This window comes from Pholis gunnellus (genome assembly GCF_910591455.1).
Source record: "Pholis gunnellus genome assembly, chromosome: 8".
Classification (NCBI taxonomy): domain Eukaryota; kingdom Metazoa; phylum Chordata; class Actinopteri; order Perciformes; family Pholidae; genus Pholis; species Pholis gunnellus.
The window spans coordinates 8,756,429-8,857,523 of NC_136534.1; the positions used below are offsets into that span (position 1 = coordinate 8,756,429).

The 101,095-nt window shown below is 42.0% G+C and overlaps 5 protein-coding genes across 6 annotated transcripts; 2 read left to right on the forward strand and 3 right to left on the reverse strand.

Moving 5' to 3' along the window:
* Positions 1-34,197: 34,197 nt before the first annotated feature.
* zhx2a (zinc fingers and homeoboxes 2a) lies at positions 34,198-61,340 on the forward strand. 2 transcript variants are annotated; one of them, XM_079165125.1, is made up of 13 exons: positions 34,198-34,322; positions 51,706-52,225; positions 52,574-53,236; positions 53,499-53,711; positions 54,305-54,565; positions 54,659-54,874; positions 55,058-55,142; positions 56,320-56,505; positions 57,247-57,665; positions 58,579-58,831; positions 58,930-59,086; positions 59,404-59,527; positions 60,049-61,340. In XM_079165125.1, the coding sequence occupies exons 2-12, from the start codon at positions 52,133-52,135 to the stop codon at positions 59,519-59,521; spliced, it is 2,664 nt and encodes an 887-aa protein (XP_079021251.1). In that variant the 5' UTR covers positions 34,198-34,322; positions 51,706-52,132; the 3' UTR covers positions 59,522-59,527; positions 60,049-61,340. The 2 variants fall into 2 exon arrangements, with proteins under 2 accessions (XP_079021251.1, XP_079021250.1); XM_079165124.1 differs by having other exon boundaries at positions 59,404-59,523.
* An 849-nt stretch (positions 61,341-62,189) lies between these two features.
* On the reverse strand, positions 62,190-68,699 carry derl1 (derlin 1). Its single transcript, XM_079164182.1, has 8 exons — positions 68,406-68,699; positions 66,107-66,218; positions 65,859-65,923; positions 65,212-65,238; positions 64,230-64,325; positions 63,985-64,037; positions 63,646-63,756; positions 62,190-62,689 (listed from the first exon to the last, which is right to left on the reverse strand). Exons 1-8 carry the CDS (start codon positions 68,556-68,558, stop codon positions 62,506-62,508), a joined length of 801 nt encoding a protein of 266 aa, XP_079020308.1. The 5' UTR covers positions 68,559-68,699; the 3' UTR covers positions 62,190-62,505.
* Positions 68,700-70,347: 1,648 nt separating this feature from the next.
* tbc1d31 (TBC1 domain family, member 31) lies at positions 70,348-79,575 on the forward strand. Its single transcript, XM_079165117.1, has 23 exons — positions 70,348-70,675; positions 71,061-71,201; positions 71,520-71,635; positions 71,776-71,954; positions 72,171-72,322; positions 72,504-72,663; positions 72,880-73,080; positions 73,209-73,382; positions 73,602-73,681; positions 73,785-73,931; positions 74,068-74,201; positions 74,573-74,706; positions 74,824-75,003; positions 75,100-75,332; positions 75,477-75,549; positions 75,690-75,769; positions 75,857-75,992; positions 76,205-76,297; positions 76,801-76,929; positions 77,068-77,262; positions 77,423-77,492; positions 77,620-77,745; positions 78,646-79,575. The coding sequence occupies exons 1-23, from the start codon at positions 70,605-70,607 to the stop codon at positions 78,798-78,800; spliced, it is 3,159 nt and encodes a 1,052-aa protein (XP_079021243.1). The 5' UTR covers positions 70,348-70,604; the 3' UTR covers positions 78,801-79,575.
* Positions 79,576-86,904: 7,329 nt separating this feature from the next.
* On the reverse strand, positions 86,905-91,682 carry cUnh8orf76 (chromosome Un C8orf76 homolog). The gene is made up of 8 exons (XM_079165086.1): positions 91,529-91,682; positions 90,792-90,893; positions 89,794-89,937; positions 89,059-89,109; positions 88,793-88,937; positions 88,459-88,594; positions 87,637-87,769; positions 86,905-87,513 (listed from the first exon to the last, which is right to left on the reverse strand). The coding sequence occupies exons 1-8, from the start codon at positions 91,628-91,630 to the stop codon at positions 87,349-87,351; spliced, it is 978 nt and encodes a 325-aa protein (XP_079021212.1). The 5' UTR covers positions 91,631-91,682; the 3' UTR covers positions 86,905-87,348.
* Positions 91,683-91,900: 218 nt separating this feature from the next.
* On the reverse strand, positions 91,901-95,189 carry LOC306699383 (uncharacterized protein). The gene is made up of 6 exons (XM_079163982.1): positions 95,103-95,189; positions 94,860-94,893; positions 94,502-94,537; positions 94,125-94,410; positions 93,846-93,991; positions 91,901-93,396 (listed from the first exon to the last, which is right to left on the reverse strand). The coding sequence occupies exons 2-6, from the start codon at positions 94,891-94,893 to the stop codon at positions 93,050-93,052; spliced, it is 849 nt and encodes a 282-aa protein (XP_079020108.1). The 5' UTR covers positions 95,103-95,189; the 3' UTR covers positions 91,901-93,049.
* Positions 95,190-101,095: the final 5,906 nt, after the last annotated feature.

The following is a 101,095-nucleotide window of genomic DNA, read 5'->3' on the forward strand; positions in this document are numbered from 1 at the left end:
AATTGAGGAAGACTAGCAGATAAACCTTAGAGACTTTAAATATATTTGACACAAGGTAGTTCAAACGTCAGCGGACAGAAGGGATGAACATCTGCTGAACCAAACCGGAAGACGAGAGATCCAACAATGAACTTTTCTCCGAAAGCAACACAAACAAGCGTGATGGTTTAGACCAATCATGCTGTGATGATTGATGTGCAACGTTTTCAGTTTGTTTGTCCAGACAACTTGCACACCATAGTGCAAAGTCACCCAGGCATCCAGCGTTTAAATCGGTGTGTGTGTGTGTGTGTGTGAGTGTAAGTGTGTGTGTGTGTCTGTGTGTGTGTGTGCGGATGATTACATACAACGCAGCAGCAGAAAGCTAAAGTGTCTTTGAAGTCCCCGTCTAACCTGGCAGATCCCACAATGTGGTTCCCATCAGTCCCAAACGTGACTCTGCAGGGGGAAGAGAGCAAGCGCAGTGGAAACAGTGGTAGCCATAGTAATTACAGTCAGTCACAGTCTTCGCTCCTGTGAAGTCACCGGAGACACAGACCAACATTATATTAATATATATAGAGAGGTAAAGCAAGAGAAAGGTGGCTAGAAATAAGAGAGAGCAAAGAGTGTGGAAGAAGAGAGGGATTAAAAGACAAAAGAAATAGTGCACTTCCTGGAGGGTATGGAGAGCAAACCCAGAGGCTGGTAATGATTAAGTGATTTAGAATTTTCTATATGTGCTGTTTATTTTATTTTTTTTAACTCTGGGAAAACTCTGGGAGAGGCAGGGTCAGCACAGATCAAACTATTAGCCGTAATCAGCCCTGATCCACTGGCATGGAGGAGTTTTAGTTTCATATGAGTAGCAGTCTGCCTAAATGAGCTGCCAGTGTGCAGCGCCGCTCAGAACTGTGTCACGGTGTCACTGTGAATGTGGTCCAATAAAGAAAATGTATGTGAAGAAGTTGCATCTGTAGATTCCTGCCCCGTTCTCTGTTACTTCTTCTGACAATGAAATGCAGTTTGTGAATATAAAATCACCCAAAATACTGTGAACGATTTTAAATGGCATCCAATGGCAGTAGTTCTTGCCAATGCAAACAAAGGTGGATTGTGTAGAGAAAGGTGATGATACCTTATTTTAACCCCCACTATTTACCTTTTCTAAGCAAACTGACCATTAATAAATGGTTAATAATACACTCTATTGTATATTTAAGATTCACCGTGGGAACAAAGCTTGACAGGTTTTTAGAAATTTTAGAAAACCCTGACTTTGGACTACAGGGTGCACGTTGTCTGGACAAACGAACTGAGAACTTTGCACATCAATCATCACAGCATGATTGGTCTAAAACATCACATGTTTGTGTGTGTTGTCAGCCCTAAATATATTGAACCAGCCAGCCATTCGGGCCGAATGAAATGATTAGACGGGCCAATTACAGTCCTGCGGCAGCCACAGATTACCACTCTTTTTGCTTTTCTTTTGTCAGATTTGTGATATTTTGATTTATGTTTAACAACATTAACAAATATAACAAAATAATGCATTTGAAGAAGATGCCAACCCTAGCTTCCATACCGTCCACTTACTAGTAATTGTGATCACTTTGTCACACATACTGAGCCCAAGATCAAGAAGTAACGACTATCTTTGGGTCGAGTCCATGTTGGACCTTTACCGCTGCATGTGTGTCCATCCGTACAAATAGACCCAGTTGTTAAGGTTGTAATTCATATGTATTCAGTTTATTTTATTGTTTTTGGCTCCATTAGTGCTCTCTGCAATATTTAGGAACAGCTTGTAAAATATCTAATAAAGAAGCAACGTGTTTCATTAAAACGTGTAAAATGCTAAATGTCTGACAATACATGACAACTATGGCATTGAGTCTCGTTAGTCTGTCCATATGGTAAACACAAATGTACAGTACTGTGAGCGCTAACATTCCTCATACTGGTAGATCCAGTAGAAATACTTACCAAGCAATGCAGGCACTATGCTCCCTCCTGTTGACCTGAACATGACCAAAAACAACTTTGATACCATTCAAAATATAAAGTGTTTACACTGTTTACACAGAAAATGTCCTTTTCCAGGGCTGAAAATCAAATTTAAATCACATACATACGAATACATACGTACAATGGGACTAAAACTGTTAAAACGACATATGACAAGAACAATACAATTGCGTCATGAGATTTAAAAACTCGTTCTTGCATAAACTACATATCCACAAAAAACTAACTTCTATAGGCTTTACAACTGAAACACCTCTCCTCCTTATAGATGCCTCAGATTTGGGTATCACTGGTCTTCCAGGGAATGCTGCAGTCGTCAAACTGAAGTAATCTGTTATCACCTCACAGGTTAATGTATCAGCTCGAGTCCAGCCACAACACACTGTACGTGTGAGCATCACCCACCTGCGGATTCTTTATTTTGTCTCTGTGATGCATGAAGCGGTTGCGAGAAATATGCGAGAGAGTGCAAGTGGAAATTAAACTTCAAACCCTCCCAACACCTGAAAAGTGACCTTGCAGAGTTCATGGGCCTTTTGTGCGAGCGATGAAGAGAACAGTGTGACCTAATGCTTGTTATTGGACAGAGGTGTTTGTGAAAGACTCTCTCACTCTCGCTCTGAAGCAGGATGCTATTTATTGTTTCCTCTTCAGCAGCTCTCCCCTCTGATGAGTCACTCTCCTTCTATCACTTGCATTAAAACACATGTGTGCCCTGTGTGCTCGCATGTATTTGCGTATGCAAGTGTGTTGTTTTGAAAACTACAGAGAACCTGGTTCCATGATTTGGAACCTCAGTTGACCTGTCCGACTGAACGATTGTTAGAAAGGCTTAAATTCATCAAGAACAGGAGAGGAAAAGATGAGGAGAGCCCAGCAGTTGATTTGGTGTGTGTGTGTGTGTGTGTGTGTGTGTGTGTGTGTGTGCGTGCGTGCGTGTGTGTGTGTGTGTGCACATAATCGCTGTATCTGCTTTTGATTAGCACAAAGGCATTTGTGTGTATTCATACAGATATCGGTTTTCTTTGACCCGTCTCCATCTTAACATCTAAACAAGGAAATCATGCTTTGACAATTATTTTACGACTTTTATTATACTGCTATGGTCTAATGGTTTGGTTTAATCATTGGGAGACATATGAAAGGTATCATAAAGGCTTTTAGATCAAGTACACACACACACATACACCTACACACCTGGACGCACACAGACACACAAAAGCTTTAGTGAGCGGTAGATGTAACCTTGAATGCGGTATTCTGTGTTGTATCAAACAGTCTTGTTCAACACCAGGACATGAGATGATATTGTTTCTACGAAATGAACAACCTCATAATCTGCGTAGACATCAACCTGAAAGAATCATTTTAATGAAACACATCTGCCGTAGAGGAAAGCATTGATTCGGGCTTGATTTTGGTTTTGGATTTGGCTTGGTGTCAGCTTGTTTTTATATTCAAACTGGCGTCTTTTACTCGATTCTTGTTCTTCTCCTTGATGCTCCTCCAGGGCAGAAACCCTTTCTGTGACCCTCTGCAGGGGCCTCGGGTGCTGTTGTGGGTCACTGAGTCGTACCATAAGATATATATGGTATAAGTGATACTGACAGAATGGAGTCCAGTGACCTAGAAACATTGAAACACAAGTAAGTCTGCAGCCATGTTAGCGGCTCTGTGAGGCTTTATTCAGTGGCGCTTTGAGCTAAATGCTAAATGCTGATGCTAAGATGGTAGAGATTTGCCATTTCCATCATCTTAGTTTAGCTTGTCAGCATGCTAACGTTGATATTGATATATATTTGTCCATTCTATTTGATGATTAGAATAAAATAACTAAACACAAAGCTGATGATACTGATGGGGACTCCCTTAAAAGCTCTGTATTTCACCCGGATGTTTGTGGTTTTGCAGTATATAGTAGTGCACGCTTTGCTCTGAGTGCACATTCATGAGTTTTCTACGATGGGGGGTGAGTTGTGTTACGTTTCCCTATAACTTGTATATTTGGTCTCACACCTACTGTATGTATAGTTTGGTCTGGGCATATATTCATGCAGAATACTACATTGATATCAGAATTCCACCCCCGGTCGATTTTTTGTTGTTGTCAGTATGTTTTAGCACTACTTAGTTGTACATATTTCCAGTAAAACGTTATGATGGTCAATGAGAGCATTTATCAGCAGCCAGGTAAAAGTCATTTAAAAATCTGTAGGGAAGTTTAGTTGAAGCAAAACTCTTAAGTGTATCTTTGTAAATCGATGAACACAAAAACTACAAAAAATGTCTCTGTTTAATGTTACAATTAGGCGAGAGGTCTCCTGTGGGTTTAATCTAGGGGTTAAGGCAAATATTAGCTAATAAACAACTTTTTTTCATTGGCTTCTCTAGCTTATCCAAAAAGTGTTGAGAACACCCAACGCGAGCCGAAGAGAATGCGGCAATCCATCTCAGAGATGTTGAGATATTTCATTGGATGAGTGAAAACTTTGATCTGCTGGGTGGCGTTACAGGAAACTTGAAAGCATCACCAAAGACGGTAGGATTCGTCCTGTGCTGACCATGTCTGAATACACCAAATAGATCTTTCAGTGCAGGACCCACATGCTGCCATGCTGCTAGGGTGGCTAGAAATGATCAGAACTGCCTTCATGCTTAAAGTTGTCGGGGAGTTTCCTCTCGTGGTGACAGTCAGTGGAATGATGCAACTCAGGTCTCCTGGTTGGTGTAATAATCTGCCCACCCTGAAATAACCAGAAGGACAGGTCAGGAATACAGATTAATGATACATGACAGGAATGGAAACAGTTGTGTTTAACTGACCTACATCCCTAAAATCTCTTTGTTTATATGTGTCTGAGTCACTGAGTCCACTGAAAGATAAATGAAAGCATGTTAGTGAAGAGTGCAGTTGTGGATCTTCTCTTTGTCAACCAGCTAAATGTACAGAAAACTGCTCACTTGAAGATCACATTGCTTTAGTTAACAGTCTTAGAATATGCAGTTCATCAGTCAAACATGTTGTTAGGTTTAGGGTTCACACAGCTACAGAAGCCGGGTGGCTAAAACATTTACAAGTGACAGGGACTTGCATAGTTGTATAGGTACAAATGCAATGTTTTCTCTCCCGCAGATTAAAGCAGTGAAAATGTGAGCAGAGTGAACTTCTTCCCGACTCTCTCTTCTTGCCAGTAAAACACATAAGATCATATAGGTATGAATTAGTCACGATGTCCTTTTTAAAGCGTAAATCAACACCGAATCACAGAAGGCAGTAATGTGGACATGCGACCGCACCTAGTTCAGCGCTGGTCTGCAGGTGTTTCCCATAAGCTGTAAAAGAACAAACACCTGCTGTGACATCACTGAGGTGGGGCCAGAAACATGCTTGACAGTTTCAACTCACAGCAGATGATTTCTGCAGTGTGTGACCCACAGCGGAATTGTTCTTTAAGACAAGGGCAGCCGTTGGACAGATAGAAGTGTTTAGCAATGGTTTTATGATTTCTGACACAATGTCTCATCGATGCCTTTTAGAAGTCTCTCTCGTGGTGGTTGACCATCGTGTTTTAGGCAAGGCGTTCATCCTCTAACACTGTCACAGGAACAAGTCTACAATGGTCACTGGTCAAGAGTCTATCTGAGAGACGACACAGGCCAACTGGAGTTTATAGCACTGTATGAGTCTGGTCACACCGTTCCCAGCCTCTTACTCATCTCAATATTCGTTCCGGTAAAACGAATAACTATTCCGCTGTTGACCGGAACTTCCTGACCTCTGACTCCTGGCTCTGCGTCACGGGAAGCGGTCCGATAAGAAGTCCGGTTTAACAGCCGTGACAGTACAGCAAGCTTATCAGAGACACAAGCCAGACCTGCTGATTAACCACGCTGCCAACACGTTCTAAAGAGCCACATGCATTTTACAAAGACCACATGCACTTGTAAATTCAATTTTATGGATTAATCACACTAAATAAAAAGGGAAGTTGTTTATACATGAAGGAGAAAAGATTGAAAAGGAGGCAGTGAGGCAACAACAATGTGTAATGTGCAAAATGTGGTTCAAATTGACTGTTTTAAATGTTTTAAACATTTGAGTTGTCCAGATCAGCTACATGCTGTTTAACAGAGAGGGAATATTAGAATAAGTATTTCCACTTCTTGGCACCACTCACCAAAAAGTCATGTTCTGTGCAGTGTGCAAACCGATGCCAATGTCTCCATAATAACGTCATAATCTTTTCTTTTCTTTTTTATTGAGTGTGTGCACATTTGCAGTGTAGGAATAAAGAGGTATTGTTACATTTCCCAACAACACTGTCCTTTTCGTCAGGAAATTACAAAGTAAACAGTAGACTTGCCAAAAAATTAAGTATAAACTGTGACGACATTTGAAAAGTGACATGAAACGATGACCGGTCGTTTGATACATCCTGGAAAAGGGAAAGGGGCAAAGGGTTCATTGAATTATGGTCTATCCTAAAACAAACTCTGCATTATCCGTGATCAGCAGGGGCATCAGAACTTGGACAGTAGTGCAGTGTGGCTTGTTGTTTTAACTATTGTCATCCTTTGTTTTGTCGCTCTGGACTCCATCAGCTCATATGCAGCACATAATGAACTGCTACGCTCTCCCTGCGTGTTGTGTTGCTCAACATCTGTTGAAAGTAACAACACTGACCACAAAGCTCTGTGCCAAAAACACTGGTTTAGTATTAGCATATGGGACGATTCAACAGCACACTGAGAGAAAGCCGCGCATTGATGAGATAAAAGCATCAAATAATGTCCCTTCTAAATAGCTTGTTGCCGTTTTCTTTAAGATTGATGGTTTTATACCTGATGAGCTTACATGAGGTGGTCTAGAGATGGGGGGGAAAGCAACGAAGGCGATTTAAAACCAAACATTATTTTAAAAAATGACCTGCTGAGTAACCACATGTCCATACTGTCCCGTAGCTCCATATGTTACACTGCTGTGCAGAAGAAAGCAACTGCCCTAAGCATTTTGTGTTTCTAATGCACTGTGGAACTACATTGTACAGATGAAGCTGTATGCCTTTCTTTTTATTGTCTGAGCTGAACTTCTCCAGCCTCACAGGGGATTTCTCCAGAAAATCTGATTCTGTTCCAGGCAGGCGCAGCAGGAAACACTTTAGAGACACGATCAGCAGAGGCTGCAGAGGTCTCTGCATCGCTGCTGGGGGCTGGAGAACTTCCAACGTGCTGCCAGTGTGTAAACGAAGCATTACTGTGAGCAGCTCTGGTGCACGAGTGACAGCGCTGCAGTTGACTCAGGGTAACGGACAGTCAGAGAGCCAGGAGAGAAAAGGGGCTTTCCATTGCCCTAGTTTACATGACCCAGTGTGTGTGTGTGTGTGTGTGTGTGTGTGTGTGTGTGTGTGTGTGTGTGTGTGTGTGTGTGTGTGTCTGTGTGTCTGTGTGTATGGTTAGCTCTTTGACGAGAACTACAGCTGGCTCACGTTCAAAAGACAAGTGAGTGAGAGAAAATGCGATTAACAGGAAAATAAGATGCACAAAGGGAAAGAAAAGGTAAAACCGTCTGTGCGGTGTGTACTCTCACAGGTGGGCCGAATGCACATCATTCTTGTGGAGCTACTCTGCGACCACAAACTCTCTCACGTTACTTCCAGCACTTAAGTTGCAGCGCAAGTCATCAAGCATCAAAGAGCATTCCTATAACCGGACTAATGCAGTTACAGTGACTGATGCCGGTGAGGAAGACGGACTGCTGGAGACAAAAGAGTTGGGGCTAAATATTTGTGGTGAATATTAAGGGTTTTAAATTCCACAGGGGTCCACTCAGACCATAGTCTTCCATTATCAATGCAAAAAGATTATGAATCCCCAGTTATGTTCCACGCCAAGTATACCGTATTATGAGTTATGGTATCCCCTGTCCTCTGTTTGGTGGTTTATGATGCTTTTCCATCATCTCTATTTAAAAAGGCCAGTGTGTAGGATTTGGCAGATTGCAACCAACTGAAACCTCTCCAGTGTGCCAAGCGTATCTAACTACGGTGGCCTTCAGGTAACGAACAAACGTGAAACTCTCTCTCTATATCCAGTGTTTGGTTGGTCTGTTCTGGGTTACTGCAGAAAAATGGCGGTAAAACATGGCGGGCTCTTTCAAGAGGACCTGCTCCCTATGTCGATGTAAATGTCTCATTCTACGCTGACGAACGTACTAAGAAAACACAGGTATTCATTCATTTAGTTAATTGTTTTGACAGTAGCGATAAAAAGCATTTTCCCCAGGTGGAGTTTATCAATGAATTTTGTGACATGAGTTAATGAAGTACCTAAAAAAACAACATGACACAGCCAGCAAAAGGCTTGGATACAAGGATGCTTATGGAAACTTCAGGAGGAAATAGTGTTTCTTTTACACTCTTTCTATTCTCATTACAGCCCAACAAGCCCTTTTTACTTTAGACATACTGTATCTGTGGGATACGAAATACAACACAAAGTCGGAAGACCAATGTGCTCTGATTACAGCTAAATCTGCAATCTTTGAGACAAATTAAGTTAACATAACATTGTACGCTGTAGTTCTGCCATTTACTATAAATCACAGGTTGATCCAATGTGAACTCGATATAGACTGCGCTCCAGCAAGCCGTCACTTCAGTTGAAGCACTTTGTACAGAGACTGGCCTGCAGCCCACTGCTCTACACATAACACGTTTTCCACATTCATCGCGTGAACCTGCTCTACATTGCTGTGGATATTTTTTTGTTTTTGTGCATCTTTGGAAATTAGAGATGTAGTGAGTAGAGCTTTTTCAGAAGTAGGAAATAAACATGGTGTTCTTAACCCGTTAGAAAACAGCATTTGGAGTTGATTTACAGACAGCTGTCAACAAAGAAGCCATTTACTCCAGTCCACTTCTGGTTTCCGTAATTAAGGGTCAAGACCCCCAAAGATCGTGGTTCCCTACTTGACAAGAGTCACAACTCATTTTCAGGAGAAAATGAATCTCATTCATAAACCTAAACAGAGAATGTTTTGAAAGTTAGATTTTGGTCTCTCTGCACACACGAAGTACAATTAGCAACAAGGCCGTATCTCATTCTGGGGGGAAATATTGACATTAAAAACATTTGACATTTTCTTTGAACCATCCAGCTGCCATTAGAAGGACTGTGTCTTTGGCATTAGATTGATCAGCATTCAACATGCTCACAATGACGACTGTTGAGCTGCATGTTTATTGAAAGGCAATAAAAGGTTAGTTAAGCGAATCTGGCAAAAACACACCAATAATCTACTACAAACAATATAAATGATATGTAGCAGAATAGCTTGTTGGTGTGTACAGCCAGACTTCTGCTCGGGCGACAATTGACATACCGCGGGGCGTCCGGTGTGAACACGGTGTTACTTTTGCAGGTATTTGGTCATAAACAAAAGTATTGGGCATATTTTTGTTTGTGTTCATGGCATCTGATAGTTGTCGGGACATTTCACTAAAAAACTAAAATATTAACCTCATGGTGGCGTTAGTCTTGACCAAAGTGGTGGACCGACCGACTAAGCGACCGGCAGACACTCTGCTAGAGCTCTAATACCAGCAGGCCAGCCAAAGGTTTCTTAACTTTGATGTGGTTTTTTTTTTGTCCTTTGGGTTTTGCACATGTATGGCGTCATGATAGTATCACGTTTTAGTTTGTAGGGGGGAAACTAGATGAGTTTCTCTTTTCCTGCTAATCTTCATAAGGGTGTGTCATCAAGTAACTGATTTGTTCATAACAAATGTGTCCTTTATCAGTACATAGGCCTACATTATTTGAATCATATTGCTATTCCCTCATGTCGCATAACACACAACTCACAATGTATATCGTCCTAAATAACACTTGTGGGTGTGTTGAAATTGATAGCGCATACAGGTACAGTCCCACGGTGTAATGCTCACTCAGCACTTTCTAACGAAACCCAGATGATGGCAGTATGCGATGCCCTGTGGGAGTGACATCACACCAAAAAGTTGTCATAGTTACACACCTGGTCCATCGCTTCTACACTAGATTAAGATCCCGTCACAAATCATGAACGCGAGTCCTCCCTGCACACACAGTCACACGCCACACAAACTGCATCATGCATTTTGTGGAGGTTGTGACGAGATCAAACTAATAAATAACGGGCACCCCAACTTCCTGTTAAGAGTCTTTACAACAGGATAACATGTCCAAGGCAATGTCCAAATATGCTACTGAGGGAAGACAGTATTTACACAATCTCAAGAGGTCACTTCTCAGGAAAACATGGACCACAGATTTACGCTTCTGAATAAATGAGCAATGGTCTTCTGGTGAGGAGTCTCTGTTGTGAAGGGCAGAGTTGGGGGAACTCCGAAGCCTTTTTTGGCAATTACTGTAAAGTGGTAATACTGAACTTCTAATACTGAACTAACTTGTACTCCACGATGGATTTGGGGCAGCGAGTCTGGATTGTTCTCTTTGTTTGTCCATCTGTCCTCTCCGTGTAAAATACAGTAAATATCAGATATGATTGCTCTTACCCTTCCAATCCTGCATTTCAATGATGAGTCTGCTACATTTGCCATCTCTGAGGTTTTGACAAAACTGGAACAGTTGTCACATGTCCCACGAGACACGCGACAACTGTTCCAGTGTTGTCAAAACCTCAGACATGATGAATTTAACCGCTGAATACCAGCATTCAAAATGACGTAAAAAGATCCGAGAGGAAACTGCAATTACTGTGCAGCTCACAACAATGTTACACATTAATGGCCCAGATAAAGACTTTATTGTTGAAAGAAAGAGCACTGCTGCATAAAATTGCTCAATGTATATCGTCTGATCGTATTTTTATATCTCTTTGAAACACACACGCACAAATAAGTACTGCATTGCAAAATTCATCCTTCTCATTCAACGTCAGCAAAGGAGGTGGTTGTGCTCTTGTGTGACACTTCAGGGAGACGCAGACTCTCTCTTTGTTTACAAAGCAACCATCGCCATAGTGATAAAAGGAACAGTGTCCAAATCCAGAGCTGATGTTGCAACATTTAATCCTCTGATTGAATTACCAGGGAGGAGCAGAGGGAGAGAGAGAAGAACTAAAGTTACTCTGCTTTTACAAACAGTCACTTTTGTGAGGCTGTATCAAACAGTTCCAGTTTTCATGCCAGTTGCCACGATCAATACGACTGATAAGTCCAGCTTTGCTGTCACTGTTAATAGAGCCATTTCATTGCTACATCGCCCCTACTTTTTCTCATCTAAACTGAAAACTCCTCATGAGAGTTTTTCTCGGAACAATTAAGGCAAATTGTAAAAGCACTTATAATGGCTGTGTATTCTACACAGTTGTGTACTGTGTTTTAAAGGTGCAGTAATCAATATGTTTATATTATCAATGGAACATGTGTAAGGTGTCGTTTGCAGAGACAAACCTACAAATCATTGTCACCAGACTCTGCAGTTCCTTTCAGCTCTACGATGAGTTTTAGTCTGTTTTAAACCCCATTTAGATAGGATTAATATTACAGGGGGAGATGTCCTCTTCAGTAATTGAATTCATTGTTCCAGGACATCATTATCTCTCATATCCGCTATGAATAAACGTCTAACACCCCACCTAGAAATCATAGAAAGAAGACTCTCCAGGACTTGCATCAGGTTTTTAAATTTTCTTTAGTATTAAAGTAATCCACTGTTCGTTATCTGTACATCTTTGAATAAACAAGAACAGCATATTTGGCATATCTAAATAGAGCCAATTTGTCAAAATGTAAACAAAGATAGACTGAGGTTAAAGAGAGAAAACCAGTGGCCGACATTAGAGCAGCCCATTTGAAGAATGTTTTTATTTTTTATTTTCTGTCATATTGGTTGTAAATAGGGCTGTATGTTGGTGTATATTATGGTGTAGACTCAAAGATCCACTTTAGAATACAAGGACCATTGCAGGTAATGTTTAAATCATAGGAATAAAAATATAAGAAGCTTTTTTTTGCACAGAAGCTCTGATACATCCAGTGTTTACAATCAATTTTTTCAGGAGTGGGTGGATTGCAAAAAAGGCATTTGTTTTCCATAAAATTATAATATGTCAATATGTATCTGTTTTGAGATTGTCCTCCTGCCCCCAAGTAGAACATATATTAAGTAATGCAGCTTTAAGTTCAGTCATTACGTAGGTTATGTCAGGTATGGACAATAACACAACTGAGCTGAACATATTTAGAAGTGTATTTTAAGTGTCTATTCTTGCCTTAGACAAGCAAATCTACGTTCAAATGATGGTGAGGAATAAATTCAACACTATACAAAAATCTATAAACAAAACTTGAAATTTATGAAGCGATTAAGTTCACTGAATAGTTGTAACTGAAGTAATTGGTGCACGTATGCAGCATAATCTCCTTCCTGAGGTGTTGCAGTTTCATAAATGTTATCTTATTAAAATGTGGGTAAAGATGTAAAAACACACAGTGACAGGGTAACAAGTCCTTTAATTCTATTGTTGTAACCATTAAACTCTCTCTTTCATACGCACACATATTTTTCCCATCCCATCATTACCCCCTCGGTCTCTCTCTTTCTCCCATTTGCTCCACACTGGCCCACCCCCCACTCTCTGAGTGGGTTGTATACATAGTGCGGTTACAGTCTCCTCAGCCCATTTAACTATGGAAGCAGTGTGAGTCCCTGTATTGTTGGTAGTGTAGGTCAAACCTCTGAGGACCTTGTTGTGTGTGATTGCACAAATTCATCACCATTAGGCAACCATGGCAGAGCAGTGTTGTTTAAATACACACTGAAAGGAGCAGCCAGGAACAGAAAGTGTATGCTTGTTATGTGTATGTATTATAGGTTATGTGTTCAGGAATTAATTTAGGAAACTGAATTAAACTAATGATTCATATACGTAATGAAACATCTTCAGAAATATAGTGATATGTGTTTTTTTTACTATATATACACCTATTATATATACTAAGAATGACAAAAAGACAAAAATAAAGAAAACACTGTGTATGTTGTTTGCCTGCATATTTTACACACAGCCTAATTACCAGTTCGTGCAGATGACACAATAAGAAAACCGCTTACACAAACATTGACCAAAAGTGGACTCTAAATCAATTTTGACTAAACAACCAGTTAACAGATTGTGGCTACAATAAAATGACCATAATAGAGACGTTTTGTCTCGATTCCATGTAGTGAAGAAATGCTTGGCTGGTGGACACTTTAGGAGTAATTCACAGCAGAGTGCCAGTGCCTTTTAAATGCTATAGCAGCTCATTCAAATCTGTGAACATGAATCAGACTAGATGACTCGAAGATTAATTAGATCTTTGAATTAAACACGCTAACTGGGACACAGACATGAAAGATGATTGAGGAAATAGATACTTCTGCTTCACAGGAATAGTTTTGGGAAATATGTTTTCTTTGTTCTTTCATTATACAATTTATTGCCAAGAGTTTGATTCGGAAATAGATAAGGGGGCGTATCTTTCCCTCTCAAGACATTTCAATACGTATCTACATACATGGTCAACAATACGATAAACGATACGAAATACTTGCACAGACAAAATGTTATTCACTGCATCCACTGTGTTGACACCTTCTGTACACAGCTAGCCGCTATCTTAGTGTAGCAGTGGGACAATAGGGCCAGCAGGCAGTTAGCTTAGCTTAGCTTAAAGACGGGGCGATAGCATTGGAAAACAAGCACAATCTCTCACGAAGAAAGGATAGAAGCGTATTTATCATCAGCAGTCAAAGAAAAAGGTGTAATATGAATAAGAAGACTACTTGTAGCACTTGAAACAGGTTATGACAATACAGTGTTCAATACAAGAAATTGAGCTGTAACGTCAAATGTTGCTACGATGCCAAAAGCTATACCACACTGTTCCAATCCTTTGTCTGTAATCCCTCACATTACAACCTCCCATCATCTCTGCCCTGGCTCTCTATCATGGCTACATAGTGGACTAGGCTTCCATCCAGATCTATTTAATGGTTCATAATGCGGCACAACACACACATGCACACACATAACCATAACCAAGGACAACAGAAAGAAAAATAAAGTGTTCATGCATTCTGCCAAGTATAGTTGTTTATATGTTGCAAATGCACCCATTCACCTCTTTATTGAAACCATTATCTCATTATCTCTGTTTTTTGTCTTTGCAGCAAGTTCATAGAACCACAGTTGCGTGTAAATTTAGTTACAATGCTTTTACTGTTATTATATGAATATAATGTTAGGTTGACACAATGGCAAATTGTTTAGTTCCCCCTTGGGCAAAGGATTTTAAGATGGCATAAGTCTTTCAGAAATAAAGGTTCATATGGATGTATTGTTTGTAAGTTTCTCCATTTTTTAAGTCAAATGTAATGCTTTTCAATACGCAGAACATTTCCTAAACAAACAATGTATATGTTGCTGTCAAAACTTTCTTTATTGCTTAAATTATTGCCATTGCAGCCTCAACCCTGCATTACTCTGAATTGTGAGTGGTAAATCTGCCGCCGTTAGTTCGTATGTTCTGTGCATGAATAAGAACGGTACCAAAGGGATTTACAAATAACAGACTATTATTGAACTTGTTAAGCAAGACTTTAGTGTCGATTTGATTCGTGACATAATGACTGATGTCCATGTAGTTGAACCAAGTACCCAGACCCTAATGCTTTCTATCACTCGCTCATAAACACGAACGCACACTCTGTATACAATCCTCCCTGTCTGTGACCACCCACTCCCCCGATCTCTCCGGGAAGTTGCTAATCCGTCGGTCAGACTTGATCATGATAAACACAGGCGTTGTCCCCTCTTACGGAACCTCACTCTCCTGTTTCTGCCTTTTAACAATTTGTTTGCCTGTCCGACTCCAGAGCAGCAAATTGCTGGCATCTAGGACTTATCTGACCCCCCAGCCCCAGCTGCATCATTAACTAGGATCATTAGTGCCTAATCCACAGCAGGGCCTTAGTGAGACTTGCTATAACCAAGACTAGTTTTTAAAGTTTTAAAACGAGGAACATATGCATTATTATCATTATAAGCCCAAGAAAATGAATTGAATGTGACCACTATGGTTGTTCAAACAGCATCAAAATGCATTTCAAGGCATGCCAAAAAACAAAATAACAAAATGCTCAAACACATTGAATTTCTCATTCCTGGAATTTTTTCTGATGCTCTAAATACAAGAATGGTGTGCAGTCAGTGGCATCAATGACATTTCAAAAAGCCTCCAACACACTGTCTGTCTCAAATGATTGTGCATCACTGTCCCACCACTACACTGCCTTTGGTGCCTGTGCTCATTAACATATTCCCACAACATCCCTCATCACCCGACGAGGAAAATGTTGGATACACTGGGTACATCTGTCAAAGTCAGCAAATTTAAGTAAATCATTTCACCCACTTTTACCCTTTTACCTTGAAATAAAACAGTAACCCTTAAATGCCTGGGTGTTTTTTAAATGTTACATACAGCCCGCCAAGTCTCATCTTGCTTGTAATATTTTTAGAACGTACTATCAATTTTGAACCTGCCATTGATAACATTTTTGGAATCAATCATGTTTTTTTTTTGGTGAATTAATACATTTAGACGTGGCCTGTTTTTTCATCTTTATACTGTAATGTGTTTCTATTAGCCAACTGTAACTACTCATACTCTGGCACCTACCAAACCAAAATAAATATTCACAGTAGTCTCAAATCACAGTCACCTGTTTGCAGTCGTTGCAACGTGGTTGTGTGCAACGCTCTACTGTTTGGCAGTCGAACGTGGATGTCCCACATTTGTGTCGGTGTTTCTGAGCTGAAGCGATTCTGTTTCTAGATAAACCAGTAAGGTATCTTGACCATTGTCACATTCAAAGCTCAAGTCGTCTGAGCTAGCTTCGTTATATTAATGCTCCACAACTGCTTTCAAATGATCTGATCCATACATGGCACAGAAAACATGTTCCTCATCATCAGTAGTGCATCTTCATTTCCAGAGCTATACTGTTCATCAAAGAAAATGATGCTCTGCGCTATACCTGACACCCAGATGCTGTACGGTCATGTTTTCTGTGACAGTAAGATAATATAAACAAACTTCTTCATCGTCGTGTCTGTATTTATTCATAAGACAACAGGAACTGCCACTGTACATGCACCAAACATAAGCAGGATTTTGGATCCGCTTGTAAATTGAGTTAACACGTTCGTCTTTAAGAGTCATTAAAAAAAAGAGATTTGTTCGCAAATCAGACTAGCAGGTTGGGACATTTTAGAGTCAAATTCACAATTCAGAATCACAGTGTCTGATAGATATTCACATTACTGCTAAAATACAATGTCACTGTGCTTCACTTCCCCTTTGAAACAAGGTATTTTGTGGCCAGAGACTGAGAATTTTTGAGCATTTAACTTGATTTATTACACTTCCTCCATGGGCTGCATCTCTGTTTCAAAGTCAGGGAGCATGTAATTGGGTTAAGTGTTCTGGATGTTTTCTTAGAGACACTGGGGAAGAGAGCCAGTCATGCACCCTTACACATCAAAGGACACAATCAAAAAGAGATAGAGAAGCAGACAGAGGAAGAGAAGCCAATGGAATCGCCATTATCGTTATTTCATGTTATTATTTTCAAGTGGTAATATATCTTGGTGGTGTTCAAATATAATTGATATTGCGTGTTAAGCTTTGGGCTGATAACACAAACAATAACCGCTGTGGGACAAAACTAAATTGTGCACAGTGACGGTTTTCTCGGCTCATATGGCAATTCAAATGGCAATAGAAAAGTGTTGGAGAATAGACGGTGACAGGGAAAATGGTTGTTTCCAAAACAATTCAGAGAATTTAGAGTCAGGAGAGATTTCATTCAGCCACTTCTGCTGCAGAAGGGTTTCGTTCTCCTAATACCCAGTGTTGTGCATTTTCGAACCAGCTAATCATCTGCGAACAGCTGAACTCGTGATATATTTTGTTTCATAAAATGCTCAAAGTGAAAATGTATCCACTGAAGGACCAGCACAGTCAATACTGATCTCCCAGTAGACGCAATGTGGCCTCAGTCAACTCAGAGGGAAGTTGCAGCCAAGTGAAGGACACAAGTAGAGTTTAAAGTGTTGGATGATAGAACAGCCCAGTACACGTTAAAGGGTCAGTTCCCCAAAAACACACAAAAGACATATGTTCTGACTTATCCTTGGGGGTATTCGGCCATGCACATCATTTTTAAGTTGTATTGAAATACCACTGGAGGTAAGTGGGAAAATGTTTATTTCTTTTTGTGATACGGGCGATTGTACCCTTTAAATCAAACAACTTACTTCAGAGTATCACAGCATTTATTAACACAAACGGCGTCTACTGCCACCTACCTGCTGACTGGAAAGTGTGAAGTCAGAGCTAATGTTGAGAAAAGTACTCAGAGAACAGTCGATTACATTTAAAAAAGCTAATTCAAAGCACACACATTACATTACAAGATTGCACAAACACAGAATGCAACCGTTTTAATATTATATATATATTTTCTCTAAATGTATCATTATGTATACAAATGTATTGTACGGTTAAGCTATCTCCTTGTGTGTGTGTGTCACAAAAAATAATCCATGTGCTGAAAGTCATAAACCAAAACTATTGCAAGATCAACACAATCACACACACACACATAGAAACACAATCACACACACACACATAGAAACACAAGCACACATACACACACATGTACATCGGTTTAGGTTTTTTTCAGCAATAATCAATTACTTTTTCCCACAATAGGTTCATCCTGCCAGAAACACTCAGCATGTGACTTGGCTTCATTGTCTGCAGGATCACAAGTTTTATTTCTGATTTATATGCCAGAGTGTGTCATGATATCATAATCCAGAAGGTTAGCAGCTGGAAAACAATTGATACTCTGTGTGACAAAACCCAAATAATCCTTAAGATTATGGAATTACTTATTTAACATTTCGTCCCCTGAATCTCAAGAGCTAGAAAGTCCATGAATCACTGAGACCATTTTTTTCTCATCACCTCTGGTGCTATTTTGTAACTTTTGTCAGAGCCAAGATAAGTATTGTATACCATATGTTGAGGTTTAGCTGTGGAGTGCTGAGCCTATCCAGAGGATGGACAGATATTTGTATTATATATTAGATCAGCTATGACACAGGAGTACTCTGAAACTTAATTTTGTAACAAGAACCCCAGTTTTAGTTCCCCTCTGTGTGGTTAGAATATATGTGGAGCAGTACTGCCCTACAAAGACAAAACCCAGTTTAGTCATATTTAGTTAAGACCTGAATCTGCTTTTTTGAGTTATGTTTTATCATATAAAAAATATTATGCTATAGAAATACATAATTTTTTGTGAAAATACATTTTGGAATTTGCAATGTTGGAGGCAACTTCAAAACCAAACTGAACTGCAGTAATTGCGTTCTGGCTCAGTCATTTGTGGACTGTGGAAGGTGCTGTACACTCTCTGCTACAGAGAGGCCAGCGGCTAGACAACAAAAGCAAGAGAGCTAGCCATACAGTGAAGTCAAGCTGTGTCCCTAGTCCTGACCAGGCGGCAACCTCCGCTTCTAAAGAGTGAAGCCAATGCGAAAGTGTCTTAAACTTGCATTCTCTCTACTGACCAGCAGGAGGCGACTCCTCTGGTTGCAAAAATAAGTCAGATTGTATAGAAGTCTACGAGAAAATGACTCTACTTCTCTCATGAGTTATTACCTCAGTAAACATTGTAAACATGAGTTTATGGTCTCAATCACAAGTTTGAAGTCTTCTTCAATACAGCGTGATGTTCAGTTAGTAAATGATGGTCCATTTGGAGTCAACAGGTCGCGACCCTACCGGAGCCGTATAGAGGGCTCTACGTCCCTCCTCAGCCGTCCAAATATGGTCGCCTTCGTTCATTGGTTGCAAAAAAGCCAAAATGAGGACAGCCGTAATCTAAAATGGCAATGGCCAAATCGCCAAACTTGAGAAAATGTCAGTCCACATACCAATGTCACGATGACTACGTCCACTTCTTATGTACAGTCTATGGTTCTGACAAATATCTGTTAAACACTCAAATGGTCCATTTTTCACCACAATTAAGATAATATACTTGATCACATAGATGTTTATCATCTTCTGTCCCACTCATTTTCACTGAACTCAAAATGAAAACACAAACAATGCACCACGCGTCTGAATTCAACACCGATTTTTGTCTATATGTGTCAATCAATCAATCAATGTCAATGTATTGCTATGTTACTATGTTGTTACGACGGTCTTTCTAACAGAAAGTCAGTCATTACGCTAACTATTAGCTGGCATGCTAAAGAGAAAGTCTGTCTTTTCTAATTACTCCAGCCTTTATAAAGTACCAATGAAAATGCTTGCTTCAGTTTCCTAGTTCACATAACTAAGCAGTGTGTTGGATAAAAAAACACTAAACTCCTTGTAATGCTAACTAGCTTAGCAGATCTCAGTAGATGCCCCCTCAGCTTGTAACTCTGTGGAATTTATGTAATTTGTTTTTCAGCAACCTTTAAATCACAAATGTATGGGTACTACACTGTTAAATAATCTTGTATATTGATTTCAAAACAAATATTAATAGTAGACAAACAGGCATCGCCTAACAAGAGACTGGAACTTGATTAAATACTTTAATAGGGTTATCTGCTTTCACACTCACACAAATACAGACATGGGCAGTTTTTTAATACATTTTTGACATTTTTCATGAGCCACAGTGGGATACTTTAATTACCTTCATCATGAAATCAAGCATTAACAGGTGAATTAAGCGTGCTTCTCAGAAATCACACAGTATTCGCCTGCTGTGAGTGCACACTTACTGCCTCCACTGTGTCTGCGCAAGGGTGTGTGTGTGTGTATTGCTGCCCGTTCTTCCTCATCACACAGAGCCTGTTTCTCTCTGACAACCCCGTGGCGTTGACTGGCTCTGACACTGCAGGCCAGCAGCTAATTGGATCAACATAATTATTGACATTCTTACCATGTTGAGGGTTTTGCTTCATGTGTTGAATTATATTAGAAACTAATAAAAACATAGACATGCATGCACACACATGTCAAACACTTATACACTTGTAATTACACAATTGTACATACACACAAATGCTTTCGTAATCTCTGACTCCAATTTCATTCTCAGACTTTTGGTCATTCACTTGATGATAAGGTACTGGAAGCAGCTAAATTGAAATCGTATATGTTGAGTAAGTAGAGATTCAAGAGGAGTTAAGATAAAGAGTCAGCTCAGTGTTCTGCTGACAGCCGGAGCTTATAGGAAATCCAGTTTCAACTCCAGTTTCATAACTTTAAAACCAACATGCCAAATATTTCACTACCTCTCTGATTTGACTGTTTTTATAACCCCTTACTTATGTCTGATATTTAGCAGTCGTGCCTCCAGGTTCCTCTTTTCTCTCCTCTACATTTCATGTTCTTATTTTACTCTTCCTTGATTTCATTCACTTAAACAAACATATCGTGCTGTACAGTATCTCCTTTGCTTGCTCTGTATGTTTCAGCATTTTTTTTATCATAAAAGTAAAACAGATTATGGCGTGTTTTGCAAATCAAATCCAGACACGGAGAGACAATTCGATGTCACTTCCTGTAACATCCACATATTTCAGCTGATGTTTTTCCCTTCTTTAGTAGTAGTTTGCAAATTTTTATAATTCTAAATATATTTGAGGGTCCCAGACTACAATATAGCCTTAAAAAGTGAGTTTAAATAAACCACTTAAATGCATTCAAAGCAAACCTCCAGGCTACTTCATTAGCTATTTACCTTGAATTAATCAAGAGTAAAATATATTGACCAAATTATTTATATTTGAAACTCCAAATGCTAATATAGCTGCTGGTCTGTTTGCTGACACATTCTTCATATCAACTTTCTAAGGTGATTATATGTTGCCCTAACCCCCAAGTGTCCAAAAACTATCAATTTACTATGTGTTCAGTTGAAATAAACTGAGCCCAGGTTGGTGTTCTTTAACGTTGCTGCGATTTATCGGTCAGTACATCACACAAGAAGAGAGAACAAAGGAGGAAATGTATAGCACAAGCTAATTAGATATATTGAAAAAGACCGACACAGGAGGAGCAATGAAGAAAGAGTGTGTGTGAGAGAATGAGCGTCCAGGCTACATAGCAAACCACTTCAGTTCATCTGCTGCCCATTTGGCTCCAATTAGCATGCAGCCCCCTCTAGCTCCCTCTGTCTCCCCCTCCCTCCCTCCCTCCCTCCCTGCCTCCTCTGTTCTCTCTTTGCAGCTCACCCTTGTTCACTCTGCTTCCTACACCCCTGACACAATTACCTCCAGTAGCTTTTCTGATCAGGCGGTCTGTGTGCACGAGAAAAGAGCGACTACGTGCATGGATGCAGATGTGTGTCTGCGTCTGTTTGGGGTAGTATGAGTGTGTACCTAGCCTCCTGCTGCCTTTTTCCATAACAGGCCACCACCAAGGCAGACCCCCCCTGTCTGTTTTAAGACATAAGCACACACACTCACAGATGGAACAAAGCCCCCACAGTTAGTCAGTCCACTGAGCTGCACAAGGGCTAGAGTTTGTAAATGGTAACATATTCCCTGAGCTGCATGGGCATAATGAGCCCTTATTGAGATTTCAACATGTAAGATCAAAAGATGGCTCAATGTCAATCAATTTCCACATTGTAGAAACAGCCCTGTACTTTGTCTTGTCGTTAAATTGTAGAATCTTACAAGCAACTGTGAATTTCTCAAAAACAAATGTGTGTGGGCACCATTACTTTCCTTAATTTGACACCAATGCAGGTTTGTGCAAGGCAGAGTTGAAAAGTTTGCACTATAATAATGTCACGCTTTTGCGCGAGGTCAACTTTCATGTCATCATAATCAGTTAAAATATCAAATACCTTTCTCCACATGAGAGCGCGGGGATGTGCTTGTGTAACAGGATGTGACTCCGTAAGTGACACAATAATTGGTTGTTTTAACTGCTGGGACCTTTCATATCAAGATGACATCACCCTGCACACATACGCACATCCATGGTCAAGTTATTAATTCGGGTTCTTACTTGGTTGCTGGTGTTTGCACTTTGATTGGCCTGGGGTCCCCCCAAGGAACAGCTCTTATTGAGTCATTTGGAATCCTGATGCTGTCAGACCACCCAATGATGAGTACTGCACGTGACCTCTGACTCGTACTGCACGTGACCTCCGACTCCTTCTGCGCACCACGCCCTTTTAGAGTTAATACCAACAGAAGAGGTCCTGAAAACACCCTGTGTACGTGAAAGTAGTAGTTGACAATTGTGAGTCTGATGTATGTGGTTGCGACACCATTTTTGTTCAGGTAAAGAGGGCTCCCTTTGCAGATCCTCCAAAGGTTAAACAAGGCTAAGAGTCAACCATGCTAGCAGCTGTGAGGCTGTATTTGAGCTAAATGCTAACGTCAGCATGCTAACACGCTCATAATGACAATGCTTACATGCTGTTTAGCAGATAATGTGCTTACTATTTTCACCATTTTAGTTTAGCGTGTTAGCATGCTTACAGTTGCTTAGTAAAAAAAGTATGAAGAGTATGAAATTCATTTTCTGGCGATCTTCCCCATCCGTAGGCCCATAACGAAAGCGCAGTATTTTTTAACCCCGTTTCCCAGCCTTGGTCTCGGGCTCATTCACATGACCAGTGGAAGGGAGTTGACTCTTTTGGTTGTTAGTGCATTTCACAACTTTTAAGACCTAACAATTCTAATAAGGTCTATTCAAGTGACAGTAATGGGAAGTTGATTTACCTGAATTTGTAATTCCATGGTTTGGCCACTATGCAAATTTGTTTCAAACTCTTGTGCTCTGTCAACCCAATGGTGACGTTCGGGGACAAATCAGGGGATCACAATCTGTAGGATTCATCCTCTGGGGAACGTGAATGTTCGTAGAAAAATGTCATGCCAATCCACCCAGTAGTGGTGGACCAACCAACACACCGACATTGCCGACCCTAGAGCCACGCTGGTAACATGGCTAAAAATGATCAGCAAATAAACTTAGTCGGTTGAAAGTAGTTTTCAGCTTTTTGTACTTGAGCGTATTTACCAGATGTAGAATATGCTTAACATCCCCCGTTTTTGGTAGCTGTTGATCTTAGATTGAGGGCAGATTAAAGCAGTTTTTGGCAGCATCAGGCCTCAAGGTTTTACTCTTTTACTTTCCTGTTCACTTGTTAAAGTGGATGTCGCTGTGTGGTGCAGATGTTCTATGAAACATTCCTTTCCTGCTCACCTTCAACCAGCTCAATGTCTTCCATAAGTGTCCAACTTTTTCCTTTCTGACTGTGCTATCACTCTTATATATATTATATGAGCGTTCAGAAATTTGTTATGCATTCATATCACATCAAACCCTGGACATCTGTCCCTCTGGATGAATAAAGATCTATCTTTCTTATCTCACCCTCTCTGTACAGGATGCAATGCGGATGCCTCTGTTAAACTTCTTATGACAGGACGCATATGAGATTAATTGCATGGTCACTTTTATGATGCACACTTTGGGACTTTTTTACAACTGCAGAGTTGTCCCTCAGTTCTAATGGTTGTAATGTGTTGAGTCACTATTCATCATTGTTCAGAGTTACACAATGTTTGCCTGATGTGTGTGGTTTGGGGATTTGTGTCTAATAATGTCTTTGCTTGTCTGTTGTTTGGGACAGAACAGCTGTGGAGGAAGTTAAGGTCAGCAAGATAAACAGTTTGAAGAAAACCCAGCTTCAGTTGGTCAGTCACAGGTGGGACCGATAGTCAGACAAGGTTTTAGTGAGTCATGAGCATGAAATCCCAAGTCGGGTTCAGAGTTCTGATGTTTGTACTAGACAGAAAGTTTGGCATGAGTCCAACTGATACATTCTGCGAACTTAATTTACGGATTCATAACATATTTGCGTGCTTTAGCTCTTACACAACAAATCATGTCTACATTCCTAGAAACTTTTAGATCGATGTACCCTCCAGGTAGCTGGTGGTTTTCATCTATTTTGATACAAAATGAAAGTCATCCCGAAAAAAATTGGAAGCGAAGTTCAATGACATCCAAGCAAGGGAATATTTGACCTGTCAGGTGTACGAAGAGTTCATGAGTGGAGGAGATCATGTGTTGCACAATCAATTTGAAATGATGTTTGTCCCAGACCACATATACGTCAATGGCTCAAGCTAAAATTGTGGTATACAAACAGTTAACTACTACAGGAAACTAGTAACCTTCATACAATGAGCGTTACGTCCATTTCGCTATCCGCTGACGTCATTTCCAGAAGTGAGCCTGAAAAACATGTGTTTGGTAATGAGCACAATGCACAAAAGATATCTAGAGGCTGACCATGATATTTGTTTTAACCATACACGGATGTGAATCATTCTTCATTGCAATGCTGTTTAAATATTCAGAAACTGCAGAATGGCCTGTGGACTAGGTCAACTCGAAGTTGAGAAAGCGCTTCAGATCAAAGAAGCCACTAAAATGGCACAAAATGCTCCAGCCTGCCGATGGAGAAGGTACAGCAGTGTGGTTCACCTTCTCAAAGCTGGTACAGATGTCCAGTGTTTTTTATTTCGGGTTAGAGTGGGGACAGAGGCTAACTAAGTGACAGTTAACAAATGGTCTCCAGGCTTTATAGAGCTGCGGAAAGGAAACCAGAATGCCATTCAACTTCCTCTAGCCGCCACACACACACGCTGTGGCTCACATACATGCCACTAAAAAGCGATAAGGAGGGGACCGACTGCGGTCAAATTTATGAGAAGACTGGACTCAACCGCAGCCCACAGTTTCAGTTTCCCAGGAAGATTCATGAGGAATTATATTTCAGTTTGGGATTAGCAGACTAAGCGCAAATACTCTGATCTTATCAGTTGTGTTATTTTAGGACACAGAGACAAGGAGCAGCATGTGAGAGTATTGTGTTTTGTAAGGGGGCCTTCAATGATTCAAGGGGCCCAGAACTGGACTGGGACCCTGAAACATGTCAAGGGTTCATGACATGTCTTATGTTAAGTGTTGTTGGGATGTTTTCAGGGGGCCCAATATTTCTGACATCCATAGGTTTGGTCAAAATAAGGTGGCATATGAGTCAAACTAGAAACCATGCAACATGGTCAACTACCACCGGACATTATGCTGCAACAGTAATCAAACATGGAGATGGAGCAGCTTGCTGCAGCATTTCTGTTACCTCCTCCTGGATGAACCTGTTCTTGGCTGTAGGCAGTGTGCCCAATATGATACTACATAGTGCATCATGATATCATCCCATTGTCTGAAAAATCAAGCACATTTAGTTACCAATGCTCAAACACTTGTCACATTAAGAGAGTATACACCTTTAAGCCCAACTCTAGTATTATAGAGGTGCACAGTACAGTAGAGAGTATCCGTCCCTCTAAACCAGGGATATGTAACCTTAGGCATGTGTGCCACCATTGGCTAGCTATAGCTTAACTAATAGTACACTAGTAATAAGTCTGCAAGAGAGTTTTAGACTTTTTCTCCCACCCACAATCCACGAACACCCACCCTACTCCACCTCTGATTGGCTAGTACTTGTTGCCGTCTTAGCAGAATTTGTTAGGTTTATTGCTAATGAACAGCATTGGTGGAGGTTTGGTAGGGTTAATGATTTAACCCGAGATGTGAAAGTTGTCAATAGGATGGATGCCTTCTTGTATAGTGCTCTCATATATAATTACAATGTCCTAACTACTACGTTACCTTTATGGATGGAATAAAATTACAGATCTGATGGAGATTTAAATTTGATGTGGTGTCATAATTAAACTTAATGTTAACCTTATGTTGACATGCCACACTGATTAACAAGGAAAAAAATGGCACTTATTATCAAAAGCGACCCCTTGCTGTAAACATTGTGCCTTCCTCCTAGATGACCAGCCACAACTGAATTTGTTACACAACACCGCGAGGAAACAGCATGAAATCAGTTACTACTCCAGATCCCATACTGGACATCAAAGAATGTTCTCAGGGTTCAAACAATTTTCCGTCTCAGCAAACACATGCCCATCCACTCCTGTTCCTTTCCGTTATTCAAGGAAGCTGTTTAACCCGTGTCCGTGACCATGGGCCACTCATTTAATTTAATAAATAAAGCAAATCTGAGTGAATCAAACTGGAATAAATCCTGCTTCTCAGGTGAGTCCAATTCAAGTTGACCGGCTCAGCCTGCGGTCACAGCAGTGCCCCCATCCACTGGTTTGCTGGGTTTGGTTCACTTGGCTGTAAACGGGCACCATTAGCTGGTCGGGTTGTTAAGCCACTTCAGGCCAATTAACTTTCCTTTACACGCAACACGCCCAGCTGGAAGGCGCATTTTTGGGTTTTTGAGAAAGAGAAAAGGAAGAAGAAGACAGGAGAGGAGAACAAGACGTGGAAATATTTTCTTTACTTCACATTTTTACATTAACATCTTTTGATCTTGCATTTAGCTCACGGTTTATTATTGTGTGGTGTTGGAGCACTAATTAAAGACTGGCATGACCATCTTTTGTTGCAGAGGTTACCACAGTTAGTGCTATGGTCTGGATGGGAAAGACATAGTGAGTGAGAGGAAGGATAGGGGAGTAAGAGGGAACAGACTAGCAGAAAGGTCAGTTGGGGTGAGATTGGAAAAGTTAAAGTTAGGGAGGAGTGGGAAAGGAAAAGGAGAGGAAGCGAGGCGGTGAAACAGAAATTCAGTGTTTTCATTCTGTATCCCACGGTAATTTTCTTACAGGAGGACTTTTCAGCGTCCTCACTTGGTTAAACGCATCAAATGTTCACAGGCATTGTTCATTCAGCTAGAGGTGAAGTATGTTCTTGTTATCACTGAAATAGGTTAGAAAGTTAAAACTGTCAAAAAGAGTCGGCCAATCTGTAATCAGTGACCAAAATGAAAACACAAGCAAACAGACAAAGGGTTATAAAATGCTGTGGCTTACAAATAACAGAGGAGAGAGGAAGAGCGACAGAGGGAAAGAGGGAAACACTTTAATGACTCAATGAGTAATGTATACAAGAACAGGCAGAAACAGCAAGACAGAGACAATGGGGAAAAGAAGAGTGTGTTCTTTAAGAGATTATAGCTTTACTCCCATGCCCTGCAATAAAAACGTAACAATAAAAAAAAAAATCTAAACTATTCACTAAATGTATCCACAGCACTGTTTATACAGCCCCGTCTTAATTATACCGCTGGATGCATGTCAAGTTTCTACCAGACAAGCAAGAAGAGGCTTTCTGAAACTCTATACACACAGAAATAAAAGAGGAAACATGCCCCGTAATAGCCATCACATTGCAACAGATTACATGACGTTGATCCCGTATACTTTAATTACAGACCAACAGCACAAGTGCATCATGCATATGTAAACCATGTAGATACACACTGAATCCAGGGGAAGAGAGGGGTATTTATACATACAAATGACTTGACTGAGAGCAGGAAACAAAGTATCATTGACAAAGTGGATGGTTACACAATAGAATAATGCGCCGCTATGATTTGATATAACGCAACAAGCATGTCTATACTGCTGCACATAATAAGCTACAAAGAGAGGATTGTTACTCTGTGAAAGTTGTTTTCCTCCGGCATTTGGAACCATACTGAAGTAAACTCACAGCCTCTGTCGGCTTTATGCAGTTTTTGAAGTTGAATTTGTTCAATAAATGCTGTAGAATGAATTGCATGTAAAAAGAGATTCATTCATACAATGTAAATCATAATTTGCACAATGGGTGTTGTATTTCTTATAATCATTATTACTTTTTATTTTAGTGAGTAAATAAAAGTGATAGCAGTGCAAAGTGTAACTTCACCCCAAGTCAAAGTCCACCCATTGCATCATTTTTAAAAATGCAAAAAAAAAAAAGGGGGCTGAGCAATGAAACCACACCCACTTCCATGTGACGAAAGCATCAACGCAGCGTCGACAAATATGACATCTACATTAACTTCTAAAAATCAAGAGGGTGGTCGCTACGTTTCCACGATACTGGCGTGGGTCAGGACGGCGTTATCAGCGGCGTGAGCTCGGTGCAGAGCGACGGCCATTGGCTAGCCACACACAGGACTCACATGTACTAAAATGCATGCTTCATAGAGAGAGAGAGAGAGAGACAGATCATCAGGGAGACATCCTCCTCTTTATCTTTACATTGCAAAACGTTGTTTGCTGTTTATATTATTGCTCTCAATGCCGTATGTAGGACCTTTAAACCTGCCCCGAAACCACTGTACACACACTCACCTCATAGTTAGAAGATGAACACAGTGAAATCAAATAGTGGATTTAAAGGAGAAGCTGCCAGAAACCACTCTTTCACTCTTTGTGCCCTCTATTTCCTCTTATTTCCATTCTCTGCTTGTCCTCCTCTGCCCGTTTCATTTTATCTTTCCATCTCAACACCAATGTCTTCATCTGTACCCCTTCATTGTGGTTTCTTTCTCTTCCTCCTCTCTCCTCCCTCTACTTACCTCTTTGTTTTGCCTCCGCTATCTCTCTCTCTCTCTCTCTCTCTTTCCGCTTTCCTTTTTCTCCCTCCTTCTGTTACTTGAAGCCATATGGTCGGATTGTTGCCATGTGTGTGTTTGATGAATACAGTGGTTGCTCTGTCAGACTCTGAGAAACTTTGCTATAACACGTAAGTGGCACCGACAGACGCACACATACAAAACACTTGCATCACACCAGAGATGACTCAAGACATAGAGGAAGCAATTTGAAAGAATCTCCTCCCAAATCATGTCATTGTGGTAAATATTTTCGTATCATGCTTTTGTGAAGTGACAATACCCGAAGCCACAAGAATAAGTGTTTCACCGAAATGGAAATGTCGTGATGAATCGTCGGGTAAATGGCCCTTTTCCTCTTCTCATGTGCCTTGGGAAAGCGCAATACTGCCAATCTTTGAACAATGCGCTTTTTGCCTTACTCGATTAGAATGAATGCTGTTTTTGTCTTGCAAAACAAAAGGCTTGATTTTAAATCAAAGAGCGCAATTAAACGAGGATGAGAGGTAGTCTCCCGCAGAGGGAGTAGGAGAGGAGGGAGAACAGTGATCTGGTTTCCTCCTTGTACTGGCTTGTAGGATTTTCAGGCTTTACGACATGTTTCTTCATCACGTTAATGGAAGGAGATGGGGCGCTTGAAAAAGGCTATGTTACAGAGTGTTTGTATAGTCTCACATTATGTGAAATCATTTTGAAATCCGAGGAAATCATCTGAGAACCGCTGCTCCTTTGATCAGTGTACAGTAGAAAGATGAGCCAAGGGGTTTATAATTGGATTCAAGGTCCTCGTCCGAGCCAACAAGACCAAGTCCCCTGTAAAAATACCTTATTCAAAGGTTGCTCCTTTTCTGTGCTAAACCTACCAGCACTGTGAACTTAATTGACCTCCAGCATCTCTGGACTGGATTTAGCGCTCCTGTCCTGTGACTGAGAGGGGGTCTTTTCTGTACTCTGCTCTATTATTCTACTCTTTGTATTGCTTGGTGTCTAGCTATAGGAGACTTTGCCGGAACACATTGTAAGGGTACAGATGCAGGATGGTCTCTCGGGCCACTAAGTCCTCCCGTCCTTCTCTTTGCGCTCTTGTGACATGTACAGTAAGTAAATAAAAAGTCCCAATCATTTGATTTTGAAACCTCTCTTCTTTCATTACTTCTCCTCTCCTACTGTCACATTGCATTTATTCCCTCCCCACAGTTTCCCCCACTCTTCCTCTCTCCTCCTCTTTGTTTGCCGTATCATGGTTGCATCAACAGCTGTGTCATGGTTGAACCTGAACGTGGGAAGGGAAGTCGGTATTTGGTTTCAGTGGTGATAACAGGATTTATAAACCCCCACTGGATGAGCTATTTGTGAATGCGTTGTTACCAAACAGCATCTTGAATATATTCCAACTGTCTGCTGTCTGAATGGGCCAAAACTGCTCGCCGGGGAAGTACATAAACTAACCTGAAACCACACACACACACACACACACACACACACACACATTCACAAATGCACACTAACTTGCCACGTCTCATTTGAACTACAGCATCTCCATAACATAGTTTAATCACAACAGTTAAACAGTTAAAGAGCAGTAAAACACGACAACGGGCCTATTATTGTAATTGTAGGACAAAAAATGTGTCAATTGACTGTTCGCTAAACCCCATTCCCCTCAGTTACTGTTGCTACACCTATTGCCCTTTACTGTCTAGCTTGACACTTATGTAGTTTACAGTTACTGTGCAGATTTATCACTCACATGAAGTCCTTTTCTAAATGATGGGTCTTTGATTTCAGACAGACTTCTATTTTGTAACTTGCCTCCGTTTGCAAATTTCTGGCAAAACAGGAACTTCTTAAATTGGTCAACGACTTTTTAATGTTTCCAACCGAGTTATTTGAATTTGAAACATCATGCTCATTCAGTGCCATCTAACAATGCAGTAAAGACTGAGGCTAAAGCGAACAGAGCAGGCAAAAAGTGAGCATCATCAGAGGATTCAAGTAGATGAAAGACATAAGTGTCAGAAAAACTGCAATTCAATCAAAAAAAAGCACAGGACAGACCCAGTCAGGCTCAAAACTCCGATTCATACTTTAGGCTGGTAGATGCTCTGAAAGTCGGCAGCACTTCCAGCATGTACGCGCTTCAGATAACAAATCAACTCTAGTTCAGTCCCAGGCAGGTTTGGGGATTCTACATAGGAGGGGGTTGTACAGCCATGTGGCACCATCTAGTGACCTTCTGTTTTAATCACATTTATACATTCACAGAATTCACCGTCTATGGGATAAGAAAGGTCCTTTCTAAATGTGTTGATACTCACTGGAGAACTAAAGTGAAAATGAAGGGATTGAATACATTTTCTAACAAATTCTGTAGGGAAAAAGACACACAACCATAACAACGTCTGCAGTTACAGAAAGCCGTACAGCATCAGAGTTTATTATAAGCATAATCAAGTTCACTTCCTTTGTCAGAGTTTGTAAGAAATCAAGTTTTATCAACTTGTAGGTTGGATGTGACCTTTCAAAATAAAAATATGCCAATAAAAGTATTGTGATTGTAAATATACTAAATAAATATTACAATACACATGAGCCACTGTTGCTATGGAGGAAAAGCATGTCAGAGACATGAATCAAAGCTGTAGCAAATTAAAATGTGTTGCACTTTGGAACAAAACGCTGTCATCCACGTCATCATTCTACGTCATCCAAAAATGTTGACGCTTCCTAAACATAACTTAAGCTTTAGCTCAACATTGGCTGCAACGGCTCACAAAATAACATTAAGTTTGTGATGGTGATGTTTTGTACCAAAATGCACCTCAGAAGTTATAGCTAATTTCTCTCCTTGTGTTTTTCTTATTTACATAAGCTTGAATGATTTTTATCAAAGAACCAGATATTTTCTAACACAGTTGCTCATATTTTCCATCCAAACCTCACCTCCAACATTGTCTGTGTAGACAACGAAAGGGGGCTTTTACACCTGAAGCACGTCTCCACATGAACTGCAATCATTGGGTTTATGTTGAACTGGAGCTGATGTTTGGCATAGGTCCTCCTGTTGTTGTTCTTTCAAGTGTTCGGGATTAGCATTAAAGCAAATGTAAAATGTGGGTGGGGGGGGGATTGGTTGAACACGGAGCCTTTCCGTTGTTTGCCTTGTTATTATTTGATAAGCCAAAAATAAGTAATTCTATGTTTTATGTTTTTCCTAACCTCAATTCTGGACATGTTTTTGCAGGTCTATTACTATCAGCATCCATCCATCAGTTGGCACAATAATGGACCATGCATGACACAGCACTGTGCACTCATACAGACTGCTGTACTAAGTTTGACATTATCAGAACTACATAGATGGTCAAGTGATGTAAACTTGGTGTAAAATGTTCTGACAAATATATGTGTGTGTGTGTGTGTGTGTGTCTGCTTGCTCTGACCTGTGGAGGAGAAATCTGACCCTCAGCTGGTGGTATGCTATGAGGTGGTTGTTCTGTCCTCTCAAGTCAGAACTGTTTTGGCCTCACTGGTCGAGTGGGGCGCTGCTTTGTTCTGTCCGGCCTGAGTTCTGATGGACAGGTTCACGGAGCAGCCCTTAAAATCCAGACTGGCGAGAAAACATCTCTCTTTCATATTCAGATTTTTTTCCCTCCTATTGGCTTTTTCTCTGAGGCCTGAGGGAGGCGAAGATGAAGGCTTGGTGACACCTTGTCAGCTCTATTGCTTTCACATTCCTTCAAAGAGAGAAGCTTGGTCCACATGCAATGAAGACCAAGAGAACATGATAAAGAATCAAGCCTAAAGTGAACCACTGCGAGGGATGATTAAACCAGCAGAAGACACATCAGTGTCCTGACAGCTAAGAGATAAATGGACCACTTGAACTCATTCAAATAGCTTGTTACGGAGTTTTGTGTGAAAGGATCAGAGCAGACAGGTGGTCAACTTCATGAAAGACAACTCTGTCATTACTGCTCAAACACAACAACAACAAAAAAGGAATGTTAGAAATTCTTAACCGTCATAAGAGGGTTTTGATGTCAGGGCCAGAAGATATGTGAAAATGTGAATCAACAACATGCCAAAACATTCTGGAGGAAAATTACATTTTCAAAACAAGGTTGGAGAAATAACCTCCTCTTGGTCTTAACTATGTTTTGATGTTTCACCATTTTCCCTCCATGGTATTGTGAGAGACAGGCAATTTATCAGCACTCCTTTTATGGTTTCTTTTTCATCGAGCCAGGGGAGTTTGTCTCGGTGGTCTGGTCTGAGAGCAAGTAACAATATTAGAAATACTCAAGCAGAATATCAACACCAACACACTCAGTTTGACCTATGACATCTGGGACAGCTACACTACAGTTGGTCGTGCAGAAACTGAACAAGCTATAGCTACTAGATACACAATAGCTCAAAGAGATGCTATTGCTCTCGCACAAACAGCAATTTCTCTTCCACTCAATTATTATCTTATCACCTTTATTTTGTGGTCGGCAGCTGGTAGTCCTAACCGTGAAACAAATGTTCATATTAAAAGTGATGTGTGTTTAAAATTGTGAGTGCCTAAACTACAAAAAGTACAGCATTTTCTGCAACACATTCATGCTTTTAACCTGTGTGATGTCTCAATTATCTGACGCTTGTAAACCAAAGACTGCAATCTATGTTTAGCCCGCATGTCAGCCAGCCTCCATCCATGCTGACTTCACACTTTGTTACAATAACACTTTCTTCGTGATGCTTTAACATTTTTTTTAATTCACCAATGACACTGAGTTTGGTGAAACCGCTGCAGGGCAAACTGTGTACGTGACTCCACGAGGAACGTGCATGCGTGCACGGGCCAAGGTCAAAATCAATTCTAAAGAGGATCCAGTGGGGGTCACTGTTGTGCGCGAGCTCGCTGAGCCGCCCGTGTCAATTCAGGCCAGTCTGTGTCCCCGACACACGAGCTGTATCAGCTGACCTCAGACTAACCTTTTTCTGGATCCAGATGCGAGTGTGTTTGATGTGTGTGTGTGATGAAAGACGGAGATATATGCAGCCCCCCACCCCCTGCAGACCAGCACCCACTTAAGAAAGCACTGCAGCAACTCCTCACCTAGCATCGCATGCATATTGAGAGACAGAGGGGAGAGAAAGAGGGGTGGGCGGGGTAAAAGAGAGGGGGCTGGACCGTAGGGGTAACCAACGCCCCCTCTGATACTGTAATATTCAATTAGCTCCCAGCGAGGAGGCAGGCGGGCATCAGCACGGGGGACAAGTTGACGGCAACAAGGCGCCGTTCATTCATTTATGCGCAGCAGGCATGCTACATGGAGCCACGAGCGCCGTTCCTGCCGTCTGGAAGCGGAGTTGGTTCACTTTCCTCAGCCCGTGTCTGAACTTTTCGCGGCAGCAGACGCCATGGACCCGCTGTGGACGGACACCGGCGCTCCGGTACGGCATGCAAATACGTACTCTGACGTCGGCGATCATGTGGCTTTTGGCGTAGATCCTCCTTGTGATCGCCAATGTTCTCTTTCCTGTCGCCTGTTGTCTGCTCGGTTACCGGACCGCCGCGAGAGTGTTTAGCACCGGTCCGTCTCATTTTTGTTGTTTTCGCAGTCGCTTTGGGATTGTACCGCGCCACCTGAGCATCGCGCCAAAACGGTGGGCAGGTAAGAAAATGGATCAACTCTTGCTCTTGTTTTTCTAACGCCCCCCCCCCCCCCCCCCCCCCTCCACCCTTAAAAGTCCCTCAAGTTAAAACTGCATGTAGTTGTTTTTTTTGTGCTCCTCTCTTGGCTCGCGCTGCCTCTGCGTGTCTCCCAAACACCCGCACGCCTCTGTATAAATATTTTAACTTGTCTAGCCGCGTGAACTTTGCCTGGCTCTGCCGTTCACACCTGCGTGGTGAGACAATGTGTCCGCCAAGTTGTTAATTGGACGTTTTCTCCCCCCGGTGTTTAAGTTTCACTTTGATACGTCGAGGCCGTGGTGGGAGACGGCGGAGCGGAGATGCATCGTGTCTACTTTTCCTCCTCCCCGTGTCGACATAACCAGCAAAACATGGCCGTCCTTTGCCGACATGTTGTTACGTCGATGGCGAGAAGGGGGGAACATTTGGGGAGAGTGGGTTTTTCCTGCGCCCCACTGTCACATCTCGGGTTGGCCGGTGGACACGGCCGTTAAACTCCGCACCGCGGCCGGGTGTAGCCCGCTCGCATTCAGCGGTACTGAGGTTCGGGTCGCAACTTTTGAGAGTCCGACGTTGTTTATAGACTTTGATTTGTGCGACTCTGTGATGTAGGCGTAACGTTACCCCTGGTGATGCCTCCTCCCCTCCGAGACCACGGCTTTTACTGCATGCAGACGGATAGACACGCAGTAGCATAGGAGCGGACTTGTATCCTGCCGGTGCAGCAGGCGCGTTACTGCTGTATGAAGGTAATAAAGGGCTGTTTTTATTCAGAATGACAACTTTAATAATGAACGCAGTGTCAGCCAGAGGAAAACGTGTCCTCAGTGCAACCCCTTTTAAAGGGAAAGTGGTAGTTTGGTTTATTGCATTGTTGTGCATCCTACATGTCATGCACTGTTTTAAGATTTATGAACACAAACATACATATTTATATAGAGGATCAAACCTATCCCATGCCAGCATTTTACACACAGTCGTGACATACTTTAAACAGGGAACGTCTGCTTGCTTTTTGTTGGCCAGTGTACATCATCCCTCGCCTTGTCTTCTAGTTACTTCCATCACCGTGTCATGCAACAATACATTTCACATGCACTACTGTGTCATTAAGGTTTATTATTGGGGGGGGGTAACGCCGTAAAGTTTTTTCAAAGTCACCGTAAACTTTCCAATATGTTGGGAGTTGCAAGTCTCCATCAGACCCGAGTGCATTCTCTACAAGCCCCACGCAAGTCATCTTATTGCTTTTTGGAGATTTGACATAATTTTGGCAGCGTTAACGCCCACAGTAGAATTAAATACCATCAAGAGGCCGTCGTCCCCTGGATGCCTGAATACCCAGGATTGGTATGGGTGCTGACACGGTCCATATCAAGTGTCCTGGGCGTGACTACACCCATCCACATTAAATACATTTTATCTGTGATAAAATAATACATTTCACTGATTTTCAGTTCTGTATTGCATACTATGGACATAATAATGGTTTGATTTGAGTCTGTCCCAAACAACGTCTACGCGAGTATTGGTGACGATGACGAAAAGTAACGCATGACTACGAGCATTAAAAGAAGAGAGACAGTCCGGCTCCCAGAGAAGGATACTATACATCGACTCTGACGGCACGTAGGTTGAGATTAAAGTAGCATTTCATATCTTACATACTGCCGGTTGTGATAAACAGTCCGTGACACAGATTTACTGTGCTGTGATTCAGTGCACCTGTTCAGCAGTGTACAGTTTCAGACCTCTGACAGGTCTACACACTCGGTCCCTACAGGTGGGCAAGTTAATGGAAAAGAACTTAGCGTCTGTTATGGATGCTGCTTTTCTAAATAAAGCTGTCACCCAGAGTATTCGCATTCTTACTGTGTGTGTCTGATGAAGTGTTTTCAATAGACGACATCCCCCTCATACTGGGACGACCTACTATGTTGCATTTCTAAACATTCCTTGATCAACAGCCCGACGGAGCCCAATCCGTAGAAGATGTAAGTGTTTTTGATCACAGCCCCCCCTCCCCCTCTGTCATACCTGTTACCGGCAATTCCTCTGGGTATAAACTTGGCTTCGCTCGCTAAGCCATGCACTCTTGCTCTTTCCGTGTGAGTAGACATGTGGCTCATGTTTGTTCTTCGCATGGCTTCCACGTGTGATCTGTCAAATCACAGAAAAATTAGGATAATTTAGAATGACAACCGGCCCGTTTTTATTGGTGGCTGAACAATCAAACGGTTCCTGTTGATAAAAGTAACCCGTCTTATTGCAGATCACACACACTTGCTTAGCGTATTGTGTAGCCAAGCTTTTTTTTTTGTAGAATGACGTCGGGGATACAGCCATAAATAGGTGTATACAAAATTAATATATTCAATTAATCCACCTAAATAAAATGAAACTTTTTGTTTATGTGCTTGCCCCAAACAAGTTGGCTGTCACTGGTCAGAGGGATTTTAAATAATTAGAGAATAATGATTTAAAATCCCTGTTGTAGGTATATAGGACATTACTGAATTGTTTTTACAGTTTGACAGATGCAAGATTAAGGCTTTGTAAAAAAAAAAATTGGCAAATTGTTATTCTCAGTATTGCTCAAGGGATTAGAGAAATGCACAGATGTCCCCACACTACCTTGTTGTACATAACATCAGTGATTGTCCCATCATCACTGCACTGTGACAGCAGCACATTTCAGTCACGAGAGATTTTCTCAAAAGCCTAAAATCATTTGGTCTGTTTACAGTAAGGAATTTGGCAGCTATTATTTTGGAAGAAGTGGCATGAACGATGAATTACTGTCAGTGAGTCGCCTGTTTTTCCCGCCTTGCTCAACCTTGCGGGGTTTCTCAATGTACCGTGACCTCGTAGAATGTCGCAGCCAAAACATCCAGCTGTGAGGCGATCCGCTGTATTTGTTCCTGGAGGCGCTTATTCATTTACTGTAGTCAGATGGTGGGAAATGAACAAGACTCAGTCGGTCAGATTCATTTAAATAGAAACCGTTTGTATGGGCTGACGGCAAGGAAAGTGCACTACAGTCAAATATCATTCTTACAAATGATGTGCGAGATCTGATTCCTGACAGTCATCTCACCGGCGCTAGATGTTGCATATGTCAATCACAATAGCAAGAGCCATTGACATAAGCCGAGGCCGTTTCTGACTGCTAACTGGAACTAACCTGAGGCAGAAGATTGACAGTAAAACAATGAGACGCTATGTTTGTTTTCGGTAGATTTAACTGGTCAGGTGGTGTGTGTGTGTGTGTGTGTGTGCTGCTTAAGTTCTAGCTGTCCAGGGTTTGAGCCGGGAGCTCAACTACAACTGACCAATATCACTATTTACTTACAGCCAAATACGAAGTTCATCTGTGTCTACAAAACAAGACTAATTTTGTGGTTTAATATGGTATCATTATATTATATGAGTGATGATTGTTATGTAGTTTTCCCTTTTTGGTAACCACGACAAACTGCTGGTAGGTGACATCTGACGATTAAAGCTGAAGATATCAGATAACGTCTAAGTTGATCCTGATCCAGCTCTCCGTCAGTCAGTCCCCCCCTTTAGCTGCTGAGCTAACGTTGCGTTAGCCAATGTTTTAGTTTCAGAGACTGAAAGGACAAGCTGCTGCTCAGCTCTGAATGCCCAAATATTCCTGTTTAAGGTGATAGAAATATTAATATGATGGTCAACAGAGGGATTCCAATTATTATTTTCTATCCAGTGTTAGCAGTCCATCACTGATCGACAGCTATATAGCTAGACTATACAGCATTAGTATAGCTATGCTAACGATTGTTTATGAACGAACAGACTCACTTTCTTTGTAAAAGAGCAGAAACGGTGCTTACGATGCAGGTTTGCCACATAACAGTAACTTTACCTCACTGATTATTGTAAAAAGCATTTCATTCAAACTCGACAGAAACAAAACTCATCAAAACGTTCTTGGTTAGTCTTTCCACTATTGCAACATTCACCAACTCTGGTTGCTTTCTACAGGCGCTTGTCATTCGTAGTTTAAATTATGTAATATAAGCTGCAAAGAGTTAGTGTTAGGAAATGATACAGGTCATAATCCTCTAATATCTTGTTTATTGTTTATGTGCGGTGAAGAAAATGAATCTCCTTCAAGCAACTAGATTATTTGTTTCTTTTCAAAAAACTAAATTTACTAGATGCGTTTAGAATCCATTTTCCCCCAATAGTTTTACTAAATAGTGCTTGAACGCATCATAATATAACTAAATGCAATCTCGGCTAACGTTAGCTGTTAGCGCCGTTATTGTCGCCTGTGCTGCCCACCGGCTGCTAACCGCTAACATGTAATGTTAACTAGCGCTCCAGCTGATTTCAACACAGAAAACATAAATGCCAATCTTCAGATCACATATTTTACTGAATATCTTACGACCCGACTTCCCTAATAGAGATGACATTTATTTTTCACTTACCCAATCAGACAACTGCAAGAGGCAATGCACTTGCCTGAACACAGAGTTTACCAGCCCCAGGCAAGTGATACATGTCGAGCCACTAGGGGTTGATTTTATAGGAGTATACAGTGAACCATGATCTCCATTTTCCTTTTTTTGAATGTTGTACTTCAATTACTCACTACTTGTTTAGGCTTTGCTGACTGCAGTACTGTACCGTATGCTGCATGGGAGATGAAATGTATCAGTCCTATATTTTTGCATTTGTCTTGAGCCCAGACCTCTTTATTTCATGATGTGCGGCTGTTATTTTTTAGAGCCGTGCCAGCAGACCTATGGTGGGTTTCAACTAGTTTTAGTTTTTTTTTCACATTCATCAGGAACATCCAGCATTTCCTGACCTCTCGCATCACACGTCCACATCCGATCCCGAGCTATATAATGGCTGTCCGTTCTCTTTGTGAGACACTGGAATGAGTCATCGTTGGGTCGGAGGATGGAGGTTGTTGTCATCATGGCCTGTCGTGCTCAGCTGGGCTCTGTGATGACATCACCGACATCTACGCCGCGCTCTGTTCCAGTGTTTTCAGTTCAGGTCCTCTCTCGCTCTCCGCTGTGCCGCCACCGGCTTCTCAGACGTGTTGTTAGGTGACTAAGGCAACCACAGAGATGAGCTCATCACCTGGAGGTGGGGCTGAGAGAAGAGAGCGTGACGGATGGAAGGATGCAATTAGAGAGGCAGAGCTGAAGGGTTACATAGGGACAGAAGGAGAGGGAGCATGACAGCAACACTGTGTGAGAGAGTGCGTGTGACGTCTGAGGGAGACGGGGCGATGCAGAGAATGAGGCAACAGAGTTACTCTGCGCGAGAGAGAGAGAGAGAGAGAGAGGAAGACGAGAATAAGAAGCCGAAGGCAGCTAAAGGCTCTCTTGCACTGTAACCTGTAAAAGCAATTTTCCAGGTTGATGTCATGTCCGATTTTGCTGTACAAGGCTGCTATTTGTGAGCTCAGGACCTAGTTGGATTCCTGGAAACCAAAGCAGCAACGTTTCCAGGTTAAGCACACAAAAGGTCACAATGCTCTTGACAGTTTTATGTGTCCACTAAGGCGATCCTCCTTTCTGGTATTCTACTAAAGATAGTGTCGCCGGTTTGCGCCAATGGAAATCGCAACAGAAAACTGCAGCAGAATATAAAGAATTTTAGGTACGTCTGTGGTGCTCAGCGTGTCGGAAAATCCAACCGAACTAGAGGTGTCGCCAAGAAAACCGGCCACACGGAGAGTGACAGAGAAAAGAAAGAAGAGAATGTCAAAGCGGTGTGAAGGAGAAGCGAGAGACAGCCAAGCAGTGACGGACTGCAAGGTGTTTGTGTGAGAGAGTAAGAGCAGGTGCACCGGACCCCACCATTAGTATCTGTATTTTATTAAAGACTCCACTGCATCATCGCTGCATCGATTATTATCTATGTCTACGGGTGCAAAGCGGTCTGTGCAGCTGTTTGTTCTGAATGTGTAAGCATGTATCAAAGTACCCCGTGTGCATCACCAGCCAGAGGCTCATTTCTCTTCTTTCTTTTTTTTTAGCCACTGCAGTCTATTAGAACTTCAAAGTTTGAATCGGATGCTCTGGTGAAATGCTGAACATAATCACCACTACATGGAAGTGTCGGAAAAAGTTAGTTTCACACCCTTGCACGCAAATCGGTGTGTGTCATGTAGCCCGTTGGGGCTTGTGCGAGCATGTGAGTGGAGTAGCTCCCCTTCTCCCAGCTGACTGTGTCCTCCAAATTTCAAGTTTTGGAAAAAATGAGGGTGAGAAATGAGAGAGAGAGAGAGAGAGAGAGAGAGAGAGCTTACTAAAAGCCCTTCTGCACTGCACCACGTCAGACACAGACACACCCCTCCCAGCATGATACCAATGAGGAGAGGCTGGAGACGATTCACAAGCCACACCCACTGCAGGGAAGGCAGAGATTGACAGGTGGGAAGTCTGGCAGCGCAGACGCAGTAAGTGCCCGCTGAGGCTCTGACAAACAAAATCCAAAGTCTCCAAGCGTTCTCATTTGGACTCGTGACGTACATCCTTCTCTCCCTCCTATGCATGCGCGCACATGTAAATGACATACTTTTGTAAAACGCATACAACAATATATGTTTAACTTTATTTTACATTGCATCTGCAGGGACTACAATGTAGTAGCTATTGGTAGCGGTTCTGCAAAACTTCAGTCCATGTCCTTTTGTCATTGTTGACCTGATTTGGAGGCTGCTGGTTGGGTGCAAGAGATTACCCCAGTGCATTTAGGGTAACTGAGAACTCACATTTTACCTGGCCCAAACAAAAAAACCCACTCAAGAGCATTTTAGTGGTTTTAAGTGCTTAAAGGTTGTCATGGTGGAGATTAATGCTTTTGTGGGAGAAGAATGTGCTGTTATCAGTGTGGCTGTCTGTGCAAAACGCCATTAGAGAGAGTGAAAGAGGAGCGCAGAGCTGGACAGGGCGAGCGCAAATGGGACAGCAAATTCAAGTCAAGGGGGGACCATTATTATGGAAGCTAAATAAAAAATGTTGAAGAGGGGCGTTAACCCCTGTGTTGTTCCGATTGCTGTAATAAAAACTCGTTCCAGCTCCCCATCTGCTTTTCATTCCCACTCGCCTGGGATCAAGTGAATGCTCGCTGGCGTGTTGGCCCTTCAGCATGGGGTCACTATGTGAGTTTATATGGGGCCGCAGAAACAAACTGATGTGAGACAGCCTTGCGTGTTCAGTGAGATGGATACACATCAGTCCCTGATGTTGTGCAGGCAATGCAAATTCTGAGCTCACCGTAGTTTTACTCGCACGTTTACTACTAACTATGTAAAATGGCTTATTTGAGAGTCTATTGTTGGAATAGCGGCGGCTGTAAGATGCATTCAGTTGAAGATGTGGTACGTAACACAAGATTTGTCTCCTCTAAATATGTCATTCTGAAATTCTTTTTGAATTTGTTCAATAAGTCATATGGTGAACCTTACCGTGGTGCAGAAGAAGTGAAGCCGGAGCTGGATTTTAAACATCACTGCCGCCGTGACACTGATTGACCTCTGCTGGGTTTCGGCTCCCGGATACACGTACCGTTTCTGTTGGTTACAGCGTTACCATAGTAACACAACCATCAGCAGCAGAGTGGGTGACACTTGGATATTTTTAAAGCTGTGTGTGTGTGACACGGTGTGCCTGTGTGTGTTCAGTGAGACAGGTCTGGCAACGTGAGACTAGTGTCTGTGTTCAATGTTACGTGAACCGGAATAAACGGAAGACTGGATTCTTGATCCACTGTAGTGTGGTCTGCTTGACAGTGTTTCCATCACACTGTATATAGGCCACGGTGTCCGTAGATTGAATAAGGTCATCGCAGTGATTATTTTATTCTACACGGAGAAAGTTTGGCAACTTGTCACAAAAGCTGAGGGGTGCATAATATTGCAAGAGTAGTCCCTCCCCGCTGCACCTTTTTTAGTATTTGAATAAAATATTGTGTAGGAAAAGTGCTGATCTTTAAAATATGAAAATATGCAACACACAATTGTAAAGGAACATTTGCAGATCTGACCAAATGTTCAAATTGAGCTTTTAGTAAAAGCTGCTTTGTCACTCTGATACATATATCAGTATCGGCATCAGCCATTAAGTAGCAAGACGTTGCAGTACAGAAAATATGTTAGAAGTGATTTATAAACAGTTTTTTTTTTTTAACTGCCAGAGACCTAACAAGATTAACTATATGAAAAAAATAAATTGGGGGACACATCCTTAATAGCATTCATACAAGCAATCCTTATTTTAAATGTTTTTTTATGTTTTTTCTCTATGTAAACAAAGAATTGATAACATATAATAAAACATTTTTACCACTCAATATTAGCTCCGGCCTTAGAAATCCACTGTAGGTTGAGCTCAAGTGACAAAACAACCGTTCTCATCATTTGTCCACGTTGAGTCTTTTATCCCAGCCCAGCAAAAGTAGAGCTGCTCTGTTGCTATGCAGAACATGCAGTGCAGCACTGCTGTGGTCTAGAGGAGCCGCGTGATGAGATTTAAATCAATTCTGCGACGGTCCGAAATTCCGCCTCTTCCACCCCTGCTGGGACACGCTGTACTAATGGTGGCGGTGCTTCTCCTCACCCACACAACTCAGTCACACACACACACTGTCCTCCTCACTGCAGTGGCTGACTTGTGGACCAAGCAGTCTGGAGGGAAAACTCACCCCATACACCAGTGCCAAAAAGAAAGAGGCAGTGTGTGTGCACTCTCTCTGCAATATGTTTTTGTTACTCGTGATATATGAGTGTTTGTTGGAGCTTCAAAGTTTTAGTTAATGCTACAAACAAAGTCATGTGGCTGTTTGCAGTAAAGTGTTTCTCAAGCTTGTGGTTTTGATGTCGCCTTCACGTCTTGTTGTGCTCGTTATTTTCGAGCCCTGGTGTTACTGGCTGGTTTGTACTTCATGCATGGCTTCAAGAGCAGAGTTTGCCATCCATACGCCTTTTGTGTGTGTGTGTGATGGCCGCCTGTGTCTCGACATTGTAATGTAATGTTCCCATCTTCAAAAAGGGGGACCGGAGAGTGTGCTCGAATTACCTGGGTATCGCACTACTCAGCCTCCCGGGGAAGGCTTATGCCAGGGTGCTGGAAAGGAGGCTCCGACCGTTTGTCGAACCTCGGATTCAAGAGGAGCAGTGCGGATTCCGTCCCGGCCATGGAACAGTGGACCAGCTCTTTATCCTCGCAAGACTACTGGAGGGGTTCTGGGAGTTTGCCCAACCAGTCTACATGTGTTTTGTGGACTTGGAGAAGGCTTTCGACCGGGTCCGTCGGGGGTTGTTGTGGGGGGTGCTGCGGGAGTATGGGGTGCCAGACCCGTTACAACGGGCCATCCGCGACTGCAGTAGGAGCTGTGTCCGCATTCTCATCAATAAGTCAGACACGTTCCCGGTGGGTGTTGGCCTCCGCCAGGGCTGCCCCCTGTCACCGGTCCTTTCATGGACAATTTCTCAATTTACTGGTCGGTCTAAGTTCTGACCCTCACCTATGGTCACGAACTCTGGGTCGTGACCGAAAGGACAAGGTCGCGGCTACAACCGTCCGAAATGAGTTTCCTCCGTAGGGTGGCTGGGCTCAGCCTTAGAGATAGGGTAAGGAGCTCGGACATCAGGAGGGAACTTGGAGTCGAGCCGCTACTCCTTCGTGTCGAAAGGAGTCAGCTGAGGTGGTTCGGGCATCTAATTAGGATGCCTCCTGGACGCCTCCCACTGGAGGTTTTCCGGGCACGTCCAACTGGGAGGAGACCCCGGGGAAGACCCAGAACACGCTGGAGGGATTATATCTCCCAGCTGGCCTGGGAACGCCTCGGGATCCCCCAGAATGAGCTGGAAAATGTTTCGGGTGAGAGGGAAGTCTGGGTTGGCCTGCTGCCACCGCGACCCGACCCCGGATAAGCGGTGGAAAATGGATGGATGGATGGATGGATGGATGGATGGATGGATGGATGGATGGAATTCTTATTGTGCAAACTGCAACATAGTAAAACCTCCACCGCCTGCTTTCCCTCTCATATGCAGTGCCTCGGGCACATGCCTCTTCAAGCCATGTCTGACCCGTAAGCTTCGCTGGTTTACTGGAGCTACGACCTTGAATCCGAGGAGGCAGTTGCTACGTCGGATTGTTAAAAACACTTTCTTTTTTTCTGGTGCATCTCTGGTATCTCTTTCTTTATCCTAAATCTCTTTTCTGTTCTTAAATATGCAGTAGCGACGGAGCTTCTCTAAGCTGTTTTCACATTGTTATGATGCTACAAGCTAGCGACTATAACAATACCCAGCATGACATTCAGCGGTGTAAATTTGTACAGTTATTAGTTTCACAAATTGTTTGTATCACAAGTTGTTCACAGTTGTGCCATGGTGTTTTACCCCGTTAAAGAGAGTTAGTTGTGGGTTATTAATTATGTTATAACCATGAGTGAGAAGGGTACGCGTTTAATAGGGGGCCCTCTCAATGGGCTACAGCGGCGGTCTCCAACCTTTTTTGCGCCATGGACCGGTTTCATGTAAGACAACATTTTCATGGAGCGGCCTTCAAGGTGTGGCGGATAAAAACGACGAAAAAAAATGATACGACCGGCATGAAAACAAATATAAAATGCATAAAAAATACAACTCACCATAGCGCTGAATCAGTGCAAAGAAGCTCTCCAAAGACATTTGTGTTTTACTCATTTTCCCTAGCTTGTGGGCTTCATTTTTGAGGTAATGTATCACGTGACCGAGACATGTCCAGACGCACATGCGGATGAAATTGGGAGAGAATCCGGTGAATGAAACGAAACAAATAATAAAATGGAAATAATAGAAGTTATTTATTCTTTCTGTGCGGCGCGGTACCAAATGACTGGCCCGGTGGTTGGGGACCGCTGGGCTACAAGATGAAGTGCTGCATCACCAGCAATCTCTAAAAGTTATTGGTGAGGGAAAAACGGACCCAAAATCGTGTAGTGTGATCCAAACTAGCCACCTGGCCTCTGTGATAGGATTGTGTCTGTCTGTGTGGAGGTGAATCACTGACACGGAGAGCAAAGGAGAGAGGCAGCATGCCCGTAAATAAACCTGAAACCCCTGTTCATTCAGCTTAGTGCTGTGAAACAAGTTCTTCTAATGGTAGGGAAAACCCTCATCTTACTAAACTGCATCCACATTTTGGCAAATTCCAAAATATTTAGTCTGATTCAAGTTCTGTACGTATTTTCCGCATCGCAGAAATCATAATGGCCTCAGTGGATGGCATAGCAAGGGACTCAAGTGCAGCTGTCCAGTCTGGCTGCTGCATTACATCATTTAATATTTACTGTAAATCATATCGGTATTGTGCACTTGTTGCCTTCATGAAGCAGGGGCACGCCTTCCTAACCTCACATGTGCTTTCCTTACTAATGTGTCTCTGAAAATAGAGCTGCAGCCTTTCACCTGGACCTCTGAGGCCCGGGAGCAGCAGTTACTGTAGTGATCCAGGAGAAAGAGTTGTTTTCCCAATAATTACATCACATCCCTGTAAACATGAGTCACGACACGTTTCGCCAGCGAGTGTTGGCACGGGGCTAATTCGGTTCAGACCGATGTGTTTTAATAGAGGAGATATGCAGCTGAAGGCCACACTGCCTTTTCAGACTTCCAGTCTCTGAGAGCACAGCCCGAGTGATGTTTGTTCCCCCCTACTACACTGAGATTACATCAATGAGGCACAGAAATAGGAGCTGAGTGGAGAGCGCTGCTGTGACTCATCTGTTCGTTCTCTTCTCGCTGCTGTTTTGGATAGATATCCTTCCTTATAGCGCCAGTGATATTTCTGTTGCATTAGATCATCTGGTACGAAGGATTCGTATTGATCTCCCCCTCCAGTACGTATGCCAGTGTGTAGACTAAACTGATTACTGCCAGGGCTGATAAATGTATTTTGCTGCCTGGCAGCAATAAATGGAACTCCCTTCAGAAAAATGACTCCGCTAATATAATGCACCAATCAGACAGACAGACAGCCAGATGACGGGCAAGTGCAGACAGACGGGCAGGCAAGGGGCTGCCAGGCTGGGTCTTCATACAAGTTTAATGAGCATCCAGACAGTAGGGAGTTTGTGGCTCCAGCACAGAGCTCACTCTGCACACAGACGCTAACTGGCTGACTAGGTTAGACACACTAACGAACACACGGTTTGACCCTGGCTATGAAAGCCGCTGAGTCGAGTGCAATTATTGTTTGGACTGGAAATAAAGTGAAAGCAATTATGTGAAAAGCTCAGATTGCAGTCTGGAACATTAGTCTGAGCACATTTCTTACAGCTGAGATGTTTACAACCAAACAAACATACAATGTGTCTCTCAGACACCAAATGATTATTATTATTTTATACATGAGATTGAGCCTGGTAGTAAGGTTATTATCTTTTTTTTGTTTATTAGACTAATTCAGTGCCATGGCTGTTATTCACAAACCAATTATATATTTTCCTTGATGGCATGCAGTGCTCCAGAGTAGCCGGTGAAGGCAGCAGGAGAGCGGCCTCTCTCCCGGTAGAGTAAAGAGAGGAGGAGGAGGAGGATCTTAGAGCCGGTGTGTCCTCAGTGTTCAGCACTCTTTGCACAGGCTTTTCTCTTTGTTTGAGACAGTCAGCCTGACTCAGCCAACACCAGTTTAATTTGACTGCAACATCTCGAGCGGCGGAACTGTTGGTGTTTGTATTGTGTAAGATAATGTGCCTTTTTCTGAGCCGGCCAATGCTCAGAATCTGTCATGTTGTGAGCACTTTTTCTTTAAATGACTCAATAGGCATTTATTTAACCCTCTGAGTCAGATTTGAACCTGGAAAAAAAAATGTAGTAGCTATATATTCAACATTTTTCCAAGTGCCTACAAGTATTATATGTTTCAGGCTGCACGTGCTCTATAAATTCAATTATTTACATATTTACAACCCTCTCTGCTCTGTGTTAAGCAGTTATGTCAAAGTTTCACAGTTTTTGTTATGTGACTGTTGGTCTCAGGCGAGTCAATCATGGCTTCCCAGTTGCAGTAAGGAGCACAGAGTTGTTTTTTTTAACAGGATCTGGTAAGTGCAATTGGTTTATTTTGGGCAAGAGACTCTTGAATAAGAAGTGATTTTAAAGCTTCGATTTGATCGCTTTTTCGTCGAAAATCTGACGATGACGAAGTGTATTTTATCACTTTGTATTTATAGGTATTTGGGGTTCAGAGGGTTAATATGCAAATCAGTGTTTGATGTCATCCTGTCACTTGTAGCACATTTTTGAGGCGCCATTGACAGCTTTCATGAGTTGACAACAAGGACATTAAGCTTTGTGTGTGTATATATATATATATATATGAAAATAAAAAGTGTGTGTGTGTATATATATGAAAATAAAAAGTGTGTGTGTGTGTGTGTGTGTGCGTGTGTGCGTGCGTGCGTGCGTGCGTGTGTGTGCGCGCGCGCGCGCGCATCACGTTCACAAAAGTCGCATTGAAAAGACAAGTGTAACCACAGCCATAGATGTTGCATAATGGAAATCCTCTCTCCCTGTGCTTGTGTGGGTTCAACACACCAGTAGGAGGTATAAAAAAAAAAGAGAGAAAAGGTCCAGCTACAGCTTTCTCTCTTGTGTTGTGCTCACAGTCAGATCCTCATCCAGCGCACACGGAAAGTGTTCCGGCTGTGTCAGCAGTGATGCAGCAGAGGTTCAGCAGGTCGGATGAAGTGGAGCTTCAGATGCAGATCCGGCGCCTTCTTACCAGATGTTGCGTACTTTGATGGATTTTGGGCAGACTTTGAGGGACGGGGTGATTTAAATAATGAGTGGCAGAATAAATAAACTGCAGTGTTAACGGCCTTAAATCCATACATTTCCAAACCAGAGTTGGTAGGATAATCAGGAAGCTTGTAACCTCTCCCCCCCCACACCCCCACAGTCATGGAGGCTCTCCTGGCCAAACCGCAGCAGGCAGTTGGCTGAAAAACGGGGAGGGTCGTCAGCTTGATTAAGCTCACCTGGGCTATCGGGCTCTAAAAGCTGGTCCTCGTGCTCATTGTCTCTCTCCTTTGCTACAGCAAACATCCACTCTGCATGATTGTCGTCTTGATTTGCACCTTCAACACCTCCGCAGCACACTTGACACTCGTCCAGGCCTGTGCTTCATTACTAACTCTGCCGATCGGCACACTCCATTGTTTCATATTTGGTTTTAAGTACAACCTTGTGGACTCATTTTTTTTTTGTCACATTCCCTGAGTTTGTGAAACAGTTCATATGTGCCGTGCACAACTAGCTCTGATTTATTTCTAGTGGGTGAAGTTGAAGAAACCTCCCAAAGGCAGCAGTGTTACGGTCGTCCCTGTGCGTGTGTATATATACAGTCTGTCAGTGACACGGATGGAGCAGCCACTTGACTACAGCTCTACGTCCACGGTTGCTATAGCGACACCATGGCAATGAGGCTGCATTCTAATGACGCCTCAGTGGGTTGTGTGAGTAGTTGAGATATCTCGGGACAATGAGTCGGCCAGCGAGCCTTGAAGGGTACAGCGCCGTGTGATTAACGCGACGCTGTCGGACAGGTCCAAATCATGCAAGGTACAACGCCAACAAGCTAAGATGACAGAAGAATTACTTTTCTAATATTTACTGTAGCCCCACCCTTTTACAGTCACTGTACAGGCTTGAATATGATCCGTCTGGGAAGAAACTTATTTCTTCCGTCAATATCTACTCCTAAGCACCACATATTTTAGTGTTTCATACATGAGATTTTAATTTGGTGGAGGACTCTGTGCCGACTCGGTTTTATAGAACCTCATTATGTCTTGATGGGAGAGCGCCGCTGCTGCATCGACTCATTTGATTTTTACTCATGTGAATATGAGAGTGGAGCTTCTGCATGAGGCCTCCAGAATATCAATAGACTTTTGAGCCAGATACGCTTCAGTCTCTCCGCTCATTACAATATTACCCTCGGAAAGTTTCCTCTGCTCACTCTCCCTCTGCTGTTCTTCACCGCCTTTCTTCAGGGAGTTGTCATTTCAGCAGAACCCAAATAAAAAGCTGCTCTGGGCTTTTTAAGATATGTATCTGAAGCGGCTTTGTCTCTGGTTTCTCACTTTATTCACACCCCGCAGCACAATCTGATCTATGATTAGTCAGTAATTCTCAGGACAACTTGCCTTCCTGACAGCTGCGGACTCGTCAGCTGCTTATATTTGCATAGCGGCTACGCTATCAAAGTGTGATGATAAATGTTTCTACATAAATAGACACTCGAAAATCCTTGTGTAAAACTTGTCCAAGCTGGTCCGTGGAGCTAAATTGTTTTCATATTGATTCTGCAAAATACAGCTGCCGCCTGAACGCTTCTAGTCTCGGCCAAGGAACACTGACGAACTGTAATTATAGCAGGTGTGTGTGTGTGTGTGTGTGTGTGTGTGTGTTGGCCAAAGTTCATTTGGTCGAACAGATTGTTGCTCATGTTGTTGCCCTGGTTGTGCAAACGCTTGTTTTTTTTTATGTATGAGAAAAGAAATGTGCCAATATTTACTACAGCAACTTTCTTACTGATCAGTGAGTAAGCCTAACTCTAATCCATCCAAAATATATGCATAGTTGTGTTGAGACGGAAAGAAACGACACATTAACACACATGCTCAAGGTGCCACTCCAGAACATTCTCCAGTGTTGGCAGTTTTACAGACAGAAGTTACAACAGCCGGTATCGACTAATCTCACGATTATTGTGACTGTTTATCGATGAGTCCGATGGGTTAATATATTCATATCATTCGTTTTGTCTGACAGACAAAATGCAAAACCCAATTTACTGTCATGGAACACTAAGAAAAGCATATTCACATTTGAGAAGCGGAAACCAGGGAACGCTTGTTTTGCTAAATACACTATAGTTGTGAAGTTGTTGCCAATTTACTTTCTTTTAATCAATTTGTGTATTGTCTCTCCATCCCATGGCTGCTACTTCCTCCTTACGGTTCTATCCTTCATTTATAATTGTGTCGTGTGTGTGTGTGTATGTGTATACTGACATAAAAACACAAGGTACTGTTAACAATACTGCCTTTTTATTCCTTTTTGCCTCTAGGTTTGCGTATAGTTGTGCTTTGCATGTCCTCTGGATTTCTCCACACACACACCATTTGTTCCCTCCATCAGCATGAAACCACAAACACTCATTAAGCAGGGTACTGCTTCAGACCTCCAGTGTCTAGTGATTGCGCCTTAGCCCACTGCAATTAGTTTCTTGTTAAGGGCGTTGGCTTTTCGTTTCAGCACCATTGTTGTGCAGGTCTGGCAGTGGGACCACCTGTAGGCCATCTGCTCTGCTTTGCTGTTTCTTTGTCGGCTTCCTTTGACCTTTTTCCGTTTGAGCCAATTTTGCCCGCCAGCTGACTGTTTACTCGACTACCTCTTTTGGATGGTGGCTTGCCGCAGGTCCACATGGGACCGCCGAGCTTAAATAGCCCAGCATGTTGCCTTTCTTGACACGCTCAAACCAGCCTGTTTGGTGCCTGCTGCCATACTTTCAAAGGCAATTCAAAGACACTTTCAGACGGTATCGAAGGCTTTCCCTTACCCGTGTTTCATTTTTGTTCATTCTTCCCTATGTATCCAATGTCTGTTGTCTCAAAATGTTCATTTTTGCTCCATTGTTATTTTCCCGTGACTTCTATTGAGTGATCATGTCAGTGCAGATGAGATCATGTGACCTGTTTCACTTATTAAATGTATTTAATATGGCAACTACTGAATGCATGTTTTAAATAGTATATAATAGCCTACATTTAAACAGCAAAGAAACACTAAAAGGCCACAAACGCTATGATCCACGTTCCAACAAATGTATTCTATTAAAAGAAGTTAGCTGAATTAACTCTTTGCAAACTGAGCAGAGAGGCTACTGTTCAATAATATCATTTAAAAAAAACCATATAGCCATGCCATATAATAGGCTTGTTGGTCCGACTTCCGCGTTTGTCTAATTCAAAATAAGTTTGAGTGTCTCGTGGGCTGTACCGAATAGTTCAAAGCTTCAATTATATCGTTGACAATCAAATCGTTATTAGTAAGTCACAGAAATATTGCGTTATTATTATTTATATATTTATTTGTCATATTTCCCAATGGACAAATTTGCCGTTGATCATGCTAGACAGCTACACGTACGTGGGCAAACATTAACCCTGAGTCCTAGATGGCAGAAGTAGATGAACTGAAGGTAGAATAAGGGTCTTCAAACAAAAGAAGGCCAAAATAAAAACTTCTGTCTAATGTCAGTAATAATCCTCTTTTACACTCTGGTTCTTCTCTTCTTTCTACCATCCAGGTAGCATCCTGTCATGAGGTTCCAGGAGGTCAGCCAGCATTGGAGCTGACGCTGTCAGCGAGCCCGGCATAAACTGTCCCGTCTCTACCAGACCTTCACCCTCTACTGCCCTCCTCTCTAATCTTACTCCTGGGGGAAACTGTTCTTCAGACTCATTGGCTGCTCACTCCCATCCCAGACACTGTGCTGTGCTCCCTACCCTCTCCTAATATACAAGAGAGCCCAGGCTTGTATCTTGGTCCAAGTACAAGCCAGGTCTCCTGGCTATTCTTCGGTACCTGAAGCCGTTTATCCACCAACCACTCCGTGATAGCAGTCCTGCATTCCGCACCCTGGGCACCTCGGCCTTCTCGATATCACCTGTGGCCAATCACAGGCACCCAGTGAGGGCAGCTGTCCACCCCAGACCAACCCAGGACCCGTCATCATGTCCAGTCGACGGAAGGCCTCCACTCCCTTGATGATCCGACCAGAGCGGACCATGGTGGAGCTGGATGACGACACAGAGGACGACATGGAGGTACACTTTCAATGCGTCTGTCAAGAGCAGCCAGCTTTCTTTAAGAGGAAGAACTCAATAGATATGGTTCCATACTTTAAAGTTGGGATGCTGGATTGATTATACTTTTTTTTTTAATATAGAGCGTCGTATGAAAACAGTTTCTAACTTGTGATTTTAAAACAGTTTTTTGTACACTGCACATTAATGTGTCATTTGTAATCATCCTTATATTTCTCTTCACTAGGATACATTGTCTTGTATATCTGTGTGTTTCAGTGGCTGTGTACTGAATTCAGAATGATTCAATACATGTAAATGCCACTTCTAGTTAAGTCTCCTTTTCATCTGAAAACGTTCTTCTTCCAGACGAAAACAGAGAACCATAGCGAGGAGGGGCCTATGGAGACGGAATTAGACCTGAGGGGCAAGGCCTTGGACCCTCCCATGGGTCCAGACAAACCAGCAACAGAGCCGCCAGACCTTTCCAAGCCTCCGCGTAGGCAGCAGGGGGGCTACGAGTGTAAATACTGCCCCTTCTCCACGCAGAACCTCAACCATTTCAAAGAACACGTCGACGCCAACCACCCCAACGTCATCCTCAACCCGCTGTACCTGTGCGCCGTCTGTAACTTCAACACAAAGAAGTTCGACACACTGACGGAACACAACGAGAGGTGTCACCCAGGGGAGAGCAACTTTAAATTCAAACGCATCAAAATGAACAATCAGACAATCTTGGAACAGACGATAGAGGGGTGCAGTAACAGTGCATTCGTTTACAACACGTCCGGTGCCGTTTGTGGCAAAGGGGACGAACCGGGCGCTCTGCCGCTCAGCAAACCCACCACGGTGAAGATCGGTAAACCAAAAATAATGTCGGCGGATAATAAACGGACAGATTTGGCCAAGAAACCAATTACAGCTTTCAATGTGAACGGAACGGTCATCATACCCGAGTCGACTCTACTCAAAGCAGAAGGCCTTTCTCACATCATGCCTTCCCTACAGCGGCCTGTCAACTACACTCAGGTAGGACACCCGGTGGAGGAAGGATACTCTTTTTCCTTTAGAAACTATTCCTTCTTGGTAATAAATGCATTATTAGTTTTTCAAGGACACTCAAATTTCCCACATAATTGGCACCGAATGTCATGGTTCTTTTTAAGGTTTGCCTTGGACATTATTAGGGAATTAAAGACCCCTAAGAGTATAGCTTAATTAACCTTTTTTTCAGTTTTTAATACACAGTACAAAGGCTATTCAGTTGCCATTGCTTACTATATCATTTCAGGTGCCGAAGATCGCAGTGCCCCTCAACACAACCAAATACAACCCCTCGCTGGACGACAACCTGACCCTCATCTCTTCCTTCAACAAGTTCCCCTACCCAACACAGGCTGAGCTCTCCTGGCTCACTGCAGCCTCAAAACATCCAGAGGAGCAAATCAAAGTCTGGTTTACCACCCAGAGGCTGAAGCAGGGCATCAGCTGGTCACCTGAGGAGGTAGGAAGTATAGTAATGATGATCAATTCTCTTCCCTTAAGTAAAGTTGAGTGTGTTTCACCGGGTCTTTTTCAAAGACCAAAACTAATAATGGTGATAGAAACTGTATTTCTAATTTATTACATTTGCTGTCAATTAAATTGCATCCAGATTACAAATACTGTGAATAATGATCCTGTGTTGCATTTTATGTTGGCTATCCCATCATGTTATATAACTGTAAGGCAAATAATAGCTCAAGTAAACTAATCCTGATCTCTGATCAGATTTTAGGCTTTTGTCTGAATGCTGAAACATCATTTTCACTTCAACTTTCCCCGGAATGTTGCCACAGATACCCAGTCTGTAATACTGCAGATATTAAGCGCTTTCATCAGTGGGCGATGTGCTCAATCACCATTGTGTTACCTCATTTGGCGATAGTGACTTAACAGACTTTAGAAACAGGCAATTTCACCAACAGTTTGATTATCTGCTTTAATTGAAAATGGTCAAGATGTTAAGAAGAAGAAGAATGTTGGTAGATATTTAAAATGGCAGCCATAGATTACAGATAAGAGATGTTTTTAACAATTGCTTTCCTTCTTTCACAGGTGGAAGAAGCCAGGAAGAAGATGTTCAACGGTACAATCTCCTCCGTGCCTCAGACCTTCACTGTGGTAGCTCCTCAGTTCAACTCCCAGTCATCCAACTCGTATGCCGCCACTGCAGCCTCCAAAGCCATGCAGTCGGCTGCCTCTGTCCTGCAGTCCCTGCCCTGTCAGCTCCTGGGACAGACCAGCCTGGTGCTGACTACTGTAGCCAACGGCTCCACTGTCACCTGTGCACCGCTGGCACTCACCGTGGCTAACCAGGTACGAAACCTCGGGGCGGACATGTTGACTTGTACGAACACAAAGCCGTATGATTTGAGGTGGTCACCGTTTCCTCCATGTTTTACCTCTCAGGTGGCACAGTCGCTCAAACGACCCCTGGCCTCCCCTGTGATCTCCACGGAGAGTAAACGACCGTCCATCATTCAAACCATCTCGGCGCCCATGGCCACATCCAAGCTGGCGTCACCCAAAGTGCTGAGTTTCACAGTTGACCACAACAAAACAGCGGAGCAGTTATCAGTACTGAGGTCCAGCTACACACACTGTCCTTTCCCCGAGGAAGATGAGGTAAGAATAAGTGAGTGAAATGACATTATTTGTGCCATGTTTTAGAAGGTCATGTGTATATTTATATAGTCTCTGGATTTTTGTAGCTGCTTTAGATTTTGTGCTACTGGTTTTTCTTTCACTATCACTGATAAAGACCCTCACATATTGTCTCATTTTGTGTTGCATCGTGTCATGTGACAGATCTACAGGCTGATAGAGACCACCGGGCTGTCCAGAGGAGAGATAAAGAAGTGGTTCAGTGAACAGAGGCTACTGAATCTCAAAGGTATGTGGTGTGATCAGGGCCACACATCGGAAATGATAAACCACTCTGACTGATTTTTGTTGCATGATAGTTTCATGTCGGCAGGAAGTTGCGTCACAGCCACACACACACACACACCATATGTGTCAATGAGATAAGAAAACATAAAGTTCACAATTAGTCACAGCTGCATGTCCAAAATACGCTGATGAGGAACAACCTCATCATTTGAAACAACCAACTTCATCAGACAGTTGTCATATTGTAGTTCATGCCCATGCTTGCTGCTCAGAGTAATCGCAGTGACCTGCTTGTCTGCTGGTAGCATGGAGCTAAACGGCTAACCTTAAGGGGGTTCTGGTAGACGGTGGTCTGCACACTCCCTGTTTGGAGAAGCAGACACGAGTACAGGCACAGCAGCAAAGCAGTGCACTGCTGTGGACGCTCAGCAAAACTTATTTTGGCCACCTAAAATACATGCCGACCTAGAAAAAATCAATTCCAGCTCAAGTTTACGCTATATTTAGAATATTTTCACCAGTTTGCCTTACTGTGAAACAGCTATGCAGTCAATGTTTCCGACGGGCAACTGTAGCTGATACCTATGCTCTCCCCAAACCGATGGAGGCAGAGGCAGACCGGCAGCCCCCCCGGTCCGCTGGCGTTGGTGAGAGAGTAGATGTATACAATGTCACCTGTCTCATGGCAAAGTAAACCCGCGTTAATATTCTAGATATATAGCGCACACTTAAATGGAATTGATTGTTCTTTGGTGGGGCCTTGTTGCGCTGACGTCCCAGTCGACAGCAGTACGTGGCTTTGCTTTTGTGCGGTAACTGCTGTCTGCTTCTCCACACCGGGGGCGAGCAGGATGTCATCTGTTGGTAATATGTAATCGATGTAGTTTTTTTGGTTTGAAACTTGAATAAATACAGTTGTTTGAAGGCGATGTTTTCAGCAATATTAAATAGTTCTTAGAGACAAAATGATGACCCTTTAGCTTCCTAACTATAGCTCTAATACAACTACAAACGCCAAGATTTGTATTCATCAAAGCAAGTGTAATCATTTATTTGAATTGTGTGAAAATGATTTATTTCAAGCACTATTTGTGGTGTGTCGTTTAGTAATATCAATTACCTGTGAACAACCCCACCATGTTTCGCTCTTTAAGTCTCTCTGTGTGTCTCTCTTGAAGGTATTCCTCCGCCTCCAGTGCTGGTGAAAGCAGAGGTGACACCAGCACTTAAAGACGCCCTCATAAGGAAAGCGGTCCCCAACCAGTTTCCGCTGCTGGAGAGAGTGAAGGGGAAGTCATCAGAACAGCTGAAGGCGCTGGAGGAGAGTTTTCAGAGAAGCGGCACTCCAACAGAGGCGGAGCTAGGTAAAGCCTTCCACCAACCCGCTCACAAGCAGATTGATTTAATCGCATGAAGTGTGGCAAGAAAGATGGAAGAGGGGGAAAGCATTAACGTCCCCCTCTACTCCAAAGGGGGTTTTGACGGAGAAGACATCTTGTGTTCCAGCAGTTAAACTATTGAAATACTTAACACCTTTTTAAAACGTCCTTTTCGATTACAGAATTAGTTAGAGTACTACCCTGTACGGAATGCTTTTCTGTAAATGTTATTGTACTCACTCATTTCCTGGTTGTTCAAGCCTTAGTCCTCAATTCTGGTGCTCGATGTGAGCACATTGTACACATTATATTTGCCTACAGAAACACAAGACCGCCGTCCTGCAGGCTGGTAGATGATGAATTACACAATCGGCTGGCCAGTCATAACTGTTTTTATGATCTGTTGACGTGAAGTTCCTGAGAAAGTTATTACTGAACTTTTACAGACTGAAACTTACTGACTGAGGGAGATAACGTTGGGTGTGAGTCAGTTGGTCAAATACCTTTTATACTAGTTCACAACACGTGACTTAATTCCTTTCACCCCAAAGGAGCTGCAGGCCAGTCTCTGGTGGGTTCCTGCAGACAGGAATAGCAGAAGTGTTTTTTAATGAGCTCATTTTTAAGTCCCTCGGAGAGGGGCTGAATTCCCAGGTATCCCAAAAAAAGCCTTCCACTTGGAAGGCTTTTTGATCATCTGATCCGCTGAACTCTGTCCTGCTGCAGACCAGCTGGCCCAGGAGACCAGGCTGTCTAAGACTGAGGTGGACTGCTGGTTTTCTGAACGCCGGGCGCTGAGGGACAACATGGAGAAGGCTTTGCTCACCATGTCTTCAAAGAACACAGAGGACCGAGCAGACTGGCCCGGAGCGCTGCTGAACGGGACTTCACATCGAGAGCCGGGCGGGAAACCTTTACGCTCCTCTCCTCATCCACCTGTCCTCTCCTCTTCTTCCTCCTCCTCATCATCCTCCTCCTCCCCTCCTGTGCTCGCAGCCTCCTCCCCTCACCCGCCGACCCTCTCCTCCTCTGCATCCCCTCCCATCCTCACTTCATCCTCCTCCTCTTCTCCCCATCCTCCCATCCTGTCGGCCTCCACCAGCCCGGCTCCCATCACCAGCAGCTCCCTCGGCCTGCTCAGAGAGGTAAGAAAAGCTGATAAACATGTCGACGCTGATCAGATGACAATATATTAAGAGTATGGCACAAGTTGGGACGAGATGAGCTGCTAATGAGTTGTGACCTTAAAGAGATTATTTGATGAGAAGGCACATTTTTAAATACAATATGAAGTGAGTTGATGTGTATTAATCTAGAGACGGTACTGAAAGCTGTGTGATTGACGCTACATGATGACATTTACTTTATTATTAAAAGTGAGATAAGTGAAGTGAAGTTGTCTAGAAAGCTGCAGTATCGAACATACATCCATGAGATGTCTTGAACGGCAACAGTCCTTGTTTTGTGTTCTGTAACGCAGTGCACAGGCTGCCAGTTGATACACTATTTTAAACTTCTGTTTAAATGAATACAATTGTGTCTACGCAGAAAGAAATGTCATAAAGCACTTTAAAACAAGACCGGTCTGTGCGGTTGTACTTTGACACAGCAGGGCTTTGAGCTAAATGCTGATGTAATGTTCACCATGATAGTTTAGCCTGTTCAGTGGTGGAAGAAGTACTTGGATCCTTTAAGTAGTAGTAGTAGTGGTGGTGGTGGTGGTGGTGGTGGTAGTATGTTTTCAGGTTGCCTGTCTGTATGTCCCACGCTCGTGACTGTGATGTCTCAGGATCGCCTGGTTTTACTTAAATTTGGCACAAACATCCACTTGGACGCAAGCAGGAACGGATTTAAATTTTGGGCTTGAAGGTCACTGTGACCTTTCACCTTTCACACGAATGTTTAATAGAATAAGATGGTGACGTGAGGACATTTTGGACGGACATGGATGTAAACTTCAACTTCACTGGTTGGCGGAGGCGTACAACCGTGAGGCGGTCATTCTAGTTTTTGTGACTTAAAATGTGTTGTGTTTGGTCACACAATCTGTCTCGACAGATGTTCCGTCAGACCCGGTGGCCATCTCCTGAGGAGTACAGCCAGCTGGGGGTCCAAACGAGCCTCGGACGCACCGACATTGTCCGCTGGTTCAAGGACCACCGCTCGGCACTGAAGAACGGGGAAACTCTGGACTGGATGGAAAGTTTCCAAAAACAAAACCTTGTAGAGCAGCAGAGAGCGGGCCAGGAACAGAACGGCCAGAGTGCTGAGAAAACCCAGAGTGTTTCCTTGGAAGTCAAGGCTGTGAAAGGTGAGTTTTGGAAGACAACTTGGAGTAGACTTTTAGTATTCCCTTATTTAATGTTGTATACCCTTGATTGACTTTGTGTTGTCTCTTCTCTGGCGCAGTGGAGGCTGGCGAGAACACAGCAGCAGCTACAGAGCACTCCAAGCTGTCTGACCAAGACAAAGTCCAGTGGTTGACTGGCAGATTAGCCCACAGTGTGACAGACCTGAGCCGGACCAGACCGGACCAAACCAGCCCCAGCACTGCTGACAAAGGGAGGTGGGTGGAGAGACGGAAACAGAGCTTTCATCCTATATTTATTCTCTAGTGTGAGATGTTATACAAAAAAAGATCAGCTCACTGCCAATTTTAAAGGAATGTCTGAGGAGTTATTTTAGGATTTATTTTGTGATAAGTCTAAAAATATAGCAACGTAATCTTTGCATTTGTTACCCGTTTCATCAGCTAGACATTGTGTGTATGGTTTATGGCATTTTCTTTCCACAGATCATTCAATGCGCACATGAAAACATTTCTTTGATTTTAGTTCCTAGGAGTCCGTTTGTGTTTAAACTTTGCGTCTGGTTCATTGCCAGGTGGGTACAGGTGACTGTGGCAGTGGGAGAGGAGGGTGAAGCAGGAGTGGAAAGACAAAGGCTGGCTACAGACGGTGAAGTTCTCTCCTTGGAGCAACCTGGACGGGTCACTGGGTGATAGTAGGTTGAAATATCCTTCTAAAGAACACTAGTGTGTGATTTGTATGGGGAGTGTTGAGAAACTGGGGAAAGCAAATGAATGTTACACTGGAGCAACACATTTGACCCATTATTATAAAACGTATTGATCCGTGCATATTTTTTTGTTGAGTTTGTGTGACTTGGCTTAAATAAAAAGATAAATAGATGGTGAGCTGTTCCTTTAAGATGCCACAGCTGCAGTCTCCAGCTACCCAGGAAGCTATTAGAGGGCAATTACCTCTGATTGGCCCTCCAAAACAGATGGCATGCTGGGATGGCAGGATGATATTTGGACCCACACCACCATTAGCATCGTCTATGTAGACACACAGTGTTATTCTCACAGGCAGTGCAAATGGTGTTATAGTTCTGGTACTTTTTATAATAATTTACACCTTTTTATACCCAATAAAGATTAGTTTAGTACATTTGTGTGACCATAGCAATCACTTGTTTAAATTGCCCATGTCTTCATTTCTCACCGTTTGTCTGATTCTGTTCCAGGTCGAGTAAATCATTGACGGCTAAGTCACAGACCGACCATGCACCGACTCAAGATGACTGAATGTGGAACCAGTAATGTAACTGTCTGTGATGTCATCACAAAGCGCCAGGGACTTTGAAGTTCCACTGACTGAACTGTGGCGCAGATGCCGACATTAAGAGGAGTGCCAAAGCTGGACTTGATGCATTGTTCTTACTACTACTTATCTTTTTCTTTTTATTAAAACAAGCACCCTTGTAAATATTTTTCTGTATAACAAAAACAAAGTGTGTACAGTTTTACTGAAAGGGCATGTTTTGTTACATTGAAGAAAAAAAAAAGAAAAGTGCCCCAAAACCTGGAATGTTTTCTTTCTTTTTTTATCGTTTTAAGATCAAATTGTATTATAGTGTTATTCGCTGAAATTTAGTCCTATTTTTTTGAAAACCATACCTGTGCACTACTCATGAGTAGTCTTTGATAGCACTTGTGTATACGTGGTAGTGATAGATATGTACATGCTGCAACTTTTCCTTTTTCTCCTGCAGCATCACCTTGATTCACTCATAGAATTACGCTGACAACGGTGGAAATCACTCAGAAGTGCTCGAGGGGCAGCTAGGAGTGACTCATAACACGATATAGAAATGATTGATCACGTAGACAAGAGAGTGGAGTGTCTGATCGCACCATGCTGCCTTTTCTGCTCTCTTATTATGTTTGAAGAACTTTAAATATTCTCGACTGAACCTGCTAAGAACATCTTGGAGAATGTGTTTCACACATGATGAAATAACTGAAGCTCCCGTGAACATGGCTTCTCTCTAGTCTTTGTGGCTTTAGGGAGGTCCTTCTGTTCAAAGCTGGGTTGGATTTAGTTGATTTCTGTACAGCCGCTTTAGAACGCCTCAAATGGTGGTTCATAAATCTCCAGAGAGAGAAATTATCAATCTCATCACAACAGCCAAAGCTGTCATGAACTTCTTGCATGCACTTCAATTTATTTTTAACTCACTTTTAGAAATGATTTTAAAGGGATAATGTGATTCATGGGTCAAATTGCAAGCGCTTGCAATATTTGTGCAGCATAAAGAAAAAGCCATTTAATCCTGGTTTGAACAGCGGCTGTTTGCCGGCTGAATGTCTGTTGCTGCTTTAGTTTCATGTTCAGGCTAGTATCTGGGATACTGTACATTTGGTTGGCTTGCATTTTTTCATTTTCTACTTTAAGTCTGCTGTAACTCAATAAATACACAACCAACTGTAAAACCGCCTCGGTCTTCCAGTGTATGCTATGTGCATCAAAGCGTGGTTTGGCTGATTGCTTGTATTATTCAGTACAAAAGGGTATTTTTGTGCATTTTAAGTTTAACACAAAAACCCAGTGAAGAGTAAAGTATTGAGCCAGTGACACGAATCGCCACCTCTAGACATCAGGTCACTTTTTACAACTGTACATCTGGGTTTGGTTGCACTTGACAGTTTAGACCGTTCAATTTATGTCTTTAAGTCTTGTACTGTTGTTGGACCAAACAAGAAAAGCATTTTCACCATTTTCTGACATTTATAGAACAAGTGATTCATGACAAAAATAATTGGCAGTTAATTGACATGGAAAATAATAGTTGGTGTCAGCCCTAATTGTATATTGTTCATACTGTATAGTCAGTGATTCTCAACCAGCCACACTGGCACATAATTGGCTGAACTCTCCTGACTCTGAAGAAGATAAAGGAGACATGGATAGTACCATAATTAGACTCGCAGACTCGCTCATCCTTTCAATAAACAATCGTTATATTTACAAAAAGAGCAAAATCCCATCTTCACCTTATTTCGGTCAAGATCAGAGCTTAAGACAGAGAAGATCAGGTCTGTGCCACAAAGGCTTAAAAACATTTGACACCCATGTAAAATCAGACCTGGAAACAGTGCTCTCTAAATAGCTTTGCCCATGTTCAGCTGAGAGCACACTCCCAGTGCGCTGGTAATTACAATGTAATCTGATATGGCATCACAGAGAGAGAGAGAGAGGACAGGAACACGAGTCAGAATTAACAGCAAGCTAGTGTGCAGCTGCAACATCTCTGGTCTTGACAGTCCAATGGAAGAGTGTGTAGAGGTGAAAATAAGGAAGAAGGGGAGGAGAGAGCAAGAATCATCACATTAAAAAAAAAAAACGATTTATTCATATTTCCTTCTATCTGCTTCACATGGACACACCCGCAGTAGTAGTAATAGTAAAGCTATGAGCCTATGGCCAGAGCCGGAGTCCTGCTGTGCGCTGCTTTCTTGGTTAAAATGCGTGCTTCCTTGGAGCCTTTAAAACAGAATTGTGAATTAAATTTTAAGTCGAGGGTTGCCCTCAGACAAAAGAAGAGAGAAGAAGCAAGCACTTTAACCTGAAACATCAACTCCATTTGTTATTGGGAGCAAAAGAGGGGTGGGGGGTAGGTCTCTCTCTCTCATCTCCCCGCTCATTCACCCCCCAGGCGGAAGCCTTCGCCCCAGTTGTGACGTCCTCTTCCTCCTCCTCCTCCCCCACCACCTCCTCCCCCACCACCACCACCACCTCCTCCCCCCTGCTCCTGGGCAGCTGGTCTGCTGGGGGGGACTCCAAAGCCCGACACTCCTCCCCTCCTGTTGGGGAAGAACCGATACCTGGACAGAGGATGAGAGGGGAGGCATTCAAATGTGGTCTTTAACGCGGATGTCATTGGAACATTTGAATTCAAGCAATTTAACACTATTTTGCAAACAGCTGATCGAGCAACAATTCCTATTTATCGAATAGAAAAGTCGTATTTGTCTTTTTTAATTAAAAGAAGAAAAAAAAAATTCTGTTCCATCCTGAGATCTGGCAGAAATGTCATGGAAGGTACCCACAGCTTTCAAACAACAAATAAGTCATAAATTAAAAAACACAAACGGTCATACAAATACATTATTTAATGTCTGGGCGAGCTGCTGGTTCATTGGTTTCCTGGGGCCGTATGTTTCTCATAGGTTGTCTGCTGTGATTTGATGCTCTTGTCATGAGTCACTGTGCGTGGGGGACTAAACGCATTTCCTCTATTCAAATATTTAAAATACTTGTTTGGAAGTGAAACCAAAAGTGAATGCAAATCACTGTTCATTTCCTTGTTGAAGCACACAGATGGTTCAAGATGAACCAAAAAAGAAGCTCTGCAAGATCTAATGAACATTTACAGTTTGGGTAACAAAAAACTTTTTGTGTTTGTCTTCCAAGCAAGAGGTTAATGGAATACAGACGAGCTCCAGACATGTTTAAACCCCGTCATGGTAAAAGCTAAAACGATGTTACACAAGTGCTATTAGAGAAAAATCAAAGAGTCAACAAACTGACTCAGTAAGACATCGAAATATTTTTTTAGTTTTGCAGACATTACGGTTGCATTATATTCTTTATGAATGCTACTTTTTATTTGAGAGGGGAAAAATGTGTTATTTCTTCATTCAAAAGTTGCGTAGTCTTGTTTCCTTGAAGCTTTGTATTGCACAGCCTCAACAATGACGTTGGTGGGTAAATTGTTCTAGCAAAAAATAAAAGGCCTAAACTTCATATAAAACCAATTTGGTAAATAAAAGAAACTTACAAGAACTCTGGTGTTGAGAGGAAGGCGCGTCCTCCCAGGTCCATGGGATATTTGAACATGAGGAAGAAGTAGAGGTGACCCACCAGGTTCCCCGTTAGTTCATTCACAAACCTGCACAATAACAGCAAAGAGAAGAAGAAGAAGAAGAATCAAACCTCACAGAAATAACATGAATGAGCTGGTGGAACATGCTACGCGCTATACGGGGCCGCTTATCAACAACAAAAGATCATTCCTACGTAATTGAAGGACTTTGAATTTACATTCATAGTGCAGTGTGTTTGACATGAAACTATTAAACTCAGTCTTTGATTCAACCAATTAAAAGTAGTTACTCACGAGCCTCCGATGATGAAGTTGAAAACCAGAATGACCCAAGGTAGATAATGTGCCTAGGACAGAATAACAGGAAACATTGGAATTATCCTCACGTTCAGGTAGTTAAGATGATGTGGAAGAAATATCACATGTTAACAGTCCTTAACATTAAAAACACACTATTTGATGTGCTCTGTTATCACTGTGGAATGCGAGGTACCTTGAAAAGGATAAAAGCGTAGAACTTGTGATGTAAAACGTGGTACCTTGAACCGTGTTCCGAACCAGAAGGACACGACCATGTCTTTGTTGAACTGAGCCCAGACGTAGAGCACCGACATGATCAGTGGGATCATCAGCAGCTGATAAACAACACAAACAGTGTATGAATGTGCGCTGCAGCATGACTTTGACATACATCTTTATATCTTCTTCGTTTTGTGACATTTAAAAAGGTGAAACGCATTTCCCAAAGTGTCAATCTTTTTCTTTAAGTAAGCCTGGTTGAAGTGGTGATGTTGCATTATGAGACACTCCAAAGACCTCAAGTGATAATTACAAACCTACCTACTGGTTACCTAGCCGATGGCACACTAGCATTAAGTGTGCAAGAGAGTTGTTGAAGTGCTCTCTCATCCACCGTTTGCATTTGCTCAGCCGGTTATTTACAATAGTTTGATTGATATTTTCCCCCCATTCACATTCTGCTGCCACACGCCCTCCTCCGCCACTGATTGGCTGGTACCCGCTGCCTTCTTCACAAACTTTGTTAAGTTTATTGCTGATGAAGATGATTAGGTTTAATGATTTTAACTCAGATGTGGATGTTTTCATAAGAACGGCCTCCAGCTCTCATAATTACAAAGTCCTGATTATGGGACATTATGGAACATTATCGTTTACTTAATGTTATTGTTTATGTTAGGATATTTGTGCCATTTCCACAATATTCCACCTCAGTTACGCACATCTTATTTATTTGCTTTATGTCTGTCTTTAGCGGGGCTTCAGTGGAGCAGCTCCCGGCATGTTTTGATTCAACTCAGGTTCTCTAGTCCGGACCAGATTAAGCAGTTTGAAGCTTCTTTCATCCACAGGAAAAAAGGTGTGCAATGAAAGGTAGGTCTTGGAATTTTATGAATCAATCAAATGAAGATCGGTTTGAATGAGAATAATCCTTTTGTGAACCCAGCCCTAGTCATGATGATGTGTTGTGGTATAAATACAGAATGAGAGGCGGATTCTTACCCGCATGTTCATCAGCATCCCGGTTATCTGTAGCCAGAGTCAAGGACAACAACCCCGTGGCTCAAAACAATCACAGCTGGAGCCTTAAGATTAGAGCAGCTGGTGAAGGGAGGGTTGCCAGTCAAATCCCCACACCCGCCACTTCCCTTAGAGTAAGCCTAACCTCCCACACCCGACGTTCTGTTCACCCATTCCCACAATTTTCCTGTAGTAACAAACACTAAACACTTGGTTTGGATCAGGTTTAAGGAGAACAGCACTTTGCCCAAATGTGTCTCATAAACAAAAGATGTCAGTGAAAAGCAGAACTCCAGAAAAGAGTGTAGAGATATGTGCTGCATGTGACCTAGATTAGGTTTCTCTGCTCTGCAGGGGTAGACTGACACAGGGCCACTGGCACAGAGCCACCCTGACATGGCACAGTGCTGCAGAGAGACAGAGGGATAGAAGAAGAAAGAAGGGAGTGTAGAACAGACAGATGAGAGGGAAACACAGAGGGGCAAAGAAGGCAGCAGAGATAGGATCAATGGAGTGAAAAACAGACTAGCAGGGATGTAACCTTCCATGTTGAAGGTAGAATGCAATTCATCATTTAAACAAAAGGTTTTAAAGGGTTTCATATGTTGTAATGCCAGAGAAAAGGATACAACAATGCAGATCCAGTTGAAGAAGAGCATGAAGATGTAGTCTGCAGGTCTGCCATCAAACGCCCCTGGAAAACAATACCAAGAATAGGATTAGCATGATTAAAGGTGCATCGTGTGTGTGTGTGTGTGTGTGTGTGTGTGTGTGTGTGTGTGTGTGTGTGTGTGTGTGTGTGTGTGTGTGTGTGTGAGTGAGTGAGTGAGTGAGTGAGAGAGAGAGAGAGAGAGAGAGTAGAAGCCAGTAGTCTCACCTGTCTCTAACCGAGTGGAGTAGTGGTAGAGGAAATACAGGTTGACCAGGTACAGAAACCCAGTATTTGGGGTTATTGGGAAAAACAAGGTGGCAGTCACCGGTCTCCAGAGCTGGAACAAACAGAAGAGACATTAGTCAAATAGAAACACATCAACACAGCTGTGTTGGTGCAAAGATCCAGACTTGTAAGGATGTGCTTGTAACACACATGAAGTCTCATGTGGATTGTAAATATTAACTTCTAAGCACTGAAAAAGTGGCAGCAGGCAGCTGGCGTTCCTTTGCAGAATGTTACCACACAAGTTGTTTGGCGGTAACAGACATCAGATCTATGTAGCATTCGCTAGGTGGCTTAAGGGCCGATGAGCATTTGCTGTGTTAAATTGCTTTTAATCAAGGGGAATATGATAGGATACAATTTCAACACGCAACAGAAGTGGAACAAATCGTGACTCTGCCTCGGTTATTACTAGAAATGCGGCTGAAACACCTTTATTACATGTATTTATTCATTTTATTTTAATACAGTTAAATTAGAGAAATTATATAGTTGATCAGTCACTCGCCGAAAATGCTGATATTCGACTAATCTTTTCAGCTGTTAAATCTAACAAGAGTGCCAAACCCTATCTGACTCTATCTTCTCAAATCTGAGAATTTGTTGCTTTTCTTTAATTTTATATCAGTTTATAATCAACGTCGCACAAAACAATACTTTTGAAAATGTCACCTTGGGCTTACACTTAGTGATGAGCAATTTTTCATTTCATTGACTGAATTGTTTATCAATTAATGAAAGACATTTGTAAAGATTCAGCATTAATTACAATAATGAAGTGTTAGTCCCAACCAAAAATATCAATTGTTAATTGAGTATTTATTATTTTGAATTTGGAAAAATCTTACTTATTAACAGAAAAACATATTCTAAATATATCAATATAAATAAGCAGTAATGTTGCTATTATGCTTGCAGGTGGAGCATATGAGTTTAACCCTCATATATACTACCATTCAAAAGTCTGGGGTCACTTAGAAATGTCCTTATTTCTCAAAGAAAAGCACTGTTTCTTTCAATGAAGATAACATTAAATTAATCAGACATACACTCTATACATTGTTAATGTGGTTAATGACTATTCTAGGTGGAAACGTCTGGTTTTTAATGAAATATCTACATAGGAGTATAGAGCCCCATTTCCAGCAACTATCACTCCAGTGTTCTAATCGCCTTAGAAGACTAATTGATGATTAGAAAACCCTTGTGCAAATATGTTAGCACAGCTGAAACCAGTTATGCTGGTGAGAGAAGCTATAAAACTGGCCTTCCTGTGAGCTAGTTGAGTATCTGGAGCATCACATTTGTGGGTTCGATTATACTCTCAACATGGCCAGAGAACTTTCATGTGAAACTCGCCAGTCTATTCTTGTTCTTAGAAATGAAGGCTATTCCATGCAAGAAATTGCGAAGAAACTGAAAATTGACACGAAATTGTCTGGGTGACCCCAAACTTTTGAACGGTAGTGTATATATTTTAAATGGGTTATTGTGGAAGTAGCATTTTACTGAAGTTGGAGCTAATTTTAACTAAAACTAGATAGTTTAATCTAGCAATGCAGCATTTTGTATAAACTGACAATATAGATAATAATAAAATGTGATTCTTCTAAGTAACCAGTAACTCACTCATTCCCTATAGAATAAATAAAGTAGGCCAAAACTTTACTTAGGTGCGGTACTTAAGTGTATTTAGTAACTTTTCACCACAGCAAATAAGTAGTTTTTAGGAGGCTAATTCGGCCCTGAGGCGAGTCTTTCAGGATCCATGCCACCCCCCTAACGTTGTATAAACGGACAATCTGTGAACCTGTAGAAACGCTGCCCGAGTAGCTCATTTCATAGCAGGAAAGTCCCTTTACAATAAGTCCAAAATACTTTCTCCGCCTTATGGTTTATACAGCAGCAGCACCTGAAACTAACGTTCTTATATCCCACAAAATACTGACAATTCAACACCTCGGCTATGTTACCATCTCTGGTCATTACAATGCTTAAACTGGTGTTATATTTACACCTTAGCTCGATGTTGCTAAATTAAGTAGCATTTTGACAGCACCCGGAAGTCCTCACCTTCTGCGTCTCGCCCTCTGATTGGCTGTCACACAACACAGGCCTGCTGCTCAAGTTAGCTTTGTTAGCCACTAGCTAGCCAACCGACCACATCCAAAACACACCGACCACCGCATTTAACAGCTACCCAAATGCACACAGGCGACAAGACACAAGGTACACTTACATGAAATCTGCTTATGACCAGCTCTGGAAATAGCATGAGGTTCCTGAAATCAACCAGTCCTAGTTTTCCAATGAAGGGAACTGCAATCGAAGCAGCGAACCATGACCGGGTGATGAGAGGGATGCTTCTGAACCAGTCCCCAATGTCTGACATCTTTCCATATGATCACACCGAGTTATAACCATGAAACAAAAGCTGCTCTTTAAGAATGAGCTAATATCACCAACACACTGCGAACCCTCGCTGCTTTTTTTATCAGATGTGCTCCACTGCTAACTTTACATGACGTGGCTAATCACGGACAGCTAGCATATAAAGTTACTGAGGTCAGAGCAGACACATCCGGTTCACCTTTTCAAAGTAAAATTAAACGTGCTCCTACTACTACCACTAATCTGACAGCAATAACAAAATGAAATATTGCAAATTAACATAGAAGTGATATTCTACGGAAATAAGTAACGGTTGTCCAAAGAAATGGAAGACAAACATTTAATTTGTATCAAAAACAATAAAATAAATCACTAGTTTTGTGGAGGACTGTAATGTTGCTGAAAATATGACTGATTGATTTTAGAAAAATATGTTTCTGTTCAAGTGATGTGAAACTACTCGCAGTAAAATTAACTTTAATTTAAGCAGCAGTTGTTGGAGAATAATTTAAAAGCTAGAGTAATTTGGCAGTGACCTTTGTCTTCGGGCCTTTGTTTTTACCCCATTCTTATCAAATATTATTACACAGGTGATAATAAGGCAAGCGACACCAATGAAAGCATATATACTTTTTAGTAATTTCTACAAGTTGCAGGTTTTTAAAGTTATTTATTTATCTAGTTATTTACATAATTCTATATTCATTTTGATGACTGGTTTATATCATGCTCTTAGTTTGAAGGAAAAATGTAAGTACCGGGTGTATTTTTATTTTCTCACACCAATATATTTGGTTTTGTTCTGCATCGTTAGTACTTCCTGAGTAATATGCAAAATATCCTACTTGACCAATCAACGGACAGCCAGCAACAGAAAGAGGCGTTTCCTTTTGTTGCCATAGAGTAGTACCTTAATGATCCGAATAGATAGGAAACAGGACTTTGTGGTGCACAAATCGATTGATTTACTTTATTCGACTTACCTTTTTGCAGCAATGGGGTGCAAGACAGAATAAAGAGACATGGGTGAATTAAAGCTTGCATATATCTATATATAAATAGATATATAAATAGAAAATATGAAAGAAATCATATCAGGTGTTTTATTTCTTTGCCAACTGGCAGAAGAAAAGGAAAACCTGATGGTCCGACAACAGAAGCAAAGCCGCAATAAGAAAGAAATGAAGAAGTTAGAATTGTCTTCCACTCATTTCTTATTTTATGTAACAATCTACACAAATAGACATTGTTTAATTGTTTAATTAACATCTCTTACAACTCAAGCGCTCAGTGAATGAAGGTGATATGATCAGTCATTCTGAAATCATGCTGCTAATGTTCAGTTAAAAAAACAGGATCCTGTTCAGATCCGTTTTTTAACCGACACACGTCGCTAACTGACTGCTTTAGTCCAAGTCAGTGTACTAACTGAGTCTTCATTACTGTTGATGTTTTCAAGCGCACCTTCTGACGAGGCTCTGTCTTCAGGGACATCAGTATTTGGACATTCATTCAGGGAAATATAAGCGAACTTAATTTAAAACAGAGGGTGTCGTTTTTTAAATCAAAGAAGATGAGTGACTGAGTGTCACTTACAGTTTACAACATTATTCTCTGTAGGTCTTGTATCATCATTTAGTATTTTAGTCAAAACTGTTTTGAACTACAACTCCCAACATGCACTCTCTCTGTTTACCTTTACGTCAACTTTGGGCGACAAAATAACCGTCCTTAAAAAAAGCACAAAATCCCCTGAAACTGAAGTGGAAGAAAACTGCTAGCGTGAAGTGTGCTAAGCGTTTAGTGGACCGGGACTGTTGAGTCGAGACTAAAGTTAAACGGTGCTGAGCGTAACTTAAAACTAAACATCACGCTACTGACTGACGCGCTTTCAAATTTCGCGCTGTTTGCTCCGCCTTTAAAGAGATTAGCCGACTGGTTTTAGCCCGTTAGCTATCACTGTAACTGGGGCAGTGACATAAAGTTAAGTACGGAGGGTTAGGGTATCCTTCTGTTTTATAAATGTGTTTCTAAAGACGTCTTTACGATGGAGGTGACGGACATCGGAAACAAAGAAGAGGGCAAAGTCTGGCATCGAAAACCAGCACCAGGCAAGAGGTAGGTTGATGTCGTGACCACCTGATGCTGCAGGGAGTGACACGATTATCTAGATTAATGTTTTATAGTCAAATGTATTTGTAACATAAACTTCTCAGCCTGGAATAACACTGAAAGTGAGCTTTGACTGCATTTAAGTTCAGTCACACTTGTTGCATTGAGTCTGAACTGTAAACACTTGAATGGCACCCGCTCTACTCATCATCTCATAAACTGTAACGTCGTATTGTTTATTCACAGTGGATGCTTCTTTAGATTTGTTGTCGTCAGAGTGTATTTTAACCACTAGAAGGCAGCCGCGACCCACTGAAATGTGTCGCTCTTCACGTGAGACCTGTCTGGGTGTGCGTCAAACCTTTTTAACGTGTGACGTTGCCTCCCTCAGCGTGCTCGTGACGGTGGTCCGCACTGCTCAGCAGGCCAAGACGGTGCGGTTCCTCCATGTGGCCTTTGACACCACGGGAGACTCCTTCCTGGCTGGAGACCAGCATGGCCACATCTATGTATTTGACATCAGTAGAAACAGGTGACTGACTGTGCTCAAAAGTCCCCAAATAGTGTTTTAAGTGTTTGTTTATCACTGGTCTTATATTACATGAATAGTATTTGCTTTTACAACAGTTAACTACATGGGAATTGTGACATTCAGGAGTGTTATGGTCCATTTACTGTCATTACTGTGCCCTCACTTCCTGTTAGTGCCAGTCAAAGCCTTTTAATGTTGACACCGCTCTTCTCCCACCTGACTGAGTTCTATTTAGTGCAGAAAAATATGATAGATATACTTGCACACTTCTATCTTCTACTTGATCTTGTGTTTTTCACTGTTTCTTTCTTGGGGCAGATTTCGTCTGGTGCAGAAGACGGGCCAGGCCTGCACCGCTCTGGCATTCAGCCTTCGCAGGACCACCGAGTTCCTTGTGGCTCTGGCTGACTACACCATCAAGTGCTTTGACAAAGGTAGTGTATTCACATCCATACTTTGCTTCATTATTTTAGTAGTGATTTTCAGAGATGTCCTCTGTTTTTAAGCTCTCGGGACGTTTTCCAAACAAGTTCATTTTCAATGACACTTGTTGTTTTTGGGTTGTTTGTTTCAGACACAAAGCAGCTGGTCAGCTGGATGCGGGGTCACGAGGGGGCCGTTTCGTCCATCTCTGTCCACAGCTCAGGTCGCTACGCTATCACCACGTCCCTGGACACGGCTCAGCTCTGGGACCTGGACACCTTCCAGAGGAAGAGGAAGCTCAACATCCGGCAGTCTGTTGGCATTCAGAGGGTAAACATGCAAAAAAAAGAGCAACATTTACAAATTGATGTTTGGTCACATCATGAAGTTAATCATTTTTCTGAGGACTGACAAAGAGTTATTTTTTCTGTCAGATAGGGATTTAGGTTTTTGGTTCATTTCAAGCTATTGAGACTTCAGGATATGTCTGGTGCATTAATGGTATGCCTTAAAGTCGTTCTTTCTTCTACGCTGTTTGTTTTGCAGGTGTTCTTCCTGCCTCTCAGTAACACCATTCTCAGCTGTTTCAGTGATGACTCCATCTTTGCTTGGGAGAGCGACACGCTGTTCTGCAAATACCAGCTCCCGGTCCCCGACTGCGGACCCAAAATCTCCTACAAGGCCTTTGCGGTGACACGGTGGGTCTCCTGCATCACCACTGCTAACTAGCTCGTTGATTATGTAGCTTTCCAGCGTAGTTCTTCGTGACTTCGTTATTTCCCACCCTGCTTTGACCTCTAAACACTTCATAAGCACAATAAAAGTAAAATGTGGATCAGAAGGCTTCATCGAATGCTGATACCAGACTTGTGTTGGCAGTGATGGTAAGAGCCTTGCAGCTGGGGGGCGCTCCAACCTGCTGCACCTGTGGTGTCTGGACAGCAAGCAGCTGATTAGGGTGATTCAGATGCCCACGCAGGTCCGAACCGTCCGACAGCTTGAATTCCTGCCCGACAGTTTTGACGGGGGAGCCAGTCAGGTACACAGACTACAGACCTCTCTCTCATCTCCTCTGTGCTCCTGCTATGGGATCTTGTTTGTTTGAATTTTAGACATCTTGTTCATCACTTGCCTGGAAGCTGCTTATCTGTGCATGTTAATGAGCCTATGGTCGGCTTCTGTATCTCTGTATGCATATGTTTAACATGTTGACTAACGTCTCTGAGTTTGACACTTTTGTTTTTTGTCTCTGCAGACACTAGGTGTATTGAGTCAGGACGGCGTTATGCGCTTCATCAACATTCACACCTGCAAGCTGCTTTTCCACATGGGTTCCCACCAAGACGCCATCACCACAGTGACGGTCAGCCCTAACGGCAGACATGTTGTGGCCATCATGGATAATGGCAGCATAAATGTCTATAGTGTTCAGAGTCTCACACAGGAACTAAACAAGGTGACAGTCCGTTACGATAACAGTACAAAGATGTACACGGTTCAAGAGCTTTCTCGTTTTTTGGTAATAATAATGTATCTGTATATGTATTCATATTGTGTGTGTGTTTGTCTGTGCCCCTCACCCAGCCTCCTCCCTCCCGGGTGGCAGTAGTCTCTGGCGGTGGAGCTGATCAGGACTTGTCTAACCTAAAGGTCCAGGTCAGGTCAGAGGTCGTTCAGAGACCAGCCAAGAGCTCGGGTAGGCGTACACATGTGAAGATACTTAGACCCCCCGCTGGGTCTACAGCTGAGGATAAAGAGGTGGGAGCAACACACGCAATGTCTTTATACACTATATATATATAATATTTTTTTTAAGATAGTGAGTTATATATATTTTTTTATAGATTGATGTGAAGTTTATTTACTATAGAGATGTGCCACCATAAATACACACAAAGCATTCCCTCCCCCTGACTAGACAAAGTAGACTAAAGTGCGTCATTTGATAGAGTGTTACCCTTTTGTGCCAATCAATAGAACGAACTACCTGCTGGTCTAAATAAGAAGAGGCTGGTGGCTATGCTCAAGGCTTTTGGAGAGTATCCTGCTAAATACAGGTAAAGATTACCATGCATTTATTTGATGACTGACGAATGCATGCCAACTTTTAACACTTGTGTGGTAAGATTCACACGATTCACTTTTGTGTCCACATCGCAGGATGTTTGTGTGGCGGTCTTTGTTGTGTCTCCCAGAGAACCACGCAGCGTACAGCAGTCTGACTGATAAAGGTCTGCATTCAGCCTACCTCACTCTGCACGATAAGTACCCCATCAAAAGTCACAAGTTACAGAGGGGACTACAGAGGTAATCACTCTTTCCCTCACACACACACACACACACACACACACACACACACACACACACAATTGCAACTCTAAGTATTTCATTTTTTAAATCTATTTTTGTAATCACATACTTTTCATCTTCTTCTACTCAACAGGGTTTTGTCTGCCTTAGCTCACTGGGCGGCCATCTTTGGAGAGGTGGAGTACCTTCCCCTAGTAGCCTTCCCTTTTGTCAAGCTCTTCCAGAACAACCCAATGCTGTGCTTTGAGGTGGTGGCCACTGTTATAGGTACTTCATTGTTATTATGAAAGGCCATTTTTTTCCCCCAGTAAACACAACATTATGAAAATGTACACTACACACATTTTAAAGCTTTGCAGTGTTTTGTGCTGCTGCTTTATGTAAAGTATTGAATTACTACACGTTTTGTACCCGTTTCATGTGTAGAGAGCAGCACTGCTACGTTCATAAGCATTTAATCCAAACAACACTGCTTCAGTGTGCGCAGCCAAAGACTAAAACTTGTGACACTAATGGATTTGGAACCATTTTAATTCATTAAACTTATACTTTGGGTCTGTTTATCAGACATCTGAATGTCTTGAAGCACTGTCAATGTATTATCAGTCTCTTGATTACTTGGATGTTTGGTTGCACAGTGAATTGGGGTCAGCATTGGTTTGAGTACTTCCCCAACCCTCCTCTGAACATCCTGAGCATGGCGGAGAACGTTCTGGCTCATCATGACAAGGAACTGCTGCAGCACCTGGTGGACTGTGGCATCACCTCACAGGTAACCAAAGTAGGGTGGACGAGTGGTCAGACCGCCGCTGTCCTGGAACTCCACACTCACAGTTTCACACCCATGTGATATAGAGACTTTATTTGTGCATCTCTATATCTGCCTCAGCTCTATATGTGGCCCCTGCTGGAGACCCTGTTCTCTGAGGTTTTGACCCGCGATGAGTGGCTCCGACTCTTTGACAACATCTTCTCCAACCATCCATCCTTCCTGCTCATGGCCTCTGTGGCCTACATCACCTGCTGCCGTGAGCCTCTGCTGCTCTGCTCCCAGAAACAGGACTTTGAGGTAAAAAGTCAGACCCATATTAAGTCAGTAATTGTGTCTTTCTCTCCTGCTCCATCACATTGACCCCCCCCCCCCCCTCCTTCTTCTTCCTTTCAGTATTTTTTCCACCACCGTAACAACCTGGATTTGGGAGCCATGATAAAAGAGGCGTACCGGCTCATGGGCGGCACACCAGCTGACATCCATCCCAAGAATATGCTCTCTGACTTAACACCACTGACCAATGGCCAGTACCCCGTGTTCAACCACTACCCCGAATTCATCATTGAATACCAGAGCCGAGAGAGGGAGAAGATACGACTGCAGGAGGTGGAGTACCTCCGTGAGAGGTGAAATTAAACACAGTGTGTTGACAGTGTTAATATGACCAGACATGTATGTTTAATTAGCGAGAAAGAGCCTTCGATAATACACATCAAAGTCACGAGTGAGAAAATATGCAGCAGATGAATTGTGTGTCTATGTCTCATCAGACAGGAGGTGTCAGCCCAGCACACTGATTTTGTGCGTCACCAGGCTGAAGAGGAGGCCTATTTTGCACAACAGGTAGATATTGTTATTCAAAATTCATTTTAAGCATAGAATGTGTCTTTTTTTGGGCTCGCTCACATAGTTAATCCGTCTATGAAATGCAAGCCTGGCATGTAAATGAAGTGAATTCAATACTTTGATTGATTTGAAAACAGGAGCTGCTGCAGAAGGCAGAGGAACAGCGCAGAAACATCCTGGCACAAGAAGAGGAAAAACTAACACAGCAGAGGGCAAAGTAAAAGCACCTCTCATTGTTGTGAGGGGAAAAAAGAACAATGTTATTTAGCAGAGTGGGTAGCTGACACTACTCTGTCCTCTGCAGGTTGGCAGCCATGAAGAGAGAGCTGAAGGTGAAGGAGTTGCAGCTGCTGGATGCAACTAAAAGACGTTTCCTCAAACACCAACAGGACCTGAGAGCCTCACAGGTCCAAAGACTAGATCAGGAGATCGGTAGAAAGGTAACCCGCTGGTTAAGATTTAAAGTGGTCTTTTTATGGAAAGGAGCCCACATTGGCCATAGCAGAGATCCTGGGCTGTAATCCCATCCTCTGCTGAACACATTAACGTGTTTGTCTCAATTTGTTAACTTCTACCAAAAGAATCTGTCGTGGACTCAATGACCTCCATGTTTGAGCACTAACCCAACAGCAACCTTTATGTTGCGCAACAGATGGATCTCCGGGAGCGAGAAACAGCTGCAGCAGTCCAGAATCTAGAAGTCCGACAGATGGAGCTGGAGGCTCAGAGGAGGCGACTTGAACAGGTGACAAACTGCTTCCATCAAACCCTCCCTCCTCTCTCACAACATCCTCTTTTGATTCATTTTACTCCCTCCCCCTTTCTCTCTCCCTCTGCGACCCTTTACTCCCAAATGATGAGTCTCTAGAACACATTTTGCTGTTGAAATACCTGGAAGTATAAAATGTGCTTTCTCCCTGGACATTAAATATATCAACAATCACAACTCGGCCTCTAAGTTTTTATGTCACTTTGAAACAAAATGAAGTTCTAGGAAGCAAATCCACTCATTGTTGTATGTAATCCATGACTTCAGTGCTGTAGCCTCCTTTTAATAATCATAACCAATGAATATCACACATATACTTACAATCAAACACTGAGGACAATCAGACAAAACACATTTAGCTGATGTAATAATCACAGTGAATTCCCACCATGTAATAACATCACTTTCAACCTCTTGATTGTTGTAATAATCGTGAGTCTGAAGTGTTAATTAGTTTCTTCCATGGCCCTTTCCCTCAGCACATGTTTGAGGAGCAGGAGCGCATGGGACGGGAGGTTGAGGGGGAGGTGGAGATGAGGATGAGGAGGGCAGAAAAAGAGGAAGAGAGCTACACAGAGCTGCTACACTGCACCGAGACAAACATGCAGGTGGGTGACGCGTTCCACTATGGAGTCAGTGTAATATTATCGTCATACGTCAGCACACAATCTTCTAACTTTCTCTCCCTCAACACACACACACACACACACACACACACACACACACACACACACACACACACACAGGCCCTGGAGGAGTCCATGGCGGAGGCGTGCCAACTGGGCTTGGAGTCGCACTGGCAGAGAGAGGTGGCGGAGCGCCTGCAGCAGGTCGATGCCGAGCAGGAGAGGAAGAGGGAGAAACTGGCAGAGCTTCACAGGCAAACCCTGGCAGAGAAGGAGAGACTGGCTGACACCATGAGAGACGTGGCAGGAAGGAAGGTGAGAAGAACAAGAGTCTGTCAACACAACAATTTACATGATGTGTTGGCTTGTGTGTGTGATTACTATGACATATGTTACGGTCTGTTTTGTTACTCTAAAATCCGATATTGATGTTTGTGTCACTTAGAAACTTAGATGAATACTTGTTGATTTGCAGTGGGATGAAGTAATGAGTTCCAGAGCCCAGTTACAGGAGCAGCAACAGCCCCTGTCTTCAGCAGGCTCAGGTATTACTCCCCACGTACACCAGTTTTCACGTGGCCTTTGTGCTGACCTGTCCATCGCATCTTGGATCTAATATTACAGTGTTTGCTTAGTGTCAGACGGTGATGACATCACTTTGTTCCACCACAGGACTGCTTCAACGACCCAGTGCCACCGCTGCTGTTTATGTTGGAACCAAATCTACCACCTTCCCAAAGCAGGCAGAAGCGGTGTGTCTGAACAGCAGTTCACCTTCAGAAAGCACCTCCACCAACTGTAAGTCATTGTGGATGTGATGTGATGTATTCTAAAGACTCGTGCGGTGCCTGTTGAATGCTTGGCCTGTGGTGCAGCTTCCTCGAGAACCGTTCACGCTCAACACTGCGCTTCCTTTGGGTCCTGAGCAATACACCTGCCATACAGTAGTCGCCTCACATACCCGAGTCTTGGCTCCTCACGGAGAGAAACGACGGGAAAGAACACCAGACTGAAAAATATTTAATTATGCTACTATTCTAACATATTATAGCCCGAAATAACTCACAAAGGCCCCCCAAAAACGTGCAACTCTGCTGTACAGCCTACTACTTTCTGTATACTTCTACTTCAGAGGAAAACATAGTACTACATTGTCCTAACAGAGAAATGTCACTGGTTACATTGAAGATTCAGATTTGACTCACACAATATAACAATTAAAATATATATTTTAATTAATTATAGCATCATAGAATTGAAAGCTCCACCTTGGACAGACGTGTCGCTCCCCAAACGTTCCCCGAACCAGAAATTTGTTGCAATAAAGCAGTTCGGGTAACATTAGGAAAACAATGTTACGCAAACGTTTTACTTAATAAACATGAGTATCACTACCATACCCGTATTTCTAGTTAGAGAATAGGTGAAAAGTAAAGCAAGACAGCGTTGGCCTATGGCCCCAAATCACTAAATCAGTTTTGGGGTTACTCGACAGTCAGAGACAGCGGTATGATACACTTAGCGGAGGTCATTTTCCCTGCGGTTATAAGAGCGTGGTTTTAATTATTGCATCAAACAATACTTGTTGATTCGTTTTCTGTCAATCAACGTATCGATTCATCTTCTAATTGTTTCAGCTCTACATAACATGACCATCTTTAACTTAGGTTTGTGTATAAATACTTTGTTCTCTGACAGTTTCCCTGGACCGAGGCCGGGCCCAGCTGGACAGCGGCGAGAGACAACTGCTGAAGGAAATCCGAGAGCTGAGACAGAAGCTGGCGGTCAGAGCCAGAGAGGGCAGCGCCGCCTCCTCCCAGTCTGTGCACACACTGTCCTCTGTCTCCCAGTGACCACCAACGGCTCTCTGTCGTCAGAGCGTCGCAAAAACATACTCTTGTCTCAAGGGAACTGGAACAGCAGAAACAATGACTCAGACTGAGGAGCATACAGGCTAGCAGCTGCTATCTGTTTACCACTTTCAACTATACATTATTAATGCAAATGGAGTCAAACATTTGAACTGTGCACCATCAACCACCATCCCATGAACACCCCATGTCTTCCATTGAGACCGTATAGTCCTCTGACTGAGGACAGAACCGGGTTCATTCTTTGGGTTGTGGTGTTGCTTCATGCCATGTGCACATGATGGTTCAGATTGTGTCACTTCTCTAGGATCCAAGTCCACCATCATTCATAGGAGGGATCTCTGATAACATCCCTACAAGCAGCAACGGTTTAATTTATTGTTACTCTGTGGCCACTCCAGACACAGACAATGGCCAGCGCCAAAGAATGGCCCATGTTGTATCATTGCAGTCTGTCTGTAGCCGGTGAACTCCGTGTGAACAATCTGATGCAACGTAGAATATTCAGGTACTATGTCTAGTCTGTTAACTGTATGATGAAACATCTGTTAGTTCTATGGTGTCTACAGCACAGTAACTAACATCTAACTGTACTACAGACAAACTGTTACATCTCTGCATTGAATATTGTACTACCCACCAGTTCAGTTGTACAAAGTATTTGCGCTTGTGCCTCCTTTTTTTAAATTTTTATTTCAAATAAGTTTTATATGATTCGTCTTATTTAAACCCTGGTTTTAATAACATGTTTTTAAAAATCCTGATTCAACCTTCTGTTTCATTGTGTCTTTTAAAATATACATGCGTTAGGCTTTGTGTTTCTATGTCTGGTGTTGTACAATGGTCGTAGCAGTCATTGAGTTGTGACGCAGCCCCTCAAAACTCTTTTGGTATCGATTCAAATGAATAAGAACGGTAACGTACACATCTGTATGCAGGAAAGGAGGTCCAGCTTCCGTTTTCCTATAAACGGAATCCATAGATGGAGTAATACAACATGAAATATGCTCATTTAGTTCTGAGGGGCTTTATCATTTAGATTGTACTATAATTTGGATGAGAGGTATTTTTTTGTGTGAGTTTGTTTCAGAGTATTTGATGGTCTGTGTGTTATGTCAACAAAATAGGCAATTTGTCTGTTTTATAAATATATATTTCAGACGCAGATCTGAAGTGTTATTACTTTAAAACTCCAGCTATGGATCTGTGTGCTTCTGCTCCTCGCTGGGTGTGTCTGGAACTTGTCTGTCTCAGGCTTTGGTCCTCTAGTCATCCAGGTGTTGTTTGACATGAGCTGAAATGACAGCCGTCTCCATTCCTGTCACTCATTCCTTTCTTTCCCTTCACCCATCATTTATCCGTCCTAACCTGCTCTAAATCACAATCAGGCCCTGAAAGGAAAAAAGGCTAAATCAGTCGATCATTTTCTGTTCCATCGCTCTCAATCAACGACCAGAAACACACACACACACACGGTGCCTCGTAGAAGTATAAGAATATGTCTTAAAGCCAAATATTACATCTCACTCATGATGCCAAGAACGTACCTATGAATCAATATTTGCTACCTTTATACATGGACATACTTTCTTGTGTATTCTGTCTTTCAGTAGTTCTAATTGCAATGACCTTTTCTCTCACCTGTCACCTCTCATCACTTGTGAAACCGCCTTGCCCTAAGCAGGGGCGGGTCCAACATTTTCTCTTAACCTTTCTATGTGCTTCAACCAGTAGTTCTTTCATTAATGTCAGAGAAATGAAGGTAACTCTCTCGCCCCGGCTTTGAGGATCACGCACAGCTGTTACGTGGGCCTGCTTGTGGTTGAACTGATTGTCTGATGAGATCATTTTACCTCTTACGAACCAAACTTCAGTCGAGGAGCATCATCCATGGAGACCAGCGGTGTGTCTGTGCAGTTGTACAGCAGGTCAAAACCCCAGGGGAAGGTGAGGCGACGGGTTCAGGACCTCCGCATCCCTTCCTCCTCTTGCTACGACTTTATAGCCAGAAGACCCGCATTGGACTTGAGCCACAACGAGAGCGCTCGGCTGGCAGTGGACTCCCTGCTCAGCCGTGGTTTAGAGGGATACCACGAGGCGTTGCACGCTGAGGGAGAAGTGGACTTTCTGTCGGAGCTGGAGAAGACTTACATCCTGGAAAATGGGAGGGATGGCAACGCAGGTTGTAAATGTTTCTTTTTACATTGTCATGTATTATTTTCACATTTTGGCCTTCTCTTTGCTGTCAATTGTTTAAAAACATAAGATATAGCCTGAGATTGATTCATTAACCCCCCCCCCCCCCCCCCCCCCCCCCTCTGACTCAGACACTACATCCCCAGGACAATTTCTTACTTTTGCACATCTTTTCTCTTTAATAGGTGACACTTTCATAATTTACTTGTTTCAACTTTTTTGTATATTTTCATATTTTCTTTTTTAAATGATACTATTGCACTGTGTTTTACAGCTACGCATTAAATCACTGAGCCAAATTCCTTGTATGTGTACAACTGTGTACTTACTTGGCAATAAACTGATTCTGATAAGATAGAAAAGAATTATTGTTGGTTGCTTCACTTTTTATTTATCATAGCTTGATGCAAGTTTTTGTCTTTTACACAGCTGATCCTGGTGCATCTGATGATGGCGATAAAGAGTTGGAGAGCTTGTTTGCTGGGTCCCAGTCTGCCACACAATGTCCTGCAGAGTCCACAGACTGGGATTCTACTTTGGCAGGTTTGGACCTGAGCAGCCAAAAAGGTATTGCAGGAGTAGAAAACTTTTTGGAATTTTCGTTTCCAAAATATACTTGTCTTATACCACAGCTTAACTTTCTGGTGTTTTAACTCTTGATGTTTGAAGTGGTAAAATCCTGTAGAGACTTTTGTATGTCAGCCCAATGTAATTTCATGGCAAATCAGTCTCGTCTATTTGTCCCTTTCCAGATGTAAAGCTGACTGAGCCTGATGTTGAGGTTTATTTGCAGTCTGACACCAGGGCGACCTGCATGAAAGACCTGGTCAGAAAGTTCATCAGAAAAGCTGGAATGGTAACATAACATGCATGCCTGTACATGCGAGAGAAGATTCAAAATGTTGGTATTGGATTTTGTGGGCTGAAATGTCAGAAACCCAGTGAGCCATATCTGTCTGTACAGGTCTTTGCTATAGTGATTGACAGCTGTAGTGACGTGTGTGTGTGTGTGTGTGTGTGTGTGTGTGTGTGTGTGTGTGTGTGTGTGTGTGTGTGTGTGTGTGTGTGTGTGTGTGTGTGTGTGTGTGTGTAGGCCCTGGCCGTAGTGATGGACAACTTCAGTGATGTAGAGATGCTCTGTGATCTTCTGGAGGCGAGCAGGAAGAGGAATGTGTCTGTTCATCTGCTGCTGGATCATTTCAACCTGAACCTGTTCGTCAACATGTGGCAGGACCTCAAACTCGACAGCAAAAGCTTCCCTGTGAGTCTGTTCATCTTCCTCTTTCCCTCCACCTGCCCGTCTGAGCTTGACTATATTCAGTTTTTTACCAACATTTGGGCTTATGAAATAATCAGTCTTCATCAAAATTGTTGGAAATCTATTTCGCTGTCTGAAAACCTGTGGGCGGGTCAAAACACATTTTGCCTCACTTTGAGGAGCACCTGGGCGTCATTACAGAAATAGATTTAAACTACTTGTCCTATCATAACTTACAAAGTGTTAAACATAGAAACCCCCCCTCCACCCTACATAAAGTAATAAAATAGTAATAGTCTTGTTTTTCATCCAAAAATCAAATTGCATAGTTATATTTAAGAAGTTAAGCTATGATCAGTGGTCTGAGATAGGATAGGATGTAGCCATGAGTTTAACAGTTGCTTCTGTAACAGGAAGATATGATTCTTCCCATCTTTAAAACTTCAGATAGAACAACAGTCAGGATATGTCTCTGTAATGAGGACCCTTGTCTATTACTTCATCTCCCATCCCATAGATAAAATAATTAAACCAGGTTTTCCTTTTCATCTAAGCCCTGCGTCCCATCTCTACCGGAAGGTGAATCAGCTCCTGCTTCGCCTTCCCATATACACACACACACACACACACACACACACACACACACACACACACACACACACACACACACACACACACACACACACACACACACACACACACACACACACTCACAGCTTTTCAATTTTAAAAACTCACAAATCCAAGGCCCCACTTTCTTAGAGAAAGATTAAAATTGTCAAATGTAACCCTGAGGTTTAAAAATGAGTTGCATTTGAGCTGTTTTAGCATAATGCTTTTAAGTTTCATGTCAGCTGCTTTAACTGCATAAACTTGTTGAAGATAAAGAAGAAGGTGCATCAAAGCATTGGTTTTTTTGGGTGGATGTGACATCAGCTAGAACCCTCCATCCATCATCATTAGTCTTATTTAGTCAACCTCCACCTCTTCTGACCAAAGAGCTACAGCTTCCCTGCTTAAGCACCACACAGCTCACATTTCTGCACATGTAAAGCACCATAGCCAGACTGTACGTGATGGACATGCTGCTGTCTGCTTTGTCTCATTAGATGTTTCTGTTTCACAAGCTGACCTTTGACCCTCAAGCAGGGTGTTGAAGCACAGGCGTAAGAGTCTGACCTAAAAGTGATTTTTAATTTGGGATATAAATGTGCCGCAGGTCATTTTTATTTTAAATAAATACAATCTTTTTGTGGACTTTATTCAACACTCATTGTTAGAAAGCACACAATTTGACCTGTAAAGTACATTGCAGTAGTATATCTTCAATACCATCATCTCCATATGTAACATATATGTAATACATTTTCTTTTATCTTTAAAAGAGTTTAATTTGCTGCTGCAGTCACCAGCTATTTTTTGAACAAACATCGATAAACAGTATATATGTACCAATTAAACAAACAAAACTGTCAAACCATCACAACTTCTCACTGCCTATAGCTAAGGTAATGTGTTTTATGTCTGCGTACCCGAGAACAAAACTTGTACTTATTGAATACTTGATTAATAATTGCTGTCTTGCGTGCGTGTTTGTGTGTTTTATATAGAAACTGTCAGTGCGCAGCGTGGATGGACAAACCTACTGTGCCACGACGGGCAGGAAGCTGACTGGTCACATTACGGAGAGTTTTATCATCACTGACTGGACTGAGGTGCTGACTGGCTCTTACAGGTACACACACACACACACACACTGTATGTATGCACATGAACAAAAAAAACATATCTTGTTAAATTAATGTTTGTGTTCTTCTATGTGTATCTAACATATTTGCATGTCTAGTCAGTTTCCACTTTACCTTTGTGACTTGTGTGTGTGTGTGTGTGTGTGTGTGTGTGTGTGTGTGTGTGTGTGTGTGTGTGTGTGTGTGTGTGTGTGTGTGTGTGTGTGTGTGTGTGTGTGTGTGTGTGTGTGTGTGTGTGTGTGTGTGTGTGTGTGTGTGTGTGTGTGTGTCTGTCTGTTGTTTCCTCAGTTTCTCCTGGCTGTCCTGGCAGGTCCATCGTAGTCTTGCTGTTCTTGTAAAGGGCAGCGGGGTCATACCTTTCCATCAGGAATTCCTCAGGCTATACTCCAGCTCTAAACCAGTCCCCAGCTTTGTCACTTTTATCACTGTGCCTCGCACTCTTCCTCTTTACACCACATTGCATGCAGCTCAAAACGCTAACACTGATGCCAGTAAGTCAAGATTGAGCCCGACCACAACAACGTGCCACAAAGTTTGGAATCAAAATGCTCAAAACACTCAGACAAAAGCAAAGATTCCGGTTTCATCCAATCCACAGAGATATCCAGATACCCAGCCTCTACACAGAGCAGGCACGGGTACACAAATGCATGAAGAACCTCTGCAACTGTACCCACAACCTCTTGTTCAGTCTGTGGGCAAATCAAAGCATACAGTGGGGGCTGTCCTCACGCAGCGTGGTGCACACAAAAATGTGGAACCTCTGGAGAAGCGTGAAACCCTGATCCAGAGTCACTCCAGCCCTCTCAGTCTGACCCATGTCTCACATGTTCAGTCTCAGCTTACCAGCCTTACCATCAACACGACATCGGAAAAGCATGTGAGGGCTCCAGAGTCTATCCCTGTACACACTGCTTCACCCACACAAGGACAGCACAGGATTGTCAGCTTTCAATCAACTTTCAGGACTAATCTCGAGCACCATAATGTGGGTACTGAAGGTCTTTTCTTTTGGCAAAGGAATAGGAACAGGTTGACGGAGCCTTCAGGGATTGCTGCAGGTCGCGACACAAAAAGACAACAATGGAACTATTTACTTAAATATAAATCAAAAGTGGACTTTAGATCTGATTATCCCAAAGAACTGCCCCCTTCCACAACACAGCAAAAACAAGCAAAGACAGGCCCGTGGTTCCCTTTAAGCCACCAAAGAGGACCGACATCTGGGCTACAAACTAACATGTACTCTCTAGGAACCAGGAGGCGAGATCAGCCCCAGAGACACCACCAACCCTCCTTTCAGGCAAACCCAACTACAGAGGCTCCAGGTTCAAAGTCAACATCATCAGCCATGGGAGCTTGTCTTAAACCGCAGCTCCAGTCCAACTCCAAGCTGTTTTTACCGGGTACAGGAGCCATACTACATCTACAGCCCCACACGTCCCACCAGGGAACACCCCCTCCAGGACTAAACTGGATGACCCAGAGTCGCACTGAAAGACCTAGACCTATGGCTCGCCATAGCTCCTTCAATACCACTTACGGGACGGGACAGACGACGGACAGACAGGTGGACTTGAGGCTGTTTCACAGCAGTAGGAATACATCATTAGGAAGGAGCAAGAGCATGCCTGGCAAACACTCGGCAAGCCTCAATCCAAACATCTGACAGATTCATTTTGACCTTTGGTGTTCTAGAAACTGACATGCTTGGACACATTTATTCACCCTCGCACACAGTATAATCATACAGGTCAATGAAACATAGTGTATTCTTCTATTATTGTGAAATATACAGTATATTCTACTGTGTTAAACTAATGAAATTATAATAAACTAGTGTCTAACAAAATGACAATTTAACTATTTTCAGAGCATCAGGTTGTGTGTTTTGAGTGTAAGAATAAAAAAAAAAAGCGTGTACATTATTTTCCTATGCCACGGGTTTTTCTTATGCTACAACAACCAACTGGCAATCTTTGTTACCTTTGAAAGTTTATTGCCAGTTGTGAAGTTACAATTTTAGGAGACCAATAGCTCATAAACTGTAGACATAAATGTGTAAATAAGTTGGCATAAGTGCCAACGTCTAATAACTGTCATAAAATAGTCAACTCTAAAAAAGTTACAAAAAGTATAGTAGCTATAAAAGAGTATAGTATGTAATAAAAAGGCCGTAGTACTGAGCATTAAAAAAGTCTAAAAGTCGTATTATTGTATTCTAAAAAAGTCACAACATAGTATTTCAGAAATAGTAATAAAAGTGTCATAGTATAGTATGTCAAAAGAAAATCATAGTATAGTACGTCGGAAAAAGTTATTAAAAGTCATCAAAAAGTTACAGTACAGTATGTCGGAAAAAAGACAAAAAAATGTATTGTATTCTAAGTCAGACCATTGTATTACAGAAACAGTAATAAAAGCGTCATAGTATAGTATGTCAAAAAAGTAATTTAAAAAAACCCTTTTGAAGTCAGTTTAGTATTAGTCATTTTATCTGGAAAAACAGTTTCTTGAAAAAAGTCAGTATATACATGCTATACTATAGCATGTCTAAAAAATATCGTAAAAAGTCAAAGACTTCACACCCACACAGACAGGTGTTTTTCAGTAATTGGCCAATCAGACGTCTGCTCAGGTTAATGCTGGGTGGAGCTACACTGGGCATTATGTCATCAAACTAGAATAATAGATATTGTATCAAATAGAGCAGAACGGTTAGGAAGACGTCTATCAGGCAATTCAGTAAAAACATCTGTGCAGGTGTACCAGGGGCTTTTATGATCCACGTAAAAGAAAAAGATATATAATGTATATTATGTTAGAAATGTGTAATAAAAATAGGCCTGTTTCAAGGTAGACATTTTGTTTGAGAATATTTCAGAAAAAAATATTTTTATTAAAATCATTCTTAATATATGAACATGTTAAGGCATACGTGACATTTTAGGCAGAACATTGACAGATTTACAAATGTGTGACTTTGTTTCCCGTCTCAGAGCAGAACTGAATCACTGTCATAAATCATACTGCACACACTATGAAGTGGATGAAGCCTTGAAATGTACGATTCACGGTGCAGTTCTCCCAGTGCTCCAATAAAGTGAGGAGCAGAATGTGGAAAATTCGATCACATTTTAAGACCGTGATTTATACTTCTGAATATTGTGCTGTTTGGGGTATTTTTGAGATTGTCAACTGTATTTGTGTATTTCCACTTCTGTTGCATCCAGTTTCTTTTGCGTTTTGATGGGATTTATACAGTGACGACCATCAGCGGTCCCTTTTCTGTCTGCCAACTTCTGTGTAAACAGGAATCACTGGAGCATCAGCACTGTGTCCGTGTCTGAAGGCCATCAGTCTCTAGCACTCCGGTCAGTAGGATCTTGTTCCACCAGCGCTCCTTGAAGCTCTGCACACACATGCTGGCCAGACTGTCCCCGTCCTGGCAGTCCTCCCTCATCTTCTCTGGAATTAGGTCCTCTGACACCACCTGGGCGATCAAACAGAGAGAGACTGAAAGTCTGCTAATGTGTAAAAACTATCCTCTGACTTTAACTCAGCCCCAAAGGCCTTGACACAACATGTATAAACAAACCCAGGAGCAAGTGTTCACCTCAGTGAGAGCCTGCAGGGTTGTTTCTTTGGGACTCAGCCTCTGTAACACCTCATCTGTCATTTGTAGAGTGCTTTCAGTGCGCTGCAACACGAAGGAGGACTGCTGCTGTCGAAGGATTCTCAGCAGGAGTCTGAGGGCGACACAAGAGACGATGAGACATTCAGACACTATGATTCACATTTAAACTCTTGATGAAATACTCAGAGCAAATCTGTAATTTGAGCACACATTTAACTGTCACATCTCCACAGATTACATCGTCACTGAGTGGATGTATTGCAGAGTATCTGGCTGAACTTCTGATGTGTGAGACAACTGATTAAAACTAGGCATTTTAAAAAGGTGTAGATTTATTTGTTTAAGCCTACACCAGCTGTTCTCGGCCACTGGGCCAGCGGCCACTGTTGGGCTTCAGACCGACATCTAGTGGGCCACGGAAGTACTGCTAAATAAATGGTCAGATTCATAAAAGATTATTCAAACAAAGCATAACTAAAGGACCAGTTACGTTTGAATCTAAATCTGGATTCATAAGGACAGGCAGTGATGGGTGAGGGTAAGCAGAATACTTATTTTGGTCATTACAGCTGACAATTTATTTTTCTCCTTTATTATCATGTTATTTTTTTCCTTATATATTTAGGAAGGTGGTCCTCGTAAAGTCTTAAGTTAAAAAGGTTGAGTGCCAGTGCTTTACACAACATCTGGTCCAGCTGCTGTTTCCAGTGACTTTCAGCTATTACAATATATGCTGTGAACTGAAAGAATTGGCTGATATCTTCTTCAGTATGTGAAGCATTGAGATTAGAATCTCTGTACCTCGTCCTGATGAAACAGACGCAAGCTTTCAGCCAGATTCTGTTGTCATTGAGCTCTGCCGCCTCCTCCTGTTGTTCCTCAGTCCCTCCATCATTCTGCTCTTCTGATGACTCGCACCTCTCTGGGGAACACGATCCTAGTAGAGGCAAATGCATCAGATAACGAGGAAAAATAATTTAATCATCTTCTATGCGTTTGCTACTTGCCTGAGAAATAGAGCAAGAGTGTTCATTCACCACAGCCATAAAAAACGATGAATCAACAATTCGCGTGCACAATTTACTTTTAAATTATATTGGGTGCTAAAAGAAACAGGAAGTGAACTCCACCCTACCTGTGGTTCTGGCGCTCTCCAGCAGCTGCAGACACATCTGTCCAAGGTTGTACCAGTGCCAGGGGTTAAAGGGCAGCAGGCTACACAGCTGCTGCAGAGCGGACATCTTTGATGCTACGGCTCCAAAATGCTGGTAGATGCTGACCTTCGGTAAAAGAATATATCTCAGTTAAAAAATATTATTATCACATTTGCATGAAATTATTTGGGACCCACAAACAAAGAGCAATGTGTTTTTACGTGCGTGTGTTCTGGCTAATGCTGACCTTGAGCAGCAGGAGGCTGGTCAGGTGACAGGTGTTGGACACTTCTTTGCTCTGGAGAAAGATCATGTATAAATTACTAGAGTTCTGGCACCTTTCATTTCTTACTTGAATTTTAGTAGACAGCTCGCTCCTTCAGATAGGTCGTCTATCACAGAGAACGTTTAAGGAACTTAAGTGATGAAACATTCTTCAGGGATGGTGCGTTCAGGTGCTAGTGGGAAACTTACATCCATTTTTTAAGACACGACAGATTACAATAATGAGCTGCATTGGTGGATATTTTAAAACAGAAGACTGACAAATAAGCAAATGTGGACTCTGGTAATTAAAAAGTTTTCTGTTTGACAAGTAACTTTTAATATCTGAGCTTAATCTTAATTAGCTCATAAAGCTGAAGCAACGAACATCCTGTGAATTAAAAGCAATGGCTGCCTGGAGGGTAAGTATAAAAAAAAGTCAACCAAAACAATGCTATAATTTGAGAAACAATAATTTATATAATATTCATAGTGTGTTGTAACATACAGTATAATTCATGTTTATAAACTAATAGTATTTCATGGCAGTAAGAGCAAACATAAATGTTATTTAAATACACTAAATCGCAATCAATCTAACAATTTTGGATTTTTTCTTTAACACCAAGTGGTATATAAAGCAGGTTGTTCCGGTTAGAGAGGGGACACTGTTCTACATGGAAAACATTTCAGGAAAAAAAGGCTCACAGAAAATTACCAGTAAGTCGGCAAAGTCCAGCGCCCTGTCTCTCTGGCCCAGTTTGGTGCAGCATCGGGCCATTCCCTCCAGCACATCTCTTCTGATGGTCAGGTTGTTGTCAGCGATCCACTCCTGGCAGCTGCTGTATGCATCCAAAGCTTTCTGTACCCACCACACCGTGAGAACATTACACACCTCATAGTGCACGATGGAGAGCGGCGTGAATGACATAACGTGACAAAAGCTATGAGCCAAGTCAAACCCAGTGTTTTAATTGCCTCAAGCAATTAATGTAAACGTATTGGAAAAACAAACTTATTTACAGTGTGTGTGTGTGTGTATTTACATATAATGACAGCAGGAAGTGCATTGTTTCAAATACAGCAAATAACAATTAATATTTCAACATTTAACCTGGTTTTAGCCCCCTGGAATTTCAGTGTGATGTGACGAGTGGGTTTTCACGTGTCTGTTATTTGGAAATGATTTCATGTTCGTGCTAATTATAGTAAATATATTCATTGTTCTGCTCTGTTGGGAAGAATATATTAATGTCTACATTACAAGAATAATGTAATGTGAATTCCTAACATTTTAGGCGATTAATATTGAGTTAATTATTGTAGAAAGAGGTATGACCAGACAAGTGTTTACTTCTGCCTACTCATTTCAGGGATATTATCTATTTAGAATTTGCTGTATATGTTTACTGTTCATTTGTTATTCTTGCTTTGTTGTCTTATTATTTGTTACACTTTAAAAAAATAAATCTAATCTATCAATCTCAGTCCTGTATGTTGGTGGCTCTACAGAAACAAACACTGGCCCATGACACCAGTGCTGCTGCGAATTAGTCCCCATGGACGAGCTGACGGACATTCAAATGAGAGCTTCCAGCGGTGAGTTGTCACCAGCTTCAACGGCAGTTTGTCAGCATAACTGAAAAATCACAATGGCCGCAGAGAAGTACTTGAAAATTAGAAATGAGTGACTAAACTGAACGCCTGCTGAATTACCTGATGGTCTCCCTGTCTCACAGCCAAGTCACCTCTGAACTTATAGATTTTCTGCTTCTCCAAAGGATCATCTGTATCGAGAGCAGTATTCTCACAGAACCACTGCAGAGAAACAAGACAACGATTTAAAAGCACTTAATGCACATATCATAATAAAAAATTCACTCAATCTACAAACATATTACATATCCACCAAATGTAATTTAACTAGAGATAGTGTTTCTCCACATGCAAAGATCACACACACAATAAATAACATGAGAGAATCTAGATTCTTTGTACCGTCTTTATTAAAGTATTATATTTTACAGTTATAAATCTACGAGCCTAAATATCAATGTGTTACCCACAACGGAGATATATAAACTGTTGGTGTTTCATCTCATTCTGCGTCTGTTTGAATTGTATGTAGCACAACTTGTATGTGCAACATGCTACTTGGAGTTTGGTTTATTATATTTCATCGTGCATCTTTTTTGTCTTCGCATGTGCAATGTGAGATTTCATCTTTGACTATTGTTCTTTTTTTCTTGTTAACGTAGTTAACATTATAAGCGTGTGTGTGTCGTTCACGAAAGAGTCAAATCAACCATGGCTTGTTAGCTAAGCAGCTAGCAGCATCACATTACAATGAAGAGCATTTTAAGTCGGTGTCCCTTCATCATCTACACACGCCGTGGTGCTGGTGTCCCACACTGCAGCTGTATTCATGTGAACAGTTTAGGTTGAACTCTCACCTCCGGCTCACACACTTTAGCGTTGTAAGAACACAACGTCACGGAGACTTTGTCTCTCGCCTCCAAAAACACAGAGTCATCAAACGTGGCGAATATCTCCATTCGGACCCGACAAGTATGAACAATTCCCTGATTTCAGTAGGTAAGCGTGTCACGAGACACAGCTAAGTGTTTGTTTAAACCGCAGTCCTTACTTGTAAATTGCACGACTAATACAGTGTCCGGGATTAATAGTTCCGGACAGAAAGGTTCCGACCCATGATGTAAATAGCCGCATGCAGGACAGATCAACAAAACAAGAATGAGTTGTTCAAATACATCTGAACTTTAATTTAAACTGATACCGACACCCGAACAACATATATTGTGAAAGGCAAGTTTACATCTTCATGGTGAACACATATATAATATCAACCGTACATCCACATATTTCCTATAATCAGCGGAAGTAACATATACAGAAAGTGCCAATCACAGAATGTAATTAAAAAAAAAATAACATACTGAGGGCTGAAAATGCAAAGGTTTTATATCAGCAAAGGTTTACAAAATACATGTAATCTAATACAAATGGAAATGCATTTTTTTATTATTTCTGTATATTTGAGAGACATCTCAAACATTATTTCTGAATGGGCATATTTTTTCATATCAGCATTAGTTAACGAAATAATGATAGGCCGTGAAAATGCCCAACGCCATTTTAAAGAAGTGAATTAAAAAACGTTGACGTTGTAACAAAGGTTTTAAACAGTCGAACAAAAGTACGAACCTCAAAAACATTTAGCTATCAATATTTTACAGTATAATGAAATGGAAATGAAGGATACATTTACACTACTGTAAATACACATTGCAAACATTTTACAAAGTAAGTGCATACAAAACCTGAAATACATCAATTAAATTTAACACGAGGAACGTTTAACTGGAGGTGAAACAATCTAATTTAATACTGATGACTCTATATGACCTTCATAAGTAAACGAGACCATCAGTAGAAGATATTACTACATAGTTATTCTCAACGCTCTTTCCCCGGCCAAGAGTCGAGCTTCACCTCACTGCTGCGCTGGTCCCCGCTGGGAGCCAACACCTACACCAGGCTGCTGGAGGCCCAGGCCGTATTGCTGGTCCGCAGGAGGGAAGGGAGCCACGGGAGAACCAGAACCAGGACTGAGCGGGGCAGATTGTCAGATCCTGCTGCAGTAAAATTAGGTTTTCTAAAGGGACTCTGTTGCTAAGAAAAACATGCGCTTTGTCCACACAAAAAAATGTAAGTTCCATGTAGTGGCTTGAAATAAACTGTTGCAGTTACTAAAAAACAAGTAATATTGGTTTTGTTGTAAGCAATGCTAAAGCTTCAGATGAACATAGAAATGCCCTCTGCTTCATTCCATCATTTTTATGTGGAAAGCTGCTGCACTGGGCCTGAACCCATCACCGACACCACATATTAGAGCAGACACCACACCAATGCTACTAGTGCCCCTAGCTGAGAAAAGCAAACATAGACTTCTCTTACTTTGCGCATATGAAATTAAATCTTTTGCCTTCAGATTTACTGTACCACGAATGGTTCTCTTGTTTCTCCATGGCACCACTCATGTTACAGTCACCTATCTTACTGTTTGGAGCCCAGCGACTGAATTCCACAGGCAGATCCTCGACCCAGAACCAGAACTCGAAGGTGCAGGTGTAGCGAAGGCCCAGCCACACAAAGGAAGTGTTGGAATTTCTGGCCTCCAACTCAGCCCAGGTCTGGGTCTCTCCGTCAACGATGGAAGCCAGGTGCATGTCTTGGTCCCTGCAGTGTTCCAGCGCTTCTACCCACGTCTTTTTCTTTTTGATCAACTTAAAGGGTGAATCTAAAAAAAGTGGATAGAAACGAAATAAGTGAACATGCATAAGCATTTTGAGGGTGAGAGCAGACACACAACAGTTTTAAAACTGTGTGTAATTATTTACTAGAGGGTTCCAGAAATGAACTGTATCACCTGGAAGTCATCCACTTTAGAGGAAACCCATACCTTCCTCTGATCACTCTTTAACTGTTATTTAGTCCAACAATTAATATTTTTACATTTCAGAATATAAAACAAAGGGCAAAATAGAGAAGAAGAGGGAATAAAATGGGAAGATTTCCCAGAAAGTGAACATCTGAGAGAAAAACAGGTTTAACGCAGAAATGAGGGTTTTTGCTTACAGTTTGTCTGTGTTCATGGCCTTTTGTCCACATTTAACCTTAAAGGAGATATGCCAGTAAAGTATTATGTCATCTCTAGCACCTCACTTTATGGAAAAGAACATTGTGTACCTTTTTTTTTGCCAAAGATCTTCATTCTACACAGAACTAAAATGTTGTTATCCGGGTTGAACACAGTGATGTACCGCCCTGACACATTCGTACCAAAAATGAAGTCATTCTGTTGGTTAATTGTGAAGTTTGTAATGTGTTTACACCTGGAAGAGAGAAAAAGATGAACTTATGAAATGGAGAGGCGCAGACTCAAAATAAATAAAAATTCGACAGAACGAAGCCTCCTGAAAATGTGAAATAAAGCAATTCAAAGTAACATGAAGGTAATAGACCCACATGTGGTTGGTGGTGCCGTTCTTCTCTCGAGAGTTCCCAATGTAAATCTGGGCACCGGTTATATCAGCGTTATGATGCTCTCTGTTGAAGATACTGATACAATATATTGTGTAGACACCCAGCAGGTCAATTCTCCACCAGGAGTTGTTCTGTTCTTCGGTGTGAGAACAATTTTTCTCATCATCAAAAGCTCTTTCAGAACTGTATACAATTCCTTCATCAGTGTAGTCTGATGACTGTGATGTTGTCCCGTTCAGTTCAGTTACGCCACTTGCGTTGCAGGGAGCTGTAGATAAAAAAAAGAAAAAGCATGTTTATACTTTTTTGCATGAGTTGATTGAAATTAGACTGTAGTGTAAAAATGCATTGAGTCCAACCTGTTTCATAGTTATCTCCATTTGTCCGTGCACGTCCTGTGAAATGTGAAACGACAAGAGGATTATATAAGAATTCCTGCTCCCATTTTCATTTTTATTTCATTTTCCATTTCAAGTTACTGGAAACTATGATATCAGTGGTTGGTAATACAGCAGTAAGCACAGAATACCCATACAGCAATATAGTCAAATGCTCTGTCTAAAAGATGAAGTTACGTGTGCTTCATTTGGGAGTTTTGAGCAATTTGCGGCACATTTACATATTATCATTGACATTTTTGTTGACCGGCACTACAACTCATTGTGTCAATCATTTGAAAATCCACTGATATGCATGCACATATAGTGAGCTACTTACCAATCAAAGAGATTAATATTAGACTCCACAGCATCTTTACTTTGAAGGAGAAAATATACATCAGTTGACTCGGGACAAGTTAAATGAGTGACCACAAATGAGATCAGGAATAACGCTTTCAATCTCTTTTAAATTGCACAAATGTATCTACATACATCTAAGAGGAAGAAAATACTTTGTAAGGACACATTAAGATTATAAAATTGAAAAATGAACAATTTAGGATGTACTAAATTCCCTTACCTTGTCTGCCTTTTGCCCTGCGATAGTCTGGCGACCTGTTGAGGATAAGAGGTTGAAGATAATGGATGGATGGATGCCTGACTTGTATCTCTTGACAATGATTTCCAAATGATGCCTTCTTGCAGCCACAGCTATATTTGCACTTATCTCTCTTCCCTGACTGCTGCCTTTATGGAAATACAGAAACCCCGTCCAACGGCATCTCTCCTGGTCGTCACTCGGAGTCCAGCTGTTATTTCCATATTCACGCCTGTCAACACATTAGGACTGCAGTGCTCTCTCTGGTCCACCTACAGTCAATGCATGAATGTTCCAACACATGCAAACACCACAGCATTTCCTTGATCTTTGCTTCAACAGAAATATAAGACGCAAATATATACAAATCTATTGTGTGTGAAGTACTGTTGTAGGTCTGCTGCAAAGTACATTTGATTATCAGTTACGTGTTTTGGTTCAACATATGGCCTTTTGATGGACTAAGGAAATAAGAACACCAACAACTATGTATTTTCAACAAATGACGCTGCGTCACTGATGGTTGAGTTAGTAAAGCACACTGTTAATACTGTCAACAGTGACGATAACTTCCTCAAAAGAAGATTGAATGTGATCCAGTATATTCCTCTATGCTTCTGTATTTAGTCCAGACTGCTTCATTTCACATTTATTCAAAGCAAAACAAGCAAAATGTTGCTCACAACTGCACATCTTTTGATCAGAATTTATTGGGTTTTGTCCTCAAACAAGTATAAAATATAAATCCTATCTAAATCAAGCGGGAAACCAAAGCAAAGGCTCAATAAAAGCTGGGATTTCAAATCAACATTGTACAAACGGTCTGCCTCACAGCTGGTAGCCACAAGCTGATGATTGAGGGACCACGAAAGGAAAAGTTAGTTTTCTAAAGCAAGCCTGCAGAGGCGATCGCACATACATACCAAAGTTTAATCAAAGTTTATACTCTCAGTTCTTAACACATTTCAGATGTACACAGAGTGTAGGAATAACTTAGTGTAGATGGAAGTGACAGTTCTGTAGACACAGAATATCACCAATTTGAACTGTTTCAGGTCATCATTAACAAAAAGATCTTTGCCTGCAACCTCGAGTAAGTCACTTACATATTCCATTCCAACATTTATTAAGAGTATACAGTTAGATCATTGTATTCTTCCTAAAGCATCTGTGTCTACGGAACCAACTGCAACGTAATACAGGAGCTGAGAGATCACTGTCACCATTCAGTAAAACATATCTAGAAGTAAGAGTTGTATTGAAGCGGGAACAAAGAGAAACATGTTCAAAGCAAAGCACGACCTTGAGAAGCAATTACTTGGGGTAAAAACTGTCAACAGATAAAAAATAGATCAGAAAAAACGGTGAAAAGGTGAAGAATTCACTGTAAATGACAACAAAAGAAAACCATCAGTACATTACAATTCTGACATGGTGTTTTTTTCTTCTTTCTTTTTTGCCAAAAAGCTGGCTGCTCTACAGTGAAAACATCTGAATCTGTGATTGCTGTAAGAAACATCCAACCAGCTACCTGTCTAAATAGAGAAAACAAGTGAGGACTGTAGCAGAAGAATAGCAAAGGTTACAGATATGACATGTGCACAATAGGACATCAGGTAAACTACTCAGATCACAATGGTCGCTCTTAGCTTTACTGCACAACGTTAACTGGGATACATGATGACTGTTGGATTTAAAATCACAACTCAAGGAGCAGACATGTCACCTCAGCGACCTGGGGAAAATCTATTTAAATGCATGATTCATATTTAAAACAGAAGGTTTATTAGATATTTACATTGCAGCAGAACCAGGCTGGTTCTGTTTCTACCTCTTGTCTAGTGGACAGAAACTATTTAAAGGGATTTAGTAAGGCCATGCCATAAAGTTGGGGGACTCATGAGAGACAGATTAAACCAGAACGGTCAATGTGTGCAGCAGAGGCGGAAATATCCAGAGAAAAACATGAGATCTTACATTTCCTATCATGTAACAGATTTGTATCTTTTATTAGATTCTCCCAAACTTCTAAATGACCACGTCCTGCTTTTATAGTGCATACGTCTGAGTCTGAGTAGTAAACTGCTTATGAGATATTAAATAATTTTCCAGTTACATTTCATGTATCTGTATAAAACAGCTTAGTTCTAGAGCCTCAAATGTGGACACATTATTAGCATTTCCCCAGTGCTACCAGGACATCAGTTATAGCAATCCCTTCATCTATGAACATGTCTTTTCTGTTGAGTTCTGATTCTATACTTTCGCAACCAAAGCACCAAAAAGCCACGTGAACAATACAGTCTGAACACTAAAACTGATTCTAGTTTAAAAAAGCACTACTCTATTGTACATATTGAATGAGTCTGTCTCGTTAACAAGCAATCCACTGATGCCTGGAGAGAGTTGTACAGACACAGTTTAGATAGAAACATATAAAACCATTCAAAACAGACCGACTATAGGAAAGACAGAGCACACTGTAAAAGACTGTGGGCTGGATACCCGGGGGCAGGATTAAGCCTAACCTGTGGATTAAAACAAGCTAATCGCAGACAGCCAGTTTGAATCATGTGTACAAATTAGCATACATATTACATATTAGCACGTGAAGCTCCGGGATTCAACTAAAGGGCACAGAATGGCTGCTGTACATTGACTGCAAATGTGGTGATAACAAAGGACTAAAACGTGTCCATGATTTGAAAAGAAAGAAAACAGGTCCATAGTTGCAGTCGACTTGCTGACGAAAAGTAACTGGTATTAATAAAGCTACACAAAGACTTAATCCCAGATTAGGCTTCTACTGTGCCAAGTATACCAACCCAAAATATTGTATGTACAAAATGAGCAGTTGTTTGTCTTGGTTATTGCATGCAGTATTAGACAAAAGGTATACCTTTACATTTGGAATTTGTTATTTTTCATGGCCAAGCACTTGTCACATTACGACAAAATGTATCACGGTTCCTCCCAGCTCTCCTGCTGTCGCTATAAACGAGCTATCGCAGCTATTGACGGCTAGCAGACAACACCGCTTTCACAGGAGAATGCTTTTTGGACAGCTTAAAGGTGCCAGCATGTAGTGTGACGAGTGCTCGGCGAAATACTACAATACGTTTCGGAACACCAAGGTATCCCTTTAAGGTCTTACAACTGATGTTTCCGATGTCAACTCCAGAGTATCGAGGCATCTTTCAGCGCCAGCAGGAAGCAGAGCTCGGTCATGCATCAAAACTTAGTTTGAACAAGCCTCCCTTACAAATCCCCCAAAACAGTATGTGTGAGCGTTCACAAATTCTCTCTCATCTTCTGTCAGGAATCGGTGACATTCTCTTCCAACAAGTGTACAAGCCATGTAGGCACATAGGTTTATCTGCAAAGCTTCATCAGAGTCTCTGAAGAACTGTGGTCGAGACAGTGTTCTGTCTATTGTCCTGTCAAGTTAATGCAGTGAAGCGCCAGGAGAAGAGTTAGAAAGAGGATCGTTATTTGGTAGACTTCCCACCACAGAGGGAATGCTGCGCTGTTTCTTCACGCACCATAACAACTCCTTCCACGAGAGAAAGCGAATTTTCCAAGAACGTCTGTTTCAAGTTGCTGAACAGTTTCAGTCTTTTGAAGATGTTCGTACAGCCCTGTCTGTCTGCCTGTTTCGTAGACAATTTAATGAGACAGAGAACCAACAGGACACCGCTTACATTTACAGAAACATATCTCGGGAAGTGCACGTCGTGGGTCTAGGCATTCATTAAACAAGAGTGGACTGGAGGAGAGGGGGTAAAGAATCAGACGGGGCTATTTGGGGAGCAGAGAAGGAGAGATGGGAAACAATTCAAATGGTTTAAAGCAAAAATACAAAACATGATGGCAAATATAACACATGTGCGTTTTCTAAAGGATAGAAGCTTAAAAATGGTGCTCAAATTGTGCAATATAGCAAAAGAAAGTGGTGGGTGATTGTTTTACTAGTTCTTTTGAGCCTTATAAACATCCAAAACATGAAACAACACATGGTATTAGAAAAGTGGATAAATTGATTCGTCCTCACATCAAGGATTTAAAAAAAGGCAAAACACTGGTGCAGTTTGTATACAAAACAGAGTTGGTCTCTCAGAGCCATTTTATGGTATAATAAGAGATTAAGGTGCCAAATCAGGATTTAGTCCACTGTGCATACAAGTGGACAAAGTGCTTTTTTTTAAAAGTTAACTTTAGGTGCTTCACGTTTTTGTCTCTTCAGTGCAGACTGGAGTCAAATTATTATTTGAAATACTGCTTAACGGTCTTTCTTAATGTACGGGTCAAGATCCAAAATGGTCACATGGCCTCGTTTTTGACATGAGCCCAGTCCTCAAGGCAAGGTGTTGGTGATTGCGGTCAAGGTGATAACTTGTGGATTGAATTACTCTACATTGACACTGGAGCTGCAGCTGGTGCTTATATTTACATGGTTTGGGTAAAACTCTGCAACACTGCATTCCCCATCTTCTAAACATTTCAATCCGTTCCACCTGTCGAGACCCACCTTGAGTAAATTCGAAGCGAAACCCTGCAGCAAACTATTTCTGTTGCTATTATTATTTCAGAGGACCCAGATGTCCGTAGCTCACTGCTCGGGAGACAACACATTCAACTTTTGGGACAACAGCCTCGCACTGTCTGAATCCCCCTTTAAAAAGGTCACGATATTAACACAGGATGAGTAAAAACATTACTAGCAGTGCATACTAAACGCATACTGTGGCATTTCCCCCTCAGATCTGTATGTGTTCAGTTAAAAATCTATAACACTCATGAAACAACAAGCTGCTGTAAAGGGAAGACTTGTGTAGACGTCCTGTGTTTTAAAGCATCACGGCACTGGCATTCATTCAGCAGCAAGGTACTTTGTCTCATATCGTTTTAGACGTTTATCTCCGAGAGATAAAATGCCCGACTCTCTGTGTAATTATATCAATCCACGTTAGCTCAAAGAACCTGCTGAGTCATATCCAGTCCTTGCGATGAACTTCACAGGCGCTCGAAAAAAAAGATACTGTCATATGTAAAATAAACCAGTTCCACAAATAGATGTACGCTAGTTTCATTGGGGACATTGCTCTGCAGTGACATCTAGCTTTGATTCATTTTTAGGGACCCTTGTTAATACAAAGATGAGTCTTTTTTCCCCCCCCTGTGTTTGATGTTAGTTTTGGACCAGGGGTACAACATTCAGAACATTGGAGATCGAAGTTTGAATTTAGGCCTGTGCTCAGAACAGGCTCCAAGCACCTTCTCAAGGAAATGCAGCATAACTGGATAAATAAATCTCCCTTACTGGCTTCATTTGACCAAGCAAGGAGTGCAAATTTAACAAGGGGCATCGTCGACATAATAATCTCTCACACAGTCAGTATTCATCTATTGCAATCAAATGTACGAATGTGTCCGGATCAGTGTTGGGCAGAAACGTGTTACTCAGTAACGCATTACTGTAACGTGATTACATTCCCCAGGAATGACGGGTTCACAGGGATCACATTTTCCTAAACAGTAATTACATACACAGTTATTAATTGTTGTGCCAGGTAAAGCTTGTGTTATGATGATGTGAACACACGGCAGGTCGGTATGCATCTTCGGGCAAATATCGCCTCGGGCGCATGTGTGATCATGCTGCGAGAGCGAGGAAGAGACAGACTCGGCTCTGCGAGGGTGCAATTTGAATAATAAATGCCACTGAGGGCTGTGTGGGCTTCCCCATGTGCACCTTCTGTGTGCAGTACCGCAACATGCAAAGCTGTTGGGTGAAGGTGAGCATCGATAGTAGCAGGTGTGGTGATTGTGTAAATACTTTCTCAGTCACTGAACTGGGCTCGTAGTTGGAAAAGAGGCTACGATGCGCCCTGGTAACCAGAGTTATAAGCGACCAGTCTGATGTCTGCATGGTTGTATTGTAGCAGACTGGTGTCCTTTAACCTTTATTACCTTTT

What these genes read in the sequence shown, in the direction of transcription:
- zhx2a (XM_079165125.1), top strand. Translation starts at nt 52,133, where the DNA reads ATGTCCAGTCGACGGAAGGCCTCCACTCCCTTGATGATCCGACCAGAG. An exon ending in GGCCTGTCAACTACACTCAG is followed by an intron (nt 53,237 to 53,498) that starts GTAGGACACCCG and finishes ATATCATTTCAG; the next exon opens with GTGCCGAAGATCGCAGTGCC. An exon ending in CACTCACCGTGGCTAACCAG is followed by an intron (nt 54,566 to 54,658) that starts GTACGAAACCTC and finishes TTTACCTCTCAG; the next exon opens with GTGGCACAGTCGCTCAAACG.
- derl1 (XM_079164182.1), bottom strand. Translation starts at nt 68,558, where the DNA reads ATGTCAGACATTGGGGACTGGTTCAGAAGCATCCCTCTCATCACCCGG. An exon ending in CTCCACTCGGTTAGAGACAG is followed by an intron (nt 65,924 to 66,106) that starts GTGAGACTACTG and finishes ATTGTTTTCCAG; the next exon opens with GGGCGTTTGATGGCAGACCT. An exon ending in CTCTCAACACCAGAGTTCTT is followed by an intron (nt 62,690 to 63,645) that starts GTAAGTTTCTTT and finishes TCCTCTGTCCAG; the next exon opens with GTATCGGTTCTTCCCCAACA.
- tbc1d31 (XM_079165117.1), top strand. Translation starts at nt 70,605, where the DNA reads ATGGAGGTGACGGACATCGGAAACAAAGAAGAGGGCAAAGTCTGGCAT. An exon ending in AAACCAGCACCAGGCAAGAG is followed by an intron (nt 70,676 to 71,060) that starts GTAGGTTGATGT and finishes TGCCTCCCTCAG; the next exon opens with CGTGCTCGTGACGGTGGTCC. An exon ending in ACTGTGGCATCACCTCACAG is followed by an intron (nt 74,707 to 74,823) that starts GTAACCAAAGTA and finishes TATCTGCCTCAG; the next exon opens with CTCTATATGTGGCCCCTGCT.
- cUnh8orf76 (XM_079165086.1), bottom strand. Translation starts at nt 91,630, where the DNA reads ATGGAGATATTCGCCACGTTTGATGACTCTGTGTTTTTGGAGGCGAGA. An exon ending in CTAAAGTGTGTGAGCCGGAG is followed by an intron (nt 90,894 to 91,528) that starts GTGAGAGTTCAA and finishes GTTTCTCTGCAG; the next exon opens with TGGTTCTGTGAGAATACTGC. An exon ending in GTCTGTTTCATCAGGACGAG is followed by an intron (nt 87,770 to 88,458) that starts GTACAGAGATTC and finishes TGTCGCCCTCAG; the next exon opens with ACTCCTGCTGAGAATCCTTC.
- LOC306699383 (XM_079163982.1), bottom strand. Translation starts at nt 94,893, where the DNA reads ATGCTGTGGAGTCTAATATTAATCTCTTTGATTG. An exon ending in TGGAGATAACTATGAAACAG is followed by an intron (nt 94,411 to 94,501) that starts GTTGGACTCAAT and finishes TTTTATCTACAG; the next exon opens with CTCCCTGCAACGCAAGTGGC. An exon ending in AACGGCACCACCAACCACAT is followed by an intron (nt 93,992 to 94,124) that starts GTGGGTCTATTA and finishes TCTCTCTTCCAG; the next exon opens with GTGTAAACACATTACAAACT.